Source organism: Leucopleurus acutus (genome assembly GCF_964270905.1).
Source record: "Leucopleurus acutus genome assembly, chromosome: 4".
NCBI classification, from domain to species: domain Eukaryota; kingdom Metazoa; phylum Chordata; class Mammalia; order Artiodactyla; family Delphinidae; genus Leucopleurus; species Leucopleurus acutus.
Genome location: NC_139146.1, coordinates 68,185,164 through 68,329,342, shown reverse-complemented (window position 1 = coordinate 68,329,342; position 144,179 = coordinate 68,185,164). Strand labels below are relative to the sequence as shown.

At 36.0% G+C, this 144,179-nt stretch overlaps 3 protein-coding genes across 7 annotated transcripts; 2 read left to right on the top strand and 1 right to left on the bottom strand.

Moving 5' to 3' along the window:
• The first annotated feature begins 45,466 nt into the window (after positions 1-45,466).
• On the top strand, positions 45,467-70,333 carry GNPDA2 (glucosamine-6-phosphate deaminase 2). Its single transcript, XM_082838566.1, is given in 7 exon segments — positions 45,467-45,625; positions 49,744-49,845; positions 50,899-51,081; positions 56,927-57,111; positions 62,762-62,936; positions 69,319-69,377; positions 69,379-70,333. Coding segments are annotated over 7 exon segments (861 nt in total). The 5' UTR covers positions 45,467-45,501; the 3' UTR covers positions 69,412-70,333.
• Positions 59,654-94,474, bottom strand: GUF1 (GTP binding elongation factor GUF1). 4 transcript variants are annotated; one of them, XM_082838548.1, is made up of 17 exons: positions 94,127-94,474; positions 91,966-92,077; positions 91,669-91,817; positions 91,306-91,386; positions 90,323-90,400; positions 88,606-88,689; positions 85,175-85,239; positions 84,458-84,661; positions 82,850-82,989; positions 81,339-81,462; positions 80,856-80,988; positions 79,895-80,038; positions 78,821-78,954; positions 75,964-76,065; positions 74,973-75,092; positions 73,631-73,667; positions 59,654-62,802 (listed from the first exon to the last, which is right to left on the bottom strand). In XM_082838548.1, the coding sequence occupies exons 1-17, from the start codon at positions 94,289-94,291 to the stop codon at positions 62,758-62,760; spliced, it is 1,917 nt and encodes a 638-aa protein (XP_082694674.1). In that variant the 5' UTR covers positions 94,292-94,474; the 3' UTR covers positions 59,654-62,757. The 4 variants fall into 4 exon arrangements, with proteins under 4 accessions (XP_082694674.1, XP_082694675.1, XP_082694673.1 ...); XM_082838547.1 differs by lacking the exon at positions 59,654-62,802 and adding an exon at positions 70,336-72,783; XM_082838549.1 differs by lacking the exon at positions 73,631-73,667.
• Positions 94,475-112,836: 18,362 nt separating this feature from the next.
• Positions 112,837-133,648, top strand: YIPF7 (Yip1 domain family member 7; the record flags this gene model as incomplete). Of its 2 annotated transcripts, XM_082837549.1 has the most annotated exons (6): positions 112,837-112,886; positions 113,478-113,594; positions 119,364-119,524; positions 126,188-126,333; positions 130,749-130,930; positions 133,486-133,648. In XM_082837549.1, the coding sequence occupies 5 exons, from the start codon at positions 113,479-113,481 to the stop codon at positions 133,646-133,648; spliced, it is 768 nt and encodes a 255-aa protein (XP_082693675.1). The 2 variants fall into 2 exon arrangements, with proteins under 2 accessions (XP_082693675.1, XP_082693674.1); XM_082837548.1 differs by lacking the exon at positions 112,837-112,886 and having other exon boundaries at positions 113,479-113,594; positions 119,376-119,524.
• Positions 133,649-144,179: the final 10,531 nt, after the last annotated feature.

The following is a 144,179-nucleotide window of genomic DNA, read 5'->3' as shown; positions in this document are numbered from 1 at the left end:
GAGCTGAGTAAACAATTGTGGGTTATTACATGGTTAATTCTGAAAAATTAGGATCATTAACTGCAACTATCTAGACCACGCGTGTGTGTGTATGTGTGTGTGTGTGAGCATTTGTACAAAAGAAGGAAGGAAGGAAGGAAGGAAGGAAGGAAGGAAGGAAGGAAGGGAGGGAGGGAAGAAGGAAGGAAGGAAGGGAGGGAGAAAGAAATTTATTAAGTCATCTTTTAAATTTAAAAAAATTATCTCTCTTCTTACCTCATTTTGTGGTTAAGATCAATCGAGATTTCACTTAAAAAACTGAATCATTTAATATCATGTTTGCCCAATCCCTCTGCTAAAAGGATTTCTGTTATGCCTAGGTGACCAGAGTTCACTCTCTGTAAATCCACACTTCCTGTCATTGGAATAGGACCAGGACTGAGCACCTGACACCAAGGTAGCCAATCCATCAGTTCGTACATGAATCATGGTCAGGGGAAATGATAAATTTTGCTAATCAGACTTGTCTCCCTCAGCCAGTGAAACAGGGAATATTGAGAGACTTACGTTGGTTAGCAGTGGATCTAAAAGTGAAACATACTTATCATGTGACTGTGTCAGGATGTAGCAAGCTATAAATAGATGAAGAGTGAAGACTGGTGTTAGCAGGGGCTCCTGGGACTTTACTTTTTACCGAGTGATCATGAAGTCCACGTGGAGTTGTATTGTTCAGTTCTGACCAAATATGGAAGTTACTTGTCAGCTTTGTATATAGGTCCCCCCACACACACACCTGCCTAGGCCACATACAGGCAGCTGAAGAAAAGAAGAAATATGCAGCACAGAAAAGAGAGGTAGTCGGTCCAGAGAGAGAGAGAGGCAGCCAGAAAGGAAAGGCAGAAAATAGAGAAAGGCCAGTCCAGACTATTTCAATACCTCACATTTTGCTGAGTGATTCTCCTTAAGTTCTCTGTAATAACTGGCATAACAAAGAAATAGAAAATTGTAGTATCTTTCTGGAAAATTCTGATTTACCAGGTTTGGGAATGTACATCAAACTATTAACCTGTATTTACAAATTATTGTGAATTAGTTTAGAGGATAATTATTTTTCCAATAACAAGAGGCTAATAGAATTAACTGATAGTTAATGGAGGCTTAACCAAGAGCAAAGTTCATCTCAGAGAAGCATGAGATTCCAAGGTAAGATTCCCCAGCAGATCACCATACAGGCAGAAAAGTGCACAGCGGTACTGTGCATCTATCCAAGAGGCCTCAAGAGTAAATAAGAAAAGAAGAGAGAATTCAAGATTTAAACATCATGAAAGAATTGGAACATGAGCTCCAATGCCATCAGCTTCTTTCACCACTTGGTGTCTGCTTCTCTCTCTAGATATTCCTCTTGTATGATATTCCTGCAGACAAGCTTCACCTCCTTCACAATCCATGTGATAAAACAAACAACCAATAACCCATGGGTCTCCCATACTACAATCTTGGAAACAAGGATAAATTGATTCCAGTGTTCACCTATATTCCCAGCGAAGGAACTCAATACCCCAAATGGGTCAAAGTCTCATGTCTGGTCTGGCCAATGGTGACAATGGAAAATAAAATTGTGTAACAATAATATGGCAACTCTCACTGCAACCATTTGAATGGATGGGAAGAGGTTCCTAGAGGAGAGATTTTTAACCAATAACACAATAGCTAGGTAATGAAGGATACAATACAACTAGCAAATATAATTATAGTCAGATAACACCCACTCGGTTGTCTTTATCTCCAAAGCAATTCAGGCAATCCTTTTCCTCACCCTGTACTCACCATGATAAACTCTCTTGAGTTCATTTAAATGCTGTGTAATATATGGAGGCTGCTAATAATATTTGGAGGAATTGATTGCTCTTGTTTTATGTTAATGGCAAAGTCAATGAGAAACTATTTTAGAAATAATTTGGCAATATTTATCAAGAACAATTGTTATCATATATGTTTCCTCTTTAAATCTTTATAAAGAAAAAAATAAGAAAGATAAAAGAATAAGAAAATTAAAATGAGAAAAAATAGAAAAATTTTAAAGTAAGAAATAAAATAATAATAAATGGGGAAAAAAGCTAAACAATGGTGAACATATCAGTATTATTGGCTCTTTTCCCCACTAACTTTCCATTGTCTCACAAGGAGGCTAAATAATTTCTCCTGTATGTCTCTTTCACGTACTTCTGTCCTTTCTCAGAAGTCTTGGTCTCAGCTGAAGCTTTAATGTCTCACCCTGTACCTCAGGCTCCTGACATATATTTTTACAAAAACATTTACTCTCTAAAAAGGGATTTATAGTACCTTTCTTAATATTATTTGTGGCTACAAAAGACTGATAAAACTTAATTGTCAAATACTACAGAAACAGGCAGTCATGGCCATTAATGAGATTATTTTAAAACTAACGGGAACATGGAATAATTCTCATAAACAGATGCTGGGGTGAAATACTGGGGTGAATTCAAAACCGTATCTTTGAACTGATTACAACTACTTATAAATGACATAGGTTCACATGAACAATAAATATTGTAAAGAAACAAGGAAAAAAACAAAAAAAAGAAAAATGGTTTAAGAGATGGATTTTTGAGTGAATACATTTCTTTCAGAATTGTTGCTCTTATCATCATTTTCTTTGCATAATAAATACAGTTAAATGAAAAAAATGGTGGAAAAGGAGTTACAAACAAGGCAGAGTAAGTCATTTACCCAGAGCCTTGAGCCACCTTGGGTCGCTTAGATTGGGAGATCTTCAGTGGAGCCTCAGGTCTCTGACACTGGCCCCTCCTACCACACACCCAGCACGTTTGCTGGACAGCTGCAAGGGAGGTTTTCATTACAAACTTTGATCATCTTCTGAAGGAACAGAAACTCTTCTAATCACTGCCAGCACATTCGCCCTTTTCTTTCTAATCTTAGAGAAATAATTCCTCTAGACATGCTGTTAGGTTTCTAAACATTTAGAAATGTTCCCTTGTCTACAGGAAATTTCAAGTCATGTACATTATGTAGGCTAAAAAGCACAAAATAATTGCTCAAAGTTCAAGTGAGGAGTAGTGAGAAACCACATTTCTCCAAAACCCCTATCAAATGGTGGTCCCCACATCTGCTCAACAGTTTTGCTGGGTTTAGTTTCCAGTTACTTCTATTTATTCTTTTAAAACCTTCAACAATTTGTGTCCCTTTGAATGCCTTTTTGTGACTTACCAAAGCACTATTTGGAAAAATGTATAACAATTTTCAGTAATTTATTCCCCCCAATTAGACACAGAATGATAGTGGTCAAATGCCTTGAATTAAGATTCCTGTTTGGTAATGCTTCCATGAAAACCTCCTTTCCATGCATTTATAGAAAGTAATTTCACCTCCTAAACTCCAGTTTAATACTTCTCCTTGAATACAAAAGCATATACCTTTACAAAAGCTAAACCAAAATGAACCTTGTGTACAATTGTATAACTAAAACATCAAAAACAGAATTTGAACTCTGTCTCCTTAAGATTGTATCTGATTCAATCATATGTCCCCATGATTTTATTTTACTTTATTTTATTTTAGCTCGCTTGATTTTTGCTGTTCCTCTTTTGACAGATAATGGAAAAAGGGAGGAAGGGAGGAGAAAGGACACAAGCCTGCACTTACTTAACAGAGAAACAGTACCAAAATAACTGGCTATTGTATTCTTTGTAGTCAAAGGCCTTTTCCACCTCCACCAAAGGTGATTTAGTTTCAGACTGAGAACAATTGGTCTCTGTTTGCTTTAGAAGATTCTCTTGCTTTAAGTAAGAGGGGCTGCAGGGGAAGGTGGACACTGTTTGTTCTGAATGTTCTTGGGCAAAATTACAGAGTTTCGGTTAAATAAACCTAGGGATACACCCAGCACTGTTCTGCATTTAGCATATTAAACAAAGAGAAAGGAAACACAGGTAATTTTATTATGGCTTCACATGCTTCTCCCTCTGTTTGCCAGTGGTTTTTCTAGTAGCTCTCAAGTTATTTTTAAACTCTAAAAAAATACCAAAATACTGACACCTTTCCTGAGGACAGGTGAGGCCCTAATGTTTCATAACATGCCAGTGAATTTACTTGGAACATAGATTTTTGTTTGTTTTGTTTCTGGGGTTTTATTTGGTTTTTTGTTTGTTTGGTTGGTTTTGTTTTTTTTGGCCATGCAGCTTGCGGGATCTTAGTTCCCCGACCAGGGATCGAACCCGCATGTCCTGCAGTGGAAGCACAGAATCATAACCACTGGACCACCAGGGAATTCCCTGGAACATAGTTTTTAGTATAGACTGGTTGTGTTTTGTGATGCTAGGCCATGAAAGTATCCGTATAAAAACTGATTTGAAAACATACATTCACCCCAATGTTCACTGCAGCACTATTTACAATAGCCAAGACATGGAAGCAACCTAAATGTCTATCAAACGAATGGATAAAGAAGATGTGGTACAGAAGTGCAAATCAAGACTATAATAAGGTATCACCTCACACTGGTCAGAATGGCCATCATCAAGAAGTCTATAAAAATAAATGCTGGAGAGGGTGTGAGAAAAAGAAACCCTCCTGCACTGTTGGTGGGAATGTAAATTGGTACAGCCACTATGGAGAACAGTATGGAGGTTCCTTAAAAAACTAAACATAGAGCTACTATATAATCCTGCAATCCCACTCCTGGGCATATATCTGAGAAAACCATAATTCGAAAAGATACATGCACCCCAGTGTTCATTGCAGCACAATTTAAAACAGCCAAGACATGGAAGCAACCTAAATGTCCATTGACAGATGAGCAGATAAAGAAGATGTGATACACAGACACACACACACACACAGACACACACACACACACACACACACACACACACACTGGAATATTATTCAGTCATAAAAAATAATGAAATAATCCCATTTGCAGCAACATGGATGGACTATGAAGTCCATGATACTATGAAGATTATCGTACTAAGTGAAGTAAGCCAGAGAAAGACAAATATATATATTGCTTCTATGTGGAATCTTAAAAAAAATGATACAAATGAACTTATATACAAAATGGAAATAGACCCACAGACATAGAAAGCAAACTTATGGTTACCAAATAGGAAAGGGGGGTTAGGGATAAATTCAGAATTTGGGATTAACATATACACACTACTATATATAAAATAGATAATCAACAAGGCTGTATAGCACAGGGAACTATACTCAGTATTTTGTAATAACCTATAAGGGTAAAGAATCTGAAAAAGAATATATATATATCTCTGAATCACTTTGCTGTACACATGAAACTAACACAACATTGTAAATCAACTGCACTTCAATAAAAAACCAAATACACACAAAAGAAAAACCTACAAAAGTAACTATAAATACAGTACATAAAATTAAAACCAAAAGAAATGTTAACAGATGCGTACATATCTATCTATTAAAAGAGAAAATTTAAAGTTCAAACGAATTTATGAATCATTAATAAAAAGACCTTTATTGGACAAACTTGGACAACTTAATAAGTGTACCAATAAAATTAAATGGCAGTTTTTATGTAACTTGTTTATTTATATCTGGAAAATTATAACTTGATTTTGAAACAGTACTCCTGTAAGAATTTTTAAGACATGGTAACATTTAATAGCCAGAGAAAGTTATGGAATTGCAGTTATTATAAAGTTGTGATATATTTTGGGAAAAAAAGATTATATATATATATATATATATATATAAAATGGAATATTATTCAACCATAAAAAGAATGAAATAATGCCATTTACAGCAACATGGATGGGCCTAGAGATTATCATACTAAGTGAAGTAAGTTACACAGAGAGAGACAAATTTCATATGATATTACTTACATGTGGAAACTGAAAGAATGATACAAGTGAACTTATTTACAAAACAAAGATAGGCTCACAGACATAGAAAACAAATTTATAGTTACCAAAGGGGGGAGAGAGGGAGGGATAAATTAGGAATTTGGAATTAATGTATATACAAAATAGATAAACAACAGGGACCTACTGTACAGTACGGAACTATATTCAACAGCTATGATATCTTGCAATAACCTAAGGGTAAGCTGGGACGAGGTGAGAGATTAGCATTGACATAAAATAGATAGCTAGTGGGAAGCAGCTGCATAGCACAAGGAGATCAGCTCAGTGCTTTGTGAACACCTAGAGGGGTGGGACAGGGAGGGTGGGAGGGAGATGCAAGAGGGAGGGGATATGGGGATATATGTATACGTATAGCTGATTCACTTTGTTATACAGAAGAAACTAACACAACATTGTAAAGCAGTTATATCCCAATAAAGATGCTAAAAAAAAGGATAATCTATATCTTGCAATAATCTATAAAAGAATCTGAAAAAGAATATACATATACATACATATACATATACACATATGTATGTATGTATAACTGAATCACTTTGCTGTATACCTGAAATATTGTAAGACAACTATACTTCAATTTCTTAAAAAATGTCCATGACACAGTCAAATCTCCATTTCTTGGAGAATGGAAGCATTCAGTAGTTGAGGTGGTTAGTCTACAGCTATGCTCCTTTCATAGACATTAATATTGTAGCCCTTAATATGTTGTCTTATGCCTGGGCAACTACCCATCTCTGAAGCAATCTCTGTGACAAGAAGCACCAAATTACCATGATAGGTTAAAACAATTCTGGAGGGTATAAAAATATGAATACCCCATACCCCTCTCCCCAAACTGCATGGCTGGTACACAATGTTCTAGGAAATGAGCTGGGAAAACAACCATAATATGTAATAAATTTTCAATAATTGAATGTATAAAACAACATGTATCACTAAATAAATAATTGTATTTATCTGGGCAATATTTAGCCAATTTATTTTTGAAGATATTTTGGTTTTGAAAATTCTAAACAGACTATTTTTTCTTTTTTAATTGAGGTAAAATACACAAACATAAAATTTACTATTTTAACCATTTCAGGCATAAAATTCCATGGGATTAAGTACATTCACAATGCTGTATAACCATCACACTATTCATTTACAGAACTTTGTACTTTGTACCCATTTCACAGAAGCTCCCCATTTTCCCCTTCCGCCAGCCTCTGGTAACCTCTGTTACCAGATGGACTTCCTGCCTCTATGAATTTGCCTATTCTATGTGACTCATATAAGTGGAATAACACAATATTTTTTAAAATCTAGCTTATTTCAAATTGTATGATGTTTTCCAGGTTTGTCCATTCCATTCCTTTATCAGAATTCCATTCCTTTCTAGGCTGAATCGTATTCCATTGTATGTATATATCACATTTTGTTTATCTAATCATTTGATGATGGATATTTGGGTTGTTTTCACGTTTTGGTTACTGTGAATAATGTTTGCTGTGAACACTGGTGGACATGTATCTGTTTTGGTTTTGGTTCCTGCTTGCAATTCTTTTGGGTATGTACAGAGAAGTGGAGTTGCTGGATCACATAATAATTCTTTCTGAGGAACAGCCATTTTGTTTTCCATAGTGGCTGTACCACTTTACATTCTTATCAGCAATGTACAAGAGTCCCAATTGTGGTTTACTTTTTAAATCTCTCTTTCTTTCTCTCTCTCTCTCTCTCACACACACACACACACACACACACACACACACTTTCTTTGCCAAGCATTTTTTGAACATATATTATCAGCAAAATGCCAGGTGAGTCTAGAAAAACTAGGCATTGTCAAACATTCTTTGAACAACAACAAAAAAATAAGTCCTAATAATACTAAGCAAAGGCTGGCTATTCTGAAATTAAAATTTCATGTTAATTGATTTGTATAAAAGAATGTATTGCTTATCTGTCTAAATTATTTGCATTTATGGGGTTTCTTTGTTTTATTCTTGTACATATTATTTTTGGATCCTCAGAATTTATAAAAAATTAAGAGTATATCAATAAACGTTAATAAGTATGCTTTAGTGAACAGAATGCAAACATGGTAACCTATTTTAGTTACAATATGCAACAATATTGGGAGAGAGCAAAAACAATATAGTTTTTGTAGCTACAACTATTTTTAAATGTTTGCTATGTGGTAAAAACTGGGGTAAGTGCTTAGCAGACATTATCTGTAAATTAGATCCTATGATGCCCATGCTAGGAATAAAGAAACTGAGCCTCAAACATGCTGTGGGAATTTGCTCAAGGTAAAAGAGTAAGTATGTGGCAGAGCAAAGATTGGTCTTACAAGTTCACTATGGAAAATACCACATTTATTTTGACAGTGTTTGGTAATGCCTAAATACGTAATGCTTAGTATGAGAGGAAATATTAAATAATTTTCAGGTTTCACCCTAACTCCTGGCAGTAATTGACGGTGCCCAAATGCTTCCACACATAGTTCAGAACAGCCGGAAAAGAGTTATAGTGCTATTATTGATCAATTTAGAATGTTATTATCATTTACTTCTGGGAAATCACATATCTCCCCAGAATATTGTTTACCTATATTTGTTTACTACATGAAAGTTTAATTCTTTCCACTTATGACTATCAAACCCAGAAGAATTGGAACTAGAAGCGTTAATCAATTTTAGGAATTTTGGAAAGTTTAGCAAAAATCTATCTTAAAAATTTTTCTGCATATAATGAAACCTTCCTTTGGCTTCACATTTTATTTGGAGTAAATTCCCAAATCCATTACCTATGATCCATGACATCTCTTGGGCCTTATGTCCACCACTACTGGCTCACTCACTCTCCTCCAGTTTTACGGGACTCCGTTGTTGCTTTAACACACCAAGCAAACTTCACCTCAGGACACCTGCACTTGCTAATTTCTGCTCAGAATACTCATTTTCCTGCTATCTACATAGCTCATTCCTTAGTTACCTTCTGGTATTGATCAAATGTCACCTTCTTGACAACCACCTATAAAACAGCACCACCTAACCCCCCATCTCCACCAGTCACCCTATCTTTACCTTTCTTTATTCATCTACTACAATTGTTTATTCATCTTTAAAACTGCTGTTCAACAGCCATACCCGGCTGCTGGAAGCACTGTGGGCAGGGTGTACAATACCTGTTCAGGGCAGTTTTTGGATAATTTCTCCTATTACCTTATTCCCCCTAACCCCAGGCGATTTATATTGTTTGACAGTTACCACTCTTCCTTGGAGTGGTAGACTTACCAGTTCCCAGTTGGCGTTTCCCCTCAGCACTGGTTTGATTACTTTAAACTGGAGGTGGAATTATCCAGTAGAGGTTGGCAGAGTTTGACCTTGTAGGATGTCAATGCCCACTATGCTCTCTGGCATTGGAGAGATAAAAACCTTGTATTCCCATGGGGGAAAACACCCAATTTGCAACATCAAAGGAACCTTACTGACCATAACCGTTTGTCCTCCATAACCATCGATGGCACTGAGGGGGCCAGGAAAATTCTGAGGGTTACACAGATTAGAGTACATTTGGCTCCAGTATCAACCAGAGCCTTTTGTTTATTGCTGGGGGACAGTGAATAGTGAGCTCAACATGGGGCCCCAATCATTCCCAATGGCCCTCACCTGGAGGCGACCTTGGCCTGCATCCTATACCCAGGGCATGGGAAGCACTCATCCCATGATGCCTCTGCTGGAGCCTGTGGAGCACTCGGGGTAGTTGGGGCAGGTCTGAACTGTTGTTCAGGTTTTAAGGCATTCTACAGGCCAAAAACACAGTGTTGGGTTGCTGGTCTGTCTTTTCAGGTGGGGGCCCTGCAGCAATGAGGTCAAACCACATTTGCTCCCAGTTAACTTTACCAGACACTTTACAGCCAGCTGGGATAGGCTTTTGGCTTCTCAAGCTCCCTCTCTGTTTTGGGTCTTTCCCACAGTCCATACCTATTCCCAGGATTTGTCAGTTTCCTCCAGATCAGCAATGGACTGTCCAACATCATAAACGTCTTGTCCTATGGCTAGGCCAGCATGAATGTCAGGTCCCATACCAGGTGCTAAGGAGAACTGGAGTATCTTGGCTTTCATTCCTGCAGTGAATGTGGCCCAATCAGGGTCTTCAAAGACAGGAGTGTAGATGGCCTGTCTCATTCCTACCTCCCTAAAAATCTGCTCCTCCTCCATAGATTTCCAGGCCCTCATTGGGCCACACCTCCCTACAGGATAAAATAATCCAATCTATAAGGAAGTGAGTCCCTTGAACCTCCTGACTACCATGCAGGTGCTGCCGGTGGGCATCATGTGTGATGACGTTGCTCATTTTCTCTGCCTCGTGCCTGGTTAGAGAAATGCCATGGCCCCCAATTCCCATAGCCATACTAGCTATGCCTAGATACTATCCCTGGCCTTTTGTTGGAACTCAGCCGCCATATCAATAAGCTCAGTGGATGCATACTCTTTCATCGTGAACATTTCCTGAACTGGGGGCTGCCCTGCTGGCTGAGTTGCTAATGCAGTGTTTTTGCTTTCCTCTATATTAGGGGTCAGACAACATGGGGTGCTTCTTCCATTGCACTGTCAATCTCCATAACATCCTCCTTTTCACTCTCATCACTTTCCCAGGGATTCCAACTCTTAGTGTCTCAACCAGGCTTTGTTACAAGTGCTTGGACCTTAATCTGTGGCACCTTGTGCCCTCCTTAGCTTTGCAAAACATCTCACTAAGGTCTCCAATTTATTAACCTGCTTTCCCACCTTGTCTGCCAGCCCTGAAGCTAGCAGAGCAGTGGACAACCATACAACCTTCTCTAACCTCAGCTCTTTTTTTTTGACTTTCTAACTCATGCTTCAGCCTCTAATTGAGCATCAGTGTCCAGCTGACCTGCCCACAGTAGAGGCCAGCCCACTGCACAGCCATTTGTCTCCCTTCCTCAAAGAAGTGCATCAAACCAGCCTGGGTTTTCGGGGCATCCTAGTACTCACTCTGCAGTCCACAAGCATCTAGCGTACAGGTCAGCCCTCCCCCACTTAGAGGTCAATGGCCATCCCCAGATTTCTACTATGGATGCCTCTTTCCCAAGACTCATTCCTTCAGTTCCCTGGCTGGCTCACCAATTGTTGGTTTGCAACCTCAGGAGTTCCCATGGTGAAGTTTGAAACTGGCCCCTGTACAGGGAAGGTAAAGAAAGACCCAAGAAAGAGGCAGACTCACTCCAGATTGGCAGGTGGCAGTTTTGATAAGCAAGAGAATTTACATACAAGGCTTGTCCTGGGCAACCTCAAGATAAGTAGAGCTCAGCACATGCCCACAAGCATCTTAAGCGTTTATATAGAGGCCTTAATGGGGTTCAGTCATGTATTCAGTCCAGATGGTCTCAACAACACATTACTCTCTCAGGGTTGCGTCCCTAAAGCGGCTCCTAGTATGGGTGAGCTGAGCATACATTCCAAGGACGGGGAGGGGTTAAGCCTCCAATTGCCTGGATCCAGCTCACACGTTAACCATCAGTCACATCCTCTCGATGACCTCGTTAACAATACATATAATTATTTGATATATTATATTTTAATGTTTTAATGTTTATTATTCATGTCATTCCATTTGAATGAGAGACTTAAGTTTGTTCACTTATGTATTCTCGTTACTTAGAAATAACTGACTCTCAAAAAATATTTGTTTTTGGAAGAAGGACAGAAAGAAGGAAGCAGGAATGGAGGGTGGATAAAAATTATTTCATTGATATCCAGAGAAAGCAACATATGGTATCCTTAAATCTGGCCATTAGTGGTGCTAACAGATTTTACTGAAGGATTAGATATTTGAATCCAGACTGCTCTCATTTATGTAGGTTTATAACATACCATTTAATATTCTCCAGCAAAACTGAGTTTGAAAGATTATTTGAATGAGAAGGAAAGACCATGCAAATGGAAGACAAATTAGCAACATGGGGGAAGTAAAACAACAGAAAGCAACAGGAGAGGCACATCAGGTGGCCGGAAGTATTTTCAAGCGTCCTGCTACCTTCACCCAACCTCATCATGACAGTGGCAGTATTGAAGGATTTTTTTCAAAGCCTCCCTTAGAGTATAACTATGAACTCCTAACTGGAGGGCCTCTCCAGAAATAGATGGTACCCTAGATTTCTGATTTAAATATTCATAGTGGATACCTTTTACCAGGCACAAGTTAAGGCATAAGCCTTAGTTCTGGATACATAAGAGAGCCCTCCCCTACCCCATTTCCACCACAGTGATGCTAAGCTCCATGCGAGGAAAATGTGCTAGGTGATAGTCATCAGTGTTGACAGTAGAAGTTCACAACTCTCCTATAAAAGACTGTGAAACATAAGTCACTGTTTGGTGTATTCTACAATAGTGTAAAGAATCTCTAGTTTTTCTTCAAAATAAGAAATAATTTTTCAAAAGAAAGGCTACAAGCACCACTTTTTGAGTGGCCACATTCAAAATATTGTCCCCTAACCATTCTAATTAAGCCAAGCCTATGGCTGCAGACCAAGAACAAGATGGAACAAGCCTTTGCAGATGGAGCTTCAACTCAGCAGCAGCTCATGCTAAAGTCTGAAGCTCCAGCTTCCTCCCTCTCTTTCTGAAGAGAACCTTTGCTCCTCTTAATGTGCTCCGATATCTGTGCAGGATGCCTTGTTGCCATTACTCAATGCACGGTCACACAAGCAGACAAATTGGACGATGTTGTGAAGTTTAGTCTCAAAGATACTCAGAACTCTTCCAGGTGAGCTTTATTTATACTAAAAGTTTTGCTATTTTGCCATTCAAACTTAAATCTAAAAGATGCCTAGAATTAATTTTTGCGTGTGGTGTAAAGAAGGAGTTAAATTCAATTTTTTCCATATGGATATATAAAAATTTTCCATATGGATAACCACAAGTTCCATGATGCCATCTTCTCTCGAGTCCTACATTACTTATGGACATTGTAAACCTATTTCACAGTAGACAATATTTTCTCTGTATTCAGCAGTGTAGCCAAACTAATGACATCATGTTTATCTCTAATTTTCTATGGGCAGTTAGATAAAGATGAGCTGCAAAAACTCATGATGCTCCCATAGATAAGGGCTATTTGGTAGGAAGCCTATAGTCTGGCTTGATTATTCTACACAGATACGTTAGATCTTAGAACTAAGTCTACAATGGCCTGGTTAACTTCTGCTGGACAGGAGAAATTATCACATGTGTAGAACACAGAATTGCAAGTTTTCACAAGCTATGGCAAGAACCAGTTGGATGTGCTAAGACATGGCTTCCAAAGGGATTTTGACAGATAGGAAGGTGTAGGTACTTCAGGCAAACAGTAGGTATCAGAGCTGTGTTAGGTTTGTTGACAGAGTAAGGGAAAAGAAAATCCAGAGGCTAACAATCCTGAAAATCTACGTACATATTTGAAATCAAGAATATCTAAGCAGATAACGGGCCTTCACCCAGATGGAATTTAGGACCATGACTAGATCCTATGAAATAGTTTGTGGGGTGAGGGGATGTTTAACTTTCACTGCTCTTCAAGTTACCTTCTCTGGGCTCCCCACCTCTACTTCTACCTCACTTTAACTCAGGCTGAGACAAAGCCTCCTTTTCTGTACTTCCATGATTCTCTATGGATTACCTGTCGTAACTCAGCACACCTTATAGTATTAGCTGTTTGTTTCCCCCTCCCCACAGATCACCACTATAAGCACACATTACACTAGATTATGAGGGCCTTGAGGACATGGCCTATATCATTTATCTCTCAATCCCAAAGAGCAACACAGTGCTTGGCATGTTAGATACTACGTCATTATTTTCAGATGGATGGTGCCTTAGTCAGCTAAAGCTCCCATAACAAAACACCACAGAAGACTGAGTGGCTTAAAGAACAGAACTTAATTTTCTCACAGTTCTGGAGGCTGGGCATCCAAGATCAAGGTGTCAGTAGGTTTGTTTTCTTCCCAGGCCTCTCTCCTTGGTTTGAAAATGGTCAGCTTTCTTGCTTTGTCCTCACATGGTCTGTCCTCTGTGCATGAACATCCCTGGTGTCTCTACGTGTGTCCAAACTTCTCTTCCTAGAAAGACACCAGTCAAGTTGGGTTAGAGCCTACACTAATGGCCTCATTTAAATTAATCATCACTTTAAAGGCCCTATCTAAATACAGTTACATTCTGAGTTACTGGGGGTTAAGGTTTCAACATAAGAATCTTGTGGGGACACAATTCAGCCCATAATAGATGGCATTGTAAGACAATCTACTAGTCCAGAGCCTCAAACACGAGAAAAATGTCAGAACAGAATTCTGTGAACTGAACTTAGTATAAAAGAGAATCTGGATCTTCAGAAAGTAAACATTTGGAGACTGAAAATCTGGATTCAATTCATAGTTAGCTTATAAACTGCACAAATCACTTGGATAAATCACTTACTCGTTCTGGATCTTGATTTCTAGAAGTCCAAAATTAGGTAGGTAATACTACTTGCTTTATTTCGCAGGGTTGTTATGAAAAACATTTAACGTGTAAAATTCTTTTTAGAGTGTGCTACAAACACTAGGTATTTTTGTTATCATTGATCAGAGGCACAGGATCAGGGGACACCTGGCACAGAACTAGTCCTGGAGACTGAAACAGCACCAAGTCTGAAAATGAAGGGTATGTGGTTCATTGAGAGTGACGCTTTCTTGGCTGCAAGTTGGGAAAGAAAAAGAATCCAGCAGCTCTTGGGCCAGGACTTTTTACTCTTTTGGATCAATCAGCACCAAGTGAATAATTGAAAAAAAATAGGCATTGATAAAATAACAATTCTTTAAGCAAAACTGATAAAAAGCACTTAACCTGACCTAAAAAGCTATAAACTTTCCAGGGTATCAGTTTCCCCTTCACATCACTAAAAAAGAAAATCTTCTAGTGATAGTCACTTCATTCTGCTGTATCACACAAAAAAAATCGTACTTTTGTTTTGCTATCTTGAAATTTGTCTACCATGGAGATGAAATAGTAAAAATAGTTTCATTCCCTTTCATCTGAAAACTTTAAAATCTGACTGATAGTGACAAGGGCTCTTAGAAAGATAGGACCAGAAGGGAGTATTGAAATAATGCAGAGCCTTCTACCTTAACTTTACAAAGGGAAAATCTGGGCATAAGAGACTGGATCAGATCCCTGGTCAGTGAAAAATAAGCCAGAGTAGAACCTAACTCTCCTGCCTGAGTCCTTTGTCCTTTTCCAAGCCCCGTGTCTCCTCCACCATTCCCTGGGGACTGGGAAAGCATCCAGCCCGTAACTGCCTCAGATTGGTAAAGCATTTTTAAGTCTCCTGAAATACATACATGGCTATTTTGAACATAATTACTATTTAGTTATCTCTGAATGAAATCTCTAGAAAAATCATTGGCTCTGTGGAATCACTTAATTTACAAAGGATAGTAGTTTAGTCCCTAGGAACTTTCATCTAAATTTAGACTTTTCCAGAATCAATGTTTCTTTAAACTGTAAACCACACACTACAGTTATCCAGTTACATCACTTCATCAAGAAACTGGTTTTTCAAAATATAGGTAAATAGCGACCCCCAGGGGTAAAACTTGTTAGTATCTGCAAACTGAAGAATTGAAATAAAGTGAGACTACTCAGGAAAATGTTTTGACTGATAGTAGAATATTAGTTTCAAGTAAACATACCTTTACTAAAATAAAATGAAAGAAACTGGATGATTCTCACCTGCATTTCCATGAAATCTCTCATGAAAATTAGAAAGTTATTGTCTAACTGTGCGTAATTAAAAACACACTGTTGTTTAATTCTAATTGTAGTGACACATTTTTCACTTTCAGTATATTCTGAAAATCAATTAATTTGAAAATTGAGTTAAAAGCTGTAACTATAAACATAAACTAGAGGGTTTTTTTTTTAAAATAGTTGGCCTTAAACTACGTTTTCATGTTAGTGCTACTTCAGCAAAATCTAGACAGAACACAATCCAATGTCTAGGCTTACAGATTGACAGTATGTGTTTAGTGAGTAAGAGATCAGTGGTGAGTGAAATGATTATTCTTTGCTAAATAAATATTGCCACTGCAGAGAACATAAGCTGAGGCTATAAAGACTCCCCAAATCCTTAAATATTATAATGCACATAATTTACTTCATAATATATCATAACTAAATGTAAAAATTTGGTGTCTTTTCATACCCTCATCGATTTTACAAAACAGCTCTCAATGTATCCACTAATAAACCTATAAAACCTAATTCTTTCTGGAGCACTCACTGAAATAATTTCAGGGTTCTTATGTTCACATTTCTCCATAAAACACATGGTGGACTTGTTCATGACATCAGCCAAGCCACCACAGATTTGACTGCTTGCTCTTAATTTAGTCCAAACTTCTATTTTCTAATAAGTCACTTTGTATCTTCTCATTATTTCCATCACCAGCAATAACACTTCATTTCATTCTCAGGTTCATTTTCAACAGAATATAAATTCATTAAATTTGTGTGTGTGTGTGTATGTATGCCTGTGGGCGCACGCATAATTTACAAATATTAAAGATCTTCTGCATTCTGTGAAAATTTCTTTGAATAATTGCTAGGCTTTAAAATATACATCAAAAACTGCACCTTTACAGATAGATAGTCTCTCCGAAAATCACACCGTACATGCAATCAACAAGTATGAACTCTCATTTAGGGTAACTGAGGTATCAACACACTTTGTAAGGGAACTCTAGGTAATATATACAGAAACTGATCTAGAGAAAAGACAGAGCAAGCTATGGCATCAATTGAAGTTGAATGTTTAAAATTTTTGCTGTGATGTCTGTAAAACATAGGAAAATGCATTCTGACTTTTATAGTGATTTGTTTACTCTCTTTAGTTCATAAGTACTTTTCAACTGTCCAAGTTATTTTGCTCCATGCAGGAAGGAATAAATCATTTGCATTTAAGGACCTATTTACAAATTAACTGAATTTCATTTTGGAAAATCTGGCAAACAGCTACTTGGAGTTTTTAGTTCTTTGACTTCTGTTTCCAACTAAATGGTTTATGCTTTGAGCTAATAATCATCAGGGTCACTTAGCTTCCCTGGGATGTCAGCATAACAAAAGGATGAATAAAATATATTGATCGTTTATTTAACTCTAATATTATATTCAGAATAAATTATCTTTTTATGTTCTAATTTCTCCTATAGGGCCAATATCCAATAAACGAGTCACTGAATCTTAAAACTGGCAAATAGAACCAGAATATACAAATGTGTTACTCTCCCACTTAATCTGAGACTATAACTACTACATACTATTAAAGTGTGTATATTAAATGCTTGTAAAGGTGACATTATATTGACTATAACTTTTTAATTCAGGAGCATTTCTATGCTTAGCAATAACTAAACTCTATATTAATAACCTGGAGGCCCTGAAACATTCATTAATTATCATGTTTATTAGTTTTCTGTTAGCTAGGTAATACAAATAGTAGTAACATGAGTGGTAATGGTGGTAATGGCAGCAACAGCAGAGTATATTTATTGAACACTATGTGCTCATCATTTTTCTAATGTCTTTATATTAATTACCTTGTCTAACACAATCATATGAGGTAAAGATGAGAAAAATATGCTTATCGAGGTTATAGGCCACGGTCACATAGGTGTTAAGTGGTAGAAATTACAAGATGGTCATAAAGATGTTATGTGGTAAAGGTCATGACACCAAGTCACATAAATGGTAGAGATTATGTGTCCAATGTCTATAAGAAATAAATGACAGAGGTTAATTATTCAAGGTCAGATAGGTGGTAAGTGGTGGAAATTATGTGTTCAAGGTCACATCCGTGGTAAGTAGTAAAGGTTAGGTAGTCCAGGTCAGATGGCTGATTAAGTGATAAAGGCTGTATGTCCAAGGTCACATAGGTGGTAAGTGATTAACTGCTCTCCAGTTTCCCTACCCTCACTAGGAAACTGAGGGCTTCGGTCTGGGTGATTGAGAAGGACACTGCTTGTTATCCAAAATTCATTTTTCCTTTTCTACATAATAAGAGAGCTATAGCTGACATGAGTGCCTACCCAGGACCTTATTTCCCAGTTCCTCCGGTAGCCAGGTGTGGCTTAGTGACTGAGCTCTCACCAATGGAACGTCAGCAGAAGTGACATTTACCCCTTCCCAGCCTGGCCTATAAAACCTTGTACTGAGCTCCTGTATTCAAGTTCTCTTCCACAAACTAGAATAAGGAAGTGCCTGAAACCAGTTTCACTCAAGCAGGTAAAGACAATGCCCGAGGGAATCATCAAAAACAAAGTAGAAGGAAGCTGGTACTCAAAGACTGCCCAGAGCACAGCTGTAGGCTAACCTAGAATGCTCATCTCAGACTACAGCATGAGGGAAAAAGGAAACTTATTTTCTCTGAGCCACTAAACTATTGTTAGTTCTATTTATTACAGCACACAAGTCTTACTTTAACTAATACAATGAATTTTCAGATGCCTTAAAGTTCTGAAACTCTTAAGTTTTAATCAGAAAAAAAATGAAAAGATGATAAATATTATGCTCATAAATTTAAAAACAAACAGAAATTATGGTTCAATAAAACTAGAATGCCTAGCACTAGGTTTCTTTTACTAAGGTGATTTATAATGTATATCACTTCTGATATTTACTTCCCTAGATTCTAATCACTTTGTCTTCATATCTTTATATCATGGCATTGCTAAATACAACATTAACATCCTCTATCATATTCCCTTAGACTTTTAATACATATCATAATGTTAAGTCAAAACTGTAATAAAGAGATCATGCTATTTTGCTATGGATAAGAAATGGTGCCAGATCAATTTTCTAGCACTGGAAAAACTTTATGCTCAGAATCCATGACTAAACTGAAAAAGATTTTCTTTCTGTAATACCAATCATCTGAATTTTAATGAATATAAAAGAGGGCAACACACTGTGAGAATAAATCAATTCATTCTTCACCAGTAAGCAGTATTTGGAATAACTTATATTATGAAAAATATGTTTGATATTTTCTTGTTGAAAATAGTTCTGTGGAAATTACTCTAGGTTTGGCAAGATAAGAGCAAGTTTCCCAGCATGTCCCACATTAGATGATAGTTGCAGTTCCATCATTAAATCCACAAATGTTTGAAGGATCCATTAAGTGCACCCATGGATCAGGGTGTCACAAAAATGTGTAAAACATAAAGCTGGAGGACTCACACTTCCTGATTTCAAAACTTATGAAAAAGCTACCATAATCAAAACAGTGTGGTACCGGCATAAAGACAGACATGTAAACCAATGGAAAAGATAGAAATCCCAGAAATAAACCCTTGCCTATACAGTCAAATGATTTTCAACTGGAGAGCCAAGACCATTCAATGGGGAAAGGACAGTCTGTCTCTTCAACAAATGGTTCTGAGGTAACTAGATATCTATATGCAAAAGAATGAAGTGAGACCTTTATCTAACACCATATAAAAAAATAATTCAAAATGTACCCATACATAAGACCTCAAACTATAAAACTCTTAGAGGAAAACATAGGGCAAAAGATTCATAGCATTGGGTTTGGCAATGATTTCTTGGATATGACACCAAAGGCACAGGCAACCAAAGAAAAAAGAGACAAACTGAACTTGATGAAAAATTTAAAATTTTGTGGATCAAAAGACACTATGAACAGAGTAAAAAGGCAACCCACAGAGTGAGAGAAAATATTTGAAAGTCATATATCTGATAAGGGATTAAAATCCAGAATAGATAGAGAATTCCTAAAACTCAATTAAAAAAAAAAACACGATTCAAAAATGGGCAAGGGACTTCTGTATATATTTCTCTAAAGATATATAAATGACTAATAAGCACATGTAAATATGTTCCACATTACTAGACATTAGGTAAATGCAAATCAAAATTACAGTGAAATTTCACCCCATATATATCAGAATGAGACATCACTTCACATCGATTAGGATGACAAATAAATAAATAAATAAACAAATAAATAAATAACCAACAGTATTGGTGAGGATGTAGAGAAATTGGAATACTTTTGCACTGTTGGTGAGAATGTAAAATGGTACAGCTGTTGTGGAAAACAGTATGGCAGTTTCCCAAAAAGTTAGAAATAGAATTACCATATGATCCAGTAATTCCACTTCTAGATATCTAACCAAAAGAGTTAAAAGCAGAGTCTCAAAGAGATGTTTATGAACCCATGTTCATAACAACATTAGTTACAATAGCTGAATCTTAGAAGTAACCCAAGTGTCTACTGATGGATGAATGGATAAGCAAAATGTGTTATATACATACAATGATTTATGATTCAGCCTTATAAAGGAAGGAAATTCTGACATATGCTACAACAGGGATGAATCCTGAGGACATTAAGCCAAGTCAAATAAGCAAATCACAAAAAGATAAATACTACATGATTCCACTTATATGAAGTTCCTATAGTAGAGACGGAAAGTAGAATGATGGTTTCCAGTTGTTGGGGGAGAAGCTACGGGGACTTATTGTATAACTGCTAAAGAGTTCCAACTTTCTCCATTGAGGTATTACATGATGTTTGGTTTTCAAACAGTGATTCTACTGGAGTGCTTTTTTAATCATTGGAAATCACAAACTTGGCTCACTAAATGCATGAAAAATCAACTTCATGAAATATTTCCCATCCCAACTTTCCTATGTCCTACAGCATATATGATCATAAGCATTCCATCGTTCCTTTTTAAGAACATTAAGTTTATAAGAAGAGACAATATTAATAAAAAATATAGGGGCTTCCCTGGTGGCACAGTGGTTGAGAGTCCGCCTGCCGATGCAGGGGACGCAGGTTCGTGCCCCAGTCCAGGAGGATCCCACATGCCGCGGAGCGGCTGGGCCCGTGGGCCATGGCCACTGAGCCTGCACGTCTGGAGCCTGTGCTCCATAACGGGAGAGGCCACAGCAGTGAGAGGTCTGCGTAACGCAAAAAAATAAATCAATTTAAAAAAAAATATATATATATATATAACAAGCATGAAGTTAGAACACAGCATACATAACTTGAAGATTATCTTATTGTCAAAGATCCCGACTTTTAAATTGTCCTTGCGTTCATTCATAGTAGCTAAAATGGTAGGAACCTGTCTATTCTAACCAAAGTAAGCAGTTTCTACGTGTCTTTAGTAATGCCATGCTCCTGGACTTCAGCTTTTCCCCAGTGTTTTAGTTATATTATCATCTCCCAAGTTCTTCAAGATCCACAAGGATATACAGCATTACCCACAAGTGCCCTACCCACACACTCTTGCCTACATTCAGCCCACCCCAATGGCCTCCTTGCCTATAGTTATCTGCAATCACTCCAAGAGCACCTGTGGCTTTAGCATTTTGGAAACAGAAAATTAGAGCCTGATTCGTTTCTTCTCAATTACTTCCTCTGTGTTTTTATAGTGTCCTAAATTTGTAATCATCATTTCTGAAGTTCAGACTATGTTTCAGGCATTGTTCTAGATGATCGAGAAACAAGAACAAATAGCACACTGTTTTTTCCTAAAAGGAACTGACAGTCTGGACTGTATAAGCCAATACATACCATGCAAGGAGTATGGGCAGGATACTATGGGGGCATGAATCAGGGCATAACTAATTATACCAGTGGAGTCTAGAAAAGACTTCATTAAGATGGCACTGCTTGAGGTAAGCACTGAAAGAGAAGAAGTTCATATAGTCAGAGAAGGGGACTAGAGACCAGAGAAAAGAGAGGCAGGAACCAGGCACTCAAAACATTGAAGCAACATGAATAAAAATATGGAGGCTTTAAACAACATGGTACATACTGGAAGAACCAAGGGCTTTGACTTCGGTTGTGAAGAAGTCATAGTGACATACAACTTTAGAGAGAGAATAAAAGAACCAGTTCACAGAAGGTCTTATATTTCATACAAAGGAGTAAAAATTGTAGTACATATAATTTGCATAATTATGATGTGCCAGGTTCTATTCTAGACTCTACTTGCAATGGCTCATTTTTATTCCATTTTAAGCATGAGGAAACTGAAGCACAGAGTGCTTTAGTAACTTGCCCAAGGTCACACAGCCAGAAAGTGAGAGAGCCAGGGAGTCTGACATAATAAATTGGGCTCATAGCCATCAGGGTGACTCCCTTCAGCACTGTGTGCTTTATTCCATTGAAAATGATGACCATTAAAGGGGTTTAAGTAGAATAACATGACTATTCTAGTAGTAGAAATGAGGTGGGATTAAAATTGAGATAGAAGGCAGTAAAGGAGGAGAAAATGAAATGCAGAGAAATTATATTAAGGCGGTAAAAGCTATAATACTCAGAGAACAATTAAGTGAAGGAGGATATATCAGTTAGCTTTCGTTGCATAATTAACCACACAAAATTTAGTGGCTTAAAATAACAAGCATTTACTTAAATCATAAACTGATGGATTAGCTAGGGCCAGGAAAGTTTGGAAGGACCTTGCTCATGTGTCTCAGTGAACTGAGCTGCAAGAGAGCTCACAGCACATAGCACATGGCAGATCAGCTGTAAGATGCCTCTACTGATCTTGGCTGGGTTCTCCTACATGTCTGGGGCCTCAGCTGGGATGAATCAATTGATTCATGGTGCATGGTCTTTTGTCCCTCAGCAGGCTAGTCCAGGTCTGTTCTCATAGTGGCAGAACAGAGGTATAGGCAGTATAGGTGAGAACAGCAGCAATGTGCAAGGTTGCTTGACACCTAGGCTTGGAAATAGCACATATATTAATCAATTAAGTTACAAAGCGTTTCTCCAAAGATTTACAAGGCCTACCCAAATTCAAAGAGAGAAGTAGATCTATCTCTTGATGGGAGGAGCTAAAGTCACATTGTAAATGGTGGGGAGCCTAGAGGGTAGATAATTGTCACCATCTAAAAAAAATCTAATTAATGGGAGAGAGCAAAAGAAAACATCAGTGATGACTCCCTGGTTTCTTGCCTAAGAAACTGAGGGGATGATCGTGCCATTTACAGAGATAGGGCCAAAAGGGCCCCTCACTGGTGGGTTTTCCCCAGAAAGTGAATAAAAGTTTCCATGCATGTTTTTCCCAGTGGTGTGAACCAGAAATCTACACAAATAACATAGCAATAGCAACTGAAAGAATGTGGTAGAAATACTCAGCTTAAGACTCAATTAAAAGAAAAAGTTGTTACTGAAAAACTATACATTGTACGATATGACGCTGGAATCTACTGAACTTTTATAACCAACACTGACAGAATGTATGAAAATAAGCTGTGATTTCCTCTGAGGTCTAAAGTCCTATAAAGTCCTGCTCACATCTGCCAAATCGATCTTCCTGTGGGAATTCACCACAATGAAAGGATGCAACATATCAAAAAATAGGCTTTATATTCACTGAACTCTATGTTTCAATTAAGTTAAATGCCCTTCTAGGGATAGGAAAATTTCAAGTGTGCTATTACAGAAAATAGCAGAGTGGGCTGTAAGAAAGAAAATCTTTGGGATCAGTAGATATGACTGAGCACATTCATTGTCACAAGCTAGGACACACTACACAGCATGATAGAAAGTCAAAGTAGTCGTCATGGCTCACCAACATGCATTCTTTGCTTAGTTCAAAGGAGACTGTCATACTGTCAATGGCTTTTTATAAATGAGCTTCACTTTTTTAATCCAACCTGCTTCTAATTCCTGACTCCAGTGTTTAGTGCAAGTTTCCCGCGAGCAAATAAACTCAGTTTTTTCACTCTGCTATTTAAGGCTTTTCTCCAGCCTGCCCCATGTCATGTCTTGACTCCGATTCTCAGTCTTCTCTTAAATTCAGCCAGTGCTGGTGTCCAGATGAACTATGTGCTATCCACAAACATGGCCTGTCTTCTTTGGTTTCTTTACCCTTACTCACCTCTTTACTCTCTGCTGTGCTGCTGCCTTTGTGTCTCGGCTCGTCCAAAATCTTATTTGAACTTTAAGTCATGACTTCAGTACCACAGATTCCAGCAGCTTATTATGATTTTTCTGTTTCCCGGACTTCCAGTCCACATTGTACTTCATTCTTTGTCTACCCTGGACACTCTGCCTTCTACTAAAATTTTTATTTGTTGCCAGGGACAGGGGGTGGGAGATGGGGGGAAAAGGTGAAGGTGGTCAAAGGGTACAAACTTCCAGTTATAACATGAATAAGTTCTGGGGATGCAATGTACAGCATGGTGACTATAGTTAACAATCCTCTATTGTATATTTGAAAATTACTGAGAGTAGATTTTAAAAGTTCTCCCCACACACACCCAAATTTTATCTGTGTGTGGGGACAGATGTGTTAACAAACCTTATTGTGGCATCATTTTGCAATATATACATGTATCTAATCATTACATTGGACACTCTAAGCCTACACAATGCTATATGTCAATTACATATCCATAAAGCTGGGGAAAACATTTTTAATAAAAAATAGAAGTTTTTATTTGTTTCATCCTTAACTTCCTAGTACCTTTCCTGAGGACACATGAATTTACTCTTTTTCAAGGTGGAATTGCCAAGAAAGTGAGGAGTGAGGTTAGAGATTTCTCTCTGCCAACAACACAGTTCGGTTTTTATGTGCTTCAAATAATGGTCTACAGACTTCCACAGAATATATAATTTGAAGAAAAAGTTCTGTAAATGCTTTAAGTGTTTGAAAACTACTGTTTATTTGTTTTTGCATCTCTTGCTATTTCTAATGCAAACCCTTTCCCCTGGTGGTGGGTAGAAATCTATATGAGCTAAAATTAGTATAACGAATAACATTGTTCACTACCTGCCAGAAGGTAACAAGAAAGGGACATCAAGTATGGGACAGTTCATATTCAATTGGCATATATTATTGATAACTGCAAAATCATTTGCTAAAAAACATAAAAGTGGCAAGCCAGCAGAAAAATAAGTACTGTTAAAGAAGGTAATTGCCAGTGATGGGTTCAATCTGGATCACAAAGCATGATCAGAACCTTCTAAAATGATAACTTCTTAAAATAAATAGCAAACTGAGATGTGAGCAAGTATTAAATTGTAGTGTGTATTCACCCCTTAACTCCTTACCTAAACAAACAAACATAATTATATGGTACAATCTTATACCATTTTAGGGCTCTATCTTTGAGTTACCCACTATGGTAGACAAAATAATGTGCCCCTAAAGATGTCCATATCCTAATCTCCAGGACCTGTGAACATTACATTACATGGCAAGAGAGAGTTAAAGTTGCAGATGGAATTAAGGTTGTTAATCAGCTGAAGTTAAAGTAAGGAAATTATCCTGGATTATCCAGCTGGGCTCAATGTAATTAATCATGACAGTCCCTTAAATGTGGAAGAGGGAAGCAGAAGAGTCAGAGCCAGAAAGATGGCATCATAAGAAAGACTTTGCTGGCATTGGAGATTAAGGGGGCCACGAGCCAAGGAATCCAGGAAACCTCTAGAAGCTGGAAAAATTAAGGAAGTGAATTCTCCCTTGGAACAGCCAGGAAATAAGGCAGCCCTGCTGACACGTTAATTTTAGCCCAATGAAGCTCACTGCAAACTTCTGACTCCCAGAACGATAAGATAATAAATGTGTGCTCCCTGAAGCTATTAAGTTCGTGGTAATTTTTACAGCAGCAACAGGAAACTAATACACCAAGAAAAATCATTCCAGCTTTCCCCAGATGCCAAGAAACTGCTCCCTCCTTGTCAAATATCTTTCCTATTTCAATCATCTATCGGTACTCCCAAACTATCTTTATTTGTAAGATGAAAATTTTCAATTGATAAGATAGTGATGTTGTCTATAAATTACTTTGTCAAAACAATTACTAGAAAAGATATTAGCAAAGACTTAATGAATATTTAAATACTGATTATGACATTAATTTTAATTAATGTCATTCAGACATAATTTAGAAGCAAAATATATTTTTAAATCCTCAAATAGCACATAATAATGAGCTATATTTTATTTTTGAGAAGACAAGAGTTGTTTGTGTTGTGAGTTGATCTCTTCTTTAAGAACAAACTACTTAACAAAATTAGGCATTTTTTGTTTGATCTACCAATAATAGGTATATAAGTGAAGCACAAGAGAATGAGGAGAATAAAGGTGATATCTCACTTCTAACACAATTTCATCAAAATGGTAAAAATATGTTTAAATTAAGCCTGGGAAGGTCCAACACAATTGGGAACTGAAGAACTCACATACTGTTCATGGGTATATGGATTGCTTCTGTTTCAAAAATGCTTTCATTTCAGTACCATTTAGAAAATGTGAGACTCATTTTATCTAAACAACAACAACAAAATCATCACCAGACAAGATCTGGCAATGCTGTGAATCCCGCTAAACCTCAGTTTTTTCTTATGATTTTACCAGTCTATTCCCCACGCAGGTTAGTTCTAAGGATCAAATTAGATAATGTATTTAAAGCAAATTGTAACCTACCAAATTACTTTTTTTCCCCTCAGTTCCTACTATAAGTCAAACACCAAGCTAGGCAGACAAACAAGAATTAGACAATAACTTCAACAATTAATGTACAATGTAAGACACAGAATGCTATGAGGATTCATGGCTAATACAAACTGCAAGGGGGATGGTGAGGTACCTCCAGCCCTAGGGAATCAGACTGCCTACTGTGTGCCAGGCACTATGCATGTTAAATTTTTTATGCACATTATACCATTTAACCCTCACAATAATCCAACAAGGTAGTGCTATTGTTTTTCCCTTTTTACTGATGAGAAAGATAAGGCTTAGTTTAACTAACTTTTCCAAAGCCTGTGGAAAATAAGGGATAAAGCCAAAACTCATTCAGTTAACAAATAATTATTGAGCACCTACTGTGTGAGAGGCGTGTTCCAGATGCTGAGATTATAGTAGTGAAGACAGCAGATAAAAATACCTACCGTCAAGAAAATTATACTCTAGGGAGGGAAACAGAAAACAAAGAAAATAAAAATTAAGTATATTTTATACACACACACACACACACACACACACACACACACACACACACACACAGTTTAGCAGATAGAGATAAATGAAACACGGAAGTGAAAAAGAAGGTGGTGGAGATTGAAATTTTAAGTAAGATGTTCAGGAAGGCCCTCTTGTTGAACATGGTAAGTTTGACATGCTTGTTAGGCATCCAGATGTATTTGTCAGGTAGGCTGAGAATACACGAGAGAAGGCAATGTTTGAGTAATTGCTTAAAAATAGTGATGGAGTTGGGTGAGCAGATATCTAAGGGGAAGGCATGTAAGGAAGAACAAATAGCAAGTAGAAAGGTCCTGAGATGGGGGTTGATGTGGCTGGAGCTGAGGGAGAGAAGGGAAGAGCAGAAGATGAGATCTGGATGTAATGGTGGAGGGGGCAGATCACACAGGACCTTGTAGTTCATAGTCAGGTCTTTGGTGTTTGTTCCAGATAGGAAAATGGGGTTTTGATCGTAGAAGGATATGTTTTAACAGGATCGCTTTGGCTACTATGTTGAGAACAATCTGAAAAGAGGAAGCAGGGAGACTGGTTAGAAGATGTTTTCAATAATTCAGACAGCAGGAGGTAGTGCTTTGTACAAGTGTGATAACAGTAGAAGAGTGGCAAGTTGTCAGATTCTCAATATATTTGAAAGTAGAGCCAACAGGATTTGCAGATGGATTGAATATGGGGGTGTAAGGGAAAGAGAGGAGACAAGAATGGCAGCAAGATTTGAAGCTGGAGAAAGGTAAATTGCCATTAATATTTGGGAGGAAGAGGTTTGGTGGTAAATACCAGGAGCTTAGACTTGGATATTGTATGATTGATATCCTTATCAGACGTTCAAATCAACTAGACATTGTCAAGTAGGAAGTTGGATATATAGGACTAGAGTCTAGGGAAAAGACTCTGGGGCTGGAGAAATGAATCTGGAAGCCATCTAATTTAATACATATAAACATATGAACTTAATTCCAGATCTGTTTGATTCTCAAACCTAGTTCCTATTTGTTGGGAGCAATTCTCCATCGCATTTCTGCATGTCTCAGGTTATCTTTTCAGGGATGCTTATACAATAAACATCCTCGGAGACTAAAAGAGTGTCTCTCTCCAGGTTTAAGGACAGATTTGTTTCCTGATCAAGATACTTAAGGTAATGTCTCCTTTGGAAGCAAAGAATAGACAGATTGGCTTGCAGCTTGCAACCCCCTTATAAAACTGGTTTCCTGGGACTTCCCTGGTGGTCTAGTGGTAAAGAATCTGCCTTATAATGCAGGGGACGTGGGTTCGATTCCTGGTCAGGGAATCAAGGTCTCACATACCGCGGGGCAACTAAGCCGGCGCGCCACAACGACTGAGCTTGCACGCCTCAACTAGGGAGCCTGTGTGCTGCAAACTACAGAGCCTACGCACTCTGGAACCCGCGTGCCACAACTACAGAGCCCACGCACCCTGGAGCCCACGTGCCACAACTACAGAGCCCACGCACCCTGGAGCCCGCACGCCACAGCTAGAGAGAGAAGCCCACGCACCACAATGAAGAGCCCACACGCTGCAACTAAGACCCATGCGCTGCAATGATGAGGCCAAAAATAAATAAATTAAATAAATAAATAAATCCTAAAAAAAAAAAAACTGGTTTCCTAAGCTCAGCTGTGACCTACATCCAGTATGTGTGCAAGGTCCACCAGGATGCACTCTGCATCGCCCCCGTGACATGAGGGGAGAGCAAAGGGGAAGCTCCTGCTGCCTGATGTCTCAAGAGTGATAAACATCTCAATCCACTTAAGCTCACTGTTTCCTTACCAACCACATTTATGGAAATGTGGGAAGTCGATCTAGCAGCTGAAGTAGTAGCTGAAGCTTAGCAACTGTCTGATTACTTAACTACTATTGAAGAGGAACCACTGAAAATTTTGTAACAAGGGAAGAGGTGTGATTTGACTTGAAGTTTGAAATTAAAATCCCTCTGATATCAGAGGGAAAGTGGTCCTGGAGAAGAAGAAACAAGAGTGGAAGAAGTTACATCAGTCAGGCTGTTGTTGCAGCAATCCCCGCACGAATGAAAAAGGCCCAACAGAGGGGTTAACCAAGGGACTGAAAGAAGGAAGCAGATTCAAGAGATATTTAGGAGCTAAAATCAATTGGCCTTCAAGCTGTATCTTTACAACATTAAGTCAGAAAATTTCAAGTGTAAGTACGAAAGTAATTGGGAGTCACTTTCTTACATAAGAACGGAGTCAGGCACAGTTGCCACATGCCCGTCAGAACTCCAGGTTGACTTCTCCACGTAGTTTTTCTCTTTTTCATGGTCTCAAGCAGCAGCCTTGAGCATTGGATCCTCAAACAGCAATGCCCACAACAGGAAAGAAGGGGAGACCTCCATTGTACAGGCATCTCTTTGTTTTTTAATCAGAGAGGAAAATCTTTCCTAGAATCCCATGAATCAGAGTGGGCCAAATGCCCATGTCTTCAATGCAAGGAAAGTTGAGAGAACAAAATCTGGCTCTTTCAGCCTCTATAGCGGGAGGTAGGTTCTAACAACAGTGAAGAGAAGGTTGGAATTGGCTGTTGGAGAGACAACCAGTAGTGTCTCCCAGAGGATCTAATTAGCTGTGGAAGCTGAGAGAAGGAGAACTCTAAAGGATTGCTTAGACACCTGGCTTAGACGATTGTCTGGATGGTATTGTCATTCATGGATGAAGCAATGCGAGAGAAACAGGTTTGGGGTAGGGAGTGAGGCGATATCTTTGAACACATTTGAATTTCTAGCTGGAAAGCCCAGAGCTCAGATTCATAGGGGTCTAGAGCTCAAGATTGAGAGCTAAGCTAGAGTTATATAAGTTTGGGACAATATAACTGAAGTCACAGAGCAAAAGTGTCCAGACACAGTGTGATTACAGAGAGGGTCAAAGAGGGAATCTTGGAAAGAGAAGCCCATTTGACAGAATGAAAAGGAAAGTCCATGAAAGTAAAAAGAAAAGAGGAGAGAGCAATATTTTAAGATGGAAGAGAGGCCAATGGTACTAAATGCTTCCCAGAGATCAAATAAGAAGATGAAGAATGCCTATCAATTTTAGCCACGTTGGCATGGTGACCATTGCCAAGTAAGATAAATATATAGGGAATTCATTAGAGACAAGTGATTTTTTTTTTTTTTTTGTCTATCTATTAGGCTCTTTATTTTTTTATGAGGGCAGTGCAAGCCCATGGGAGAGAGCTGGAAAACAGGAGGGTAAGAGTGATCTATAATGGCTATACAATTGTAATATACAACTGTCAGGAAGTGTCTGTGCCTTGGATCTTTATAGAACCAGCACAGCCACCTGCCAAGCATCCAGGATGCTCAATAAACCTCCCTCCATCTCCCCAACATATAAAATATTGGGGGCTACTGTTCCAATTCCACCCCTTGCTTAACATCACTATTTTATATGCTGAAGAATACATTTTCTTTAACAAGGTTAATTTTCTTTTACTAATTTGCTTCAGTTCACTACTCACAAAAATGGGCAAAAATGCAATGTAAAGAGTATGCTATGCAAATAAAAACCTGATTTCTATGGCAGTGATCTGAGATAGAGTTCCAGTTTGCATGGAAGAGTTGCTATTCTTAAAAAATCCTAAAATTTTACATCACTCTATTTTGTGTTTTTCTTTTTCAGTTCTCTGGTAAATCTCTTAAATATTATAAATGAAAGTAGTTATTAAGTTTTATATAGGAGTAAATATAAATTCCAGTAAATTTCAGCTTTTTAATAGTCCTTACTATATGTTACTGCTATGCTATAGAAGGTCAGCCAGAGTGACCTGCTATTCACAAAGAACAACTGGAAAAAACAAAAACCACAGTTTATAAGAAAATCAGCACAGCCTGTCCTATACCAGGTTCCATCATGCCCTCTTGTGTCTAAGTGTAGCATAGCAGCTCCAACTTTAAATCGAAATATTCAGTACAACACGGTGAACATCACACACTCGCTATGGGCCAGGTGCTAGGCTGGATGCTGAGTCCACAGCTGTGGACAATACCTACAAGGTCCCTATCCTCATGGAGATTATTTAGGACTTACTTTAATTATTACATAAGTTTACATTCCATTTGAAAACTTCTGTATGAAGATTTAGCATTTCATTATATGGTACAAATACTTTTATCAGCTAAAAAATATTGCCACTAATTTCTTTAGTCTACAATCTTAAATTATTGATTTAGCTTGCCATAAACTCTTCTCCTTAACTTCTAGTGGTAAAAATTTCATAATCCATTGATTTAGTTTTATAGCTACTATTTACAAAGATATAATCTTCAATAAAATGCTGCTGTGATGTTTAATTCTAAAGCTCTTATTTAATCTTAGTGTTAGTTGTCATTGAGAAGCCTCTGAGGCTATAATTTCATAGTTTATGATCCCAGGAAAATTTTCCTTATTAAATTATAGACAAGAGACAGTGCTTTAGTCTATGTTATTAAAATTGAAATTCCCTAAATCCAATTATATATTCTTACCATCTGCATTTTTATGATTCTTATCTAAAGAAATCCTCTGAAAATCTCAGAGCTGACATAAATTTCTTAAATTTTACTTACTTTTTGTGGGTTTTGAAAACAAAAGTTCTTGTTTTAATTTAAAGGAGCAGAAACTTAATTGTGATGGCTTGCAGATAGATGACAATATGGCCCATAATGAAACTTTCTATAATAAAAGCAGATATGATAAGATATAAACCATAGTAGGCAGATCTTAAGAGAATTTGATTTCAATGAAACATTTAAGTCAGTAATCATCCATTCTAGCATTCTACCTTTTACACATAGACTATTGTTTCACCCTTAACAATTATCAGGAGGTTGTCCCCTCATTCCTAAGTGTGAGGACCACTGTGTATTTCTCATTTACTCAATTGCCCAACCCCTTTTATTCTAACTATAAGAGTATTCTCTTATTCTACCTCAGTGTTTGGAGGTTGGGGGACCCCTAGTTAAGGTTAGTCTTATGCATGGTGACTTTAACCCCTCCCCCAAGTATATCAAACCCCAAACAACCCTAAATAAACCTAAAATCTAATTTAAAACAAAGAGCCTGCTCTGCAAAGGTAGCTTCAAGTCAAGTTTCCCAGTCTCTCTTTACAACCAAATGACTGACCCAAAACCCCACTTACATTAAAGATCTAAATCCCCCATTTGCCTTCTCAGACTATGTATCATATTTCCTTTTAAAAATGGATGATAGGAGCATTTTCCACTTTGCCCTGGGAATGCTTTGCCTCATTTTATCGTATATTCAAATATCTGGCTAAAATTATGAATGAAAGCTTATGAAATTTTAAGGCAGCTTTCACTGCCTGCCTTGCCCATGGAGACCAGAGTCATGAGCCAATGTACCTGATCTGACAAACATTCACTCCTGCATGATGCAAAAGGTAAGGCAACATCTTTGCTTGGGAGTCAAGAAGCCCAGCTCAGCAGATATACCCAACATCTGTGAGAGCTTTGCCAACACATTTGAGTGTGGAAGGATCCGCATATTATTGAATTCTTTCTCCAATGCATTACAACAGATGTGTATCAGTAAGCAATTGCTATAACAATCATGTAAAATAAGCCACCGCCAAGCACAGTCACAATAGACAGAGTGTGGATCTAAGGAGAGATTAGAGGATTGAAGCCATTTTTGCAATCAGTATGCTACAAGATGTCTAGTAGTGCAATGATGACTATAAAATGATCTCCTTTCTAAATCAAATCTGACCTTCCTTTTGCTTTTACTACACCTTCTGAACAAGGAAAACTAAAACACACATTTATGCACACACACAAACATTCTGGGTGCCCCCTACCAACAGTCATGAGCTCACTCACACTCATCCCCACCTCTACAGTTGCTACTTATAGCAAAGGGTCTTTCAAGATTTAGACTCACTTTTCATGTGAGAGGTTACAAACGTTTTCATGTAATGGGACACACAGAGAAAGATCAAATATGTACAGCACACTGAAGTAAACTAAAGGAGTTTTGAGGGCATCTATATCAGGCTAGTGGAAAATTTTATTAATTTCTTCATATTACAAAAGTCAGACAAAAAAATGAAATATAAAGTATTAAGAAAGATATTAAATTTTAATTGGTATAAAACTTCGAAATAAAATCTTTTTATTTTCTGAGAAATTTGAACTTGATTCCATGAACATAACTTTTTTTTTCTATCAGGTTTTATGCTTGACATACAATATGTAATTCTTGATAATGATTTTCAACGAAGTCTCTGAAAGTTTAATAGTCACTTTTATAGGAAGCAAATAGGTTGTAACAACAAGCAGAAGAAAATTTATTGCTTTTTCACTGGCCACAGCAATTTACTTTTCAGAATTAAACAGAATTTGGGTCATAAGAATTCATTAAATTGTGTTTCGAGGATCCAGCCATTCTTTAAATCCAGCTGAGATAGAGTCAGAGGGATCTGATTCACCCTTCTGACTTAAACAACTAAAAAGCTGGACAAAATATGAATGAAAGGGCTTCCCTGCTGGCGCAGTGGTTGAGAGTCCGCCTGCCGATGCAGGGGACACAGGTTCGTGTCCCAGTCCGGGAAGATACCACATGTCACGGAGCGGCTGGGCCCGTGAGCCATGGCCGCTGAGCCTGCACGTCCGGAGCCTGTGCTCCGCAACGGGAGAGGCCGCAACAGTGAGAGGCCCACATACCGCAAAAAAAGAGAATGAAACAACATCTCTCAAGACACAAAACATCAGGCAATGAAGGACTGGTATAGCTGAGTGATGAGAAACAAAAAAGTGAGCCCTACAATTGCCCCAGGTTAATGTCTAGAGAAAGTTTCCACACTGTAGCATAGGGAAAGGAGATGCAGGCAGAGACCCATGGTGTCTCTGTGTTGAGAGATGAGAATCCAGGGAAGCCATGGTAGCTAGAGTTTGCAAGGCAGAGTACCACAGAGAAGCAAGATGCACACAGAGAGAACTCTAAAGTTCTGAAGAGTGTTCCCCTGGAGTATTCAGTTCAGTACTGATCAGCAAACACAGCTAAGGAAACTATCTGAGGCTGAGAGAACCACCTGAAAAGATTAGAGGAAACAGTGTCAGAGCCACTCATAGAGACAGACATAGTTCCTGTTCCCACAATTAGAATAAAACATATAAATCAATCAATTGAAAGAGAACTAGAAATGACACAAATAATAAACTTAGTAGACAAGGACCTTAAAAAATTATCTTAACTATATTCTATATGTTCAAGAAGCTAAAGAAAAGATTGAATATATTAAGTAGAAACATGGACAATAAAAAAAACTTCCATCAAATTTTTAGAGATGAAAACTACAGTGTTTGAGATGGAAAATACCCTGTATTTTATTAGGCCACAGAACATGTCTTAACAAATTTAAGAAGACTGAAATCACATCAAATATCTTTTCTGACCACAATGGAATGAAACTAGAAATCACAGAAGAAGGAAAATTCACAAATATGTTGAAATTAAACAACACTCTCTTGAATAACAAATAAATCAAACAAGGATGGAACAAAAGCAGTTCTAAGAAGGAAGTTTATAGTGATAAATTCCCACATTAAAAAATAAGAAAAAAGCTCAACCTAACTTTACACCTCAAAGAGCTAGAAAAAGAAAAATAAACCAAACCCAAAGTTATTAGAAGAAGGGAAATAATAAATATGAGAGACATATAATCAAAAGAGAAAAATAGAAAACTATAGGCCAATACCCCTGATGAACTAAATGCAAAAATCCTCAACAAAATACTAGCAAGCTGAATCCAACAGCATATTAAGAAATCGTACTTTATGACAAAGTGGGATTTACCCCTGAGATTCAAGAATGGTGCAACACAGCTCAGTGCTTTGTGACCACCTAGAGGGGTGGGATAGGGAGGGTGGGAGGGAGATGCAAGAGGGAGGAGATATGGGGATATATGTATAGGTATAGTTGATTCACTTCGTTATAAAGCAGAAACTAACACACCATTGTAAAGCAATAATACTCCAATAAAGATGTTAAAAAAAAAAAAGAATGGTGCAACATATTCCAATCAATTAACATAATATACCACATTAACAGAATACGGGACAAAAATCACATGATTATCATCATAGATACAGAAAAAGCATTTAACAAAATTCAACACACCTCTGTGATAAAAATTCTCAACAAACAAGGTATAGAAGTTACTTACCTCAATATGACAAAGACCATATATAGTAAGCCCAAAGCTAACATCATAGTAAGTGGTGAAAAGCTGAAAGCTTTTCTTCTGAGATCAGAAAGAAGGCAAGGATGCCTACTCTTGCCACTTTTAAATGTAATATTAGAAGTCCTAGTGAGAGCAATTAGGCAAGAAAAAGAAATAAAGGACATCCAAAATGTAAAGAAAGAAGTAAATTATCTCTGTTTGTAGATGACCTAATCCTATATGCAGAAAACTCTAAAGACTCCACAAAAAAACTGTTAGGACTAATAAATGAATTCAGTAAAGTTTCAGGGTATACAATGAACAGGTAAAAATCAGTTTTGTTTCTCTACACTAACAAAGAACTATCCATATAGGGAAATTAAGAAAACAATCCCATTCACAATAGTACCAAAAAGAATAAAGTAATTAGGAATAAACTTAATCAAGCAGATGAAAGACTGAAAACTACAAAACACTGAAAACTACAAAAAACAGATGAAAGAAATTAAAGAACACATAAATAAATGGAAAGACATCCCACATTAATGGATTGGAAGACTTAATATTGTTAAAATGTCCATACTACCCAAAGCAATCTACAGATTCAATGTTATCCCCATCAAAATCCCAATGGTATTTTTTACAGAATTAGAAAAAAAAATCCTATAAGTGATATTAAGCCAGAAAGACCCCAAAGAATAAAAGCAATCTTGAGGAAGAACAACAAAGCTGGAGGCATCACACTTCCCAATTTCAAAATATAATGTGAACCTATAGTAATTAAAACAGTATGGAACTGGCATAAAGATAGACATATAGGCCAATGGAACAGAATAGAGAACCCAAAAGTAAACCCAAGTATAAGTGATTAACTGATCTTTGACAAGGGAGCCAAGAGTACACAATGGAGAAAGAACTGTCTCTTCAACAAATGGTGTTTAGAAAGCTGGATATCCACAAGCAAAATCATGAAATGGATACAAAAATCAATTCAAAAAAGATTGAAGACTTAAACATAAGACCTGAATTGTAAAACTCCTAGAAGGAACATGGGGGAAAAGACTCTTGACATTGGTTTGGCCATGATTTCTTGAAGATAACACCAAAAGCACAGGCAGCAAAGCAAAAATAAACAAGCAACACTACATCAAACCAAAAACCTTCTGCACAGCAAAGGAGACAATCAACAGAATGAAAAGACAACCTACGGAATGGGGGAAAATATTTTCAGACCACATATCTGGTAAGGGGCTAATATCCAGAATATATAAGGAACTCCTACAACTCAATAGCAAAATGACAAATGACTCAAATAATTGGCAAAGGAGTTGAATAGATATTTCTCCAAAGAAGACATAAAAATGACCAAAATGAAAAAGTGCTCAATATCACTAATTATGAGGGACATGCATATCAAAACCACAGTGGCTATCCTGCCACACCAGTTAGGATGGCTATTATCCCCTTGACCCTCACAAAGAAGATAACAAATATTGGTGAGGATATAGAGAAATTGGAACCCTTGGACATTGCTGGTAGCCACTACGGAAAACAGAGTCCTCAAAAAACTAAACAGAACTACCATATGATACAGCAATTTCACTTCCGGGTATATATCCAAAAGAACTGAAATGAGGATCTCCAAGAGATACCTTAACTCCCATGTTCACTAAAGCATTATTCTCAATATTCAAACTATGGAAACAATCTGAATATTCATCAATAGATGAATGGATAAAAAATAAAATGTGATATACACATACAATGAAATATCACTGAGCCTTAAAATGAAGGAAATTCTGCCATATGAGACAACATGGATGAACTAGAAGTACATTATGCTTTGATTAAGCCAGTCATAGAAGGACAAATAATGCATGATTCTACGTATATGAGGTATCTAAAATAGCCAGACTCATAGACGCAGAGAATAGATCATTGGTTGCCAGAAGCTAGGGGCAGGAGAAAATAGAATTTGTTGTTCAATGTATACAAAGTTTCGGTTATGTAAGATGAACAAGTTCTAGAGATTTGCTGTGTAACATAGTGCCTATTACATTAACAATACTGTACTGCACTCTTAAAATTTTAGTTAAGAGGGTAGATCTCATGTTAACTAAAGCCAAGAGGGAGACATATGCACATTTTTGGAGGTGATGGGTATGTTTATTTCCTAGATTATGATGATGATTTCACAGGTGTATGCATATGCCCAAATGCATCAACTCGTACACTTTAAATATGTGCAGTTTTTGTATATCAATCATACCTCAATAAATCTGTTTTTTTTAAACTTTAAACATAAAGATGTGAATAAGTTAAAAGAATGGAAAATATATTCCATTCAAACACTAATCAAAAAAATGTTGGAATGATGATACTAATATCAGACAAAGAAGATTACAGAACAAAGAATATCACTCAAGATAAAGAAGATCCTTTCATAATGATAAAGTATTTAATTCATCAAGAGTACATAATAAACCTAAATGTTTATGTACCTAATAACAGAGCATCAGAAGACAGGAACCAAACACTGATAAAATGGCAACAAAAAATACACAAACGTCTGTAATTTCAAAACTACTCTCTCATTAATTCATAAAATTAGTAACATAAAATCAGTAAAGATATAGGAAATTTGAACACTATCAACCAACTTCACCTAATTTACCGAACAGGGTAATCCACCCCAAAATAGAATTCACATTTTTTTTTCTAATGAACTTGAAAATATACCATATTCTGGGCCACAAAAAATCTTAATATATTTTTAAAAAATTAAGTCATACAAAGGATGTTCTTTGAAGAAAAATGAAGTAAAATAAAAAACAGAAAGCTATCTGGAAAATATCCAAATATTTGGAAACTAAGAATACACTTCTAAATAATCTGTGGGTCAAAAAGAAATCAAAAACGAAATTAGAAAGAATTTTCTGCTGAATGAAAATGAAAAGACAAGATATAAAAATTTGTGGGATGCCACTAAAGCAGTTCTAAGAGGGGAAATATACAGCACTACAAGTATATATGAGAAAATAACAAAGGTTGCAAAACAATAATCCTAGCTTCCACTTAAGAAACTAGAAAAAGAAGTGAAAATTCAACCCAAAGTAAGCAGACCTTGGGAAATAGTAAAGATCAGAGTAGAGATCAATGAAATGGAAAACAGAAAGCAATGCAAAACTCAATCAATCCAAAATTTGGTTCTTTGAAGAGATCAATTAAATTAATAAACATCTTACCATGGTGATTAGGGAGAAAAAAAATGAAGATACAATTTACCAATATCAGAAATGAGAGCAGTGAAATCACTAAGGATTGCACAGATAACAACGAATGTTACAGTGTTATGCCGATAATTTTGGCAACATAAATTTTAAAAATCCTTGAAAGACAAACTGTCAACGCTCACTCAAAAAGTAATCAATTGAGGACTTCAGCAAAAATGTCAGGGTAAGGATATCCAAAAATGTATCCCCCCATAAAAACAAAAAGAAAACTGACAAACTGTAAAAATCTACATTTCTGAAAACTGTGAAGACTACTGAAAGTCTTTCAGCAACCTGGGAGGCTTTTTCATGAAAGTTGAAGGACTATCAATAAGAACGGTCAGTTTTGTTTGTTTTAACTTACCAGTATCCCATCCCCTGCTCCCAGAACTATGGTAGCCTTGGGAAAAACAAAAACAAAAACAACAAGTTTACATTCCAAGTACTAGAGGGAGAAAAACTGGGCTGGAGCACTTTCAAACCCTCATTCCCCAAAACAGCCATTATTATTTTACCTCTCTCTCTCTTTTTTTTTTTTTTTTTGGTTTGTTTGTTTTTTGCGGTACGCGGGCCTCTCACTGTCTTGGCCTCTCCCGTTGAGGAGCATAGGCTCCAGATGCGCAGGCTCAGTGGCCATGGCTCACAGGCCCAGCCTCTCCGCGGCATGTGGGATCCTCCTGGACCGGGGCACGAACCCGTGTCCCCTGCATCGGCAGGCGGACTCTCAACCACTGTGCCACCAGGGAAGCCCTACCTCTCTCTTTAAGACACAAGAAACTTGGAAGAAGCCACTGAAAGGCTATTTTTTATTTTGTCTAATTCAGAACTCTTGCCTAGTACTCAAGCCACTCTTGGGGAAAGAGTCATTTGTCAAAAACTATCCAGGCAAATGTCTAGTTGCTTCTGACTGAAAGTCCATGACCATGACAAGAAAAACCATGCCCAAGTCAGCTTCATCTCAGCAATGCAAGGTATATTTAATATTCAAAAATCAATCACCATAATTCACCAACAGATTAAAATGGAAAACCACACCATCATTTCAATAGATGCAGGAAGTGTTTGGTAAAATCTAACATTCTTGATAAAAAACAAAACAAAACAAAGCAAAACCAAAAACTCTCAGCGATTAGTGAAATGCCTAGTACTATGGCTGGGGCAGGGAAAATACAAAATGAGCCTAGAGTCTTTTTGTGTCTGGATTTTTGCTGCTATCATACAATCCCCACCCATTCTACTTCCTTCTTCCTAAAACACAATCTGCTAGTCTTTACTACACTCGTAAAGCTTAAGTGGTTCCCCACTGCTTACAATATAAAGTCCAACTTGTATGCATAGCCTTCCAGATTCATTTTCTCTAGTTTTTGAAATACATCCTATCTTAGCCACTTGGTAGTCATTCAGAATTCCATATATATGCCTTTTACTTTCCTGCCTGCATACCTTTGTGCAAACTATTTCCTGGGCTTACAGTTTCCCCCTCTGTATTCATTCTGGCAAAATCCAGCTTTCCCTGATCTACTCCTGACCCAACTTCAGTCTATTCTTTACAGGCATACAGGGTAATTTTTGTTTTACATACAAATCTGATCATGGTATACCCTGCTAAAACCTTTTGTAGCATATAGAAATTGCATAGGCCATAAATTCCAATGTGCCATTTCTTATTTTTCTGTAATATCTCTATATAATATACAGTTTTAATGTAACTTTTACTTAAATCTCTCCCTCAAGCCCCATTCTCATGAGAGCAGGAAACAAAAGTTATCTTTCAGGTTCATTTAATTGTTTTAGTGTTTCCTTAGTCATTTCAAATGTAAATTCTGTCATTTCTATCCCTCTTCCCCACCTTTGACTTAGGATGGCATCTAAGGTGGGGAGGCTACTGGCATCTACATCGGTGGAGGCATCTGTTCTGGGGCCATTTTCTCTTCTCTGACATCCACTTAATGTATAGGTATCTCTTCCTCTGCATTTTGGTCTTCAGTATATATCCCCATTGGTGTCTGCTGAAACATCTTTTGTCCATCGGCCTCCATTTGCATGATACATGTTGACTGAAGCACTATTTCAGGCTCTGTATCAGCTAACTTCAGCTCCGTGCCAGCTATCAAGATGACAGGGTATGACTGCTGTTTGATGCTTCTCTTTGTGACCTGTAGTAGACCAGGGCTGTCATCAGGCATATTTTCCTGTCACCTATCTAACTACCTCTACTGTACTGCTCTTATGCCGCTGTAAATCTATCACCTTCCCTGGGTGATAGCCTGTTAAAATTTTCCTACCAAACTCTTCACCTAAAACCTTGGTTCAGAGGATCTTTCTGTTAATCTTATCATTCCTTGGGGCTTTATCTGGAGGACAAGACACAGGTTCTTTCTACGCTCAGGTCATCCCCAAACATAAAGGAATGTCTCAATTAGAGTCTCATGACTGAGACTACTTTCCTTTACTAGGATTTGCTGGGTAATGTCTGTATCCCCACAAGACTCTTAGTTCACTGACAGCAAAGGCTGTGTGTCTGTTTTCCTCATGTTGGTGTCTGACAAATAATCACTAAATATTTATTGAATGGAAAAATGAGTGACTCAGCATACTTGTCCCTGTCCTTGTCAAAAACAAGTTTTTTCTGTTTAGTATTAAATATTTTGCTTTTGATGGCAGTAATTTCTTGCTTTAATCTTATACAAAGCATGGCATATGGGCTGCAAGAGGTGAGAAACACCAACTTGGGAGAAAAGGAAGACAGGACATGAAACAGTGCAATCAAAGCAGAATTAACCATTGTCAGCACTTACAGCAGGGACAGAACTTATTTTTCTAGTGTCAGAAACACATGAAGAAGTAAAACCATTGAGAAAGAATACATTTCACAAATATCACTCTATGCTCCAATAATATTCCCTGCAAGGCTCTTTTTATTATTTGTAGGTTTTTTGACTACAGTAGATGCACACTAGATTTTTGTTAGATGATAAATTATAGTACTGGGGTGGTATTTGAAACTGTCTTTGTAAACTAACTCAAAGCTATAGTGCCAAAAAACTCTGTCCCCTAGTACCAGTTTGTGAGAAATTTTGCTGTTTGAAGTTTTATCTGAGAATGGAACATTCTACTCTTGCCTTAAAAATGTGAGCCAGGGGGGTTCATTTGATCCAGAGAAGCTGGGTGGATTTACAACCCAGGTGCAGAACTTCAGATAAGGAATTTGGGATTGTAGCATTACACATTTATCTTAACTTTGCAGTGTCCAAGGAAACTTGAGTCTGCCTGTCACCCCAGAACTCTAAACAGCGTTTCTAATGGGACCTGGTGAGGCCACAAGACCCTTCCTTTGAGTGACTGCTGCTTTCTTAACAATAACTTCCCCAGCCCTGCTTCCTTCCATCCACCTCATGAACAAAGATCTATGATACTCAGTAAAAAGCAGATTCTGCTTCCTCTACCCCTTTCCTAGAATCTCAGCACAAATTCGTATCTCATCAGAATTTCCTTCTAGAGTTTACGCTTATTGAGCCACTCCAAGATTTGCCTTTCTGCAGCATGTTAAATTTAACTTTGATGAGCTTATTGATAAAAAGCGCTTAGTTGTCATTGTGCTTGCAAAGTAGACATTCAATAGCTTGGGGTAGAGAGACAAGAATTCATATTGCTATTATAAGCAGCAACTAAAGTAATGCTTATGTATGAGCACTGTAGTCCTACATGCTAAATCTCATAAACCCAAAGAATCTACCGCCATTCAACCTATGAGAGATGAAAAACGAACAACGTCGAGGTGATGACCCAACAACTTGAGACTCACGTTAAGTAAAGACTTCCGGTCTCGCGCAACTCAAAGACCTCTTTGCAGCTCACCCTGGGCGAGCCGGAGGCGCGCGCATGCGCAGCACCAGCGCGCATGCGCAGCACCCGCAGGCCGCTCCGCCTTCTCCTCGGCGCCTAGATTTACATCCGGGTCCTTACGCTTTACGCTCCTCGCGCCGGCTGGTGTTTCTCCGGGCTGACTGCCTGCTGGTTGTTTTCGCTGTTCCAGCCTCAGAAGAGCCGGTGGGTCGGCAGGTGAGTACACTGGAAGGGCCTGGAAGGGGAGTCGGGCGGGGGCCCGGCTGTTTGTTGCACCCACCGGTGGGCTCTATGCGGAGACGGGGACGCCGGGCGGATGGGGGTCCCGGGAGCCTCCAACTTGACTGGTCGTCCTCTTCGGGACGGGGCTTTCCTGGCCCCTGCTCTTTGGCAGTCTTCTCCTGACACTTGTTACAAATTCGTAATAGTCATCCTCATTTGCATTCGTTAGGGTTTAAGGAGAGACGGGCCCAGCGGCCTGGCAGGTGAGGTGAGTTTGCAGCCCTCGCCTTCCGGGCAGGGACCACAGCCTTCTCTGCTGCTTCTCGCCTCTCGTCGGGACCCTGACCTGGATCCCTGCTCTGAGAGCCCCCTTCCTGGTCGGGCTTCAGGAATCTTTTGAGGTCAGGTGTAGTTTGTTTTAGGGAAAAAGCGCAGAGCAGGGATTCTGTAAGCCTAGATTCCAGATTCTAGTACAGATTCTAAAATAGCTGTGTAACCCAAGTCGTCTAGAAGTTCCCATCCAGCTTTAAAGTTCAGGTTTGTGTTTGGCAGCTCTTTGTCCAAGGGACGCACACCCAAAATGAATCAGCACCAGAGGAAGATGAGGGCAGGGGTGGTGCTGTGTCATTTTTTGAGTGCTGTCGGGTCAAGATGTCAGAGAATGGTCGACCGCAGCAGCAGTTCAGATGTGTGAGGATTGGCAAAAACTGGAAAAAGACATTTAAAAATCTGAACACATGTGGCATTCTACTTTTCTCTGGGTGAGGTGATTCATTTGGGACTTTTAGAACTGAACTGTAGACTCGCGGAAGAGTTTAAGAAAGCAGAACGTGCCTGTGTTTGGTCTGAGACGCTTACTTGAACCTCTGTGCAATGCAGTCGTCTTGTATGATGTTATTTTCCAAATGTATCCTGATTGTAAGAATCACCTGTGATATTTGTGCAGATTCCGTGGACCCCATTTCATATCTTTTGAAACACCATGTCCAGGGAAAGGTCCGGGGAATCTTTTTAACAGGCATCCTAAGTGATTCTTCCTTATAAGGCACTTTTGGGAAGCATGTATCTTTCAGTCAGATAGGCCCTCCACCACTTAATAGCTTTATAACTTAAGTAATAAACTTGTGAGTTGCACTTTTCTTTATCTGAAAAATGAGGATAAGTTCTTCCCCAGAGACTATTGAATCTAAGCCCTTTGATAGTAGGATCCTTATCTTTGTCATTTTTGTCTACAGAGCTTAGTGCTTGGCATTTAATAGGCCCTCCCTCACAAGTGTGTTGAACTGAGAAAAGAAATAGCATGCCCCAAAACACAGAAGACACTTGGAAAGCTCTAATGCCATTCCTCCTCCTCACCTTAAAGGGTTTTTTTTTTTTTTTCTCTTTTTATCAGTAGTCATTTTGCTGAATATCCTTATTAGAGATAAGTATATCTCTTGATGGTTAAAACAGCCAGGAAGTGTTTCTGATTCTTTGGTGTAACTTTGAAATTGTTTCTGCCATTAGATTATTAATGAATTTAAATGGAGGCCAAGTCCATCTGTTGGACTGAATTCATGACTTAACTGTAAATTATTGTCTGTAAACGATATTTATCTCTTGTTATTGTGCCATAACTCTAGATCATGGTGATCGTAAGTTTTTGTTATGCCAGAATCTAAATCATCATGTTCTTAAGGACACATTTAGATTTGGTGTTTCCATTGTAATAAGACCTCCTACTCCCACTAATGTAAAGATTTTGACTTCTGTATGTATGGTTTGTGGGTACAGAATTCAGGACTGCTGAAGCCATTTGTGAAAAGATTGGTGTGGGTAACAAATCCATTTAAGTATAATAAAACTAAGAATTAAAATCTGGGAATTATAGTTGTAGAACACATTGATTGTAAATGTTATAAATCTTGGCAGTATAAAATAATACATCTTACAGAAATCGGGGTGGGAGGAAGTGTAAGAATGCAATTTTCACATCTTTCATGGTAGTAGGTCAATCCATGTTGTCTAAAATGGAATCATATAGTTTTTAAATGATGCTGAGCTCTTAATATTTGTATAGTATTTTTTCTTAACCTTAGAATACTTTTAGGAACTGAAATTGCTTTTTGTGAATAATTTTTTCCCCCAGAGATCAGCAGTTTCTTTAGTTCACTTTATTTTCTTTTGCTTCTGTTTAATGCAGAAAGAATTCAATTCGTTATGCTTTTTGTTAAAAATAGCATGTCTAGTATGATCCCATTGTTAGAAATTATTTCTATACATCCTGTTTATATGTGTGCATTAGATAGATACCTGGAATGATGTATACCAAATAGTAATGAGCATTATTTCGGAGTGGCAGGATTTGGGTCGATTTTTTTTTTACACTTCTTTTTATCTTTCTGTATTGATTGAAATTTTTTTAAGTGCAGGTATCACTTTTATACAGAAGGGAGGTTTGGTTATTACATCATTCATAGGGAGAGTTCTGGATTTTAGTAAGTAACCCAAAAGGTGCTGAGTAATCATTACTACCATGAATTTGCAATCAATAAATGAGTGCTGCTTTGTTTGCCTTTAGATTTGTTTTATGTTGCTTTATATAGTATACCTGTAGAGATAGTGCAGTGTGATGTCTTTATGGTAAATTTGCCTTGATATAAATTTCAGCTTTGTCACTTAGTGACTGTGTGAACTCAGTCAAATTGTGTCAGTCCCTCTACTCATCTATAACTGGATGTTGTATGTACTTCAGAAGGTTGTTGTAAGAATTAATATTTGTACTTAAATGACCTAGCCCACTGCCCAGAACTCAAAGTTCGTCCAAAAGAGAACAGCCATTATTACTATTTTAAAAGTACAGATTGTATTTGTATACATGCATGTCTTTCTTAAGTACTGTCCTTTTAAAAGTCATCAATGTATTTTACTTCTGTTTGACTGTAAATTACTTAAAGTGCTCTACAATGGAATTTTCTCAGGTTTGAACTTCTTGTCCGGGAAGCTGTGCATCACCGTAATGAGGCTTGTAATTCTTGATAACTATGACTTGGCTAGTGAATGGGCAGCCAAATACATCTGTAATCGCATCATTCAATTCAGACCTGGACAGGACAGATATTTTACACTGGGTTTGCCAACAGGTAATGCACCATTTTTTTCCATATTAGGTACTCAAGGTTGTGGGATTGAAGGCTTTTTCTTAGTAAAATATGTTTCCTGTTTATTTCTTGTCATATCACTGATTTAACATATTAGGATATCAAGTCAAATGTATAGATACAGACATATCTGGTATCTAAGTTTCATTACTATTTGTTAAAATTCTGTCTCACCTACCACTCCAGAATTGAAAAGGAAATATATAGCTCAGGTCATGGTCATGATATTTTTTGTACCTTTTTCTAGTAGTCTTTTGTTTGTATTTAGGGATGTTGCTTTCACTATTCATGCAATTTCTTGGGAGATTAGCCCTCTCATTGATCATTAAGAGGTACCTAAAATATGTACTACTGCCTCTTAATTTTACCTCATATGCCTCATATTATCTTATTAGCCCTTTGCTATTTCTGTGATTATTTTCTATTTTAGAAGTATTACAGGTGAAAAATTGAAGACAGGTATGTCTTCATGACAGAATGAACATAAGCATTAATTATACACTTTATTGGATTTAGTTCTCGGTTAAGGTTTTTCTTAAAAAATAACCAAGTAGTGTCACTGATACATGGTACTTTATTTGATATTGTTGACTTAGGAAAGAGTATTGGACCTGGAATCAGAGCTGCTACTTTCTTGGTGACTGAAGGGCACTTATTCTACGCCATAATCTTGTTTTCCTTACTTTTAAGGAAGATAAGGAAATTAATAGCTTACAGTGCTGTTTTGAAGCTCAAATAAGAGCAAGTCCCTTGTATACTGTAAACACTATGTAAATTTAAGGTTCTCTTAAGTGTGTTTTATTTAAACAGTATTTTTTCCTCTTGCTCCTCCCCCCATACATGTCAACTATAGAAAAGCTACAATCATAATTGTTTTTCACTTGCATAATTTCCATGAAAGATACTGTTAGCTCACCAAGTTGATTTTTTGTTGTTTTGCTTTTTGTTTTTCGGTCCATGGCAGTAGGTGTTGGTAAGAACGGCAAAGAGGAATTTTTTTTAATTGTGCACACCAGAAATGGGCCCCCTCAGCACCCACAGTTCTGATATGTGAGCCCCAGTGGTTGAACATGGCCTCTGTATCAGTTTGCCTTCTGTAAACCTGGGTCATGCTCAGACTAGCTGCCTTAATCACTTTGTCTTAATTATGAAGAAATAAACAGTAATTTGAGTATGGGAGCAGAAAGGCTTCAGAGCCATAAACGCCAGCAGTGCTAAACATGTTTTTGTGTATTTTGATATACATTTCTTCTGCTTTATTTTGGATAGTATTACTGCCTAATAATACATCTGCCAAGGGTATATCTCTGGAAAACCTTTGTTAACATATTCTACTTTTCTCCTTCATTGACCAATGACAGTGTTAATCATGCCCCATCCTTACCTCCCCCCACCCCATGCTTTTGAAATTTGAACATACATTTCTGTAAACAACATGCTATGTTGTAATTACGCCCCACCAAGCACAATTCTGGGGAATATCTGTTCAGTATATATCTTTTTTTTAAATTTTATTTATTTTTGGCTGTGTTGGGTCTTCGCTGCTGTGTGTGGGCTTTCTCTAGTCGTGGCGAGCAGGGGCTACTCTTGGTTGTGGTGTGCAGGCTTATCACTGCGGTGACTTCTGTTGTTGCAGTGCATGGGTTCTAGGCGCACAGGCTTCAGTAGTTGTGGCTCACAGGCTCTAGAGCGCAGGCTCAGTAGTTGTGGCGCACAGGCTTAGTTGCTCCGCGGCATGTGGGATCTTCCTGGACCAGGGCTTGAACCCGTGTCCCCTGCATCGGCAGGCAGATTCTTAACCACTGCACCACCAGGGAAGCCCTGTTCAGTAATATATTTATTGAAGTGATGTTGACAGACTTGACATTTAAGGGCCTGCATGCTGTGGGCCCAACCTGCCTCCCAGACTTATTCCCACTATTCCTCTACACTGAATCAGGGTAGGCAGGTTACACGGCTTGTAGTTCAAAGAAAAGACGTGAACTTGCTGGCTTTACTTTCACTCATGTTGCTAGCATACTGTATAATAAGAACTTTATGAGAATCTCTTGAATATCTGGCTTCACTGCCGTGTGTGTGATATTTGGCACATTCCTTAATTTTTTTACCCCAATTCTTCCACCTTCAAAATGGGAAAGATAATGCCAATTTCCCAAACTTGTGAGATTTACATTAGCTAATGTATGAAACACCAGCATAGCATCTAGCACATGGTAGGCATACAAGTGTCATCTCTGAACCTCCTCCCCCATCTTTTTTCTATTTTCAATTACAACTTAACCCATTCTTTGATTATGGGAGTTTCACTTCTTCTTCAAAGACTCAGTTGAAATGCCGTCTTTCATCCTTTCTCCCACAAGCAAGACTATAGTGTTTTCTTCTTTGATTCACTATACTGCCCAGACTTCTTATAGGTTATTTATATTTTTCCTTGTGTTGTAGTTACTTTGTACTTGTCTATCCATATTCTGTGAGTTCTTTTAGGGTAGAAACAGTCATAATCTTTGTTTTATCTGAATCATAGTAAGCACTTGCTAAATTAGTTATGTTAGTAAATGAGTATTGCAAAGCAAATATATTAAAATGAAGTTTCTTCTACCAGTTCACCGTGTACCATATCTTCCATTGATTTTTTTCTATTCAGCCACTTTGATTAAAAAGTAGAAAATGAATGTGATTTTTATCACTATTGTGACAACTTCTTTTTATATTCATATGTCCTTAAATTACGGAGGGAGTCCTATAACTATTCTCTTGACACTGAAAGATACACACAGAAAATTTGTTATGCTTCTAGAAAAGGAGAAAGAAGAGCATACTTATCCATCTTTTATCCAGGTTTCATGTTAGTGGGCTGTAGTTCTTTGAGAAGGAATTGTAAAGTTTGACCACATAAATTTTAAATTATTAATGACAATTTAAAACAATATGTGTGCTTAACTTTAAGAAAACCTATTAGTCTTCTGTTCTGTGAACCTGTCTATGTGATATTTAGCCACTTCTATTATTCTGTCATCTTAAATGAGAGTCAGTTTTTTTACTACTCTGGATTTTTTTTGTATTAGTTGTTTTCTTGTTTTTCTGGTGCTTTTTTTTTTTTTTTTTTGCCAGAGACTGCTTAGTTCTGCCATACTTCTCCCTGCCTCTTGAGTAGAAATTTTGTGTTTGGGTGTTTTATTTTGTTTGGTGATGGTGGGCGGACTAGAAACCAATACTCTGACCAGGATTGTGTGGGCCAGGTTGCTTGTTGTAAGAATGTAGTCAATCTAGTCTTCGAATTTGTAGTTAAAATGAAAAAATACAGCAAATTTAAAAAACAAAGGGAGGCCATCCTCAAGTGGCTAAATTCATTTATCTTTATTGTGTCGTTTCATGGAGCACTATCAAGCAGATCTTAATTTTATAAAACATAGAAGAATCACATTTATAAAACAATAACATTAAGAACTCAGATGAAGTATCCAAAGCCAAGATCCCATTTCCTAGAAATCATTTTACTTTATACATTTTAGCTGATAATATGCTGAAAATAACACAAAATGAGAAACAAGAGCTCCAGTTAAAAACTTAAAGGATAAGCCTCCTCACTCAATCCTTGCCACTTTCTATTTTGAAAGTAGAGGCAGTGTTTAAATTCAGCTCTGGTTTCACTTTTGATTTCATTGAATGGTCAATACTTGACCTATTTATGTATCATTTATGCTACAAATCCCTCTCTAAATAGTTTTTTCTCTAAAGGTGGGACGTTTGTTTTTCTTCTAATTCACATGTGCTCTCTAGAAGTTTCTAATCCTGGAATATACACCATTAATTCCAAATATCCGGCGACACAAGAATAATTTTCCAAGCTATAATTTCTGTTGACAGATTCCCAGCTTTATTCAGCAAATTCTAGTTTACTAAAATTTTAGGTTACCTTGTAGAGAGACTAATTCAACATATATTTGTTAACTGAATGTGTATTTAAATTAATAATTCTTTGCCTAATAAATTAGAAATATAAAATACTATTAAGTAAGAAGAGAATAAGGTTAATATAAACTTTTTTTTAAATTAGATTTTCAAGTTATGTTAGAAAATGGAATGTTTATCTGTTTTAGGGAGTACACCTTTAGGATGTTATAAAAAACTAATAGAATATCACAAGAATGGAGACCTTTCTTTTAAATATGTGAAGACCTTTAACATGGATGAATATGTAGGTAAGCTATATTATTTGAATATATTATTTGGACATGTTATATTTTTAAAAAATTAATATATTGAGAATATTAACATTATTTAAATTTGTTTTGAATGTAATATGAATATATTTCTAGAGTATAATGTATTACCTTGTAGTGGGGTTGGGAGTTTATATTAAAAAAACTATTTTTGTAATGACAGCATGACGTAGTAGAAGGACCGTGAGACTAGAAATGAGAAGATTTGCATTCGTCTTCAGCTATGCCACTTACCAGTCCTGGCTCCATCGACTTTGAGCCAATTCATTCACATTTCTCATTCTCTCTTTTTCTCTTTTTCTTTTTTCTTAAGGCAAAGTTAAAACCAGTGTTGTTGCGGGGCTAAATGAATTAATATGCATGTAAAAGTAATTAGTAAAATATTTTTTAAATATAAGGCTATTTGTAGCCTTGAAGCTTTTATAATTTATTGAGTGTGACCTTGCTTAACTAGAAAGATCAGTGATATATATAAACTCTGTGTTAAAATTTAAATTTTATAGGTACATATTTTTAACAGTAGCCTGAGTCATTGTCAAAGAACTGTTGTAATTTAGTATACCTTGCATGTAAATAGGAATAACAGAGGAAGAACGTAGATCAAGATTTCAGTTGTGTGGCCATTTATGTTGAATTTAACACATAAATCAGTTTTATTGGTTAAAATTTTGTATTTGAGAAGGGGAATATAGTGATTACATGCACATGAACTAGACTTCTGTGCTCCAGCCCCTTTGTGAGCTCTGTGACCCTGGGAAAGTTACTTTTCTGTGTTTCTGTTCATCTATAAAGTGAGATTGATAATAGTTATTTCCATAGACATTGTACACATTAATTAATACATACATGTACAGTGATTAAAATAATGCCTGGCACATAATAAGCATATATTCCATATAAAAATGCTTTTAAATTGAATATGGTATAGAAATGTTATATATTTTAAATAGCATTTATGGCTTAATCAGAAAAGTAAACTTTAGATTTATTTCTGGAAATAGTTACATTTTTATTTATTAACTTTGTATTTAGGACTTCCCAGAAATCATCCTGAAAGCTACCATTCTTATATGTGGAATAACTTTTTTAAGCATATTGATATAGATCCTAATAATGCTCATATCCTTGATGGGAATGCTACAGATTTACAAGCAGAATGTGATGCATTTGAAAAGAAAATAAAAGAAGCTGGAGGAATTGATCTTTTTGTTGGAGGTACGTAAAACATTTTGTCATTAATCATTTATTAATATTTGGACTAGGTGCTTTAAAAAAAAAAACTTACCTTCGTGTAATGTAAAGAACATCTGTGACTGTCTGTTATACCCATTTATTCAGCTATTGATTTCTATTTTACTTTATTTTCATCAAAAAATAATCTTAATGTTGCAAGTGGGGATTGTTTAAATTATGGCTTGAGAAATAGGTCCTAATCCCTGCCTAATTACCTCTTTAGAACTGATAGTTTACCACATCTTAGAAAACGAGTGATGTTTCTTTTCCTCAGTGATACTCTTATTCTTCTACTGTTTCTTTAAAACCCCAACCCAGCTTTCTTATCAAATTACGGCATTAAATCTCTGAAAGTCTGCATGTGGAACAGGTGGATTTTAACATTTCTCTACTGATCATTCAAATTGCTTCATTTCACTAAGAAATCAGTTAAGAATGTAAAATTTTTATCATCAGCCTTTAGTTAATATGAATTAAGCTGTATAATTGTCTTAATAAACTCTAAAGTAAATGTTTTATTAACTAAATTCCACTTGAAATTTATATATATATACGTGCACACACAAACATACATATGTGTATGTATATTGTGTGTTCATGATCTACCATTGAAGAGGTGAAAGAATCTCTTCCTTTGTAATGACAATACAGTTTTCTGCTATCAGTATGAAGCATATGAATAGTACATCATCTAAACTGAAACCAAAATTGTTTTTTGCCAGATTCTTTAGTATTCAACTAAACATACTAAAGCTCTAAATTAACATTAGATATATAGAGATAGATATATCCATTAGATCCAGGTATATCTTACAATTAATTTATTAGAAGACTGCTCAAAACTATATGAATTAGATCTTCAATAGACCTGTACTAAGGTTAATTTATGGTTGAGGTGGCCAGGTATTGTAGAGGTGTTTGGTTGCCTTTGGAGAAAATTGGGTTTTATCGTCAGACAAAAATTAGCATCCTGTTTTGGCCACTTACTCTCTGTAAGATCTTAGGAAATTTATTGATTTCAGTAAACTAGTTCAGTATACTAATTCAATATAATTAACTTATTTGTAAAGCAAGATTATATTAACCATTTCAGAATTGATGAGAATTAACCACATTATAACATGTATAAAATGCCTTGTGCACTGCTTGGTATGTAGTTGGTAATCCATTAAGTGTTACTCCACTCTGTCTCTGAGATGTAGTTTCTGAAGTAATTTTTCCTTAGTTCATTGAATGTCCTGCTCTTTTACTGATTTACCTCTAAGGGTATCCAGCAAGACTGAAGTTTTTCTCTTTGAGGAAATTGTTATCTCTACCTAGCAGAACTAATATCAATTACTTTCTTAAATAGACAGTCTAGGATGTTTTTTTAATCTGAGCAAGAATCCAAGTTAGACTAGTTTGCTTTTCAAAATAGACAGTATCTATTTTTTAAATAAAACTTGCTAATATTACTTCACTATTCCTGGAAAACATTTGCATTCCAGCTTTGTCCGTATTGCTCAATTCTGAGATAATTACCGTTTGCGCCTACCAATATCAAGGCCAAGGCAGTAGATATTTGAAAATGTTTAAGGAGTGCGCTACCCATGCATTCTTTAGATTTTCTAAACTCTACCAAAATCAAGTAGAATTACTGTAAAATAATATACCTAAACTAGTTATATATAATATAATATACCTAAACTGTTTATCTTAGTTATATCAAGAAATATTTTCACTCATTTACCATTATACAAAAAGATATGCAATTATTAAAACTTTAGTATTAAAAATGGCTGAATAGATAACATAAATAGTATTTTTTTACTTCTTTATTTGAGGACTTATTTTTTCCTGTTAATTTATTGACCTTACATAAGGATTCTGTGACAAATCCCTTGGGGTCTCAATGCCAGGAAGTAGAATTTACTTGGGGGAAAAAAAACTGATAAGAGCTCTTTAACTCCATTTTGTCCTTTTGCCTACTTTCCAGAAAATATTTTAGCTTAATGTAATGTTTAAGGTTTAATCTCCCTTTTCAGAGATTTATAGTAAACTTTCTTCTTTCCCCATAGCTTTAAGCCACTTCTTGTTTCTTTGTAGCTAAAGTTTTTCAGTGCATTTCCTCACAATAACTCACCTTAGTTCTACCTTTGAAACTAATGGAGCATAATCATAATTATTTGTTTATCACTGACTCTTACTACTAAAAAGAACTTTATTTTGTTTTTTAACCAATTTTTGTCTTAAACTTCCTGTAGTTCTCCCCTTGCAAAAAAATTTAACAGGATTTCCTTTCCTCTTCCATTAACACCTTCATTGTAGTCGTGGGCTAATCCAGGGTCTGACAGTTTATATTTATTATCGAAGGGACATATAATTGTGTATAGGGAACGGAGGGTTGGCTTATTACACTTTCTTTGAACTTTTCCCTGTTTGGGATACCCTATTATTGGATCTGTCTCATGAAAGAATCTCATTTGATTCTTCACCTTTGTTGATCTAGGTTGTTATCATTGGATATTCAAGATGAGGCTTGGTATCTGGGTCTTACCACTTACCCTTCTTTTGTTCCAGGGTTTGGTTAATAAAAACACTAAGAACTGAGCCAAATGGGATCAAAATATCAGCTTTATTAAAGGTAAAGTTGGATTAGAGATTGCAGGTTGGGCTTGAGGCCAGAATGGGGTTTCCTACTCCTCCCCTCTGAATTTGGAAATAGTAAGACCAGAGAAGAGCTCCAGAGTATTAATCCACCATTGCTCACTCCTGGGAAATGGAGCAAGAGTTCCCTTCCCTCTATAGAAAGGAGGAAATACATACTCAGAAGTTCTTCATCTGATGACAGAATTGTTGGGAGAAAGAATAAGGTGTATCATGCAATTCCTGATCCATACCCAGCAATAAAGTACACAAACATGGAAATCTATAAATAGACTCTAAAAGCATTATTAACTTTAAAATTATCTTAAGATAATTTGTGTTTAAAAGGTAAAAATAAGACACTGGGGAAATTTTTAACCCTCTGCTTTGGTTACACGATTAGATTCTTTGATTTGCAAGTAAATGTAGTCTACTAATGAGACTAAAAGTGAATTTATTGGAATAATTCTGGGGTAACTCACAGAACTGATATCAGAGTTGGAAAAAACAAGTCTTTAAAAGAACAAGAACCAGGAGCCTCAGATCAACTGAAGCAGGGACTCACCTGATCCTCTCCTGCAGTGCTGTCATCAAATGCCTCAGCTCTAGATGCTTTCTTTCTTTCTGTGTTCCTGGTCAAGTTTCAGATTTATAGAGAGAAATTCTGATTGTTTCAGCTTGGCCTAAGTACTTGTCCTTAGATCACAACAGTTCTGCCTAAACGATATGAGATACAGGGTGTTATGATTGGTCTAGCCCCTGTTGTGAGGGGAGCAGAGCAGGGTAGAAGGGGGCAAAAACTGTACTGAACATTCTGAACAATACCAACCATCCATTCATTTATTCAACCATTATTTATTGAGGGCCTCCTGTGTGTCATGTGTTCTAAATAGTAAGGATACAGTTATGAAGAAGAGAAAGTCTACTCTCATGAAGTTTACCTTCTAGCCCATAAAACTATAGACACAGGAAAGACACACAATCCAGACTCAGAGGTTTTAGGGATGTTTCATAAAGGTGTTGATTATCTCGGGCTTCCCTGGGGCGCAGTGGTTAAGAATCCACCTGCCAATGCAGGGGACACGGGTTCGAGCCCTGGTCCGGGAAGATGCCACATGCCACGGAGCAAGTAAGCCCGTGTGCCACAACTACTGAGCCTGTGCTCTGGAGCCTGCATGCCACAACTACTGAGCCCGCGCACCACAACTACTGAAGCCCTCAACACCTAGAGCCTGTGCTCAGCAACAAGAGAAGCCACCGCAGTGAGAAGCCTGCGCACCGCAATGAAGAGAGCCCCCGCTCGCCGCAACTAGAGAAAGCCCGTGCACAGCAATGGAAGACCCAACACAGCCAAAAATAAAATAAATTAAAAAAAAAAAAGGTGTTGATATCTTAGTCTACACTTAAAGACTGAATAAGAATTAACCATGGTGTTTAGAGTTCATGATTATTTTTAAGAAAATTTTATAAGGCTTTGTAAAACATTCTGAACATTTTAAAAATATAATTTTATATCAGGAAAAGCTCAATTTTTGATAGTTACTGATAGTAAGGGAATGTATTGACGCGTCTCCATCATGAACCATTCCTGATAATTTCAGCTTTGCTGTACACTTGTGTGACCCAAATCAACGGTGAGACCACTAATACTGATCTTTGAGGACCTCCTATTTTTTTTCTGGAACTCTTTTATTTTCCTGGTTCCATCCTTTCCTCCATAGAGAAATATAAATAAAAATATTTAGGTAGATGTATACTTAAGAGGAAAAGCAGAACAGTTTTACAAATCTAGAGAGTTATGCATATCTGTGATTTAAAATAGACAAGCATATATATACTTAATAGTGGAAACAAACCATACATATTAACCACATATAGGTCTGGCTTTACGTACTAGATTAAAAATTAATCCTATATTGTTAAAAATTCCTAGATTATTGTGCTTTGGTAGTTCATATTTGCTTCATAAGGTTTTCAGTTCTTCCTTCTTCATTCAAAACCAGGTTACTCTTTGTCATATTTTACTTTGTTGTAGCCTGGGAAAAAGTTGTTAGAATTGTGTGTTAAGAGCCAATAAGATACACCTATATATCATTAAATATGCAGAATATAAGTATAACCAGTATTTTGACCCAGAGAACTTGTGGGGGTTTTTTTTTTGATTGAAGTTGCCAGAAATCTGACTAGCAAGTAGGGTCCATGTATATAAAACTTGATTTACTTAAGCCATAGAAAGATTCTTGATTTTATGAAAAGATTTACCTCCAATTTCCTTCAAATAAGAAATGTCATATTCTTATCTATATTTTAGAGGCAGTCCTAGAATATTTCAGCTGGCAGTAGATCTCCTTAAAGCAGTTTTCAAATTGTGGTTGTCACACATTATTAGGGCATGAAATCAATATGGTCAGTCACATCCACCATTTCCCTTTGTACGTTTTGTTAATGAAACAAAATGTAATCAAAAATAGCTTGAATGGCTCCCGTAAGGGTATTATTTCATGCAATTCTTGTTTTAATTGTTTATATGTGTACTAGATTGCAGTGTCAAATGTATTTCTTGCAGTAGGTTGCAGTCAAAGTTTGAAGAAAACTACTGCCTTAGATAGTATCTTGTCCAATCTAAACATTTTTATAAGTGAGGAAACTATACTACAGGGAGGTCCAGTAGTTAACTGCCCCATCTAGACTAGAACCAAGCAAGTTAAAGTGTGAATATAAAGACCACTGGGTTAGGAATCAGAAGATTTAGATTTGAGTTTTGTCTTAGTATTTACTAAATTATTTACCTTGAACAAATCATATATTATCCTTTAGCATCAAAGTTTCCTTTTGAGCTTAAAAAAAGGGGGAGATGAGGTAAATAGATATGGTTAATCTGACTGTGTCACAAGATTGTTAAATATATGTGTTGTTGAGAGGAAGCATGTGAAATTGCTTAATAAAGTATTATTATAAAGTGATACTTAATTTTGCTGTTAGAATCATGCTAGCTCAATGCTAAGCATATGGAAAACATTGAAATACTTGTTGAATCAAATACAGGAAAAAATCTTTTACTGCAGCATTAGAAATTCAACTATCAAATAAAACAAGGTAAGCGTGTTTATGACTATTTCTTTGGTCTTTAAATCATGTTGAACTTTGAGAAACCTTATTTACTTATGTATATATGTGTGTGTATATGTATTTCTTTTGAAAGGAATTGGTCCAGATGGTCATATTGCTTTCAATGAGCCAGGATCCAGTTTAGTATCAAGGACAAGAGTAAAGACTCTAGCAATGGACACCATTTTGGCAAATGCTAAATATTTTGATGGAGATTTATCAAAAGTGCCAACTATGGCTCTAACAGTTGGTGTGGGGACAGTGATGGATGCTAGAGAAGTAAGAATTAAATGTTCTTTGATGTTTTTCCTTTGATGTCTATAGACTTTGGAGAAATTGTGGTGTCAAATAAGTGCTATTTTGGGTTAATCCTATTTGCAGTATAAATTGTTGTCTGGCTTTCAGTAATTTCTTTCAGGCTCATTGCCATGTTTAGAATTCAAGTAAATTAAGTCTTTGGAGCTGGAAACTAAAAATTAGGCACCATCTCTTTTGGGGTACTGCTTTACTTGCCTCTTCTTGTTTCACAGTTTGAGGTCCTAAAATCACACTGATCATATAGTCTTGTGAAAGGACTGTTGCAACAAAGATGCAGTCATAATTAACATTAAACTGCTTTTGGAGGCTTAGGATAATTTAGTGTAATGTGATTCTTGACTGTAGGAGGATAGCTCAGTTGGTTTCCAGTGGAAAAAGAACCCCTTTAGGGCTGGATCTGTTCTAAATTTGGTATGTTTAAGAAGGCAAGAGTTCTGAACAGTAGACTCAAATTGTTTAGTTTTTAATTGGGCTGTCATTTCCTGCCCTGAGAATAACAGACCAAATTATAGTCAGATCATGATTATAAGTGGTTAAATTATATGGAAACCCAAAACTCCATTCCCTTCTGGCAGCAGGATTGGACAGGTTCAGAGGAAAGAGTACAGACAAGGTATGGTGAATGAGTAACTGATCTTAATGTAAATATATCTAGACTTGAATGCACAAATAGAACTGTCATTCAGAATGGAGTTTTACATCTAACGATAATTGGTTTATGAAAAAAGACCTTTTAAAGACTGAAATTTCATAGTAAATAAATTGAAAAAAATTAGAGCAATCTTAGTTCTAAAATATGAAAGTTATGCAAAACGATTTCTTACATATAACAAAATTAAAGTTACAGTGCAACTCTTATGCTAATTCTTAGAATTAACAGTATTCAAACATTGATTTTGTTTCTTTTGTTTGACTTTTCCAACAAAATTATATGATGCTATTCACCTCACAGTATTCATTCCCAGCATGACTGTAAAGAAAATTATGGCAAAACTTTTATTATTTAGTAGTTTTCCCAAGGACTTTAGTGCTTTATTATAGTTGATTTACAATACTGTGTTAGTTTCCAATGTGCAGCAGTGATTCAGTTATATATATATTTTTTCAGATTATTTTTCATTATAGGTTATTACAAGATATTGAATAGTTCCCTGTGCTATATAGTAAATCCTTGTTACTTATCTATTTTACATATAGTAATTTGTATCTTTTAGTCCCATACTCCTAACTTACCCCCTTTCCCGTTGGTAGCCATTAGTTTGTTTTCTATGTCTGTGAGTGTTTTTCTGTTTTATATAGATTAACTTGTATTGTTTTTTAGACTCCACATATAAGTGATAGCGTATAGTATTGTTTTTTCTATATCACTTACTTCACTTAGTGTGATATTCTTTAGGTCTGTCCATGTTGCTGCAAATGGCAGTATGTCAATCTTTTTTATGGCTGAGTAATATTCCATTGTGTGTGTGTGTGTGTGTGTACACCACATCTTCTTAAACCAATCCTCTGTTGATGGACACTTGGGTTGTTTCCATTGTCTTGGCTATTGTCTTGCTAGATTTTTCATAGCATTCTTTTGAAACAAGTATCACATGATTATACTTAATGACTTTCTTTATCTTCAATTTTAATGGGCTTCATGTGTACACATTTTCATCTGCCAGTGGTTTTAACTGTGATGTGAGCTGTTCTTCAGTGTCATTTTCAATAACTGCAAATATATTTAAAATTTAAATCCATGTGTGGGACAGATGTCACTGTTGAGTGGAAAGTAGGTTTGAATGGGAGACAAATCTTTAAGTGGTCAGTGCATCAATAAGTATCTTCACACTTTGGCAACTCAGATAATGAGGCCCTTCTGTACAGACCCTGGAAGTGACAACCCAGAAGTTATTACAGGTTTCTTAAGACTTGGGAATTATCCACTAGGTAATGAACCACACAAGTCACTGCCCTCAAGTTTCACTCCTTCCTTGCTTTGAGGCCTTACATTGATGTTAATTAATTGTGAAATGTTCTACTTCTCTAGCCCTTGCTTAGCTAAAATGGCACCCGTTTTCAGCTTTCAGAGTTCCATTTTCTGACCATAATTCTTATAATCAAAATTATTTTCTTTTCTTTTACCAGTTTTTGTTTATAGCACTTTTTGCAGTTTATAATTGTTTCTGTATGTTTCGTTGTTTAATACCCTTCCTCATTAGTTTATAATCTCCAGGTGTTTATGAGTCATGTATATCTAGCACAGTACACTGCCTGTCACATAATAGGTATTCAGTAACTGTTGAGAATAGTTTGAATGAATTACTTTTGCCTGTAATTCATTTTGGACAAAGTTGGTTCTATCCACAGCTTGGCTGTCTACCTGAACCACCAGATCTGATTTTTATTGACTTCTGGCTGTTTGACGAAAGCCACATTTACCCTCAAAGGATTAAAATTTGTTTTTACTGAGATATATTTAAAGATAATGCTTTATATTTTAAAGGTAATTCCAAAAGAAAAGACACAAATTGTTTTTAATTACTGTAGCATCTTTAGAATTGCTTATTATATATAATTATAATTTGAATGTTTATTCTTGCAATGACATAAGGAAAAACCAGTAAAACTTAAAAATCTTCTTTTGATTTTGTTGACTTACTGAATGTCACAGAAGTCACCAGTGACAAGTTCTTAATTGTTAACACCATCATCTTTGCTACAGGTCTTATCCTACTGGGCTTCTTTTCATCACTTATTCCTATGGACTATTTCTTCCATCATAAACCTCTACCATTACTCTTCTTTCTTTCTGACCATTCTTTCTCAGTATGCTTCCCTGGCTCTTCTTCCTCCATCTGCCTTTTGAATGTTGTTACCTAGGGGGTCATCTCCTAGCACTGCGTATTCACTATGCATACTTCTGGGCAGTGACCTTTTTTGTGTGGTGTTTTTTTTTTTTTTTTTTTAATGAACACATCAATAGCAGTCACACTTTGGAACCCTGTTCTTGGTAGATTTAATACTATTCTAAAAAGGTCAACTATGCTCAATACAGTGATAACTACCAGTACATATCTTTAGCCAGTTCTTTTTCTGAAGCTGCAGATTTCATATTTCCAATTGACTCCTTATACTTAAACTGTTCAAAATTTAAATTCATCTTTCTACCAAAATTGTCTCCCTCCCTTGGTGAATAGCAACACCCTCCATGAAAATTATCTGAACTTGAAACATGTGTCATTCTCAGCTTCTTCACATCTAATCAGTCACCACATTCCACCATTTAACTTAGAGATAAATAAGGATCCAGCCCTCCATAGAACAGAGATAAATCCATCGGAGCTGCCTTACTTCTGGTCTATATCAGTTTTTTAAGGATTATTGCAAATGCATCCTAAATCATGGCTATCTCCATTCTTTCCCTTTCCTGTTCTCTATTACAGCCTGAATTTTTTTTTTCCCAAAAACATAGTTATTACTCATGCATGTAATGAAGAGGCTCTGATTCCTTGCTGCTTCATCACAAGATGATATCTAGCCTCTTTGGCATAAAATGCTCTGTATTATCAAAATTCAGTTTTCAGCCATCTCATTTCCCTATGCTCAGCCTTACCAAATTTCTAGCTTTTTATTGACCACCCCATAACTGTCTGAAGTGCCCCCTTTTCTTTTCTGCTTATCCTTAAGATTTGGTTTCAGATAGGGCTACTCTTAAGCTTTTTCACAATACAAGAAATACTCTCCTTGAGAATAGTGGAGCAGATAGAGTAGAAATAATCACGTATTATCAACGTCAAATTATATTCCAAGAGGGATTTTCTTCAATTTCTGATTTTCCAGATATTTCTTCTTAATTCTCAATTAAAGGTTATATATGTCTTATTGTAGTTGTTAAGGATATGGATGCTGGAATCAGACCTCTTGTTTATATAGTAGCCTTACCAAGACCTTGGGCAGTTACAGAATATCTGTGCCTCATTCCTTATCTGTGAAATATGAGTAAGAATAGTATTTATCTCACGCTGTTGATGTGGGTAGTTAAATGAGATAATAATTCACGAAAAGTGCTTAAGTTCGGTGTTTAACTCTGAAACCACCAAATCACATTTTAAAACTCCTGAAATAAATTAAACTTCAGAAAATATCCACCATGCAGCAATCACTACATATTCTCATTTAATGTAGTGTGTGTTAAAATAGTTTTAAAAAGCCTTTTCAAGTGCTAGTATAAGGACTTCTGCCAGATTGCATACTAATCACTTAAGGGACCCTGATTCTTGGGTCCTAATCCCAAAGATTCTGAATTAGAAGACAGGATGGAGCAAAGAACTTGAATATTTTGTTTTTTTTTTTTTTCAAACTCCTCTGTAACACGTATCAGTCTTAAGAAAAAAATATAAATTTCCAGTAAGGAAAACTAATAGACCCATTAATCAGTGCTGTGCTTACCTTATTATATCAAGCATTGCTAATTTTTAAAAAATGCTTTTAATTATAGGTGAAGGCATATTAATTCTTCACTGAGCCTAGATCTCTATACTTAAGAACAAGAAGTATCAATAAAAACAGTAAGAATTCATACATATCTTATTTCATTCATGGGCTTTGATATTAATCAAATATAGCTTCAAAATGAAAAGTAATGAATCTTGATAAAAGAAATACAGTAATATCTGGTTCATTAATCTTTAATTTCCTCCCTGTTTTAGAAGGTCTGGTTATAAAATGTGAAATACAAAATTTTTACATTGTTACAGATATTTTAGAATTACAACCACTTTAACATTCATTTTTTAAAAAATAATGAGGAAAAAAACATGTTTAAAGATTTATTACATTACATGAACTGTTTAACTTGTAAAAACAGGATTGATTTACTGCTAAAAATGTTAAAGAAAAGATTCATTCAGACACCTGTATACACTCACTCACATTTGCATACATTCTTTGACTTATCTCATAGGCTATCAGGGATCTGGGACAAAGACCTTGGATTTTCTGTACCTAAGGATGGTCTCAGTTATGTGTGTTTAAAGGACAGTTCCTGCATTTAAGTAGATTCTGAACCCTTCTTTAAATCTAGTTTTGTTCCAAAACAGCTTTAGATAGCACCCGTTCAGTGAAACAATCTTTAGGCTCATTTCTCTAGATTACTTTTAAAATATCTTATTTCAGAGTCTTTTGCTTTTCCAAAGTAATATCTGTTGCTTATCTGGGCTAGAGCAATTTGATATATCATTTCTGGTTATATAAATTCTTTGTTGATCTGTAACTCTGCTTTTGCAAAACATCCCTTTTGTTTCTTTTTCTTCATTCTCCCAGGTCTCTTCTTGCACATCAGTATTTAATGTGTTAATTATCATAGGCATTATGGTATATTCAATAATACTCCATTACAAGACACTATTTTACATTGTTCAGCCAGAAGTAGAGATACACTTTGTGCTTGCCTGTTACCTTAAAGAGCGGAAATAAATACCTTGAACTATGAAGAAATATGGAGCTGTTTATTTTTATTTTAACCCTCAGAAAAATATTGGTGCTAAATTCTTTGTTTAAAAAAAATAGAGCTTCTTAGTCATTTGGAACATGTTTTAAGAATTGACAGGTAATGTCCACGATTTTTCAGGTAATGATCCTCATAACAGGTGCACACAAGGCATTTGCTCTCTACAAAGCAATAGAAGAAGGAGTCAATCACATGTGGACTGTTTCAGCCTTCCAGCAACATCCCCGAACTATTTTTGTATGTGATGAAGATGCTACTTTAGAATTAAGAGTTAAAACTGTGAAATACTTTAAAGGTGAGCACTGAAATTTCAAAAGCAGACTGGGAGAATATTCCATTGTAGATGACAATTAAAACTTAGCATGACTGGGGAGTTACATTCTGCATTGTGGCCTATTGAAAACTGGCACTGTGCTAAGGATTAGAAATGTCTCACTTCAGATAATACTAGCTTTCAAAGTAATTTCCTAATATTTTTTCTTGAAGAAAACCTCTTCAATCTATATTTCCAGTAAACAAGATGTTTCTTGAAATCCAAAATTAAATATTTTACTTTCATATTGAATATATAAGAATTAAATAGCCCCAAAGGAAATGTATATATGTCCTTTCTAATTTTTTCGTTGTTTACCTGTCCCACCCTAACCTCTCAGCTATGTTTAGAATGAAATCAGGGGATAAGATGGGTTGCCCACTATCTCATTTAATCTTCACAATAAATTTTGCTAAATGTCAAACAGTATGGAATAAACTCTGCAAGTAAGCAGAGTTTGCCCAGACTTCTGCATATTTAGCTTCCTTTTGCTTCTTCCTACAGTCTAGTTCAGTAATTTTTAAACTTTACCATACCATATATATATATATACACACACACGTGTGTGTGTATATATATATATATATATATATAAAACCATATACACTTGCTGTGATAGGTGTTTAAGAGATTTTCAAGGACAATTTTGAATACACTCAGTTTAGAAGCCATTCCCTGCTTGAGTTAACTCCACATATAAATACACACATAAACAAGCTGTATAAATAGGTACTTTTTACAAAGCACCTGTATTTATATAGCTGATATGAAAATATTATGTAATTAGTCATATGTATAGTTCAGTAATTCACAAAGTATGTAATAAGTGTACTACTGATACTATATGAATGAAAATACGTTTTAAATCTCTTTAATAAAAGGTGTTAAAGGTTTCCTTAGTGTTAAGCACTTAGATTACTTCCAGTCATTTATATTTTTATCAGTTAAATTACCAGTTTTTTACCAAGTCACAAATATACCAAATTAAACTGAAAATTGTTAGCTTGTTAGTAATTTGACAGATAAAAGCAGAGAATAGCTCAGTTATGGGTTGTGAATAAGAGCTCTTAGATGGAGTTTTACCCATCTATTTCCATGTAGTCCAGGTTTCATAACAAATACTAGATTCCTTGAAAAAGTTAATAGAAGGAATCTTCATTATCCACATATTTTTGTGTGTGTGTGTGGTATGCGAGCCTCTCACTGTTGTGGCCTCTCCCATTGCGGAGCACAGGCTCCGGACATGCAGGCCCAGTGGCCATGGCTCACGGGCCTAGCTCCTCCGCGGCATGTGGGATCTTCCCGGACCGGGGCACGAACCCGTGTTCCCTACATCGGCAGGCGGACTCTCAACCACTGTGCCACCAGGGAAACCCTATCCACATATTTTAATAACAGTTTTGAGGAGATTCATTTAACATTGCCATTTTCTAGCACCAGTAATCCCCAGATAAACCCCTATACTTGTCTGATTTTTGTCAGTTTAGTTTTTATCAGAGAATTTTTACATTTTAGTGAAGTAAACATTTAATAATAGCCAATAGTTATATGACCAGGTGCTATTCTAAGCATATTATACTTGCTGATTTACTTAAATCTCACAATTCTATGACATGGGTACTCTTATAATCCCATTTATAGGTGAATTAACAGGCTTAGTATGGATGTTAAAGTCACTTAGAAATTATTTTCCATTGGAGCTTTATATATTTCTGAAGAGATTCAGGACATCAGCCTCTGTCAGGATGCCTCCTTCAATATGGAGAAAAATGGATTTGCAGTACTGTTCCGGGCTATATATATAGACCTCATCGTACAGTAAGATATTTTGATATTAGGTAGAATGACTTCATAAATTTATACGTTATAAATGTAGTTTTATGTATTTGTCATATCCTTATTATTATATCACTGCAAGATATACTGAAGGAAATGAATCCCTTAGTTATAATCTGTAATTCTTCGAATACCATTCACATCACTATTTCTTCTGCCATCCCTTTAAAAGTGTCAAGAGGAATCTTAAAGGGTTCTAATTATTTAGCTCTTGAAGTCTAGGTTAACTACATCTAAAACAATAAAAATCATTAGCATATGGAAGTTTACTTCAGTATATATCTTTTGAAAGATATAAGTAAATCACAGGAAAACATTTTAATTTGTTTTATTCTAGTTTTTTGTTTTTAAAAAAATAAAACCTATGTTTTATGTCCTGAGATAATATATTTTCAAGACATCATCATCATGGTGAACATTCTTTTTGTTTTATCCTTTTTAGGCCCTACTCCAATAGCTCCAATAGCTTGATAGAGGCTGAATGAATTCAGATTGAACCAAACTATAAAATCTATTATATTTAACTTTTCTTCTTCAAGCAACATCAGAAAGTCTATGCATTTTTATCAATACTCATTAGAATTTACTTCTGTTTATGAGTTAAGTAAGCAGTTATTTATTTTTATCACATTCTTGTGTAGAACGTTGTCAGTTTTTACCTTTAGTCATAGTAAACTCTTGATTTATTCAGAAAGCAAGTACTAAAATTTCCAAAATTATTTTTAGTTTGGAACTAGCTTTATGTTATGTACAAGTTATAGCCAGTGTTTAGTTTTTAAAAAATTTTACAGGAGTTGGATTTTTAATGTTTATCCTGATGTTTTAAGTTGTGTGTTTTTAAGCTCTAATGTATTCTTTCCATGATCAAAGCTTTAAGTGAATGATAGATGAATTATATCAAGTAGAATGATCCTCAAAGAGCTGATACTCTGGAAGTGGTATATCTTCTAAACCACATGGCTGAGATTACCATTGTCTTTGTTGTCCCCTCTCTTGGGTCTCTCCAGTCTCCATTTTGCTGCTTTTTACATACTGGTTGTTAAACTTTTCAGTTAAATATTATTTTAAATAAGATTGGTTCTGTTTAGAGCTAATTATTTGGTAAATATTTTTCATTAGCAGATACCTTTTACAGTATAAAAAAATTACCCTTTAATGTTTATTTTTGGTAAATGTAAACTATATGTTCCAGTTAATGTCATCAGCCAAGAAACATGGGTTACAGTGCCTTCAAGTACATTGTCTCATGTGTTGTTATACCCGAAAGAAGTACAAGTATCCCTGCCTGAAAGTAGTTGGCATTCTTCATAAAACTGGCTCACTAAGTGATTCGAGAAAATAAAATGTAGCTCCATGACGGTAGGGACTTCAGTTTTGGTTCATTGCAATAGATGAGCATCTCAAAGGGTACCTACCTAGTACACTGGAGACACTTGGTAAATTCTAGGTAGTTGGGCAGGTAGATGGATGACACATGAAGTTGATACTATTTCAGTTTAAGTGCTAAATTATGTAAATCACTGTGAAGTCCAAGGGATGTTAAGGGAGAGATTTTTATAGTTAAATAGTAGTTGATGAAAACTTGAATGGAGCTGATGGGACTGAGAGCTGCAGAGATGGTAACACTTAGATTTGAAGAGAATGCCATAATAGCACAGGTGTAAGGATGAGCTAACACAGTCACAGAAAAAGTTCCTCTTAATAGAGAACAAAGTATACCGATAAAATGGGGCTAGCTTATACTTTAAAAACAAAATTAAGAGTGAAAAGGCAAATGAGGGCTTGCATATCAGTGGCCTTTCAAAAGGGTATTGGGGGGGAGGGGTTATTAGCCCTGAGAAAAATATTCGTATGTATTAACATTTTTTGAGCAAAGAACAAATGCCAAAAAACCAGTGTGCTTCAAATCCAGCCTCGGAGATAGTTTGCATAAAACAGTCTAATGAATGAAGTATTTGTTGGTTTGTCCACATACTCATGGCTTTTTATCACAGGCTTTTTGTCTGCACTGGTAAGCATGGAAGGGAGGGTTATATAACTTTATGGAACTGTCACTATAGAAACATTCATGTATCAGAGATTACATTATCTCAGACATATATACCAAACATCATTATAAGACTTTTATGCACTATGTTGAGTACATTGCTTTCTTTTTTAAATTTTTGAGCTGAGGTTACTCCATTTTATAAGTAAGGCCAGATGGATAAATGGCTGCCATATACCTGAGGTGGAGGCAGAACCAATCAAGTACCTTTATGCTTAGTTTGGTACTTTTTATACGTAATTCTTTCCATTTCCTGGGTTAGCTGTGCTCCTTGTTTTGCTTTCTTCAAACTCTTCCCATTACTTATTTTAACCTTTTGACCCTTCTGTCCCTCCAGCTGCATGGAAGGCTTAACTTCAGTCCCTCCACAGTCCTACCTCCAAGATTTTAAATTTATCCTAATCGTTAAGCATCCTTTCCTTTCATGTCTAGCCGTTCTGCCAGTGCCCTTGATACTTTTCTGTCTTCAGGACCTTGAACTACAGAATCTTGGTCTCTGCTCCCTCCTTTTCTCCTGCCTCCTTTTTAACAATATATATTCTAGATTCATTTTAAATTTAAAAAAAGCTTCCAGAGACCATCTCACTGAATCTTCACAGATTTTTTAAAGTAAATGTTTCTTGAGCTCCCAACATGTATCATGACCTTTATAGACCCAGGACTTAGAGCAGTAAATTTAAGGTCCTGGACCTCAGATTCTAGTTGGAGACATGGTAGGAAGAACATTTTCTAAGAGTGAAAATTGCTCTAAAGAAAGTGAAACAGTAATTCATTATAAGGTGACATTTGGGCTGAGACCCAAAAAGCCAAAAGGAGATAATCATGCTTTGCTCAGGGAGAAGGGCACTCCAGGCTGAATGAGACAGCAAATATAAGGACCCTCCCTGTACTATAACCAAGCTTAGCCTTTCTGAGGTAATAGCAACAAAGCCAGGGTTGAGTGTAACACAAAAGGGGGAGAGTGGGGAGGACATGAGATCAGAAGGATAAACGAATCTAAATAATATATATATTATAATATATATAATACAATCTAAATTATATTCTAAGTGACAAGAGCAATTGGAGAATTTTAAGTTGGGAAATGGTATAATCTAGCTTCTGTTTTTAGAAAAATTGGACAATGGGAAGTGATGAAAGTAGGGTGCTGAGTTGGTAATCAGATTAGAGATGAAAGTGGCTTCGACTAAGGGCAGTGCTGTGGAGATGAAGAAATGTAGCTAATTTGGGATATATCAATATTTTGAAAGTAGTGCCCACCAGTCTTGCTGCTGAATTTAAAAAGGAAAGAGAAAAAAATCAACAGTGAATTTCAGTTGTCTGGCTTTAGCAGCTCATCAGAGGGTAACACCATATACAGTATTTTTAAAGAAATGGTTTAGAAGGGGAAAATGGGTCTGGATGTTGTTAACAAGTTTGAGGTGCTGATTAGACACTGAAGTGAGCTGTTGAGTTAATTAGCATTCTCTCTTTCAATTTCACGAGTGAATATTTCTCTTTCCTTTTAAGACTGTTCCACTCCTGGTTTTTCTCCTACTACACGTATACTTAAGTGTTCTCTGCATGTCCCTTTGCTTATCTCTTAAAAGTGGGTCTTCACAATTTGGATTTTAGAGTGCTTTTGCAGCCTTTCTGACAAAGTACACCTTCTTACTAACAAGTACCCTGTCTCCTCGATCCAGTAATCCCATTTCCTAAGAAAACCACATTATGAGTCCCTTTCCCCAGCCTCCATGTTCTTAACAACCTGGTAAATTTAACTGATTTCTTTAACCTGCACAATATAAAATCTTTAGTTCATTAATTGGGACAGTTTATTTCCCTAAATACGATACATGTGCATTAAGACATGAATAACTGGAATATGTCTCCCAAAAAGCTTTAATAAAATTAAGGACAGTTTACAAGCATACCAATTATAAGATGAAATTTAAATTTACTTGGAAATTGATATTTAGGTTATCTTATTGTTTTAGTAAACCTGTGTGGCTTGTAATCAACCCCTATTGTAAATACACATGTCAAAATAGTAGAAAATAGTTTGCCAGATGAATGGATAGGGTAATAATATATTAGAGAACTAATGTAACAACAGTCCTGAGCCCCTTGTTGGAGTCTGTTAGATTAACTGGCAGAGGGTCAAACTCAACAGACTTTTAGATGTAATTAGTATTCAAATTTGTTATTTTGTCATACTGAAGGAAGTTCTAAAGACAAGAACTGCCCCTACTTCTGGTTACTCACAAAGAACCTGTACCCATTCCAGATCCATGGTTTCATAAATAACTAAACTGATATATGCTAGGTAGTTAAAACTAAACATTCTGAAACATTTCTATTTGCATTTTTCCAATAAATTTAACTATTTTGTACTAGATGGGAGCCAGTATACTTGTATTTTAATATTAAATCTTTTGTTTTCTAAATAAGATATAGTTCAAAATAAGAACTACAACTAGAACTGTGCTTTTTTTCTTTAAGGTTTAATGCATGTGCACAATAAACTTGTGGATCCACTATACAGTATGAAAGAAGCAAATTGAAGGAGACTGGATCAAAATTCTGCTTGAATGAACAGAACACTTTTATACATAGATGAATTTTCAGCTATGCAATATGATAAAACTTGGGGAATCTTTGAATATTGTCATTTTTGAAGTCTAATATCTATATGTTAAACATTCCATATTTACAACGTGTCCATTTTATACTAGGGTTTAGACGTAATTGGCTCTCACAATTGATCAGCTAGTTGTTACAGAAGCCACAGTCACTCTATAACATAGCACAGAAATGAAATGTCTGCCTGTTTACAAATTAAGTCATTTTAAAGGTGACAATTCTGTACATAAAGTACCATGTATATGACTCCAGTGGCATTATTAGATTTTAATTTTTTAATCACAGGAAGACACTCCAAGCCTTTCAGGTATCAAACCACTATCATTGCAAGCCTTTACTTCCGGAATGCTATCTTTATAATATTCTCTCTGCACAAGCTTTCTGCACGTGGTTGCCTTAGTCATCTTCCTGCAGTAGCATCTGGACATCAAAAGTTCTGCTATATATTGTTGGTACAGAAAATTTGAAGAGACTGCAGTGCCTAAAAGTACAGTTTACGTCCTTTTGGAAAGTATGTATAAGTGCATGTTTTTTGTGCACCACCTTCTGTAGCACTTTTTTAAACAGATGTGCTCTTATTTTTAGTTAACGACTTGGGTTCATGCACTTAATTTAAGTATTTTAGCAATTAGGAGCTTTATACCTAGCAACACACTTAAGGAAATTATTTTTTTTGAAGAAAATTTTCTGATTATCATTAAACTTCATAAATGGTTAGCTTTATTCCTTACATATATATAATGTCTAAAAGGATCATATGATGAAGTATAATATAAAGTTACTGTAAACTATTTTAGATTGCCATAACAACTTGCATTATTAAATTGCAAATAAAAGTATATTGTTTTCTATCTTTAACTCAAATAAAGCTTATAATAAAAGACAATGTCTCTGCCTATAATTCTTAGTTCTGCTCCTTGGGGAGTAAAATATGCTTCCTTTTCTCTGCATGTATTGCTTTCTGTAAGTCCACCTAGTAGAAGCATCACTTACATACCTGCTAATTGCCTATGTGATTGAAATGTATTTACAGCTAAGTTCCTTAAAACATTTAAATAGCAAATTTAGAAATAAATAGGACTGTTAAGATAAAATATGCTGCCTTAATTCTAGATAATGAACTTCTAATAGCCTTAAGTATTATAAATGGTTTTTGAACAGGAAGTGAAATCAGCATTATCTCCCAGTCCCACACCTGGTAATAAAGTATTGGTTAGTGCAAACTACCTTAGAAGGTCATATAGTTTAGTGAAAAAGCTAAAGATTGGTGCACGGTTCAGCTGTTATTTCTGTGCTTTAAATGTGCTTGCTGAAACAGCGTCTAAAATCTCCTTTCCATCACTGCCCTGTAAGTTCAAAGTCCATATACTCAAGGTCCACAGCAAACTGCGTTCCTGCTACTTTAACTCCCTAACTCAGGAGCTAAGCTGCAGTTAAGCAAAAAACTAAGTCTATTGAAGATATTTCCACAAGAGGCAATAAAGCGTGGTAGCTAAGAATTGGGGTTTGGAGAAAGAAACCACTGTTTGAATCCCAGCTGTCAAGAGCTGTGATGTTGGACAATACTGATACATAAGTGTGAGCTTCTTCCCCTGTGAAATGGGATGGTTAATGGTGCCTGTACCCATTGCCATGTAGTTTGAATGAGGGAATTGTCTATAGAGCTTAGCACAGTGGCTGTCACATATTAAACTCAATAAATGGTGGCTATTCTAATACTAATAGTTTACATTATTTTAACGTACACAAAAATCTTAGTAATATAAGGCCCTCTGGGGGATACACAACTCTCAATCATGTTTAGGAAAGTGGCCAGGGGAGAGAACTTAAGAGTATGCTAAAAAATCTGGAAAGTACTTTTTGTACTACTATTACAAGTAAACTTTCCTAAAAAGTCAGAGGTTAAAGGGGAAAAAAAAGTATCCAAACTGTAAGCATACTAATAAGACACAAATACTAAATAGTAGACACACCATACATACTATGTGCCAGGTACCAACTTGTAACTTTCCCCTGGCAATAATGGTAGAACATCTTGTCTTAGAAATTACATTAAAATGCTTTTCTAGTTTCAAAAATACTGCCATTTTCTAAAATATTGATACTTTGGTCATGATATAAGCCACAGGTTATGTAACCTCCATACACAATTTTAGGTAAATCCCCACTATCTGAATTTATAATTATCTCATAATATAACAACCTTGTATAAAATTTATCACTGATAGTCTTATCCCTAGAAGACATTAACCTCATTCAATTCATTCAAAGTAAAGGACAAAAATCAATGGCTAAATTATTTTATCTTACTGTAATACAGTCTGCCCTCTGGTTTGTTTATTGACGAGTAGATATGCTTTGAAAGTAACAACTGTTTACTGGCTATGTGACCTTAAGTAAGTTATTTACTCAGTCTCCTCAATTATGAAATCTAGGCAATCATTATTAAACTGTCATTAATAACAGCTGCTGCTAATATCAAACATCTATCACTTTGCACAAATGCATTTTAATTCTCAGAATAAGACAGCCCCTATCATTTTAATTTATATGCATATGTAAACTGTCTAGTTTCAAAGTAACATTTGTAAAAATTTTATGAAAAACTACAGCACATGTCTAGATGCTGTTATTTGAATATTTAATAACAGATTCATATATATCTAAATATATCCATCTAACAAGTTGATACTTAAGGTGATTATGAAAATATTGTATCTTGGGCTTGAAACTAGATAGAATCTTAAGTACGGGGCCTTTAGTGTGAGTAAAGAATATGCTTGAAAAATTAAGATTCACTGAGCACTGACTAGGTGTCATGCAGTCTTCTGAATATTTTAAACATATTTAATCTTCACAGCCTATGGAGGTAAGTAATAGTATAATCTTGATTTTACTAAAGAGTAAACAGACAAAGAGAGGGTAATTTGGCCAAAGTCACTTTGCCTAGTGAGTGGTGGAACAGAAATTTGAAACCAGGCAATATGGCTTCAGAATCTATGCTCTTATCCACCCATGACTCTTTCAAAGAAAAGCCAAGAGGTTATTTAAAACTGAAAACCTGGAAAGTAACAAGCAAATTTTATAATTTTCATTCTGTTGTGTTCAACATATTATAAATTACAAAGAAAAAATAAAAGATACACAATTTTTAATTTATGAAAATTCCTTATATTTTCCCACCAATTATTTATCAGATTGTGTTTTCAGAACTTTTATAAAAGCATCTTTTGGAACTTCAACATTGCCAACTTTCCTTAGTTTTTTCTTTCCTTCTGCTTGTCTCTTCAAAAGTTTCATTTTTCGGGTAATATCACCACCATACTGAAAAACATTTTTAAAAACTACAAGTCCAAATCACTCCACAGAAAAACAATCCTACAATTACCTAGAGACATCAATACAATTACAAAAACTTTACAATTATTATCCATGAAGTAGACACCTGCAAAGTGTCTTCCTAAGGGTAACTTCCAAAGTTACCCCCAAGCAGGTCCTAATTTTACTGTCTTTTCAAAAGAATAAAGGCTTTATTTATTTATTTGTTTTTGGAAGAAGATGAAGATCCTCAAGGAAACCCAGTACGACATTATGCATGTCAAGGAAAAGTTATCCATCTCCTTACTGATTCAAGGGCTTGAAATTTTAGATTTAGCTGTAGTCTAATACAGAGACTCACATAGGCTTAAATGTGTCAGTCCCTATGCTAAGGATTTAGAAAAAGCATTTATCATTTAATTCTCATAATAACTTAATCTTTTTTTTTTTAATAGACGAAACAGCAAACTTGGCAAAGTAATGCAGGAGAGATGGATTGCAATTTCAGTTTCAACTCCCATTGTAAGACATAGTTATTGTCTTCAAAATCTGTCCTTATAAATTAAAACAATAAAACATTATCCTGATCTTAACTATTATAAAAATGTTCTTAGATAGTTGCACATAAGGAAAATTTTTAAAATAAGATGGGAAAATGTGATCAAAATGAGTATGCTATTATTAAAGTCAAGCTGAAATTTACCTATTTAAAAAGAAAACGTGGAGATGAGATAAAGGGTATTATAAAAACCAACAATGGAAACCAATGTATTTATACCCCCTCTGATTCTAAACTTATAAAATAGGTATATTACAAAATAGAACACAAAATAGAACACATGTAGATACGTACGCATTTTGCCAAAACATTTTTCCTATAGGCTTTCACACTGTAAATGAGAAAGTTGTGTATAAGTACATAACTTATACTATTTAAAAGTACTTATTTTCAAAATCAATCTCCCCTTTAGTAAACATATTAAGATCAGGTCACGCCTATATAAAATTGCCGTAAGCAAATAATTAGATAGCTTAAATGTGCTTGTATTTATTTTCATGTATTTGGAATAAAATAGAAAATTAATTCAACATGAATATCAACACAAACTTTGTTAAGAATAAAAAAAGGTCAAGGCTTGTGGGCAGTCTTGAAGAGGTCAAATTTAAGCATGGTATGAGCTTGATTACAACAATTATAAAAGGTCATTTCCAGCTCAACCTAAAAATACTACTACTACTACCACTACCAAAAAAACTAAAATGGTTATTATCTCATTACTAACTCTACCGAATGTGGGTCAAGAGTGACTAGGAATATAAAGAACGATATATTTTACAAAACCCATTTCAGGGAAAACAAAATAATTTTAATATAGTCATTTAAGCAGCAATAAACTAATCTATTTCTATAATGTATCTGAGAAATTTGGAGGATCAAAATTTGAAAATAGCTCCACTTTTTTGTATTCCATAAGAAGATATAAAAGTCTTCTTTAAGGTATTCTCTACCTCAGCACATTTATGTTTGAATGATTATTTGCTAACTGTTTTAAATTGCATTTTCCTGGATGTTCCCCTATTATAAATAAACTTCACTCTGCCTAATCTCTGGGCATTTATGAAACACAAAATAACTAAAGCAAAATGGTGTTAGGAAATGAAATTCACTGCAAATAGAGGCTTACAATTTATCCCAAGACTACTGCAAACCCCTGAAGCCTAACATGATACCAGCATTCCTCTCTCACCTTTACAATTTACAACCTAACTGGCTCTGGGGAAGAGATATTAAATGCTTCAAGTAAAAATCATAATTTAGTTTTGTCTCTTGCAAGAATTACCTCCAACATCTTTTTAATTCCAGTTCCTATTAGTTTATAATCTACTTAAAGAGATAAAACCATAAAAACTTTATAGAAATTCATTAACCATGAAATTCAGTGGGGTCACTGAATAAAATAAATGGAAATAAAACTCCTCACAGCATATATATTAATAACTAAATAATTATCACCCCAAAGTGTCGTATAAGTAATTCAAAGTAACAGTCATCACTTTAGTAGAATTAAGAGATTAATGTATCTATAAGTAGGAATAAAGTTTAGGACAATGTTAAGTTTTTTAATATTCTTTCATTTTCTATGTATATCACTGCTAAACAACCAGTGTTGGTTGAAAAATGAATTTCAACTCACGTTTCTCTTGCAATGATTTTGCTTCCAAGAGCAGCTTGAATTGCTATCTCAAACAGCTGCCTAGGAAGAGAATCCTTCAGACGTTCACATATGGCTTTACCAGCAGAGTATGCTTTGTCTCTGAGATAGAAAAAATGCAGTTATTCACATATCCTAAATAAGAATATTTAAAGTAGCTTTCTAGTTAATATGCATAGTCAATGTAAAGGCTATTAAGGAGATAGAAATGGAACTTGTTTAACATAAGCATCACTTAATCTCTGAATCGTATATGACCTTTCTGATTGCAAAACTAATAATCTATTACAGAAAATCTAGCAAAACATACATTAGAGAATAAAAACCATCCTTGATGGGCTTCCCTCACCCATAGAATACCACTGTAAAACATTCTAGAATGTTTGTTAAACATATATCCATCCTTGTAGTTATTTTTCTGCATACATATTTATATTTGTTTTTTACAGTTTGGATCATAGTGTTTATGATATATTCTACCCTTTTTTACTTAATAGACATTTTTTACATCACCAAATATTACTCTACAATATAATTTTAATGGCTTAATAGATTTATTATATGGGTGCCCCATAATTTATTTTAACCAATCCACTATTTCTTGAACATACAGGGGATTTCATTTTTCATTATTATAAAAGTTTTAATGAAAATAAAAAACTTTTTGTTCTCAATTCTAAATTTATCATAGTTTAAAAAACATTTTCTTTTACTTTGTCTCATGTGGTAAGGGAAACATTTCTTTCCATGACACTACTATTTTTGGCTATTGTAATTCTGTTCTCCTTTTAACAGTTTGGAAAGAGAAGCATGGAAAAAGAATGGAAGGAAAAACTAGTACATGGAAATTTGATTACCTTTAATTAAGTTTTCAAAATGTAGCTGTCAAATAAAAATGAGCAACCAATAATTAAATGAAAACGTCAAAAAGTGGGTACTTTCACATTCTGTGATTAGTTTCTATTCAACTTACTTGTGTACAACAGTTACTAGCTCTTCTACAATATTTCCATTCAGTAGAATATCCATTTTTACAAGTTCTGCAGTCTGGTAGCCTGCATCTTCGTAGTCAAAACTAACAAGGAAAAATGTCCAAGTGATAGATAAACATTATATTTCCCAAGAGATTACATTTATTTTCTTTTCAAAATATCTTTTTTCTACCTCCTGCCCAACAGATCTAACTTGCAAACAAAATGTTACATATAAATTTCAGATGAATTGATCTACATGACCACGGTAAGGAACAAACATCCTCATCTTTTTACATTTATGAAATTAGGTACAAAAATCAAGGGGAACATGCTCTACTAAAGGAAGGGGAAAAAACTGTGAAGCCAGGCTAAGAAAATGGATCACTGAAAGAAAATGTCACCTACCCAATGTTCCCTCCTAGCAGCTGGCTGGCTGTAGACAACAGTATATTCTAGTGAGTCATTCTCAGACTCATGAATTGGGTTTCTTTTTAGTTTTCTATTACCAGTTAAATAAATGCTATGACAGTGCTAAGCAGCCATTAATAAATGAGACTTCTGGACTTCATATATGGCTCTTCAGTCTGAACCTTCACAGGGCTTTTTTGAGAATGAAATGAGTTAATACATGTAAAGCACTTGAACAGCCTAGTACATAAAAAGTGTTAAGAACAGAGCCTAGCTGAGCACAATATGCATTTAGTAAGCGTCAACTATTTCTATTAACGATACGGTCAAAGCTTAAAGTGCTAATCAAAACAGGTTTAACTTACAAAACTGATGTCTTATGAGAAAGAAAATTTCAATTATGCTTTCATGTCTTTGCAATTATGGATGAGAACATGTGTATTCCTCCTGCCTTAATTTTATTTTATTTTATTTATTTTTGTGGTACACAGGCCTCTCACTGTTGTGGCCTCTCCCGGTGCGGAGCACAGGGTCCAGATGCGCAGGCTCAGCGGCCATGGCTCACGGGCCTAGCTTCTCCGCAGCATGTGGGATCTTCCCCGACCGGGGCACGAACCCGTGTCCCCTGCATCGGCAGGCGGACTCTCAACCACTGCGCCACCAGGGAAGCCCCTGCCTTAATTTTAAAACAAACCGGTGCCTAGAGTTGCAAATGTTTGGCTTCGAAAGGTTTTCAGCAGGAAGGTCACTAAGTGACACTAATACTCTCTAAAACCCGATTACTGTCTAAAGTGTTGCCAAAATCCTTTCTTTTTTCAACAAACATCATTAATCATATACTATATAAAGGTACCATGTTAAGTACTATGCAGAATAAGAGGAGATAAGACATAGACTTAGTCCCTAGACTTTCCACCTTGTTTACAGCTTTATAATTTTCTATGCTCCAAAATCTTAGAATTTCAATTTTTTAGAACGTGAAAAGTTATCCACATGTATTTTTGAACGTAAGAATTACCTTAATTTTGGAAGCTGGAATTATTTTTACATAGTTCAAAATAAACCATGTTCTCTCACTTAATGTGAAATATATTTAATTTTCCAAGCTAAAAGATTTTTAAGACCACTTAACTCAGAAAGTCGTACCCAAATGCAAACTAGAATTCACAGACTTTTGTTAAAAGTGTTATAAACACTTAGTAATCATTCTTTTAATTATAGTAATTGTTTAACAACTTGCTGCCTCAATTCAGTTTATTTTAAATTACATTGCTACTTATTTGCTCAAGCGCTTGTCTGAAAGAAGACATAGGAAAAATATTCGGTGGCGTATTAGAAAAAATAAATTCTCAATACAAATAAAGAAGATTCCTTTGTATCAAGAGTTATGCTGACTCTCTTCACTGAAAAGCTCATTTCACAAAGTAAACTTCCAGGTCACTGTAGCATGTTCTTCAAAACGTTGGGATCTTTCTTTGAATGTTAATTTTAAGTATGAATGTACATTCATGCATGTTTTACAGATGTGAACATTCACTTTTCCATCAACTTCCCCATTATATTTTACATTTCCTTTATATGCTAGTATATGCTATCTAGTAATGTAGGATTTTAGGACACTAAGGGCACCTAGAGTTATTTGCCTTAACAAAAAATACTCCCACAATGCTATACTCTTTCTTCAGTTTTACCAGGCTGTTCCTCCATGTACTTTTATGGGATAAGATAATGGTTTTCATGATGCAGACCACTTATTCCTGAGAAGACCAAGTTATTGAAGTGTTCACAAATACAGGGGCACACCTAGCATTTTTTACAGACTAAATATGTACTTCTATTTTCCAAATGTACACAGATGCTCCTAGGATTACATAACATACAAATACATTTTAAAAGTGTCACTGAGGTCATAGTAGCTTTTTCAAAATTATAATTTTTAATCGAAATACAGGAGTACAACTCCTCTCATGAACAGGGCACTAAAATTTTTGCCATTAAGAGAGGAGTAATAGGGGCTTCCCTGGTGACGCAGTGGTTGAGAGTCCACCTGCTGATGCAGGGGACACGGGTCTGTGCCCCGGTCCGGGAGGATTCCACATGCCGCGGAGTGGCTGGCCCCGTGAGCCATGGCCACTGAGCCTGCGCGTCCGGAGCCTGTGCTCCGCACCGGGAGAGGCCACAACAGTGTGAGGCCCGCTTACCGCAAAAAAAAAAAAAAAGAAAGGAGTAATAGTTTGATGAATCAAAGAAATTCATTCTTCCATTAAGCAAATTACAAGTACTCTGTAACACCTATAAGCTTGCTCCAAGCTTTTCTAACCTTACAGTGTGATTCTCAACCATCTTCAAGATCACTGAGATTAAATAAGTGGAGTATTAGTAAACACTTGCTGGTCAATATTTCATAAAAAGTTGTCTAAGTATCAGAGTTTCCCATTAAATTTTTACCTAGCATATCCAGAAGACAGAGATTTCAAAGAATCATAAAAATCCACCACAATTTCATTCAAAGGGAAGAGATATTTAAGCATCATTCTATTTTGATCAATATACATCATATTCTTCTGAACTGCTCTTCGAGCCTGAAAAGGGAATAAAAAATGTATTGAATGATAACCTATTCAAATAATGGTTTATTTAATGGATATAGGAAGATGTCAATTATCAACTTTAAAGAATGGGCAAAACGAAGGAATATTTTTTTAATGACCTAGTAAAAACATCTGACCAATATTTATAATACAGGAAGAACCATTTTGTATCTCAATTACAATATATTTGCTACCAAAGTTTTAATCCTTTGTCTTTATCAAACTACTTTGTCTTTTTTAATTATACAGTATTTCATTTAACAATAAATCAAATTAGCTACAGATAAAGTCAAAGTTCTAATTTCTTATTTACAAATAAAAGAAATTTAGGCCCAGAGAAATTAAGTGACTAAAGTTAAATTTTTTTGTGACAAGACAATTAAAATTCAAGTCCACTAGTCATTTGAGAGTTCTTTTCAATATATGTCAGAATATTTCAAATACGTACTTTTTAAGGACTATGATTATATCAAATTTGTGGATTAAATCATTTATTACAATGTGGCAAGAACTAAAGCAAACTGAGGAATACCTTCCAAACAAAGGTCTCTAAAGTATTATAATTATCTTTCAAATGATACTCAATTTCAAATACTCAAAAAGGTGAAAGGAAATTATACTTTTATCTACTCAAGTTAAAAGGCCATCAAATTCCTTTCCTTTAGGCTAAAATATCAATTCAATAAACTAACACAGATGATCAAAAATTCTGGCTCTATTTTCTTATTTAAAAATCAAAATACTGTAATTATATATATGTATATCTACATGTATAAATAGGTAAAATATATAAAGATATAGATCTTTATGAAAATTTCTTTTGTTAAATTCAATGTGCACTGCCGAGAGAAACAATTCAAAACCTAAGCTGGGTACCACTGTTTGAGAAGACTAAAGTTTGCTTTTGTATCAAACAGTATTATATTTATACCTGGCAAAGCATCATTATTTTTCCAGTATATTCATCTGGTGTGATAATGGTGCCCAAAACAATCGGCTCCAAATATTCTGTTACTTTTGACTTATCAGGGAATTGTGCAGGATTGATGATTGTAATTTCCTTTTCTCTGTATTCCTAAAAAATAAGAAAAATCACCAATAGTTAAAAAGAAATCTTAATAATTACAATGTTTTAAAATTTGTTATTTATAATATATATTAGAATTTACTGCTACTGAATGTGTTGGAATAAACACAAAAGAGTTCTTAAAGGTTAGAATATTATCTTAACACACTTTAGATTAAAAACTCTCCAACTGTAATCTTTAACATTAATAACCATCATTAATATATTCTGGTTATTGACATTTACTAAAACACATTGTGTACACCACTTAGAAAAATATGATGGAAGAATACATTTTAATCTGCCCATTATAAGGCACTGTAAGTAGTTTCCCAAGTTAATTTTGTTGGAAAATATTTACAGATGCCAGTTAATATTTGTTTAAAATGAATAGATTGCCACTTAGACTGAATACAATATTGTCTCTACTGTTAACTTGAAATCTAAATTTCCTACCACCACGTAGGACAGAATGCTTTACTTTTCATAAGATGAATTACTTATGACCGAAATTATACTCTTAATCTTTGTGCTGAATTTTGAACAGTATTTTCAGAACTAACTCTACTTTTTACCCTTAGTAACAGACTAGTATTGATAATGTGGACGTTTTATCAGGTTAAGAAAATTACTGCATAAATTAGTTCTCAAGTAACTTCTCCATCATAAGGTAATTCAACTTTTATTACTATTAATCAAGAAATATTTAGTTTTAATAGCTATTCAGCTACTGGTGTACTAAAATATTTCTCTTGTATTCTGCACACACATACACACACACATACATTTATTGAGTTTTCCTTTGTATGCTGACTCACAACAGTACCTTTATCAATTTTGCTGATGAAAGAACAGCTTTATATGGAACAGTAGGTGTTGTCAAAATAACAGAAGCATTATATTCTTGCTCAAGTCGCTGGTTGAAAACTTCCATATGCAAAAGTCCAAGAAATCCTAACCTGGGGGAGAAAAAGCCAAACTCCAAAATGTTTATGTCCCACGGGCTGTATTTTCTTTGATGAATATGCTGCTACTTTGTGGGGGAGGAGTGGAATCAAAAGAGTCATTCAATCTATCACATCATAATTAAATGCTAACATAAATTCATTAAATAAGATAAAATCTTCCATTGGTAAAATAGCTTTAAAACTTACCCACAGAATATGAATCCACAGTGAGAAATAGGCAGACATTGTTTAGTTCATTTTACACTAATATGAACTTATCTTCAGAAATGTTAAAGAGCAATATACCATTTAAACGTTACTTTTCAATAAAAATGGAACACTACAACATAACTGAATCTTACCTCCAGCCAGCACCTAGGGCAAGGCTACTATCCCGATGAACTGTCACACTGGAATCATTTAGAGTCAGTTTTTCTATAGCACTCTTCAGGTTATTATATTCAGATTGGTCTATAGGGTACATTCCTGGGGACACAATGATTTCTAATTATCACATGTGAAACGCTGCCTAGAAAAGCTAATATGCACTGCTGCCAAGTTCAAAATTAATCACTTAGCTTTTAAATTACTTTCTGTATTTCACTGACCAAAATACTGGTTTGCTAAGAAAACTATAAATATTAAGTTAAATCGGCTTCAGAGTATTTTGCAAGTTTCATAAACTTTGAATTTACCACTAGATTCACACTCAAAGTGATGTTTTTGCTTTTGCAAAAAATACAGAGAAAACAAAAAAGAACCATGGGAATTAAGCCTATCAGGAAAATACATTGTGTTTATTTTAAGAAACAAAAGTGCAAGACATCCACAACCACAAATGAAATTCCATGAGCAGATAAAAAGCAGAGGTAGAAATGAAAACAAGAACTACTGATTCATCAGATTCTCTTTCACCTCAAACCCAAGTCCTCACCTCTTAAGTTCTTCAAAATCCAGATGACTGACTTTGTCTTAACAGGGGCAGGGAGAGTTAAACAACATTTATAATTCCCAATGAGAAATACAAAAACGAGAAAACAAGGAATGGATACCCGGTACAGAGTAACCAGATGACCTTCAATCAGGTCTTCCTTTTTCAAATGTATGTAATATAATGCAGAAAAAAGAGGTTCTGAAGTTATGCATACATGAGGTGACACTCTTCTCTGCCATGCCTACACTAGTATAATACAGTATTAAAGAAAGGCCAGCTAAGGGGAAGGCAGTCAGTAAATGTCCACTGATAATTAGTAATAAAAACATCCTACTAACAAACGTAGTAAGGTAGATAGCTAGTGGGAAGCAGCCGCATGGCACAGGGATATTGGCTCGGTGCTTTGTGACAGCCTGGAGGGGTGGGATAGGGAGGGTGGGAGGGAGGGAGACGCAACAGGGAAGACATATGGGAACATATGTTTATGTATGACTGATTCACTTTGTTATAAAGCAGAAACTAACACACCATTGTAAAGCAATTATACCCCAATAAAGATGTTAAAAAAATAAAAAAAATAAAAAAAATAAAAACATCCTAATTAGGAAAGTATTTCAAACACAATGACCTACTCTCTAGTGAAACAAGAAGGAAGTTCATATTACTGTGCTCTTCCAATATATCAGAGGGCTTGTTTAAAAGGTTAATTTTTAAGAAGTCCTAAAAAAGTTTAGGAACTTACCTCCCACATAAAGTTTCACCATACATATGCAATTAACTGCTATGTAAATAGCACACCCACAAAAAAAAAATTAAGAAAAACAGAGTAACTGTTATTTTAACAGGAATTAGCTGCTCTTTAAAATGAGTATTTCTAATAAATTTTATTTCAATTTAGAGTAAACTGGCCCTTATCCTTTGAATATGTGCGCTCCTCACCTGCAAATACCATTGGCTTCGCTGATTTAAACCCAGGCAAGGGTTCCACTGGTTGTTTATGTAAATATAATGTATCTCCTATTTGTGCTTCAGTGACATCTTTCATCCCAGCAATCAGATAGCCCACCTGTCCTGCATATCTAAATAAAATTATTATATGGAAATATTTACTGTTTTCATGTTTCATGTGCACACTCACAATCAGCTCTACTCTTCTAGGAAATGATCACACTTTCCAAACAAAACCTCATCAAACTGAAACTAAGTGCTACATATCAATTCTCAACTCTAAGAATCGTCAGCAAAAGAACATCCCATGCCTTACAATCCATTACCAAGGACCTCTGCAATACAATAAGCCTAGGGACCTTCTTAATGACTCTGCCCACCTCTGCATATTAAACAACAGTGAAACTGATAAATGCAGAAACATAAAACGCTTCTTGTAATATTTGTTTTATTAGTGAATTATATTACAAATGTCCTTTAAAAAAGAAAAGAACAATTTTAACTAAGCAAAAAAATGTGAACTCTCAACAAATCCGATTATCTGTTTGATGTGCCTCTTGCAGGAAGAGCAAATCCAAGATTTCAGAGTTGTAGCTTTTTTTTTTTTTTTTAAAGCAAACTTCCTAAATGATAATTTCCATTTAGGATGAGGTACAAAAATCTTTACTAAAGATGCAGTAATTGTCAATATATATGCGACACAATATAGACAGACTTTGCATAGCACAGGGAATTATAGCCATTATCTTACAATAACTCTTAATGTATAATCTATAAAAATACTGAACCATAATGCTGTACGCCTGAAACTAATATAATACTGTAAATCAACTATACTTAAATAAGAATATAGACAGATTTTAGAAATATTTGAGAAAATTACAATAGACTTTGACTTTCAATTACCTAAAAAAATGACAAAATAGTGCAGTTTTAGACATACAACATTAAACTATCAATTGTGACCTATATAGTCACCTGGTTCATATCCTGAATTTGACAAATGATGAAACAAAGACCTTAGAAAACTATGTGCCCAAGGTAATCTATCTTAGTATCTGGGGTACTAATGGAATAGGCACTCAATAAATATTTGTTTTATAAGTGAACTCAGAACTCAGTTTTATAATGTACACTACCTTGCTAACCTCAAACGCCATAAATTCTTGTTAATCAAAGTTTTACCATGAATTCCACACTAAAGAAAACAATTATCGAATTTTCTTCACTATTTTATGTTGAAAAATCTAATTACAAAAAAATTAAATGTCAAAAATTGATACCCAGTACGGATATGGATGAGAGAATTATCTCTTTCACTGTCTCATCAAGTACATCAATGTTGGACCCAGTCTGCAACCAGAATATAAAATTAGTTGTGGCTAGTCAAAAGGAATAAAAAAATACATCAAATCCCTACTGTCCCTCACACATGAGATTCTTTTTCAAAGAGGATTCACTATGTAGTTGCATTCAATAATCAGGTTTTGTTTTTTTTCTAAGTTATCAAATTGGGATCATTCTAAGCGCACCAAGTTAAGAAAGGCTGTGACAGAAACACATACAAGTGTCTTTTAATTACTAACGCAGATTACTTACAGTTTGTGAGTTGGCTGCTCATTAGGATTCAGAACTCCTACTTCGTTAACTTCATATGTCTTTTGAGTATGCGCAGATACAATTTTATCTCCTTTGGAAACCACTCCATCAAATAATGCTACATTGGCAATCACACCCCTATACTGGTCAAAGGTGGAGTCAAATACCAAAGCTCTCAAGGGATTTTTGCGATGCACTTTAGGACTATTAAAAATAAGTAAAGAACAAACACTAATAAATTAAGTTTAAATAATAAATAAATTAAAATCTTAATATAATGCCTTTTTAACTCAAATATTATGCTTAATTTATTCTAGTACAGTTGATTAACTGACAGCTAAAATAAAAGGACCTTTCTATAAGGTATAATGCCTATATTAGTTTTAATTTGACCTCAAGTTTTAAATACATTTTAAATGACTGTTTTTAAATTACTTATGAAACTGATTAAATATATTTGTTCAGGATTAAGAAAAAACAATAATTACCAATGTATTCAAGTCTATTGCAATAATTGTTAAGAGATCTCTATCATCCTTTTTTCTTTTATTTTTCTATACTGTATTTGCCTTCTATATGTTACTAAAAATAAATTAAAAATTTATTCTCACTGACTGCAAAGAGTACATTTGTCATAGCTACTAAGCTAAAATAGCAGATCAAACTGATGGACCTTGTACTGTTAAACAAATAGTATAAAAAGAGCAAAATACATACGAGGGTATTCTTTTGATGACTGCCTGAAGAACACTTTCAACATTCGTTCCAAGTTTAGCAGAAATCTAAAAATATGTATGTGAAACAAACACTGAAAAAGTTAAGACTTCACTTTTCTATCCTTGTGACTGAGCTTTATAATTAGAAGGGAAAAAGAACTCTAAAAGTTATCAATTTGCTTGAAGAACTTGGTAAAAGGAAGCACAAAGCATATAACATATCAACAACTGCCCTTCCATTACAGTTAGGTGATTCTCTGGTATTAAATTACAAAAGCATTCTGATTATGGTATTGAAAGAACAGTGGACTAAGAGTTCAAAAAAATCTGGGTTATAATCATCACTCCACATGTAATAAATGACTTCAAACAATACACATTTCTTTAAGCTTCAAATTCTTCATCTGATAAATGAACTGATTTTTCATATTTTACCTAAACCTCAAGGTTGCTGTGTGAATAAGCAGTATTTGTGGATATCATACAGGTAACTGTAGGGCATATTATTACTATTGTTCTCACACTGAAAATACAGGTCAAAAGACTCAAAACACATGTGCATTTGACTCACCTTTGTCATTACCAGTAATTGAACTTATCTCTGAAATCTTTATTTCAAACCCAATTCCATGAATACTTCCTCTTACCCTTTAAAGTCCCTCTAGATCAGAGTTTCTCAACTCGACACTAAGGACATTTTGGGCTGGATAATTCTTTGTTTGGGGGGCTGTTCTATGAACTGTAAGATGCTTAACAGTATCCATGGATTCTCATCTACCCACAAGATGCCAGTAGCATCCATCCCCCAGTGTGACAACAAAAAAGGACTTCAGACATTGCCAAATGTTTCCTAGGGGCAAAACTACCCCCTAATGAGAACCACTGCTTTAGACTCTAGTACATTCTTTGCAACAATCCTTTAAGATCACAACCTCTAAAAAAAAGGCTACTTTTTTTTTTTCATTATCCATTCACCCCCCTGCCTCTTTTCCCAGCTGAGACTCCAAGGGTCAACTGTTTGTGATCACTCTGTTTAACTACTTTTTATTCTCTATCCTAAGCAGTTGGTAAAACCTCAACTGTGACTGCATCCAACTATGTGCCTTTTCTATGCCTATAATCAGAACAGCTTAACATTGCTGGAGAAAAGTCAAGTAACTGGTCTGGTTGGTTTCTGTAAGTTCATGACCACAGATCTCAATGTGCAGTCAACATTTCCTGGTAGTCCCAGGACACATCCCTTACTAAATTCACATTGTCGCTCATTAAGATAATTCACACCACCTTCCTTTTCAATCTACACATATTCCCTATGGCCAATTCACTCTCAGATACGGTTGCCTCTTACTTCATTTAAGGAAACAGAAAACATCAAAAACTCCTTTACCCAAACATACAAATCCATCTGCACCTGTATACACAAACTCTTTGCCTTCTCTCTTGTTACAATCTATATTCTCACCTCTCTGAAAACTCAATCCTTGCATCCTCCTCTTCTGAATCCTACTCTCTAATCCTTCTCAAATTCTTACTCAAAACTCCCTACAAATTGATAATAATGTAGTGTAGTCTGGCTTCTAGGACCTCTTTTTCTACCTACACTTCCTCCCTAGGAAACGGCATCCATTTCTGTGGCCTCAATACTACATACATGCTAGAGACTCTTAAATATCTTCGACTCAGCCCTCTCCACAAATGCCAGAATTGTAGATTTATGCAATATCTCTACCTGGATGTCTAATAGACATTTCAAACCCACTATGTCCAAAACAGAGCTTTTCATTTTCCCACTATGTCTGTTCCTCCCCGAGTCCTCTCCATATTAATAAATACCAGTATTCAACCAGTTGCTCAAATCCAAACCCTCCATAATTCTTTATTTCACTTCCTTACACATAACATACCAGCAAAATCTACTGTATCCACAAAATACACATCAAATTTGCCCACTTCTTCAACATCAGCAGCACATACTTAGCCACCACCATTTTGCACCTGGGCTACTACTACAAGCTGGTTTCCCCATGTCTCCTCTTACCCTTTTTTAATCCATTCTCTATAAGGCAACCTGGATGATCAGCTTATTTTCCTCTCTTGATTTAAAATTCTTTCATTATCTTAAAAATTTTAAACCCTTTAGCACAGCAAGAGTCCCAGAATGACTTGATTCCCACCTAACCTACAAAGCCGTTTCATCTAACTTGCCTTCTTTCTGTTCCTTAAACATGCCAAACCTTGCCAAACATGCCAAGCCTTTACACTTGCTCCTTCCTCTTCCAGAAATGCATTTCTCCCAACTCTTCATTTCTTCAAGTCTCAGTTCATCAGAGAAGAATTCCCTAAGTTACTCTGCATCACAGCTCCTCTCTGAGTAAAAGACTTTTTTCATTGTTAAGTATGGTAATTCCACCTGGAACAATACACTCCGTTAATGTATTTCCTTGATAACATATGTCTCATTCAATAATTACTATACTTACTTCTCTTTTTACTTATTCAGTGAGTGCCTCCCCAAGCAGAATATAAACACGAGACAGAGGTCTTGCCTGTACTGTTCACTGCTATTGTCCCTAGCTGGCGCACACCAAATTAAGTATATGAATGAATTTTGTAAATATTTATTAAAATCTGAACAGTTAATTATACTTCAATATAACATAATCCAAGTCATGATACCATAATTTCAGAACTGCCTTACAATGTGGTCCCTCTTCATAATAAAACCCATTAAATTCTACGTATATATCCAAGAAAAAAAATTATTGCTTTTTCTCGTTATTACCAAGTTTATATAATCATCCAATGTGTTAAAATTAAAAAAAACAAACCAAAAAAACCCACTTCATCAGCTGAAACTTACTTTTTCAAAACTCAAACAAGATTGAAAGTGGAAGCTAAACATTATATTACTGCACTGACAGACTTACTACACAAGCATGTAGCACAGCACAGTTCAGTGATGGCTATTTAACACCCAAAGCACCATTTAAAAGGTAAATTTAAAAATTCAAATTTAAAATAGTATCAACTTTGATATAAATAAAATCTATTTCCAAGAATGATATGTACATATGCCTTGAAATTAGTCTGACCCTGCTCTTCAAAGAGAATATTTCCATAGAGGCAAAATGGCATACAAGAAATAATACTATAAAGAGTTGCAGGAGGCCTACATTTTAGTCCTGGCACATTAGCTAACTAGGTCTATAACCTTAAGAAAGTGATAAAATCTTTGACTCTTAGTCTTTTCAACTGTATCATAAGAGTAATTTCTATCTGTCCTAACCATATAATAGGGATTTTTGGCAAAGATCAAATGAAATATCAGTAAAAAGAACTTTGTAGAACTGTAAGATAATAATATACTTAGGCCAATTACCTGAGATTTTTGAAAGTAAAACCAAGTCTTCTAAAAACAAAAGAGTATTTTACCTTAATACATTCATCACTTGGAATATCAAACACCTTTTCAATTTGTTTTTCAACGCTTTCAGGATCAGCATTCTTCAGATCTATCTTAAAAAGAAAAATTCATTATGTCTTAATATAATTAAATTAAAATGTATTATTTATTAGTGGTATTTGGAGATAGATAAAAGCATACCTGCTTTTAAGCTAACTGACCCCTTTATGATTTTATTTTCAAAAGTATTAAAATAAGAATAATCTAGAAAAAGGCAATATAATTTTAACAAGCATGGCCACTGAAAATAGGCAGACAGCAGAGCAAGCATGAAACTGAGGCAGTTAGCTATTCAAGGCAGAAGAGTTCAATAACACCATGTAAACCTATTTTATAAGTCAGATATAACTTATAAAAACAAACTGTCTTACCTATAAGCAACCTTGCTTCTTTTAAACCTAACTTCAATATCAAAAATAAAACTGAATGCCATGCAGATTTTTAATTAAGACTCTTAATTTACTAATTTTAAAATATAAAAGTAAGCTTTATCAACACTGCTCAATTTAGCACTTAACTGTTAAGTGTCCTGTGTTACACTATTTCATCCTAGTTCATAAGGTCCTTTTCTTTTCCTTTATATGGTTTAGTCCAACACTATTGTGCCTGCCCTGCCCTTTCCTACAGAAACAGCCCCCCATCACTCCATGTAAGTCAGGGAGACCATCTTCTCAACTACATGCCAGGGTATAGGAGCTTGAGTTGCAATTTTATCATATGCAATTCAAAGAAATAAATCCCACCAATATACAACTGACCCTTGAATAACAAGAGTTTCAACAGCACAGGTCCACTTGTGTGCAGATTTTTTTTCAATAAATATGTAAAAATACACTTGTAGAACATCATGTGCAAGACTTGTATTGAGTGGATAGCGTATCCCTAGCAAAGGCATAAGATGAGTGATATTTAACATAAAATTAATAATGTGTTGGTTTTCTTACTGTTTTATAACTTTGCTTTCAAAGAATTACATTACCATACAGTATGCCTCTCATAACTGGAGAAACTGCATATCAGCCTATAATTATATATAAGCATATTTTTTTAAAATGTAGCAATGTTTCCAATACTGTTATGAATGTGACTGTAATACTGTATGCCATAAAAACTTTATAAGGATTCGTTCATTAGTGTATATGCTAGGTTTCCATGAAGCAATCACATACAGTATCATACCATAAAGCAATCATATTTCTGCTTCATTATCAATGTGTGAATCATTATACCTGCAAATGAATATGAAGTTCTTTTTCACATTATGTTTTAATTTTTTGATGTCTGGTGTCAGTAATACATGTAACATCTACGGTGTTTTGTATCACCTAAGACAATATTGATGTAAGTACTGAGAGATGATTCACCTTACAAACAGATGACATAAACTTAGGGTATTGATAAATAGAGTACTGTAAATATATTTTCTCCTCCTTATGATTTTCTTAGCATTTTATTTTCTTTAGCTTACTTTATTGTAAGAATATAGTACACAATACATATAACTACATATAACATACAAAGTATGCATTAAGAGACTGTTTAAGCTACTGGTAAGGCTTTGGTCAACAGTAGGCCATTAGTAGTTAAGCTTGTGGGGAGTCAAAAGTTACACGCAGATTTTTGACTTTTCCTTTATATAGTTTACAAAGTAAAATAATAAATAGCACTGTTGTGCTAACACATTACCTTGTTTATGACTGGAATTACCGATAGCTGTGCTTCAAAAGCAAGAAAGAAGTTTGCTACAGTTTGGGCTTGAATACCCTGGAAATAACAAGACACAAGACACTAAGATGATCATTCCACCATTTATGGCAAAAGTTGTAATTCAAGACCATTCCACACATCCTCATCAAAAGCAAAGGTACAAGGCAAACTATGGTATCTATACTTCCATGCATCTGGATCATTCCCTGTGAAAATTTCTTTCAGTTCATGAAATGTTTTCTAGAGGGCACTGTATTAGGCTCTGGAGACAAAGTAGTAAAACACAGATCCTTAAAGACCTCTAAGCCTCCCAAAGGACTCTTGTGACACATTTTGTAAAGCCCAGTATATGTATGTAAGGTATAGACTGACTCTCCCTGACAGGCTCAGGGAAGATTTAACACAACAACAAAAAAATCTTTGGGTTTTGAATGAAGAGTCTGTGAGAAACTGAAACATATCAAAAGCTTACTTTAAATAGTACATCATAGCTCTTATATTCTCATCTCAATATGTTATTATGGTTATATTTATACCAGAGAACTTGGTAATGTTATTGACATGTTTCTTTAAACCTAACACTTCCCAAATTATTACCTTAGAAACACCCCAAATGACCTCAAAAATAAAGATTTATTTTCAAGTTCTGCTAAAAAATTGAAACCTCAGATTAAGAACTGCTTAAAATTGAGGTTTTTTTGGTAGGATGTATATATAACATGACATACTTCAAAAATCTCTTGAACAATTTCTCTTAACATTTTTGAAAGAATGAACTAGTCAACTTCACAGACAACTTTAGTGTAATAAAACTTCAAATTAACAGGACCAAAACATAACTTTAAGTAATAAAATAAATCTTATTTTCTTCAAACACAAAAATTCTATTTCCCAAAGCATTTTAAGGAAAACCCTGGAACAACCAAGTAGCATATCACATCATATAAAATTAAAGTACCTACCTCATTTGCATCCACCACAAGTAAAACACCCTGGCAAGCTGAGAGTGACCTGGATACTTCATAACTAAAATCAACATGGCCCTGAGAAACAAAAAATATTAATGCCTCTAAGTGTTGGAGTTTAAATTGTTTCTTAGGGAGGGGCACTATGGAAAATATATTGACTCCACTGGATACAAAGTTAATAGGTTTCTTTTTTAGCCTGTGCTTGTGAAACAACTGACACTAACATAAGAACACTGAGAAAACAAAAAGCAAAGTGAGGTGTTTAATGTTCAGTTCAAAACCTGAAAAAAGGATTTGTTTGCAGTATTAATACAAGGCTGACTTTAACAATAGAGAAAAAATTGATATTAAATTTACCGGTGTATCGATGAGATTTAAAAGGTACTGCTTTCCTTCATAATCATAGAAGAGAGACGCTGTCTGTGCTTTAACAGTGATTCCTCTTTCTCGTTCCACTTGCAATTTATCAAGAACTTGTTTATTATTTTTTGTTTTATCAATTGCCCCTATAAATACAAATGTTTATTGATATTTCTGAGCTTTTAAAAAGAGACAATACTGCATATACAATTAAAACCAAACTTTTAAAAAGCATGGTAAAATTATCAATTATTCATTGCCATTAATTAGGTATAGAATATAAAATGAAAATACCTGTTAGTTCCAGGAGCCTGTCTGCTAAAGTACTTTTGCCATGATCCACATGTGCAATGATACTGAAATTTCTAGTGTTTTCAACAGAGAATCTAGACATATCAATTTTTTCCTAGAAAGGGGAGAGACATATGACATTTATGAGTATAAATTGTGCACAATATGAAACAAGTATACTAAATTAAAGAATGTTCTTTTAGTCTTCTTAGAACAATTTCATTTATAGCATTTATATTGTTTATATTATTCCTCTGACAGTAAAGAGACATATGGCTAAAGTCGTATTACAAGCAATGGATTACAACAGGACCATCAAAAACATTGGTTTCACTGTCAAAGGTGACCATATAGCTAAATAAAAGTCTCATAATATTTCCATCACTCGAGGGCCAATGAGGAACTGAATGTACTTTCATGAATGGAGAACACAAGATACGTAGAACTCCTCTACAGCCTTAGAGCAGCGGTCCCAAACCTTTTTCGCACCAGGGACCGGTTTCATGGAAGACAATTGTTCCATGGATGGGGGGCAGGGGGAGGTTCAGGCAGCCATGCGAGTGATGGGGAGCGATGCGGGGCGGCAGATGAAGCTTCCCCCCTGCTGGACCTCACCTCCTGCTGTGCGGCCCGGTTCCTAACAGGCCTCAGACCAATGCTACCACTGCCTTGGAGCACCTGGTCTAACAAAATCTCTTGAAACAAAAAAGCTACAGAGAAGCTGAAAGAATAAAACGAAAAGTTTTCGCCCCCATCACATATTTAATCAACAGTCTACTTAAAAATCTGTGCTCCTAGTAGAGCCTTCAGAAGTTTAATTTAGATGATTTTGTTATTTGACAACTTCTTTGGAGAGATAGAAGGAAAAAATATGACCACATCAGGAAAAAAAGCCTCTTTTTTTATCACTTTAATTCTTAAAATATTTTGAAAAGTTAACTTCTGTTTTTAGTTGCATACACCTTTACTGTTTTACTGAGACTCACTGTAAATTGCTAAAAACTGGTATTTAAGTAGATGTCAGTTTTTTGTACTCAAAACATTTCATTTTTCCAAATTTTTATCTCCTAACCAGCAAAAAAAAAAGTGAAATTACAATGAAATACACAACTCTCATGAGCTTAAGTTTCCTTTTTTTGGTAAGTGCTCCAATACAAGGCGCACAATAAGAGTGCAACTACACCTGAAAGGAATTCTGCAAAACAACTAAACCTGATTTGTTTGCCCCGTGGATTTCCCACCCCCACCATTCAATTCAAAAGATATACAGTCCTGCACCATTTTTAAGATCTGGGAATTGCAACATAAATCCATTTTACATTCCACAGGCATTTTAGAAAAGGGTAAAACCGAATAATTATAGTCTTTTTTATCCGCAGTTACTCACAACTTGCATTCAGTTACTTTACTGCCTGAACTGTTATCTCTTCACAGTTATCAGACAGTACAGTTTTTAAGAGTCGCTGGAGCCCCACCTCCTCCAACCACAGGAATAGTCAGAACTGCACAAGCCTGCTCCGGCTGAGGCTAAACGAAATAATAAAACAAACAGAAGCTAAGGCATACCCAGCACTCCTTACAGTCTAGGTACTGGGCTAAAAGGTCTGTGCCTTACACCGCGCAAGCCTCACAAACAGCCATTCGGAGTTTTATGAGCATCTCATTCAACAACGTTAGAAACAGTCACAGGAAGGTCAGGTAACTTGCCCAAGTCCCATGGCTAAAAAGTTGCACGAAAATGGAACGAGCAGCTTCCCCAGTAGGCTTTTAAAATTAAATACATGCTGAGACCAGCACCTCGCATAAACAATAAAAGACTTCTGATATCACCAATGAGGAAAGTTAGGGCGTGACTTGCCCAAGGTCACACTGGTGAGCAATGGAGTCAGAAATCCGAGCGGAGCCCGCGCCCTTCTCAGAAGCGCAGCCTGCGTTCACAGGTAGTCCTAGGAAGGCCGACACATTCCCAAATTCCCAAATTACTTATAAGTAATTTAATATGGATGTTGGTGTATAATTTTTATCTTCATAAAATGGGCGAAGGCATTAGGATTAGAAGTGTTTAAACTGAAAAAGTATCCAAACCCAACAAGTACAACAGTAGCAAAATAAGCCCCCTCCCAAGTTTTAAAACTTGGCTGACGAGAAACTCAGAGGCGGTCACCTTGCGGTCCGCAGAGCTGTAGCTCCTGTCTGGAGTCTTGGACTCGGCTGCAGCTCCCCGGGTCGGCGCGGGGCGAGGCCCGGGCAGCCCCCGACGCGCCGCCCGCGTGGCCCAAGCCGCCAGCGCGCGTCTGCGCCAGCAGCCCTGACCCGCAAGCGTCCACATCCCCCCGCGCAACAGAATCGTCAGGAGAGGGTCCCGAGACGCGACGGCGCCATCACCCCCGGCTCCGTTTCCTCCAAGACGCCCCCGCTAGGAGCTGAAAGACAGGATTCAAACACACTTTCGGAAGCAGGGAGAAAGAATTAAGCTGCGAACCACGGCCCAACTAAAGGCCCCGGCAGGACGCCCAAGACGCTCGGCGACTCGCTGACGTCCGGACGTCGCATGACGTCTTGACGTCAGCGTGCCTCCGCGCGGAGCTCTAAGGAGGTCACGTGAGGGAAGCTCTGGCGGGCAGTGTTAGCAGTTCTCTTAGCGAAATCTTGGGGGTTAACCTACCAAGTGGTAAAGTACGAGAGTAACTTTTAAAATCTGGAAGCTGAGGTGTATTCTCCATGTTATCTGCGGTATCGCTAGTATTGAAGTGCATCCGAATGGAAACGGGCAGTAAAATTTATTGCCATGATGTATCCTAGCAAAGTTTGGGCCAGAAGTGAAGGAGGAAAAAAATTACATCCTGAAAGCCCGCAGTCTCTATCACCTTCGGGTTACCACTTCAACAGTGTTTACCTTGTGGGGCAGGCAGAGCTCTAAGGTGGAGGATAATGATAAGAAATAATGAGACCTGTATACCACATCTAGTGTCTGTCTCCCACTATCTCCCGTGGGCTTTTATGCAATATCCAGGGTCTGGTACAGAAGAAAAGCAGCAGCTGTGTTGAGTTCACCATTGTACTGTTTCTAGTTTTTTCTTGGGACTACTGTAAAACAATACTTGATACATCACTAATTGCTACTGTCATCTTACAGAATGAACTTAATAGCCACCTTGAAATGTATTGAACACAATCGTTTCTAATAATTCATATAAGTTAGTGTTGCCCAAATTTCAGTAATTATAATATTATCCTCGATTTTCACCATGTCCTCATACCACTATTATTATGTAATATTTTTCTTTAAATCAACTTAACCTTTTATACTTGAATGAGTTTATTTTAAAAGAAAAATTTGTATCATTTTCTATAAATGGAAAAAGCACTGTGACCTGTCCTAAATTTCAAAGTAAAAATGAGTGTAATTAATAATAAATGTGATTCAATTCTAAATAAATGTTACCTGATAAAGTCTCAGAATCTCTCTTGATTAAAAATGGGGATGAATAAGCATTAAAGAATTTTAAAACATAGCACCAAACTGAGATAATTCTTCTTGGCCTAATCAGCAGTATTGAAGTAAAATTGAAAGAAGAATTTTCTCTGTATGATTCAGTGTCCTTAAGGCCATGTCTATGTTCAGCCTAAAATTATCCTGGTACCTCCATTAGTCTCACACTTTGGGAATACTGTAATATCTTATGTGGTTGACATTATCCTCCCAGACCCAAGATGAAATATGTATTTATTAGAAAAATACTGAGCATGCCTGTCATGTAATGTACTAGATGTGCAAACTCAGACAAATTAAGCAAATTGTCTGAAATTGTATAATAGGTAAATGGAAAAAAATCTATATTTGAATTCAGATTAAAAACCAAAGCTCAAACCTCTACAATACCTTTGACAACACAAGATCATTTAGTATTCAACCTGGGAAGAAAGGGGAAGTGGAGTCACTCTAAGTTTCAAAGTTGAGGTATCATTTTTTTTCTGGGCCTTGAAGGATAAAAAGTTTTTCTGAAAGAGATAACTGGAGCCTAATCAAGCAGAGGGATCATTTCTAGCATAATTGTACTTACTATGTTCCCAATACTATTCTATACACTTTGTATATATCAACTCAATTCTTACAGAGCCCTCTAATGCAAGTACTCTTATGATTGTTTCTACTGTACACATATCTGAGAAAAATGTGGCCCAGGCTTTTTAAGTAACTGCCTAAAGTCACAGAGTTAGTGATGAAGTGGGCTGTGAGCCCAGGTGGACTGGCTCCAGAGTCTACACCCTTAACCACTCCATTAAACTCTGCTGAGCGAGGGTGAATGAGTAAAAAGGTATGACATTGAGTTAATGCTCAGACGAGGAAAATGGCCAAGATTAGAACCTCGGCGTTTTACTTGAGGCAAGGGTTTCTGTAGAGCACACATAATTAAAAACATATAAATGGAGGCTCATTTCCCCACACAAGGGAATGTATAATAGGGAAGTTACATTCTTGCATAGTACAGTAATCTGCAACTATTGTATTTATGTTTTTAAACATATTTGAAGGGTCTATTGATTTGCTAGGGCTGCAAGAACAAAGTACAGTAGAGGGGGTAGCATAAACAGAATTTTTTTTTCTCACCGTTCTGGAGTCTAGAAGTCCGAGATCAAGGTGTCAGCTGTGTTGGTTTTTTCTGAGGCCTTCCTCCTTGGCTTATAGATGACCATCTTCTCCCTGTGTCTCCATATGGTCTTCTCTCAATACCTGTCTGTGTCCTAATCTCCTCTTCTGATAATGACACCAGTCATATTGGATTTGGGCCCACTCTAATGACCTGTTTTTAACTTAATTACCTCTTTAAAGACTTTATCTTTAAATATGGTCACATTTTGAGGTGTACTCGGGGTTAAGACTTCAACATGTGAATTTTAAATATCAATTCAGCCCATAAGAAAGGGAATAATAAATTTAAAAATTATATATATAAACAATAATTTTTATGACCTCTAAATTCTGTTTCAAAGTTACTGATATGTTGGAGCATTTTTAACAGTAATACCATTAATAAATATTTAATATCAGTTCAATAGTTATCACAGGTACACACACCAACTTAGAGCAACTTAACATGATGTTAACAAAGGATCTGGATCTCCAGAGTTGCTATTAACCAGCTAAAATGGTGCCCCAACATGTCTACAGTGGAAAATACAGCTTGGAATTCACGTTTCAGTTAGTTTTTTAAGTCTTCTGTGACTTATTTTTTTGATTTTCATATTGTTTTTCAAATTGTGCACATAAATTAAGGTTTTATAAATATTTTATATCAGAAAATAGCAAGTATCTGGGGAAAGGAGGAGAAAAATTGGCTGGTGTTATATATGGAAAGAACAATTTCAGCCAAGTTTCTGAAGGACCTTGGATAGGGTCTTTGCTACTTACCGTTTCACTATCATTCCGTGCAGAAGTGATTGTAAGGAAATAACACAGGTTTTCCTTAGGAAGCCTACTATGACAATGGTGTGTAAATGAATTGAAGAGGAAAGTGGATGAAGTAATGAGAGAGAAACAGAGGCAGAGAGAGGAGAGTCTTCTATGTTATAATCTAGGTGAGACACAGTAAGGGCCTGAAGAAGTCACTGGAGCGAATAGGGATGAAGGAGTGATTGGTAGACATTTTGAGATAGAATTAACTGAGTTCATTGGATGTAGAGAGAGAGGGAGGCAACCAAATTTTCTAACTCTGCTAGATTGGAGAATGTAATTGCTGTTTACCAAAATGTGAAGCATAAATATTAAATATCTCACAGGTAGTTGTAAATGGAGCTTGGGAAAAAGTTCAGGGCTAGAGTTTTGGAACCATATATAAAAAGGTAATAAAACAAAAACAGTGGTATTGAGTGAGTTTTTGAGGTCAGAGAGTAGAAAATAAAATAGTTGAGAAAAGCACTTGCCATATCTTATGGTATCCTTTTGTGAAATGAGAAAAAAAAGCTTTACAGTCATGGAATAGCTTGTATGGTGTGTGTTGACATTGTTCAGGAACTTCCTTACGTATCCAAGAGTACAGTATTAAGCCATGAGGATGCAAACATGAAATAGATATGATTTATTTATATACATTTATAAAGAGCTAACTATCTGTCACATACTCTTCTAAGCATGTTATAAATATTACCTCAATTAATCCTCAAAACAATCCTTTGATTAGTATAATTGTCTGTGTTTCACACTTGAAATGTATCAACTGGTCTCTGATTTCCACTCATCACAGGTATTATCTACTGGTTTCAAAAATTCACTAGGACTACAAGAGAAAAAGCAGCATTTCGTTCCATTTTGCACTTTTGAAACTTTCGTGGTGGTCTTGTCAGATGAAAACCAACCCGATTACTTTCTAACTTCATGAGATATAGGTCTTTATGGTTTAAAAAGATCCTTAAAAGCAAAGTCCACAAATTTCTCAATGGAAAATTGATTCAGGGATTTAGAAATAACTAAAATGACTTGTCTTTGGCATTCTTACTCTTACTGTTTGGGGTGTATAGAAACCTATTTGATGCCCCAGTTTAAAGTCTTTGACCTGCTGAGACGATGGGGTGCTCCTGCATCAAATTAAGTCACACACGAATGGCCCAGAGCTTTGGTTCTCAGTCGACTAACTTCCATAACCCCAAGGGAAAGCCCAATGTTCTTTGGACTGTCGTATGTTTGGGCACACACAGCTTCACTAGGAAGAAGGTGAAAGTTATGTCCTCTTCCAAAACTATGTCGGTGAGCAACTGTGTTTCATTTAAGAGGACTTCATTAAGAGTTTTGATGGATTTTGCTATAAAAAATTAAATTACTTATAAGTAATTTAATATGGATGTTGGTGTATAATTTTTATCTTCATAAAATGGGCGGAGGCGTTAGGATTAGAAGTGTTTAAACTGAAAAAGTATCCAAACCCAACAAGTACAACAGTAGCAAAATAAGAGACAGCAATAAAAGACACATTAGCTCTTACAATTTTTCTACCAGAAGGTGTACTGTCATTCTAGTCAGAATCACATGGCTTTCACACAAAGTCAGCAGGGTCTTCTTCAAAGGAAAAACTAGGTGCTGATAGGAGAGAAAAATGAAGATGGATACTGGGGAACAATAAAGTTCATTACAGGGATGAAAGGATTCGTAAACAACCCAGCAAAGTGCATTTCTAAGTGTACAAATGCCAAGGAAAATAGATATTTATTCCTGAAGGGAATTAATTTTTCTGTGACTTCATCTTAGATAATCACATTAGCATCTAGTTCTTACCTGTTTTATTTTTTGCTTCTCTGACATCTTTTATTCTTTCATTGTGAATCATTACTTGCTGATTAATTTGCCTCTTCTAATTGCTTTGATTCTTAATGTTAGTTTTATTAAACTCTTCACATAAATATTCATTTATTTGAAAGGGAGTTAGTTACCTAAAGGACAGTATCATCTCCAAAATTTTGTGTTTATTTCTCTTTGGCAGTTGTAGAACTTCTTTCTTGCTCCCAAGGAAAGAAATTGTCACATCTAGAGTAAAGAATAAGAAGAATAAACGCTTTTAAAGTTGCACTAAGAAGATGAAAAAAGTAAACAACTGTCAGAAAAAAAATGCCTAGGGGCTCTACTGAAAAGCATCTCTGCAGATTGCAGTAGATTTAAGTTTGTAATAAAATATGTGAGCAGAAATTGTTGACACATTCAGGCTGTATATCAAACAGCTTTGCATCACAGGTAATAGTCTGCCATCAGAAGCTTCTGCTGTGGCTACATTAAGAGTGTAGCCTTTTATTTATTTATTTTTTAAGGTACACTTACCTGCAATATCTCAGTAGTTATAGGAGATGTTTTTATACATCATATAGTCCAAAAACTTCATTCTATTGATGAGAAAACTGAAATCCAAAGAAGCTAATTAAATTGACTGAGGTCAAACAGTGGGGAGAAGGCAGCTTGTGTTACTGGATGCAAGCCTACAGGTTTGCAGAAATGATTGCTAGGGAAATCTCGGAAATGAAACTCAGTGGCTGTCTTAGTGGAGAAACTTGATTCTGTTCTTCCAGAAAAAGATGATGTAGGTCCTCTGGTATCATTTCGTTGGATGAATGTAATGTCTCCTATCTCCCTTCTTTGTCAAAATAAATGATTTATGGGCTTCCCTGGTGGTGCAGTGGTTGAGAGTCCGCCTGCCAATGCAGGGGACACGGGTTCGTGCCCCGGTCCGGGAAGATCCCACATGCCGCGGAGCGGCTGGGCCCATGAGCCATGGCCACTGAGCCTGCGCGTCCGGAGCCTGTGCTCCGCAGCGGGAGAGGCCACAACAGTGAGAGGCCCGCGTACCGCAAAAAAAAAAAAAAAAAAAAAAAAAAAAAGTTTTAGGATCACAACAAAATGGAGAGTAAGGTACAGAGATTTCCCATATCCTCTGTGTGCTGCGTATTAATTAATTCTTCCTCTTCCCAACCCCTGGCAATCACTGACTTTTTTTACTGTCTCCTTAGTTTTGCCTTTTCCAAAATATCGTATAGTTGGAAACATACAGGATATAGCATTTTCTGTCTGGCTTCTTTCACTTAGTAATAAGCATGTAATATTTCTATATGTCTTTGCATAGTTTGATCACTTATTTATTTTTAGCACTGAATAATATTCCATTGTGTGGATACACCACAGTTATTTATCCTCTCACAGACTGAAGAACATCTTGGTTGCTTCCAAGTTTTGGCAGTTACAAATAAAGCTGCTGTAAACATCAATGTGCAGGTTTTGGTGTAGACATAAGTTTTCAACTCCTTTGGGTAAATACCAAGGAGTGTGATGCATCTATTTTTTAATAGAAATGTTTGTCTTTAATATTTGCTGTTATCAATTAATTTATCAGTTTTGCTAATTACTATGAGTTATTACTGTTTCTAACTCCATGATCTATATATCACATTATATATATATATATATATATATATATATATATATACACTAAAACAAACTCATGTAAGTTATAAGGGCCATTCCATGATGTGAGAAATATATTTTAAATTGTCAGTCCTGAAAATCAATTCTGTCAAATGAATTTGGGAGTGTATTCGTTATTAGTCTTCTTTGTTAAATGCTGTGAACAAGAATAGGGGATATTCAACTTATCATTGAATCAATTTATCTGTTAATTGGAAGCACAGAGAAGTAAACATATAAGTGAAACAGTTTTAATAAACTGCAAATTGGAAATGACTGAGAAAAGAGAAAAGTTAAAATTGATGGGGATTTCACGTTATGTGATATTTTAGAGTATGTTACTCTGATAAAATGTTAAGAAATCCTGTTACACAATTTTTATTCATAATGCATATACATTAATCTTGAGAAAATTCTAAAAAATGATACAAAAATGTTCAGTTACCTTATTTAGTTTTCATTAATTCAACAATTTTCATTGAGCATTGACTATATCCAGGTACTGTGCTATCTACTATGATGAAATACAAATGTAAATAAGCTCTAAACTATCGTCCCAGGATGGAATATAAGCCCTGGATATAATTATGGCAAGTGGTAAATTATGGCTGTAATGAGATACGTAAAAGAAAGATTTTCAACTTATAGCAGTAATTGCCTGTGATATATTTAGCCTAAATTCTGTGTTTCACCACAAATGCTTCTAACCAACAGAAGCTATTAGGCCATCAGGTACATTGAACTTTCACCAGCTATAGCACAAGTGATATACTTTTGGGCCTGGGGTTTTCTCTTTAACACTGGGCACAACTGAAAGACCCTTTCCTGACCAATGTACCATGGGGCTTATTTTTAACTAAACTTGTAGAGACTTACGTGCTTTATCCAGAAAATAAACACCAATCCTCATCTAACATAACCACCATGAACTCCCACCACTTCCCTAGCTCATAATGCTTCCTGCAGTTTCCCCTCAGAAAAGTATTCATTGAATTTTTCACAGGTGTGTGTTCTCTTGCTTTGCCAGTCAGTAAATTCTGTGCTCACTTTGATGATCACAATAGTGGTTCTGTTGTTTCCTTCCGAGTTTTGGAAATCAGAGCGAAAACATTGCTCTCTTAAAGCCTAAAATCTATCTGTAAGAGATGAGATCATGAATATCCAAAACCACTTCAAGAAAAAGGAATGGTGTACAGGTCAGAATGGTTGGTATAACTTAATAAATGGTTTCAGTATAGCTGAAGAAAAACATGTGTCCCTCAGAATGAAGAGAAACAAGAAACAAAAAAAAGAAGAAAGGGTTCAAGAAGCAAAGGTTGACAGTGCCCTTACAGGGTCCACAGCTGTGAGTTCCTTGAACCAAGAACTTTATCTGCTGGCCAGACGTGGAAGCATAGAGAGCTGAAATAAAGTCCCCAGGCTCTGATTCCACCTCACTAACTAATCTTCCAATTATCTTCTGCCTTGCATATAGATTTCTCTGCAACATTCTTGGTCAAATGTACCTTTTCAGGTTTGAAGTTTAAGATTTGAATCCCAGTAATTCTCACCTCTCATGAATGATGTCTCCTCCCTGGTGTGAAAGATTTAGGATTAAGGGGACGACACTAAGACACATATGCACTTTTTATAAGCAACTACAAATATATATATTGCAACAAAAAGAACATGTACTAGTTGCAAAGTTTGTGTAAGAGTTCTTACTGTCCAAAAATTGTACCAACTTCCACTGAGAGAACAGCGAAGTATCTGCTCAGCGAATATGCTGCCTCCCTTTTTGAGTTTTTTATGGATCGATTTATAAACAACCTGACAATCAATATTTCTTCCCACTACAGTCCCTTTTATCACTTGGGCCACTCATGTGGCCGCTGTGGAACATTAACATTCCTAAAATCCCTACAGTTTAATTGAGAGGGTCTATAACTGTAGTGTAAGCCCTGACATTTGGGTCTTTTCTTTTTTGTAATGCAAGCGCCTGACTTAAGCTTTGCATGCAGAGACCTCCACGTCAAAGATGGCTGTCTCAAAGAAACATATTGCCAGGCACAGGATTAGTTCAAGAGCCAGGCCATGCCTGATCCCCTCCTTTGTTTCGGAGACCTTAGTTGGTTTTGATAGCTGACCACGTGGACCACTTGTTTTTTTTCTCCTCCCACACTTTAAAGTCCTGCTCTGATGTTTTAAATTCACCAATAAAAAGTGGGCTCATGACTCCTTAGTCCCCCACCCTTGATCCTAATAAAGGTAGAACCCCAGGCCCACGTTCTCTCTCTCCCTCTCTCTCTCTCTCTCTCTCTCTCTCTCTCTCTCTCTCTCTCTCTCCTACCTCTCTGTGTGGCCCCAGTTGTGCTATGTAATTTCCAGAACTTGTAAGTAATAAACCTTGTTTCTCTCAAAGTTTCCTGTGATTATTGCTGAGGGCATCTGGCAACATAAGAATGCCAAGGGCCAGTCCAGCCACAGCATTGGTGTAAAATCTAGATCTCCAAGGGTCTCAGGAATCTTCCTAAGTCATTTCTATGGGTGGGCTGTCCTTGTGCACTTGTTCCTCAATGGTTAAGATTTTTTTTAACCATGCCTCAATGGTTAAAATCATTTTTCTTGGGAATTCCCTGGTGGTCCAGTGGTCAGGACTCTGTGCCCCACTGCAGGTGGCCAGGGTTCGATCCCTGGTCTGGCAACTAAGATCCCACATGCCGCACGGCATGGGCAAAAAAACCCCAAAATAACATTTTTCTCACTACAGAGTCCTCAGCTTTATCATAGAAATTTTGCCCAGACTCCAGCAACAGGTGATTCCAAGTATTTTCAGATAGTGGAATACTGATCTTTTTTCTAAACCACCATAGGTATTCTGCTGGGAATTGTGAAGTAATTTTGTAGCCTAGTGCCATTTTAAACAGGAGACTCCAGATCTTTTTGAAAGAAAATAAAGCTGTATTCAAAATATTATTTTGTTACTCTGTACGTCTCTTTCCCCAGCTCATATCAGTGAATGAAAATATAAATACTGCAAAGAAGAGAGTTTTCTGTGATAGGGCTCCTCTGTAGCAAGGCAATGTTTGAGTAAACGTCCTATTAAGTTAAAACTCTAAGCTGTAAGTAGTTTGTGAGGCCCTCATGCCAAACGAAGGTCATGATATTGTTTTATGAAATAGAATTTGTACCTTGACAGTTACATTTAGATATAGGCCATGTCTGATAATTTTTAAAAATTCTGTGACTACCTTCACCCAGTGACTATAATAAAATATTCCGTTTAAACTTGGAATATCTTGGAAGAAATCTCAGTAATGGTACAGTTGCAAAGGTATAATTATGGCAGAGCATTGGGAAAGAGTTTGCCCTTCACTGATGAAAGCAATATAGCCAGTATATGCTTGTGTCTTTACTGATTGGTGCCTAAGGGAGTTTAGTCAAAATAATAAGGGGTATCTTGGCAATAAAGTTCACTCTTAGCCTTTCTGTTATTAGAAATCTTATTTCTTTATTAAAAAATAAGAGATGGGGGCTTCCCTGGTGGCGCAGTGGTTGAGAGTCTGCCTGCCGATGCAGGGGACACGGGTTCGTGCCCCGGTCCGGGAGGATCCCACATGCCGCGGAGCGGCTGGGCCCGTGAGCCGTGGCCGCTGAGCCTGCGCGTCCGGAGCCTGTGCTCCGCAGTGGGAGAGGCCACAGCAGTGGGAGGCCCGCGTACCGCAAAAAAAAAAAAAAAAAAAAAAAAAAAAAAAAAAAAGAGATGCACGATGTTTTATGTCTATAGTAATAAGATGTAAGAGATGTTTTAAGTCTATAGTAATCACAACCTGTCTACATGACAATGTAAGTACTCTTCCCACCTACCACCATCTTCTGGGTAAAATGGATTTTTCATACAAATTTGTATACTATCAAAGTAGAGTTTGCTAAAAATATTTATGTGTTGAGTGACTGTGAATAATGAACACAAGAGTAAATACAGTCACCTTCTATTGATCCAACTTCTTTTCCACCTAGAAGTTATGGGCAATGAACAAAAAACAATGGAGTCATTTATGTCAAAATGGAGCTGGGAGTCCACTAGGGAAGAGGAACTTACACATGTCCACATCTGGATGCAACATAAACTTTTGATTAGGCCATCCTGAGACCACCTGGGACTTGTTTTCTTTACTCTCTAGAGACGGCAGCTTAGCAACCAACCTGCTGCCAACAAGTGACTGAATGCCTGCGACACCAATCATAGTTCTGTAAAAATAACCTTCTGTGGAAAGTCTTGTAAGTTGCCTTTATAAACTCCCACCATTTTCCATTTACCTCGGAGCACCTTTGAGTTGCTACTCCAATCTATGCCTCCTGAATTGCAATACTTAAAACCTCAAGTAAACTTTCTCTTATTTGCAGCTTTTTGTGTGTTTTTGTTGTTGATAAGTGTAATCATCATAATCATAACAGATAACATTTATTGAGCATTTGCAACTTGCCCCTGCCTGTGTTAATTGTTCCTGTTCAAAATCCTGTTTAACCCTCATATTTTATACACAAATTTATTTATACATGTATACACACATATAAATTACATATATGTATCTATTGATTAATAATTTAGGTATATTATGAAACACAGGGAAAAATAAAATTAAGTTCATGAGATAAAGATAAAATACATAGTAGCTACGAGGTAGGAAAAAATTTTATTCTTGCTTTATGAATGAGGGAGCTGAGGATCCGTGTGGTTAGATAACCTGTGGAGGAACTTATGTAATTCCTAGGAAAATTTTCCTATAAAATTAGTTATATCAGTATGCTAAATTTATATTGTATGTAAATTTAATTCATTATATTTAAAAATGATTATTATAATAATATGGCTACTAAGAATGTACAAATTACTACTCATATCAATTTTCATAATTTCAGGTGTAAATTATATTTTGCTAACAGTTAGTTGCTATCAAACTAAAAACTTGTACGTGTTCAGTAATAATTCTGCCAGATTCCAATTTTTTCTTCTAAGACAAAAGTGGAAGCTAACAAAAAATAGCCAAATTAAAAGTCAGGGATAATTATGTTAGCATTAATGAAAGAAAATCCTGTAATTTTCTTTTCTTGTCATAGGACACATTGAACTCTTTAAAATGCATGCAACAAAACAGAATTTTATGTCTACTTTCATATGACTGTGTAATATTCAGGGCTGCAGTTTCAGGCTTATAAAATAGAAGCAGCATGGTCTTTAAAGGGCAGATGATCAGGAACAAATCTTATGTGGTATTAACAAAAGGAGCATGTAGAGAACACTGAGCAAAATGTATTTTAAAAAGTAATGGAACACAACATGTATTATTTTTTCTGCCTTAATAAGAGTAGTAATTTATAGTATAATGCACATTAAATTGCAATACAGACTGCCAAAATAATTACTTCATAAACATTGATAGCAAACAACCCATTTGTCTTTCAGCAGAGGTAGAAAATGATGACATATTTTTCTCCTGGTTCATTGGCAGCTCTATTCAGCTGAAAATAATTTGTTGGAGATTGTGAATAAATATCGTTTAGTGTTTTCAAACCGGTACATCCCAAAACTAGTGTTTCAGACAGCCATTGATAGTGTTTTAGGGGAAACAGTCTGAGTTATGAAAGGAAATTGGGCTGAGTGAGAGAACTGATTTTCCAGATTAGGCTCTGTCACATATTAGGTGTGTGACTGTGCAGAAGTCAGCCTCTTGGAGCCTCTATTTTTATATTGAAAGGTTACAGTAATGGATGTCATAATCATATGTGATTCTTAGAGAGCCTTACACAATTGAAATACTGGTTTCTGAGTAGGCGAGATTAATAGTAGTGATTATTCACCCAACCATCTAACCCCTAATCCTTTAATTTAACATAAATATGTATGCGTAATTGCCAGGTACAGGGCAAATTATTTCAGATACAGCTGTTGATCAACTTACAATCTTTTGACACTTGACAGATCACCAGAGGGAGATTAAGAAATTACACATGGGGATTCTTCTCCTTATTCCCACTGCAAATTGCAGTCAGCAACCACAAAAGAAACTTTTTCCCGATTTGGCAAGTCACTGTCCATTAATGGTATGATTTTTACAGTCTTTATTACGTACACTTGTATGACCACCTACTGGATCTGCTACTTTATAAAGAGTATTTCACTTTATTGAATAGTTACAAACAAAAGTCTAAGTGGGAGAACGCAGGAGCACACACCAGGGTGACAGCAGTTGAGATGGAGAGAGTTAGCGGGAGATATATTTTACAGATAGAATCAATACAATTCACTGAAGGATTAGATGATTTTTGATTTGAATGAGTGGTTTGTAATGCCATCTCCTGAAATGGAGAAGAGAGAGTTGGGTTGGGGAAGGTAGAAATTAAAAAAAAAAATCAGTTTGGATTATGTCAAGTTTGAATTGTCTATAATATAAACAGTTTGGAACTGAGAAAAAATGTGAGGGCTACATATGTGACTTCAGGTACTCTCTCTATATAGATGGTCTATAAAGCCAGGGGAATGGATGAGATGACCACAGAAGAGAGTTTAGAGAGAGGACAGAGAAAAGCGAGGAAAGGATGGCGGGAAGGAGAAAGGGAAAGGAAAGGAAAGTGGCTGTGAGTAGAACATGGTGGTTTTTACATCGGGTGAGAATCCTTATTCATATTATCTAGTCTTTTTGATCATTCAGAACCCAGAAATAATTATTTAAGTAGATGAGCTAAATTAATCAATTGATCAGGCTGACTATAATATCAATTTCAACTCTGTCCTTCAACATACATTATAACAATTGGGTAATTCATTAATGGAAATAAATATTTACATGTATGTTTTATACATATACAGTGTTACACGTATAAGAGTAGCTTCAAAGTATTCTGGCATGTATTAATGGTCCATTAAAGCACTTGTCAGGAGAATGAAGTCATTTGGTCTTCAATGTTTCATGCCTTACAGTTCACTTGAGGCTTAGATTAATTGCATTTTTGTATGCCATTTTTGCTTCTCATTTTTCTGCAATTCATTTAATCAAGCTGGTTTTTCATAAAGAAAAACTAAGTTGAAAAGTACAAAACCACAAAGTAAGTTTAAAATTTAACTAAATGGACTAAGATTGAAAATATTATCTTTGGCAAACTTTTCAATGACTTTGTACATCAGAAAAAAGAATGCACTCTGAGTCCTTGCTGTTACAGGTAGAGACTTACGTTCTCACATAAAAAACTTTGAAAGGAGGAATAGAAAGCATGATGATCTAAATTTGGCTACCGTATAGCAACTTGGCCTTTTTCCATAATGTTGATACACTAGGATGGGGAAGTTGTCAGGATTCTAGAAATCATCTTCAATAATTACCCCTCTCTTCCCCCTCTTATGCAATAGAAATTAAACCCCATAAAATCTTCTTTCCACATATCTTTTGTACCTGTTTAGTCCTCTCCACCTGCACTGGACCCTCCCCAGTTCAGACAACTTCACATCATTTCCCTGGAATGAATTCTCTTCCTTACTTCGGGACCTGCTCTGGTCCTGACCCCTTCAATTCATCCCTCTGTAACTGAAAGTGGAGTCCTGCTTCTCGCTGCTCAAAAGCCAATAAAGAGACCTGGTTGATGGAAAGGAAAGTTTGCTTTATTTTGGATGCCGGCTACCGACATGGTGGTGGGGAGGGGGGACTCCCGTCCAAAGGCCGATTCCCCCCCAACCCCCGACAATCAGAGGGAGGGGCTACCTGCAAAAACACCACACTCAGCTCTGACAGCCATCTTGAAATTGGTCATGCAGTGGTCAAACCAGCATCATCTTGATTGCTTTAGGTACAGTTAGTCTTCAGTTTGAGGGTCTGTTTGTTCTCATTTCTTTGAGGCCAATTCTTGGAATTGTGGCTGCTTATGTCATGGCTACCATCTGGTCATCATGTAGTTAACTTCTTCCACCGGGTGTGGGTTTCAGTATCTGTAAGACAGCTCACAGGATATGGCTCGGAATATTATCTACAGCCACTGAGGAGGAACTAGAAGTCCTTGACTATGTTTAATCTAAATTATTATTATTTGGTCTCTTTTGACTGTTTTCCTTTGCTTCTGCATTTTCTCACTTCTCTGATTAAATTTATTCTTTGGCTAAAGTTTTTCCACAGACAAAAAGCAGGCAGGACACAGCGGGTGGGGGGAGGACCATAGGGTCCTGCTCCATTTCACTTCCCTCAGCTGTCAAGACTTTTCTACCAGTTCTCCCACTTCCACTGCTACCCTAGTCCAAGCCACCTGTATATCATGCATGTGTTACTGCCACAACATCCTCCTGACAAGTCTCCTTCTGCAATTTCTGCACAAGATTGATCATATCATCCTATGCTTAAAAACCTGCAGTGGCATCTTATTTCAATCATAATAAAATCTAGACTCCTTACCATGGCCTTTATGATCTGGCCTCTGCCTACGTCTGTTACCTCATCTCCTTCAACTTTTCTTTGATTCAAAATCACAACCACGTGGCTTTTTCCCTAAGCTACAAACTGCCAAGTCCTTGCCATCTCAGAGCATTTGCTTTATATCCTCTTCACATAGTCTTTCAAGTGGCTTCTTCTCATCAACCAGGTCTCAAATCAAATGACCTTCTTAAGAGGACTTCACTGAACACTCCAATTTTCTCCCTTTTGCACTCTCCATCTTAACAGTATATGATCACTTCTTGATAGATTTTGGTTAATTCATGAAATTGTCTTGGATAAATTGTGAATTCTGGACTCAGCCTACGAGGTTGCGAACACTGGCTTTTCCACCAACTAGCTTCCACCTGGGCAAGTTATTTAATCTCTACTTCTTTTTCTGTAAAATGGGATAATAATACTTCATAAGGTTGTTGCAAAAGTTAAATAACTTAAACCTTAAGTTCATGGAACAGTACCTGGCTAGTCATTGTTATTTATTGTAGATATAGTAGAATTGATGCTAAAATATAGCTCTTGAAATGCAGGTCTATTTAGTTCATCCACTTCTGTAATTACGACATCTAGAATACAGTCTGGTATTCAATAGATCCTCAAAAGCTGCATGACTCATTATTACCTGACTGGTTACCTGGCAAAAGATACCTCTGATTAAAGAAATTCAAATTCCAAATCTTTTAAAATAATGTGGAAAAATTTACTTTACCATTCTGCCGTTGGCTCTGGTTGAAAGTTCCAAAATGCCACATAATCTACCCTTGAACAGTAGATTTCAGTTACTGAGATCTGGATACATGGGGAGTCTCACATTCTATAAAGGAAAGTCAGCAAGAAGCAGATAGCAGGGGAACTTGACCTCCAGCCATGATGTTGATATTAAGGACAAAACCACCAGATCCAGATAGGTATTGGGAGTATTAGCCAGCGTACCTGGTCAGAACTAGGAGAAACCTCCTGGAAGTAAACTTCAGATGTAAAGGGAACAAATTCAGGCAGTTTCCTGGGATGGAAATTAATGTGATGCTAAATTATTTGTGGTACCAATTCCAACATGTTGCAGGGTGGTGGTTCCCATGCAGCACCAAGCAATTCTTGGGACACCAGGTGGGTGTCCTACAATTCAACTCAATCTGGCAGTATTTACCTAGAGATAGCGTCAGATTCCATAGGTTAAGAGCTCAGTCCCAACAGAATGTCTCCCCCACCCCCATCAGATACCAGTAGATAGACCAGGTTGTTACCTGTACTTCTGACCCATGGGCTATAAATCAGAGGTTACCACGATCTCCTCCTTCGATTCAATATATTTGCAAGAGTGGCTCCCAGAACTGAGAGAAAACAATTTACTTACTAGACTATTAGTTTACTTTGAAAGGATATAACTCAGGAACAGCCAGATGGAAGAGATTCATAGGGCAAGGTATGGTGAAAGGGTGCAGAGTTTCCATGCCCTCTCCACAAGGGTGTCACTCTCCCAGCACCTCCACATGTTTACCGATCCAGAAGCTCTCCAAACACCATCCTTTTGGGGTTTTATGAAAGCTTCATTATATAGTCATGATTGATTAAATCATTGGCCATTGGCAACTGATTCAACATCTAGAACCTCTTCCCTCCTCAGAGGTTAGGATAGGAATGACAGTTCCAACCCTCTTATCACATTATTGGCTTTGTTGGCAGCCAGCCCCCATCCGTAGGTGACGTCCCCAAATTACCTCATTAACATATCAAAACACCTTTGTCACTCTCAACACTTAGAAAATTCCAAGGGTTTTGGGAGCTATGAGTGAGGAACCATGAGCAAAGACCAAATATATATATGAGAAATGTATTTTGGTCAACTGGGTGACCATATATATATTTTTCTTATAAATCACAATATCATATGTGCCTTTCAGTGGTCAAGATTGGGTCAAAAATGAGAGAGAACATGCCCTATAAATGAGGAGTGCTCCTAGATCACATTAGTATATCCATTTGGGGCTGTGATGGAGAAGTAAGAAGTAAGGAAAAATATCAGAGGTAGATCATGGGTAGTCTTCCTAAACGTTGTTTATATAAACTGAATGGTTCATATTTGGATAAAATTGATAACATTCATTTTCAGATTGTTGCTAAGATCATCATGCTAAGATCATGTACCATATATTGATTTTTACTGCATACTATTAGGAAATCTTGTCTAGGGTGAATTACTGTCATAGGCTAAAAAGCAGAAGGAGTGTTAAGGCCTCTTTACTGTTTGCCTCAAATAAATAACTTTAAATCATTGTTTAAGGGTATATTAGTCACAGAAGGAAACTGAATCCACCATTTACTTTATCAAATTTTCTCTACACCATTCACTGTGTTTATACACTTTAACAAGTATTACAAGATACTGTGTTTGGCTTTTGGCAGGTTTTTGTTTGTTTGTTTTTTTTTTTTTTTTTGGCTGTAGCATCTGTTCAGAGTGTCAGAGTACAAATTTAGAAGCTTATATATATAGCCAGCAGGTCATCTTTTCATGAGCTGTTGTTAAAAATTTCTCAGATAAAGCTACATTTGTTGGAGGATCTTTCGACTAAAATAATATAAAGGTATGTGTCTGATCCTTCTAAAAAATTTGGCATTTAAACAAAATATAAAGCTGGGTTATGTAAGGACTTTAATACCTATAGTCATATTACATAAAGCTTTGCATGTTCTGAAAACTTACTGTATTTTCCAGTAAAATTACTCTCTATGCTTTATAATAACATATTTTCATGGACTGAGAAAGTTCTGCTCTTAAACTTTAAATTCTTTAAATTATAAGTTGTTAAAAGATTTAACACTCTCCTAGTCCTGATTTTAGTTTATATAATCATAGTTACTTTTATACACATTACTAATGAAAAATCTTGACTTCTTATATCAGATGTATGAATCTAATTTTAGAAAAGCTTTCTGTATTTTTACTGAGCTGAAAAAAATTTGATATATTTGACAACTGTTACTTGCATATTTCTGATTAATGAGGCCCTTAGAGCTAAGGCTGTTTATGCAGTTTCATTTGAAATTTATTGTAAGTAGTATTCCATAGATTTATTATAATTATATGGATTACTGTTAGTGATTTTTAAATTCATTCTTTTGAAATAGAAAGCTTTTCAAAGAAAAAATAAAGGTTAAAATGTTGAGTTGAAAACCATATCTGTCAGGTTGAAAAGATTCTTTACTCCATTCTCTAATTTTCATCCAAAGAGACACTATTACCCACTTTGCTATTGTTTTCTTTCCCCACCTTTTCCTCCTGTCAAGTCTTTCTTTTTCCCTCTGCTATTCTAAACCGTTAGGTCTATATCAAGATCATGCACTCCTCTTCATTCCCAGAAGTGAATAAAAACTATGTAGATGGTGTATGGAAAGATAGACTCTGTTCCTATAGCAGAATTGAGCCTTTCTCCCTCTGACTTAGCATAAGCCTAAGTGCAGCAGGCAGGGCAAGAGAAAAGGAAAATGTTTCAAACACCTTTTAGGAATTATAAAGTAGAACTAGGAGATTAGTTTTTAGAGTTTTGTCTATGTTTTGGGGAGAAGAGAGGCTGTTAGCACACTTTAAAGCTCTATGAGAAAATCAAACATTATTATTATTAGCTGTTTGCTTTCTGGCCTTGCAAAAAGATATATATATATATATATATATATATATATATATATATATATATATAATAGATAGATACACACACACACACATATATATGTATATCTATCTCTCTATATATATATTCTTATAGTGGGGAACTAACATTGTTTAAGGGAAAACTTTCTAGATGTATACCAACTTTTAAACTTTTTCTCTTAAACTGCTGAGAATAAGGTATTAGGTGAAGAATGTTTTTTTTTCAGATCAATTAAAGTCAATTTAGTCAAAGTCACAGTCCTAGTGAGTGAAAACTTCAGAAAAGTGAATTGAAGATATAGGTTTTGTAAATAACTTTCTAGCATACATTTCCACATCCTTCCCCCATTCAAAGACTACCTTGTTCTCTAATAGGAATCCTGCCATAATCACAGCATCTATTAATCCTCGTAAATACCTCAAGGGAACCTTTATTGACTCCTAAACTTCTGCATTTTTCACTCTTATTTTTCAGGATGTCAAACTTGGGACAATTTGACTCCGACTTTTACCAATCTAATTATAACATTGAAAATCAGGAGCAGAGTTATAATGATTCTAATGCCTATGGAAATCTTTATGGATCTAGAAAGTAAGTACTTGACACTGAGAAAATATGTTCTCATTTTAAGAAGTCATAATATTTTGACAGGGAGTTTCAGGTAGGGAGTTTCCCTTGAGGGAAGCAAAACCTCTCCCCGCTGTATCTCAGTAAAATGCTCAAGAAGAAATGTTAGGAAAGGGCAGAGAAATGAATTCAGTTTCCCATGAATGGCCTTGATCGCCTCAGGCGATCAAGGTGAAAGACTTGTCGCCTCAGGTGAAAGACTTGTCTCCTCTTTTCAAAACATCACTTAACCAGGAGCATGAATACAGGCCCTGGACAAACAGAAAACATTTTCCTTTTACCTGATATTTCCAGGATACTGCTCAAGAAACCGATTTTATTCAACTTAATAAACATTTACTGAGTGCCTGCATGTGTGTCGGAAATTAAGAAAGGCACTATAAACCCAAAGATAAAGAAAAAATCTATAATCTTCTCCCTCACAAAATTAAAAAATTTATGTTGGAGAGGGGGACAATTAAATATGCTATTATAATACAGTGTGGCAATTCCTAACTGAAATCGAGATAAATGTAGTTCAGAATGTGTTAGTTATTTGAGTTGACAATTCAACTTGAGTTGAAAATAAATTAAAAAATGATTAAGAATTTAGTATTTACCCTCTACTAGTGCCCCAAATAGGGCAGTTAGAATGAGAAGAATTTGGTTCAATCTGGCTCTGGTATTTGTTTTTTGTCACATTGGGAAAGACAACTTCCCCAACTAAGTGTGTTAAACTGAGAAATAAGGATGTAAATAATACCTGCTTCGTGAGAATTGTCTGAAGAACAATTGTGATAATGTGCAGGAAAGTGTGTGTTAAAGTAAAACCATTATAATATATATGTTATTTTTTCATATAACTATAGTTTGCAGAAGCAATGGACACCATTGCCGAGTCACTTAAACATGCATTTGGTTACACAGTTGCTTCTTTAGATGTTCTTTCACATTAGTGCACTGTGAGAAGGGACAGAGAAATTAAGGAATATTTCCAAGGTCACACAGCTAGTAAAAAATGGGATTAGGCTACTAGTCCAAGGTTGTTGGATTAGACTAAGGGGCATATAATTTCTTGTAAAATCAAGACATTTTTGAGAGTAAAATGTGTGCTATTAGTAACAATGTTGGTACAATAAGAATAAACTGGATCATCTTAGGCAAACTGGGATGTGTGGTTACTGTGCCATTCCAACAAGTTTAGGGCAAATAACCACATAAGAAATACTTCAAATTTATTAATTCTTGAAGTTTATTTTTCGAACACAGGTAAGTACCTTGAAAACTCCAGAATAAGGAGGAAAAAACAGAATAAATACAACAGGCAGTGGGGACTCTTCCGTTTCAACTACATTAAGACAATTTGGATGTTGTTTTTATGGGCTGATGACTCCTGCAGACACAGGCAGATAGGTGCCGTTTTCACAAGCTACATCCTTACTACTCATGCTGAACCGCTGCTCTAAAGCGATAGGGAAAGGAATTGGTAACCAATGTTTTTAAAACTGTAGAAATTAAATATCTGGAATTTTATCTCGTTCATGCCCCTAGTCTATGTTGTCTAGCATTAGTCAAATTGCCATAAGAACATCTTAAAATGAAAAGCAATCCATACCTCTATCTACCTATCTATCTGACTATTATCACCAGGCAAATTAAGTGTGTTTAAAATATTTCTAAGAAAAATGGGGGAAAAGGATAAAGCTGTCTAGAATTGGCTCAATCATTGCTGAATCCAACAACAGAAAAAGAAGTTAATTTTATTTCATTTATGATTTACAGTTTGGAAGGTCGAGAAAAAACAGAAAAGTGTATGATGGCCCAGGGAGGAGTTTGAGCATGAAGGTATTACAGGATGGTAACTCAAAATATATAATCCACATGAAAGCTATCTAATAGGATTTTTCAGCTCTGTGCTCCTGTTTTATTGAAGGGATCCAGTGGTCTGCTGTTTCTTTTCTCCCTTCTCTTCTCCAGATGGAATAAGCACCTGGGCAGCATCCGCAATCCACATTTTCAGACTAAACGAAACTGAAAAGTCCAGTAAAAGAGAGACAAAGCTGTCTCCTTAAGCAGGGACTCAAACCACAGCCTTCTCCCCCCACCCCAGCCCACCCAATTTTCTTTCTCCATTTGACTGCACATATCAATGTTGACCAGAAATCGAGATGACAAGGAGATGGAAATTAATATAACCAAGTGAGGGCAAGTTATGATTATATTGCATTAGGTTGATGGCCTGGCCTACTTCAGATGCTTAGCATTTAAATCCAAGTCCTGATTTGGATGTGGTAAATTCCAACCCACACTGCAAGTCTCAGGAATTAGAAAAGGGCATATTAGCTGTGGTACTTTTATGAAGTACATAAAACATGGAGTCGGGTCAGTGATTTACAAGTGTGCATCAAATAACTCCAGAAACTTGATCTTTTATTCATACAGTGAATAGTTCAATTAAAATGTACCCCAAATCAGAATAAGATGTTCATCATACTGGCAAAAGACATAGGAATCCAGTAGCTAGTTATAATCAAATAGTCTCTCTCTCCCTGTCCCCTGCCCCATTCCCTCCTCCTCAGTATGAGAGCTCATTTTAAAACACTTGTTATGCTCAATGAATGGCGTAGTGATCTGAAAGCTGGTTGAATGTGCTTCTTATGAATGAAGATATTTATATTTTTAACCAAGTTTTCTTATTTTAGGATGAACGAGATGGAGTTTTCTCATTAAAAAAACAACTTAACTATCCAGTCATTCAGATAGGCATTATTTCCAATGACTGCAGCCAGTTTTCTAGGCTGTATTTTCCCACTGAAGTTTCCAGCTTTTGAAATGGGAAACCTATTCCAATTATTTAGAATAAGAAATAGCTGTTTCTGCAGAAAGGTGACAACAACTGGAAAACTCCCTTTGAATGTTTCAGCAGGACTTGAACAGATAGATACTGAATTATCAGCTTTTCTGAATCTCTAGACCTGCGATTCCTTTAGTGTTTCAAGCACAGTTAATGGCACATCATTATGTGTACCCGCTGGCTGAGCCAGGATCTGGGAATGTCATACAAGCCCATTCCCCCAGGGATCAGACTGAAAAAGGAAAGGAACATCAATTGACCCTCATGATGGAAGTCCATACAGTTTTGGAAAAACAAAGCCTCTAATAAAATACATTACCTATTGATTATGTGATGCGACAGAAAACTGACTCTGTGCAACAGACATAATTCTGAAACCACAGAAAGTATAACTGAGTCTTCTAACAGTGATCTTCTGTATTTACATTGGAAGGTGAATGTTAAGTCCTGTTGTCTCAGAAACAGTTAAATATTTTTCCCAAGCTGGAGGCCATGCCGTATCTTAACACAATATCATCTAAGTAAAGACAAGCCTCTTCAGGCTGGTTGGAACTGTATAACCCCATGTATAGGTGGTGAGAAAGGGAATATTGATGAATTAGTGAGCATTCAGAGGGTTTGTTTATGGACCAGGTGTGGCCATTGCTTCATGGCTTAGAGACGGAAAGCCAAGCCAGGCATGGGTGTAGTGGAGATTCTCCTGGTAGGAAAACAAAGGGTGGGTGGGATGTTGTCGAAGTCAGTCTGGGTGTTCCAGGGAAACCAAAATGGGAAGAAGCTAGAGATGATCAGCACAGAAGGAATACAAACTCTTGACTTCCTATTAATGTTGTTTTCTCTGAGGAAGTGGCAGACTGGGAGACAACAATTTGCAAATAGAGAAGATGCTGTTTCAGGGTGTGAGGAAGGTGTCTAGAATGCTTCAGTGTCAGTCTCGGGAAGAGAAGAGCATACAGATACTTAGCTAATGCTTATTGATCACTTTTTGTGTGCCCCACGCTAACCTAAGTGCTTTTTTTATTTCAGCTAATTTAATCCATCATAACCTTATGAGTTCTATTATTGTCTTCATATTACAGATGAGGAAACTGAGGCACAGAATGTGAAATGATTTGCCTAAGATTATAAAATTGGGATTTGAACCCAGGCAGTCAGACTCCAGGAGTCCTGTTTGCTAAGCACTCTACTTGGTTCAGGATACATCCTACCATGGGACTAGCATTACAGGCAGAAATATAATACATAGAGTTGGAAAGCAAAAGAAGGGAAAAATGACCAAGAATGTTGCCAGTCGTTCTAAAGGAGGCTTTTGCACTCACTTCACAGTTGTTTGAAATGATTTTTACAGGAATAGGAGATGCCTGTTAACAAAGGTAATATTTAAATCCTAGCAGCCAGAGTCCAGTGTTTATTCTGGTCTAATTCAGTTGAAATTTGGAATAATGTGTTGAGTTAGAAATCATCAAAGTTTCAGTATTTACCTTCTCAAAGAGCTAATTAAGATGCTCTGTAATCAAGGAAATCAAGGACCACTTTTTATGTTCCTTTCCCTCCCCTCCCCTCCCCTCCCCTTCCCTTCCCTTCCCTTCCCTTCCCTTCCCTTCCCTTCCCTTCTCTTTCCTTTCCTTTCGGTAAAAACAATTTGAAATGACCAAATAACCTCATGGATGAGCCCTTTTTTCTTCCTTCCTTTCTCTTCCTGCAAGAAGTTATTTACTACGATTGTTTTCCAACTTTCTCACACAAATGGTGAAATAAAAACCAAATAAAAGCACAATCAAGGAAATATTGTAATATGGTGTTTCAACAAAACTAAACTGCACATTTCAAAAGATGGACAGTGAAGCCAGCTATGGAAGATTTTAAGTCAGGTTCTCAAAGATAATTTGATTGTCAATAACTGTCTGGGAATAGCCAGAGCTAAAAAGTCTACTCCTTGATGGACAACGTTCAGTTTAGGTGGTTTTTTTTTCCTATGAATTGACTACTATTAAAATTTTGATTTTTAAAAATTTTTATTGAAATATAGTTGATTTACAATGTTGTGTTAGTTTCAGGTGTACAGCAAAGTGATTCAGTTATACATATATATATATATATATATATATATATATTCTTCTTTTACATTCTCTTCCATTACAGGTTACTACAAGATATTGAGTATAGTTCCCTGTGCTATACAGTAGGTTCTTGTTGATTATCTATTTTAAACATAGTAGTGTGTATATGTTAATTCCAAACTCCTAATTTATCCCTCCCCCTCTTTCCCCTTTAGTAACCATAAGTTTGTTTTCTATGTCTGTGGGTCTATTTCTGTTTTGTAAATAAGTTCATTTGTATTTTTTTTTTTTTTAGATTCTACATATAAGCAATAGCATATGATATTTGTCTTTCTCTGTCTGTCTGACTTCACTTAGTATGACTATGACTTTTTACTTGCTGCCTCCACAGATTTATAGGGAATGTCCTGTTTAGTGACTGTCCCTGAAAACCAGTGAAAAAGTTTCAGTTCACAGTCCAGCACCTGAATGTTATTGTGTGTTACCAGGCAAGTCATTCAGTCTCCATGAACCTGTATTTCTTTTTCTGTAAGATGGGATTAAAACTACGGTTTTTACCTTGCAGAGTTTTAATTATGTGAGAAAATGTGAAGGAGAGTGTCCAGCACATTGTAAATTATCAATACATGTTAGTCAATATGGATCATTCTTCTAGAGAGTTTTCTCACAACTAGTCACTTTTTTTGATTAAATTTAAACGTCAAGCAAGTTAATTCTTTCATGGGTAAATAGTCATAAAAACTAGGAGAAATCATAAAAGGAAAATGGTAGTTTCCTTCCTTGATTTGTCGTAATAGCCCTTTCTTAGATGTGTAAATATCAGTATTTTCCTTTTTCTAGACAACAAGCCAGCGAGCAGCCTCAGGCTGCCTTCGTCCCACCAGAGATGCTCGTGTCATCCAGTTATGCGGGACAATTCTTTCAGCCAGCATCCAACCAGGATTATTATTCACCATCTTCTTACATTGACAGTTTTGATGAAGAGCCTCCTTTACTAGAAGATAAGTTAAGGAAGTGCTATTAATGTGTGTACAGCTCAAAGAACAATAGCAATAATCAGCTCTTAATGTGCGCTGTCAGCATGCCACACACAGTGTTTTATGTGATTATTCCACATATAAACAAGAGTCTGCCAGACCAACACACTTAAACCTTTGGGAGTTTGTCTCCTGTATGTGTGGGGACAATTGGAAGTAGATACGAGCTATTGCTGTGCTAGTCTTGCAGTTTTTAAATGTTTCTTCACTGTTTCTTGAATGTGGACTCCCTGACCATATCTAGACAACAGTGAAGACATCTTTTGGCAGAGTGATTATATCAGAGTAACCACAAGCATATCTTACTATTTTCTGCTATGTTTGCCTGGGAGCAAAGTGGGTAGTTTCTCAGTACTCTTTTTTTGTTGTCATGGAGAAAAGACAGGTTTTTTTCCCTTCCTGGCTCATGTGAGCCTGCACATCTCAGATAGATACGACTAAGTGGGAAGGAATATGATTCCAGTAAATAGCACTGTTGGTGGCAAGGAAACCTAGGGACCCTTGCAGTTAAAAGTGGCCCCCAAAGATTTCAGGCATCTTCCATCCATTGATTTTTTTTTTTAATCCAGCCAATTTATATCTGCCACTTTTGTTCTTAAGGAATGTCAACATGATGCTAGAAAACTAAAGTTCAAGGAGATTTATATTTGGAAGCCAACGGGCTTCCCTGGTGGTGCAGTGGTTGAGAGTTCGCCTGCCGATGCAGGGGACACGGCTTTGTGCCCCCGTCTGGGAAGATCCCACATGCCGCGGAGCGGCTGGGCCGTGAGCCATGGCCGCCGAGTCTGCGCGTCAGGAGCTTGTGCTCCGCAATGGGAGAGGCCACAGCAGTGAGAGGTCCGCGCACCGAAAAAAAAAAAAATTTGGAAGCCAAGGAGAAATATTCACAGGCTAACTGCTCTAACTCTTTTGTATGTAGTCCAGTGAAAAGGGATAGGCTAAAATTCCCAATATTTCACATCAAAAGATCATTGTTTGCTTCTTATGAACACAGCCAGCCCCCTGATAGTAAAACATTCTTCTCTCTTTGCCTTCAAATTAAGAAAAGAGGAAAGATTTAAACCATTCAGAAAAGCACAGAGATTTATATAATCGATTTGTTGGCTCTTTAGAAGCCAGTTAAGTTTTTGGATCAATTACGCTTAACCAATTCATTCTAATTTGCCTCTGCATCTGATATCTAACGCCTGAAAGTTATAAGCCATTCTCATCAAGAATTTTCCTTGACTCCACCAACATCTCTACATAAAAAAAACTATCAATTGACTAATTATAAAATTAATCTATATTCAAAATAGAAATTTGGAAAATATAGAAACATATGAATAAAAATATTTAAAAATCTCCAAAAATTTTGTCTCTGAGACATATCATTAATAATTTGATGTAATTTCTTCCATCCTTTATTCTGTTTTTCTATGAATATATACATATATACACTAAAAAATGAAATACTATATTTCTTTGACTATGAATATATTGGTAACTACTTAAAAATAAAAGTTGGATCATACTATGGGCATAAAGTTTTATATTTTTTAAAGTTACTTTATATCATAAGCATTTCTATACAGGCATTCTTTAAAGTCATTAAATGTTATTTGAAAATATGACATGTAATGGCTTCATAATATTTTACTATATACAAGTACTATAATTTAAATCTACCATAGAGGTCATTATTTATAATCAATAATGCTTTGGTGAATATCATAGTAAAAACTTTGACCTGTACAGAATCTGTCCTTAGGATGGAACTATAACATTGGGATTACTGGGTCAAAAGTCATTTATACTGTCAGGCTCATCTAGAAAAATAATGAGCCAACAGACCTCCATAGTAGAATATGAAATGTCTTTGTTAATTTGATAGGCAAAAAGGCAAAAAAGAATACTTTTTATTTCTTGGTTACTAGAAAAGTTAGGCTTTTTTTCATATGTTTATTGACTGTTTTATATGTTTTTTTCGTATGTTTATTGTTTTACATGTTTTTACTTCTTTCTGTTTTTCAAGTTCTTTGCCAGATTTCCTATTGGAATCTTAAGATTTTTCCTTTCCTTTTTTATTTATAGAGATATTTATATGGTAAAGATATTAATTATTGTCTGGAATATGTATTTCAAGCTTTTTTTCCTAGGTTGTGTTTGCCATCTAATTTGTTTGTGGGATATTAGGGCATATAGTCATTTTATTAATCATGTTTATGTTTTTAACTCCACAATATTTTTCTTGGTAACTTTTCTTTCCAATTGCTCTTTTGTTTAGAATATATTTCTCCAGCTCTAGATACTGCTTATATCCTCTTGTAGATTCTTAAATTTTTAAATTATCTTTTTGTTTTTCACTTAAATTTTTGATTCATTGAAAATTGTTTTAGGTTAGTACATGAAGTAGAATTTAACTTTGTTTTTTTTCTTTAATGATTAATCAATTTTTCCTGTAACATTTACTGAAAATAATTTTTTCTACTTGTCTCAGATGCCTCCATTCTAATATTCTAAACTCAAATACATTCTCCCATGATGTCTTCTTAAATTTCAAATAGGAAATATACTAGATTTCCCCTCCTACTACATCTCAGAGAAATTCCTAGATTGTTCTGTTTTCTCTTTGTGATTATCTCCACCAAATATATTGTATAATAGAAGAGAGAGTATCTGATATAATTTTGCATTTTGAGTCTATGAAATTTCTAGACTCTGATCCAATATGTTTTTCAGGCTGGGTGACTTTGTGAAAGCCTCAACCCTCATCTGTCTAAAAGATACAAAAAGACCATAGGCAGGATTTCTAGGATAAGATGATAAAAGGCATTTGCTAGTTTTTATTGAGCGTACACCAAAACAACCTATAAAATTATGAAGTTATAATAATTAACATCCCTTGCACAAAAACATGCTATTTGAAAGTGCACTCATTTATTCCTTAAACACTTAGTTGTCTGAAAGACTTGTTTCGTTTTATGTAAGAATAATAACCTTTGCTCTTTGATCATGTATAATCAATGTTAACAAATGCATCTTGAAGAATAATAGTCAATTCAAATCTGTCAGACTAGAAAAATTACTGTGATATTTACATTTGTAGCATAGCCTGACGTTTACATTTGAAAGGCCAGTGCCACAATTTGCATAGTAAACAAAGATATTAATTCATTTTTATAACATATATAGTATACTTTACTACCACTAGATGACAGCAAAACAATAAATTTTGCATTCAAATTTCACAGCAGTTTCATCTTTTTTTATCTTGTAAAATAAGTTGTTATATTAGGGTATCTACAATTGATAAATAGGTATCTCATTTGCATACCTTATAATAAATTTGAAAACAAAATATTATGGAGATGTATTTTGGTAAAAAACACATAAAATATTTTTTCTTATGAAAATATTTAGTAGGTCTTATGTTCATTCATTGTTTCATGACTCCATGTTGAAACATGCAAAAGTTAATTATGCCATCAACTAAATGGCTGATATCAGTAATAATGTCTCATAAAGCATTTTCATCTGGGTTTCTTCAGGAATAATGATTATGCTTTTAGAGGAGAAAGGCATTTTGAATTAAAGGCCACTTTATTGTGGTAAATACTGAAAACATATTGTTAACATAAATATATAAATTGAAAATAAAGTTTGAAGACAACATAAGCCTCAGGTGAAATTCATTTAAACTACAGTATTTCTCAATTTTTTAAATCTTCTGCTATTTTAAAAATCACATTGGACATTCTAACCTATTTTAGTTGGTGAACTACTCATATACTCCAAAGTGTATGTTCATTAAGAAATATATAAATACACTGTGAAACTAAAAAGGGAAGTTGAAATGTAAATGATTTGCTCACTATTTATTTAATTCAAATTAAATTCAAATTCTTTCTTTTCAAGCTTGGGTTGGCTATCAATTGTCAACCTGGATGTGAAAAGAGTGAAAGATACACTTTCTATCCTAGTTCGGGCAATGTCTGGCTGACCTTCTAAAAATGTCTAGGCCCCTGTTAGAGCAAGGTCCCTGTATGTCATGGCGATCATTGAAAGTTCATCTAGTATTCTGTGTGTAGACTGTCAGCTTTGCAAGGTGTTTAGGTGGTATACACAACTATAAAAGAAGTTGAATTATACCCTGTCTCTGACAAAAGAGCGTTACTAAATCCTGGGAAGGGAAGTTGAATGGCAGGTACCAATGATTTAGGGAGACAATCCTTCACATGGGAGAACTGGGCTCACTTCAAAAAACTACAAACCTTATGAGATTAGATGCATATTGACTCAACAACAGCTATATGATTAAAAGCATGGGTTCTTTTTTTCTTTTGTACCCTCTTGTTTTGTACCCTATCCCTAGCCCCTGGCAACCACTTTTCTGCTCCAACTCTATGAATTTGACTTAAAATTTTTTTAGACTCCACATACAAGTGATACCATGCAGTATTTGACTTTCTCTGTCTGGCTTATTTCACTTAGAAAAATGCTCTCAAGGGCCATTCATGTTGTCACAAATGACAGGATTTCCTTGTTATTTTATGACTGAATAGTATTCCAATGTATATATATATATATATATATATACCACAACTTTTTTACACATTCATCCATCAGTGTACACTTTGGTGGTTTCCATGTCTTGGCAGTTGCTGCTTTCAGCACAGGGGTGCAGATATCTCTTTGAGATCCTGTTTTTGTTTCCTTCAGATATATTCCCAGAAGTGGCATAGCTGGATCATACAGTAGTTTTATTTTTTATTTACTTTTTTTTTTTTTTTTTTTTTTTTTTTTTTGCAGTACGCGGGCCTCTCACTGTTGTGGCCTCTCCCGCTGCGGAGCACAGGCTCCATACACGCAGGCTCAGAGGCCATGGCTCACGGGCCCAGCCGCTCCACAGCATGTGGGATCTTCCCGGACCGGGGCACGAACCCGTGTCCCCTGCATCGGCAGGCGGACTCTCAACCACTGCGCCACCAGGAAAGCCCAGTAGTTCTATTTTTAAAAAACATTTTGAGGAACCCCCATACTGTTCTCCATACTGGCTGCACCAATAAACATTCCCACGAAGAGCGCACAAATGTTTCCTTTTCTCCACATCCTTGCCAACACTTATTTCTTGTCTTTTTGATGTTAGCCATTCTAACAGGTGTGAAATGATATTGTGGTTTTGATTTGCATTTCCCTGATGATTAATGGTGTTGAGCACATTTTCATGTACCTGTTGGCCATTTGTATGTCTTCTTTGGAAAATTTTCTGTTCAGTTCTTCTGTCCATTTTTTAATTGGACTATTTTATTTAGTTAGTTTTCTATTACTGGCTCTGTGACTTTGGAAAAGTTCATCACTCCAAACCTCAGCCATCTGATGCACAAAGTAGGAATAAAATAACAGTACCAGCCTCAATGCATGTCAGTAAGACCAACACATGTAAATCTTGTAAGGCTTACAGCAAAATTCAGTAAAAATATTCAGTTAAAAAGAATTCCACTCCTTTTAGCTCAAATGTATGTACTTTCTAGTAGTTTAGCTCCAGTTTTTCCTAACCTCCACCTCACCCATATTCAAATTTAAAATGAGAGAAGGAGAGTAACCAGCTTGATTACTGGTTCCTAAGTGGTGACCTTATATTCTCCTTTGTGAATGTCCTTTTTTTCTACTCCAGATGCATCTTAAAGTTTATCTGTATAGGAGTGGTGAGGAAAGTAACTGGTGTGATGTTGGCATTTATTTCTATATTCAGTGGATGTCAAATGGCTGGGTTTTTTTTTTGTTTTTAATGAAAAAGATATAAGAGGAGCAGAATCTAGCAGCAGGGTCTGTAAAGGGGCAGTCAGAATTCTTTGAAAAACAAGGCATTGGAGAAATAATTAGAAATTACTAATTGAGTGTAGACTCAGGGACACTGAGCCCACTGCTTTTGGATATTTTATTCTAGCATTACCACTCATAAAAGGGAAAGGTTAATTGTCTCAAGAATTTAATCTCTGAATACACAGACTCAACAACACACAGCATTGACCTTATTAAAATATGTATGCACGCCATGATTGCTTTTACTTGCTGAATGAGCCATTGCCTTTTCTCCTCTGTGGAGTTTCAGGCAGTTAGCATGGTATTGCTCTTCTCATCAGGCGGAGTATAAGTAAAATCCCAGACCTAGGCTAAGTGTCTTTAGATTAGATAACACTGCTAATTGAAAATTATGCATGTTTGGTAGGACAAGTTTCAGAAGTGTAAGCAATAGAAAATGCAGGAAAAAGAAATATCTCAATGGGCATTAAGATGGGACTTTTCGTTTGTTAGCTACCATTATATTTTGTTTTTACTGTATAATGTCCATTTCCTCATTTTTGGCTGCATTTTAAGCTTCTATTTGCTGCAGAAGGCAGGGAAATTTTTCCTTGATGGAATTATTTCTCTAAAATATATCTTTCAGCTCATTGTGTGGGAATAAAAAGTCTTTGTTTTTGTTTCAAGGTTGCTATATATTACGTAGAACTTTAAACTTTGAAGGTATAACAATCAGATTAAAGTGCTAAGTAAATTAATAATATTTGTTAACTTTAATTAAAGAATATTACTCATGTTTATTTTTCTATATTTATATTATCTCCTCCCCCTTCTTCTTTATAGAACTTGGAATTAATTTTGATCACATACGGCAAAAAACATTGACAGTGTTAAACCCACTGAAGCCAGCAGATGGCAGCATTATGAATGAAACAGACCTCACTGGGCCCATCCTGTTCTGTGGGGTCCTAGGAGCTTCCCTACTTCTGGTAATGGACAGCAGCAAGCACTACATATTCCTTTTTTTTTCCTTTTTTTAAGCTAACATTGGTTTATCTAAGTTTCATGTTTACAGCATTATATTTCTACTTCTGCATACACCACAGCCAAGTACCAGATTTTAATGCATGTCCTTTCCAATGTCATTTTTGAAGAGGTCTTTGTAAATACGGAAGAAAGTATATCACTTTATGAAGTGAAAATTGTTTGATTCATAACTACATTTTTTTTTGGTGAGAGAGACATATTTAATAGAACCATAATGACAAAGAGAACTGCCATCATGTATTACAACAGATAAAAAATGTAAATTTAAATAGAATTTCAAAAATCAAATCACCAAGACAGATTTTCAACAAAGCAGGAAATCATATAAATGATTTTCTTGTAATTTAAGTCTTTTTTGTTGTTTAGAAAAGACTGTCGATCTGAAAAAGTTGGAGGAACACATGGATTTGGGAAACAGAGGGCTGAAATTTTATTTCTTGTTTTCTGTGAGATTTCTGTTGTGACACTGGACAAATCCCCTCTATTTACTCATCATTTTCATTGCTGGGGTGTATCTATCTCTAGACTATTTCAAATATTCTGTTAGGTATGAGATGAGTCTCCCTGTTTCTGGTTAGGCTATTATGAATAAATTGACTTGCAACGATAAGCAGTGATTTGTTTATTCAACCTGTATATTTCCCCTATCATTTTAGTCTTCTGTTTTTTATGAAGGCAATTTTTCCCCTGACATCTCCATTTGTCTTGTGTATGGGCCTCTTTCATTCTTTAAATCGGGGAGTAATGATATTCAGAGTCATCAAAAAAGAAAAACATATTTCCACCTAGGTTAAGTTTAGAAGGTATTCTAGCTTATAGTTTAAAAAAATGATTTCTCCACCCAAAAGAGGGAAGAAAAAGAAGAAATGAGAAAGGTCTATGATTTTGTATTAAGGAGGTAATGACAATACATTAAAAACAGAGGATGAACAAGATGGTCAAGCCAGTCTGACAAGTACAGTTTCATTAGGGCACAAAGAGATAAACTTGGCAAGAGAGGTAATATAGGAAATTAAAGATTCTAAGAAAAGTCCTTAAAATAACTACTCATTTCACTTTCCTTTCTTACAGCTATCCACTTCCCTAATGCAGCTATACTTCTCAAAAATAGCTGTAAAATGTATTTGCAACTAAATGAGTCTTCACTTTTCATTATTAATTACATAATACTAATCGAAATTCTGATAGAAATCTGATTTCTGCATTGTAGTGTGGTCAATAATCACATCATATTTACCCAATACAATAGTACTTAGTTATAGCATCTTATTTCTTCCTTTGAACTACAGCAAAGGCAAATACTCAAATAATCTAACACTATATCAACCAGAGTTTTAATTTAGTCTCTAACGTCCCTTCTGTCTTTGTCATAGTAATTTGATAATCTTAGATTAAGCTGCTAAGTAAGACCATGTCAATTAATCAAATTGTCAGAAACAATCAATTTAATATATTAACTCATCTTTCTTTTTCAGGTAATTTGTAATATAACAGCTGTTTGTTTTTCTGTAGAAAATATTACTATTACCACCTCTTAAAGGAAAGCATTAATCCCATTAAGATCTTTTTTGGGTACATAATGTTAGTTGGAATTATTTAAATATCCTCTCTTTTGTTTTAAGTGCAAAGTAATACAGGCAAAGAACTCAACTGAAAGTGGAAAAATTGGATCTGCCCCTAACTTTGCCTCCAGGTGTGATCCTGAACCTTTTTTTTTGTTTTCCTATTTCTTGGCCTTCATTTTTTTCATTTTGAAGATCAAAAAAGAGGTTTATATAAGTGGTTCTTAAGGTTCGTTTCAGTTGTGAAATTTTAGGGAATGTGTAAAAACGCGTATTTTCTCAAATTTTTTGGCAAATATTTTCACTTCAACTTTACCATTAGATGTGGTTACTTCAGAATTGATTCTGATACATGTAGAACAATAAGGACCGAAAAACTCCACTGGATATTAATAAAGCCAAATTTAACTCAGAGTCCATTTGAGGCTGTTAACCCTGCCCTGGATATCTAAAATTAAAATGTAAAAGATGATTTTATGGGCTGGTATATGCATTGTACTAGAGAAAGCAAAACTAAATCCAGAAACAATATTCAAATCTGTTCATTATCTCTGGAGGCGTAAGATTCATAGTCACATACTCATCACTTTTATGATTTATAATTATATAAGGCACAACACCTTTCAGTGGACTTTCTTCATGTTGAAGGAAGCAAACTAAAAAGAACTGCTTCAAACACTCAACACAAATTTAACTTTACTTATTCTTCCTCTTAAAATTATTTTCACCCCCCAAACCATGAACACAAGTGTTTTAAAGCTATGGCTCCATTTAATTTTTCTAGTAGAGCTAAGAGTGTGATCTGGAAAAGAAACATGCACAGCCAATATAAAAGCATAATCAGAAGAATAAGAAGTATTTCAAGTAAAGATGTAGTAATAAGGGTGGTACAAGGCTGACCTAAAAATTTTTGAATTTAAAAAGAAATTGAACATTTATTTTCCATTTCAATTACAAGTCCTTGTTAGAATTTGAAACAACTTAAAAAATGGGACTGGCCCTGCCAGATGGAATTGTACCTCAAATTAGATAAACTAACAAGAGTAAGAGATAAGGAGAGAGGTCAGTAACTGATATGGAAAAGGACAATTTTACTACCAAATTAGTTTTATCCACCCTCTATTTACGCTATGCACAAAACTGGTTAGGGTCATGGACCAGCTATGTGTCCTTTGGGTACAGGGAAGTTGTGTTTCACCATTACAACTATTCCTACCTCAGAATTATCCCACCCAATTAAAATATTAAGTAGAATGTTTCTCTAATATGTGAAAGTGATTTGAAATTGTCACTATTTTCCAAGTGGAGCAAACTCACCCAATAGAGCAGTGCATAACTGATGTGTTTCTTTTAGCATGCCCATTAGCATTATTGGCATTATTTCACAAAATAGCCAGGAGGACTTATTATGACTAATGCAGCAAAGAATTCTGCAGCATAGCCCAGGGACATTTTGTGAAAGAACTTTGTAGTGATCCACTTCCCCAACTGCAGAGGAAGAAAACTTCAAAATAGCCGGACAATTTTAAACATTAAAATGGTCATGATATTCTCCATTAATTAATTACAAAATAAATATCTCTTTATTCTGTAAGACATAAGGACAGCTATGGAGCAGAAAAAAGGACAGCTAAAAAGCTCTCTCTCTGAATCAACTTACCAGAGCCTTTGTTGTTTTCAAATAATTCCCATGAAAACTGGAGTCAGCCTCCTCAATCTTTATCTAGAATTTCTAACCAGCTTAATGTATATATATAAAAATGACATGCATTCTTTACTGGAGCTTTGGCATCCTCGGGTAGCAAACATTAAAATATCCTCTGTTGAATCAGTAGTAGATTGTGACTTTCCCTGGATGAGTTTAACGGTGCTGGCTCAGGAACAAGTCTCTCGTGCTCTGTGGGTGATGGCTATTTTGATGAATCCTCAGGTCAGTGGTCTATCCTGAACACTACTGACTTCCTTTAACAATATCTCTTTTGTGATTTGCTATCAGTTGGTTTATATAAATCAGTTTTTCATAAAGTCTGTTCAGTTAAGCTGGTAATAGGCATTATGAAAACAAAGGATTCTGGGGTCAGATAAGTTTGGGGTATACTGGCTTAAATAAGGTTAAATAAGTCCCCTTGTTTATGACTTGTTAGAGCTCCTGCAGGTGTTAAAGACCTAAATTTTAGACCTGAACTGCCTGGATTCAAAGCTGAGCTCCACTGCTTACCATTATTTTACCTTGGGCAAGTTCCTTAACCTCTCTGCACCTCAGTTTCCTCATGTGTATAATGGGTACAACAAGGGTACCAACTGATTATGTTGTGTGGATTAAATAAATTAATATATGTGAAATCTTTAGAATAGGACCGAACATAGTAAATCTGACAGATGTTTGCTAATATTACTAATATGTTTTGTAAATCTCCAAGACTAAATTGGAATGTTTTCATTAACTTATTCATTCATTTAATTGTTCAACAGATATGGGGAGAAAAATATATCCTTACCTATGCCTAGTACCCCAATAGGCAATCTATGATAAAAAATATAAATCTGGAAATATAAGCACGTGTGTGCCATCTCACGTATAGTTCAAGGAGGGGGGGTCGTGGTGTTTGTTTTCATGACCTGAATCCGTATAACAGGCAGTATTTTTTCCAGAACTCCCAGTCTCGAGACTTATACTACAAAGACATGAGCAGCATTGAGCTGATTGATTCGAAAATACTCTCTGCTTTGTTGACAATCTGATTTCTTCTTGATGTTTGTTCTATGTTCAAACTGTTTTCTTCCCGTTGTTTCAGGCAGGAAAAGTCCAGTTTGGTTACGTGTATGGCACGAGTGCCATTGGCTGCTTAGGGATTCACGCCTTACTAAACTTGATGAGCTCTTCAGGGGTGTCCTATGGCTGCGTGGCGAGTGTTCTGGGTTACTGCCTGATACCCATGGTCATCCTGTCCAGCTGTGCCGTCTTCTTTTCACTGCAGTAAGCGTCTGTGTGTGCTAATTGACCCCACCTGCACATTCATCGCTAGGGTTTGCCACACCAGTACAACAGTTAGCCTCTTTCTGATCATGTTAGTAGTGGGATTGGGGAAACTGGCTATTAAAAGCTACGTACAGATTCAGGAAAGTAGGTCGGTTTTGGCTCAGGTGCTGTTCCTATTTCGATGATTTAAAAAATAAATTAAACGAAGTTATCTTTAAAATTGGCACTTTGTAAGTTGTCACATCCTTCAGTATGAACTATCGTCATGGGTAATATAACCAACAACAGAAAATTCACTTGTTTGAATTAAGAAGAGTAAGTGCCTGGTGCACACTGACAAATTGCTTCAGCTCCCAAGCACTCTGCCTTCTAGGCGGGAAGCAAGTATTCTTTCTCAGCTGGACTCCTGGCAGTGCAGAATTCCCAGGAAGCCTAATGAGGATATTACTGCTAGAGAACTTTATAGCATATATGCTCAGTCAATATTTTTTTTCTTTTTTACTTCCTGGGCAGATAGTATCTGCAATTCAAAAATATTAATGAGGATTCAGTAGATATGCTTCTGTCGGGCACTTTCCCAGGGCAGTGCATATCACTACCACTTTGGTTGGGAAGAGTAAGTAATTACATAGTCCTTTGTCACCTGCCATGCTCCAAATCCAATTAGAAATAAACATTTGCCATCAGTGCTCATTCTTCCACATCCAAAGGAGACACAATTCACATTTTTTTTTCTTGGATGATCCAAGTTTTAGGTTATCAACACTATACTGGATAGGATATTACATACAGAATTTTGCCAATGCCAGATAAACATTTTAGAAAGACTTTAATATTTTTGTTTAGATATAATCTCAGATATTTTCTTCATAGCGTTATTGAGAATGACATAGATGGAAATGCTTTTTTTGTTTTAATATGGTTTCATTTTGAAAGTAATAGTCTTGAGAATAACAGAGCAAACTCTTACTTTACCAGCGAGTGCTTAACACTTAAAAGAGAGGAATACAACAGAAAATGGAAACTTTGAATGTATAAGTACAATGTGAGTTAAAGGTGTATTTATTGAGTCTTGTCCATGGAAAAATTCCACTTTTTGTATATCATGTTCCTTAGCAAGCTGTTCTGTTTACTATGTTGTTTGGTACAGATGTTTGACAAGTTACTACAGAGTTCAGTTTTACAACTTCCATTTTGTCAGATGCTTTTGCCAAAGAATACTATAATGATCAACCATTTAAAAATTCTAGGTTTTAGACATTATTTCCATCAAAGTTTAGCTTTGGGGTATCTTAAATGACTCCAGATTATTAGGGAAAGAAAATAAAAACTACAACTCTTGAATTTTGAGAATCATCAGAGGTCTGGACATTTTTCATTAGATTTTCATTCTGAAATGTAAAGGATGAATTAGAAATCCCTTAAATTATATTAATGGGGAATAAGCTATCTGATCTCTAAGACCATTAAACTGAAATTGCCTTTTTGGGCATATTACTATAACATTCAAATGAATTATATATAACCTCACATTTTTGTTCACCAAAACCTGTAAATTGAATCACTCTAAATTTTATTTCTAATAGATATTAACTAAACCTACAAATGTAATATTTACTAGAGTGTTTTAAAATATTTTTGGTTTGTTCATAATCTAAGGCATCATAAGCTATATTGTACACTTTTTCACTTGTTTTGCTTTGGTTCAATTATTAAAAGTAGGTATTTCTGTCATTCTCACAAATAATAAACACAATTCTCAATTTCAGATTCAGCCAGGATCAAGTGAGGCAGTATAGTTTGACAGTGGCTAGAACAATATGCTGGTACTTAGCAGCACTTGACCTAATGACCATTTCACTTTGCAATTTTTTTAAGTCACTTCACTCCCATTTCTTCCTAAAGAACCAATTGTCTCCACAGTTACTTTTTGAAGATACCAATTTGAACAAATCCATTTTGATATTATAAAAATCCACACGTTTATTTGCCAAAGTGATCTTCAGCAATGAGGTGGGAGGCCACACACATCTGTGCCTTACTGCTGCATCTGTTCCCTCCCTGAGCTGTGTCAGGCTTTGCTGTCCTAGACAAAAACCCAGGACATGGACCTGGGAGTGCTGGGGAGTAGGAACCCCACTGGAATGCGAGTCCAGTCATTTTTCTGCTCATACTGGGGGTAAATTTAGGAAGAAAGTGGGGAAAAGAAATCTGTAGCTATAAAAGAAGTCTCTAAACATAGCTTATATAAAAGAATTTCGGAAGTTGGGATTTGAATGTTGACTCATGAGAGTGACAGCAGGTCAATTCTTCTGTTTCCAATAATCTGAGTTTTTACCACCCTATAAAATATTTAGCTTCTAATGGTGAACTTGATTCAAAAATTTTCTAAATAGCTGAGGCCTTTCAGTTCCTGTGGTTCCTCACCCTCCTTTTACAAATTGAGAAAGTGGTTATAAATATTGTACCAAGGACATTTCAGAGGCAGCTGTGATTCAATAACCTCTTTTTCTCCTGGTGTAAGATAACCATCTCCTTTGTCTTTGCTCTAGGGGCACCTTTGGAACTGTGTTGGCACTGGTCATCATTGGCTGGTGTAGTCTCTCAGCCTCCAAAATTTTCACTTCAGCCTTGGCCATGGAAGGACAGCAGCTTCTCATTGCCTACCCTTGCGCCTTACTTTATGGGCTTTTTGCCCTCCTAACAGTTTTCTGAAGATTATTTGAGATGGCATTACAGGATTCTATTTGTTTGTCGCTCAGATTATCCTGGAAATGTATTGGCATTCACATTTGGTCATATGATTTCTGTTTTATCGCTGTTGAGAGAATAATAAGCAGAGAGACAAAACAGCACTTAAGGATGGGGCTCTAATAGGCTGTTTGGTTTTAATGATGATTTGCTTATTGGTTGGTGCATTAAAACAATTTAAAATACTTTAAAATAAAAAGGGATATAGTTGTTGTACTGATGGACCCTGCTTTTCTCAATGGATGTATTTCTGAGAAATTGTAAGTAAATAAAATCATATGCTGACTGGGTAGAGGAAATCTACAGTGAGCCTTTTGAGAAATCTTCATGACAGTTCAAGCTGTGTACAAGTTGTTTAAGTCACACTGTCCAGGACCTTTGGAGAATTTCAGGGGAGGTGTTATTTAGGGTTTGATTCACCTGAGAGTCAAAGAATCTCCTGCCTTTCCATTCATTTACTTTCACAACTATTGTTTGGTCCCATTTGCACAATGCATTCACTCACCACTTTTTCAAGCCCTAACTTCCTTCTTACTTGGTTTAGATGCCATGGTTCATTACTATAATTTCTCCCTTGAATATGTATATCCTCAGTACCCTTGCCATTTTGCTCCCTGAATAGATGAATGTGACTGGAGGAAATGCCACTTGTTTCTGTTTTATTATATGACTACATCTTAAATGGCTGCTCAGTACAACCTTTTGAGTCCTATTACATTACCCTACTATTGATAAATTCACTTTCGCACTTTCTGAGATGATTGTTTCACATCATTTCTTCACTGCTTAAATCTCCAATACTCCTTTCATACTGTTAGTTGATGACCTTTCTTACTTTATTGAAAGAAAGAAACATCTAGAAAAAAAGTGTGTCTTCCCATCACCAGATATATCAACCTACATGCATCTTTATAGATACATGTATATATCTATAAAGACGTGTGTGTATGCATATGTGCATATATATATATATATATATATATATATATATATATACACATACACACACACACACACACATTCCCCCTATAAAAGCCAGAGAAATGGGCCATAACTGAAGAGTGATATTGAATCAAAGGATTTTTATTTTAAGGTAAGAAACATTGAAAGATATTCATGTGCTGCTATGAATAATAGGTCAAGAGGAAAACACTGGTTATGCAGGTGCAGGGGCTGGATGTGGAGAAGAAAAGAGACAGTGACAAGGGGGAATGTGTGATGGAGTTATTATCAGAGATAACTTTTTATTTGAAAGACCTATCCATATGGCAAGGAAAATATCTAATTACCAAACAACTGCTCTTGTGATTGTCCTGTGAATTACCTCCTCCCCTTTGAAGCTCCAGACCCCTATCCCATTCCTTAGCTCAAGATGGCAAATAGGCCTCAATTGTTCAAATTGTCTTTAGGTCTCATATCTTTGGGGCTCCTGTATGTATGAAATTAAATTTGTTTTCTCCTGTTAATCTATCTTATGTCAATTTAATTATTTGGTCAGCCAAAGAACCTAGAAGGGAAGAAAGAAAAATTTTTCCTCCTGTGCAGTGGGTGTTGATAATTGTAGTAAATAAGACAACCATGGCTGCAGCCCTAATAGAAATTACTTTGGGAGTAGGAAAAAAAAATAGACAATAAACAAGTAAACAATAAATAAACAAGATAATTACAGAAGTATGAAAAGAATGCTAAGGAGGAATATGTTGAAAAGAAGGCAGCACTGTGGTAAATGTTAGACTTCTGTACTTTATAATTCATTAATTAACCTGTTAACAAAGCATGGAGTTTCCTTAAGTTCTTGCTCTTTCTATTTGGACTAAGATGGTCTTCTTACCCTTTGCTTAAGGGAGATGAAGCAAGAATGCTGTTTATTATACTGATTTCTCTATGGTATATAGTCCTATTTCTTAGAAGTACATTTACATTATGGATTTAAACTTTTATCTTTTAGAAAGTTCTTTAATTTAAAAAAAGTATAGGCAAATATTGCTCTAAATTCAGGATATAGGTTGACATTATTTTTCTGTGCATAAAAACAGTTATACCCAAAAAAGTTTTGATTTTTTTACTATGAAAAATTATAACATCTGTATAAAAAGCCCCATAAACAAAATACTAAATATTTCATAAGAGTAAGAAATAGGAATAAATTCATTTAATAGTTCATAATGGCAGAATTATGAAATACCTAAGTATTAATGTAAAAATAAATATAGATGATCTCTATAAAAATAATTATAAAATATTAGAGGCACTTTTAAAGATATGTAGACAGATATCCTATATCACAGGATGAGAAAATTGGACTTTGTAAAATATTGTGCCCCAAATAAATGTATAGACTTAATATAATTCCAATTAAAATTCCAGGAGTAGTTTTCTTTAAATACTTTAATACAAAGTGACTTTAATGTTAATCTGAAAAAATAGGCAAAGGTGTAACTGTGAAAAATTGAAACAATCCAAAAATATATTACTATAGGCAGTAAGTAAATCAATTATTGTTTATCTCTATGGTTGAATGCTTGGTAACTCCATGAAAATATTTTGGAAGAATGATAATATGAGAAAATGTATGCATGAAATTTGCATAATTTTGATATTTACTCAAGACTTACTAGGGGTTGACCTAGATGCTTTATTGACTCACTTAATCCTCACAATACCTCTATGAAGTGCTCTTATCATCACCTCTGTTTTACAAATGAGGCTACTAGTTACAGATCAGCTAAATCACTTGCCCAAGGTTATTCAGCCAAAAAACAGAATTTGAATCAGGAGAGCTGGATTCCAGTGTCCATAACCACAACATAACCCTCCTGTTACGGAGCAAAAACCTAATTGCATCTTCTCATGGCCGTCAACATGTCTACTACCTCTTCTACTCAGATCATCCTTTTCCCTTGACCTTAGTCAATACTGGACAGAGGCAAAGAGTTTTACCTGCCAGGGAAAAATAATACAATAATAAGATAGAAGACGAATCCAGAGTATCTAACAGGACTAAAGAGATACCTGCATGAATCCTGGGTCAATTTCTGAACTCTAGTTGAAATAAGCTATGTCGATTCAGATCTAGCTGGCACTTGAATAGAAAAATCTTGCAAAATATAGGCTTTTTCCCTCATTGCAAGTAGTGTTTGCATTATATGCATTTGTATGGAATGGAGGTATTTTCCTTTGTTAATGGTGATATCTGTTTATGGTCAGTAGGATGCGTTACAGAAAAAATGATAAAGTGAAAGGAAGCCATTTAGGGTACACAACTAGAAATGTATTTTTTTTGGTTGAATAGACCCTAGCAAACTTTCTCCCTTTCCCTTTTACTCAAACACTTTCAACTTCTTTTACCTGAGAAGGCAACATTTTTTTCACTTTTCTGTTTTTACTGGTTGGACAAAAGTTACAGATTATATGTGAAAGGTAAATGGCACATTTGGAGTCAAGAGATGGCCTTCATTTCTACAAGAATGAATGGGGACATGTGCTGAAAATAAAAAAAGTCCTGAATTACTGAGACTCAAGTGCTCCAGTTCACAACAGTTTAACTAGGGCAGTGGCCTTTGCGATGTCTGATGACAGATGCCTTTCTACTCTGATCTGGTTCACAGTAAAGAAAGCCAACTATAAAACCATACGGACAATCTCCTGCTCCACTTTTTCTTAGAGTACAGTGGGGTCTGTTCTGTTTTTCAGTGACATAATGAAGGATCTATAGCTTTTCAAATTAGTTTTTATTTCTGAGTGGAAGTCTGGAATGATTTTAAATGAGTGATTTGGGACCCAAATTTCTATGTATGGAGGGAGGGGTAGTTTCCCACCCCACCGACAAGTAATTCTTGAACATCTGCAGGAAGTTTGAGAATTCAACTCAATTCTGACACCATCTACCCAGAGATAGCATCAGATTCCACAGGTTAAAGGTTCAGTCTTATAAGACTGCCCCTTCCCCTACTTCAGATGCCAGCCCCAAGCCCAGGTCCTTACCTGTACTTCTAACCAAGTGGCTATAAATCAGAGGCTCCATGACCCCCTCCTAGGGTTTAATTAATTTACCAGAGCGGCTCACAGAACTCAGAGAAACATTTTACTTACTGGTGTATTGTGAAAGAATATGATAAAGGATGCAGATAAATACCACATGGATAAGATGTGTAGGGCAAGGTATGGTGAAAAGGAGCTTCCATGCTCTCTCCAAGTGTGCCACTCTCTCCAAATCTCCACGTGTTTACCATCTCAGAAGCTCTCTGAATCCCATCCTTTTGGGTGTTTATAGAGTCTTTATTACATAGGCATGGTTGGTTAAATCATTGACCATTGTAGATTGATTCAACTTCCAGCCTCTCTCCCCTCCCCAGAAGTGGGAGGGTAGGACTGAAAGCTACACCCTTCTAATTACATGGTTGGTTCTCCTGGCAACCAGCTTAGGTGAGGTCCAAAAGTCACCTAATTAGCATAACAAATTGCACTTATCACTTCCAAAGTTTTTTTTTTATTATTGCACTCATAAATTCCAAAGGTTTCAGGAGCTCTGTGTTAAAAATGGGGATGAAGACCAAATCTATCTATCTATCTATCTTCTATCTATCTTCTAAATCACAATATAGATTTTTTTAAAGTTTAAAAAGCCCACCAGACTATACATGTATAGTCAGGACACTCAACATGGCTGTTCTCTTGCTTTCTGTACATCCCCTGCTCCACCAGTGCCTGCTTCACTGACACCCCAATCACATGACTGACCTTCCTACATACTTGCCCCTGGGCCCAGCTAGTAATTGTTCCTATTAAAGGCGCTGTGAGGGGTGTGCCCCTCTGCTAGTTTCCCTGGTAACCAGTGAGCCAACCTGATGTCAATTCCCACTGTAACTGGCAATCTCCCCTTCCCCCAGAAGCAACAACTGCCACCATGTCCTGCCTGCCGTCCACCTCACACGGTGGGGTATTGCTCCACGACCTTGCTTCGGACATGAATGCTCCCCTGATTCATTAAACCATTAATGTCTCTATTGAGGACTCCAGGCTCTTTCTTCAGTCTTGGAGCTGGGCACGCACAGGGCTTGTAGGTCTGTGGGGTGCAGTCCACCAGTGATCCCCAAACTTTCTGGCAACAGGGACCAGTATCGTGGAAGACAATTTTTCCAGAGATGGGAGTGGGGGCGTGGGGGATGGTTCAGGTGGTAATGCCAGCGATGGGGAGCGATGGGGAGCGGCAGATGCAGCTTTGCTCGCTCACCCATTGCTCACCTCCTGCTGTGTGGCCTGGTTCCTACCAGGCCGCAGAACAGTAATGGTAACCATGATTATGGTAACCAAATATATATTTTCAGGAAAAAAAAAGGACTTCTTTCATGAAGGTGGAATTCACAGGCTTTTATACTGCAAAGCAGTGAAAATATCATGAACAAGGACTTTGATGTAGGAGAAAGAAAAAGTGGAAGGAAGGAAGGAAGGAAGGAAGGAAGGAAGGAAGGAAGGAAGGAAGGAAGGAAATTCTATGTTTGAAACCGAGCAGGACCCTGTGGGGCTCCTGGGCGTGGAAGCCTTTCTGCCCCTCTGTTTCTTGACTCCAGGCCCCATGACCTTCCCTGAGTTCCAAAGGGCAGATTCTAACAGTTACTAATCTGAGAAGGGAAGGGATGCAGAGACAAGGGAGGGGCAGCCAGGAAGCAATAGTGCAGCCTTGGGGCAGGATCCTGGTTCCACCTCCTGAAGCTACATTAAAGGAAGCAGAGAAGCTCATCAATAAGATTACCTGAGACCAGATTAGAGGAGTGGAGGCCCTGCACACACCTTAATCTTATCAGCAACCCTACCCTTGAACTATTGCTATAAAACTCCTCATCAAATCCTCCCAGGTTGGGACCCATAATTTTTCAGGGCAGGAACCTGCTGTGTTCCCCTTTGCCTGGCAAAGCAATAAAGCTATTCTTTTCTGCTTCACCCAAAACTGTCTCCAAGATTTGATTTGGCACCAGTGCACAGAGGTCGAGCTTTCAGCATCAGATTCTAGTCCTGGCTCTACTTGTAAAGAGCTTGGTGACTTTGAGACCATTATGTACCTTTCTGATTCTCATTTTCTTCATGTAAAAAATGAAGTGAGTGATACAGAGCTTGCAAAGTCCTTTTGGGGACTAAATAGGATGCTGCTGATAACTTACCTAGCCTAGTGCCTGGAATATAGTAGTTACTCAATAAATGGAAAGTTACCACAGCTGTAATAGATCCTCTGGAATGAGATTATAAGAAATACTATTTGCTATTCCATATATCATGAATGAAATTATAACTAAAGAATGATGACCTTAACTGATACACATACTTAGTGGAAAACATTTTTTTCAGCATAGTAGTATAACTGGTGAGGGGATCATGTCAGAGCCAGCTAAACATTTTTTGTGTTATTACAATATTAACACAATTTTATGAATTTGAAAGAGGGTCTTTGCTGAAGTTTCATTATTTGGCTCCCAAGCATCTGAACATCCTTATTATATTGAAGGTGTTCTCTATCTCCCAAAGCAGAAAACAAAGTAGGCAGTTGATTCTTGGAAGCTAGTAGCATGTGAACAAAGGTCAGCCAGTTAGATCCTCTGGTTCAGTACTTGGAATCCTGATAAAGTGATGCAAGGACAGAGGCACACTCAGAAATACTCATGGAAACAGAAGCAGGGAATACGTAGCTGGGGTTATACCTGCTAGACTAGACTTTCTCTCTGACCAGATCTGAGCTATGTTCTCTGCCTGGTCTCTTTTGAATTATGCTCTTTTCACGAGCTTGGTTCTCTTGCCCTAAAATTGGTTCTATGGTCAATCCTATGTCTTTCTTATAAATCCCATTCTCTTTTTATATTAACCAGAGTCGATTTCTGCTGTTTGCAATCAAGAACTCCAAGGAATTAGTAAACTAGTGAGTATTTCCTCCCAGTATTACCAAACCTTTGGAGTATAAATGAGGTTATCATAGTATGGAGGGTTTAAATAAATGTACTCTCTACACTGTCTAAGAAGATGACTGTACTGTATGTAGCTCTCACATGTAGAACACTTAGCACATAACTGTCATTGTGGAGGTATCAAAACACAAAGCAATACCAAAAAAATGGCACTTGAAACTGAACGTAATCTGAGGAGAGGATTTTGGTAACTAAAGTATAATTCCCAAACTCTGGGGATAAATTAAGAACATGGATTTTATCTGTCCCGCCAGCAAACCTTCTGAGACTGTATGTGATGGTGTGTAATGTGGTAGAGAAGGAGGAGCCATGCTAGAATAGATGCAGAACGTGAAGAGGACCACGTTAAATATTTCCTAGAGGCAGAATGCAGGCAGGGGCAGAAGGAGAGAGGAATAACACCAGCCCAAAGTCCTCTCACTGAACAGTGAAGAGTGCACATCGCCTCAGCCTGTCTTGCCTTTTAAAATGTGGTAACTAGGGAAATCATTCTTACTTAATAAAAAGTGTGGGACTTGTAGATAAACAGCGATTCTGAACTTCCCTTGGAGGGGTAATTTATTGAATAGGTGGGGTGAGAGAAGCCAGTACGAGTACAAGCAATGTTTTTCTTAGATCAAAAGTGTATTAGAGGAACTTTTATAGAATTCTTTCAGGTTCCTTGGATTTTCTCAGAGTGTGATTGTTTGTGGAGGCCTCAAAATGCTGTTTAGCATTTCTGTGTTCATATTCTTCATTTGCCCAGAGAGATTGCTGGAGCAAGTCCAAAAATATATAGAATATGCAAGGAATTTTTTTCCTAGCATAATTTTTGTAAACACTGACTACAGAAGCATCTATTTTATATCTTTTTGGACATGACCCTGGGCCTGTGCTTCTGTAAGGAGTCATTGAGCCTGGTATGATATTTTGCATGCCTATAACCTGTACCCTATTTATCTGCCCTGAGTCATAAGTACTATTAAGAAACAATGTTAAATTAAAACAAGAAATCAGAAATATAAATAACTTCTCCTTGATGAACGATATGCATTAATACTCACTTAATCTTATTAGATATAACACTTCCAGAAAGATTTCCCAGGATAAATTCCCTTTGGCATAAACTCTTTTCAATAAACCTTTCATCATTTATAGACTTTGATGAAATAGATTCCTTAAATAGCTGTTAGAATTTCCTTAAACATTATATTTTCATATTATTTAAAAATAATGAGAAATTCTATTTACTAATCTTTGTTTTCATAGTTTAATCTTGAGAAGGTGCTTTTTAACTTGAGCAGAATGAACTAATCCAGAATATTTTAAGATTATCATCAGAATCATTCTGGATCATGCACACAGTTTCATAGAACTTCAGAACTAGCAGCCATTTGGTTGTGAAAGGCTTCTCTCTTACATGAGCCAGACATGCCCAGGCCAGGTCACCATACTCTGGGTATAAAGCCAAGAGATGTGGGTCAATGGAATTTCTTTTTTTAGACTCTTCCACTCTTGCGTTCTACATTTTTTTCCTTCCACGGGTAGAAGGAGAAAAAACATTATGTGTTTATACAATAGGCATGAAGGAAGTATCTAAGAACTAATATCAATATATAGTGGGCATCTATTATGTTTCAGGGTTTTATGTAGAATGTCTCATTTTACTATCAGAGAAAGCAATGAGACATTATGCAAGTACAAAACACAAACCAAGAGAATACAATGCCTATTTCATATGCTCCCATAGCATCGTGTGTCTACCCCTATTTATCTGTCTACACCTTCAGTGGAGTTAAGTATCTTGAGGATACTGATTGTATTACTGATACTGATTGCCACAGAATGGGTGTCTTCAACAACAGAGATTTATTTTCTCACAGTTCTGAAGGCTACAAGTCCAAGGTCAAGGTGTCAGTAAATTATGGTTCTTCTGAGACCTCTCTCCTTGTTTTGCAGGTGGCTGCTTTCTCCCTGTGTCCTCTCATGTTGTTTCCTTAGTCTGTGTCTTCTACGTTCTAATCTCCTTTTCTTAAAAGAACACCAGTCATAATGGATTAGGCCTACCCAAATGACCTCATTGTTACTTTAATTACCTCTTTAAAGATCCTATACACAAATACAGTCATATTCTGAAGTACTGGAGTTTAGGACTTCATCATATAAATTGGAAGGGGGGGTGGAGAGCACAATTCAGTTCATAGCACTCTTCATGTCTAATCATTTTTATATCTTTACCACAGAGTTAATGCTTGTTTATATCATACCAACTGTTTTTCCAAGTAATTTTGTAATTTCTTCCTCAATCTGCTAAGAACAACTATTTTCTATACCCCTTATGACATAGCCTCCACCCTCCCACGTCCACTCCCAGGAAATATGGCTGCTGCCAACAGTTCCTTCCCTCTCTGTACAGTGTCTACATCCTGCCTTGAATCTGGGCTGCTTTGACTGATCTGGCCAGCACATGACACTGTGCCAGTTCTGAGCCCAGCCTCTAAGAGGACTGGCTACTTCTGCTCCCTGGGTTTTGAGGCCTTGAGCCACTGTGTAAGAAGTCCAGGCTCCTGGGTTGCAATAAGACAGCCCGTGGAGGAACACTGAGGGGCTAGAAATGTTAGTGAGGAAGACGTCTTGGATAGAGAGCTCCTACCTGAGAATATGTTGATGGGAACTCTAACTAGAAGTAGTATCAGCTAACTTTATGCTCCTTTGGCTTCAGTGAAACCCTGTTCCCATTTTACCACCTTGAGGATGGATAGTTTACCATAACCTAGGAGCAGAGTCCCCAACCCCTGGGCCTCGGACTGGTACCAGTCCACGGCCTGGTACCGGTCCACGGCCTGTTGGGAACTGGGCCACACAGCAGGAGGTGAGCGGCGGGCAAGCGGGTGCTGCTCCCCATTGCTTCCCATCGCTCTCATTACCGCCTGAACACCCACCCCTCCCGCTCCGCCCCACGGTCCGTGGGTCCGTGGAAAAACTGTCTTCCACAAAACTGGTCCCTGGTGCCAAAAAGGTTGGGGAGCACTACCTTAGAGAATTCCTTTGCATTATCCCAGGACATAGCGTAGGCAGTGAGAGCGGTATTCTCATTCGTCCTTACCCTTATCTAGCTCTGTCCAAAGGGAACTTCAAGCCGCTACTCCAAGCCACTAAACAATTTAATAAAATTAATGTATTTTTAGGCCAAACTCTTGCACTTTTAACATGAAACCAATTTCACATAATTTGAAATCTATTCACTGGAGCAACCATCCACAGAATGATTCTCAACTATTCTTGAATCTGAAATGCCTGTTAAGGTACAATTGGTACTGTCAACATTCCTTGCACAATTTTAATGAGAAAAAAATTAAAAGCACACTTCTTTGTGTGGCCAGTCATTAATCACTGCAATGATAGCTGGGAAGTAAATTAACTGATACTATAACCTTTTCCCCTTCAGAAGCTAAGTAATCATAAAGGTACCACAGGAAAATTGGTTACATCTGAACACATTTTGTGAGGAGTGATGATAATTAAAAATGGTAAAAATCAAAGTTTCTTTTTTTTTAATTAAA

Coding starts and splice junctions, on each gene's coding strand:
- GUF1 (XM_082838547.1), bottom strand. CDS start 94,291: ATGTGGACGCTTGCGGGTCAGGGCTGCTGGCGCAGACGCGCGCTGGCG. Junction 82,990..84,457: donor GAGCAGCCAACTCACAAACT/GTAAGTAATCTG, acceptor AATTTTATTTAG/ATATGCAGGACAGGTGGGCT. Junction 73,668..74,972: donor AAAATCATTGCAAGAGAAAC/GTGAGTTGAAAT, acceptor TCTCATTTACAG/TGTGAAAGCCTATAGGAAAA.